This window comes from Passer domesticus, chromosome 6, assembly GCF_036417665.1.
Source record: "Passer domesticus isolate bPasDom1 chromosome 6, bPasDom1.hap1, whole genome shotgun sequence".
Taxonomy (NCBI): domain Eukaryota; kingdom Metazoa; phylum Chordata; class Aves; order Passeriformes; family Passeridae; genus Passer; species Passer domesticus.
The window spans coordinates 19,336,414-19,480,592 of NC_087479.1; the positions used below are offsets into that span (position 1 = coordinate 19,336,414).

At 35.7% G+C, this 144,179-nt stretch overlaps 1 long non-coding RNA gene across 8 annotated transcripts; it reads right to left on the reverse strand.

The window, feature by feature from the left end:
* Positions 1 to 19,023: 19,023 nt before the first annotated feature.
* Positions 19,024 to 77,981, reverse strand: LOC135302773 (uncharacterized). 8 transcript variants are annotated; one of them, XR_010364326.1, is made up of 10 exons: positions 77,737 to 77,981; positions 74,044 to 74,153; positions 71,983 to 72,117; positions 52,800 to 52,921; positions 50,630 to 50,663; positions 35,473 to 35,577; positions 35,099 to 35,339; positions 22,313 to 22,430; positions 20,977 to 21,057; positions 19,024 to 20,017 (listed from the first exon to the last, which is right to left on the reverse strand). It is a non-coding gene; the product is annotated as an uncharacterized LOC135302773 (long non-coding RNA). The 8 variants fall into 8 exon arrangements; XR_010364324.1 differs by having other exon boundaries at positions 50,486 to 50,663; XR_010364323.1 differs by having other exon boundaries at positions 50,630 to 50,689.
* Positions 77,982 to 144,179: the final 66,198 nt, after the last annotated feature.

Sequence of the window (144,179 nt, forward strand, 5' to 3'; positions counted from 1 at the left end):
AACCCCAGACTTTAGGGAGGAGGTGAAAGATAAAGAAAAAGATAGTTTTGGGGAGGTGTACGACAAGTAATGGTCAGTCTTGGCTAATCTTTTTCCTAAAATTCAATAGACCCCTAGTGGATTCAAGTAGCTTTAGCTTCCTGATGTCACTGACTGTGGCTTGTTAAAAATTAATTAATTAATTAATTATAATTTACTTTTTTTTCTCAAAAGAAATTAAGGAAGAATTGGATTCCACTAGACTTAGTTCAGCTGTTAAGCACTTAACAGCAATATATTCTGTTGTCATGTTGGCCTTAAGTACAATTTCTTTCATGCTTTATGCCTAATCAATTATACTGAAATTCCTTAACTAAATTTTTTCTAAGTAACAAAGAGTGATCTCATAGGTCTAAGAATAGTTCTCTCCTATAGTAAGAAGGCAGAGTGAATTGTAGATTAGTTTGAAATCAAGAAAACTATGGAAGTTTCTTTGATGACCTGACTAGACTTTTTGACCAATTCTCTTTAAAAAAATTGATTTTACATCTCAACAAATGAAGTCGAGGTGACATTTGATCAGTGTCTAAGTAAGGGATGGAGGAGGTGAAGGCAAATATAGAAAGAAGAGAATTGATCAACTAGACGAACACACAAGATATTTTTAAGAGTATGAAAACATAAACTGCCTTTCCATCAGTGATTGCATAATTTCTGAACATTATCCTGTCAGACTAGACACTGTTTCCATCTCATGCACACATACACACAAAGAGTTGTCTCTTGACAGGTATAAGATTTACTTGTACTTGGGCCTGACTGGTTTCTCTGTCACTTCTTTTGAGTGACCATTTCACTTTTTATTTAATTCATTAGGAAATTACATTTAAATGTTGTTTTAGCAAATTAAGACATTTGAGCAGATGATTTCCAGAAGCTTAACAAGTTTTAATGCTCTCTTTTACTTTGTCATGTGATAGTAAATGGCCAGTAAACAGTCCCTTGAATTTCTCAAAACCTCATTTCCAAAGCCTTTATTTGTGACTTGCAACAAACAGATCTGAGTATCTACTTTGTTTGACAGATTTTTATAAATCAAGGCTGTCTATCCCTCTGAGTTATTGGGAAATTTTAATTTCAAAAATTGGTCTAATAGGCCACATTAAAAATATGAAGGGTAGTCTACACATTTTATTTCTAGAAGATATTTCCAATAATAACAGAGATCATAACACAGCAAAAGGTCCATTGTAGAGGAGATTCCAAAGAAGAAGGGAGACCTTTTATTTCCTGAAGGTGTCTTTTATCTTATCTCACCTTTGCTAAAAGTTGATTAATGAAACTCCATTGAACAAGAACTCTACGGACTTTAGTAGCATTTTATAAGGAAATATAATTATAATTTGTTATTAATTGCACCTACACTAGGAAACTGCACAAGCTTCCACCAAAATTTATCTTTTATGTAATTATATCACATGTACCTATAATGTAATTTGAAAATGTGAAGACTGAAAGTGGAGAAAAGGGGAAAGGAAGAAGAAATATGGGCTAAGAGCTCTCCTCTATTAGTAGTGCAGATGAAGAGACTGGATGAGAGCAATAAGAACTTCTCTGAGAGATGATCCTGATGTGCACTGAATACTTGCAAATCTAGTTATTTGCAAATCCATGTCTTGGCAAGAGCTAATGTTCTGTTATCCCAGTAAAAGTAAGTAACAGTTGTAGATACACAGCTGATCCTCCCAACATACATGGGGAAAGGAAGAAAGGAAATTTTGAAAGGTAAATGTAATTTTCTTCCATAATATTTTTTCTATGCAAAAGATGTAAGAAAGGGGAAATGTGCCATTCCTTAATTTGTAATGGGCAAAAGATTTTGTGAAAAAAAATTTAACTATTGTAGCTGTGACACTTAAGATATTCTAACTTACAGAATTTGACCTCTGATGACACCAGAGCTAAGTAACCATGAACTGTAATTAATGCTTTTTGCCACCCCTCTGCACTGACTGCTGTGGTGTTCTAAGTGGGGAGGTATAACTGTTATTTCTAACTTTTGTTTTGCCAATGCAATCTCCTGACCACATAGAAAACAACTCATTCTAGCATTTGTCAGCAAAGCCCCTTCAAAATATTGCTGAAACCTTCATAAAGTACATTTAAGGTGTCTTAACATTTCTGAACTTCTTCCTAAAGCTGTGAAATATTCTCTTATTCTAGTCTCATTTTGAACCAGGAAAGGCACTGCTTCTGTGAATGCTTTGAACATGTGGGTATTCAATTACCCAAAGCTGGATATATCTAGTATATTTGTGACAAACTATTCTGTAGTGTGCTTTTAAATACTGAAAACCACTCCTGTCGAGGCAGACAATTCAGCTGTAAGCCAGCTTCCATCCATAAAAATAACCAAATAAAATTATCACATACTGTACATATTCATTTATTGAAATTATCTATAAAAAACATTTGCAATAGATGCAGTATTACTAATTATTCTCTATCACAATGGACTACTCTTTAAATCTTTCACAATATTATTAGCAGCTTAATCAACATGCATTGATAACAAGCTCAAAAGATCTTAGTTTGTAAAATAATTTTGGAAAATGAAAATAAGGGTACATGAAATATTCTAAAATAGAACAAATCTATGTGGATGCAATAATTTTAATTTTTTGCTCTCATTAAAATACAAATTACAAATACCTCCCATGCTACTGCAGCATTTCAATAGTAATATTATTAAATAAAAAATGCCTTAAAGATGTGACAGAAATTATGTATGAAATAAGCATAAACCAGTAGTATATAGTATTTGGTTTTACTGGGATACATGTCAGGAAAGTAGTGGATTTTGTATGAACTTAATTGAGATGAGCATGACTCATCCAGTTTTTGGATAACATTTTCAAAACTGTTCAGTATATGTGTTTGTTTTCCTAGTCCTCTTGATAAAATTCTGTTCATGGCACACAACGGTAAAGAATAACTCACTAGGCATAATTCATTCACTAGGTCTGATAAACGATTGATTCCACTGACAATAGCTTTAGGATTGTAGTTTCTGTCTGGGCCAATGCACAGGGCACCATCAGAACAGTTGTAACTTGACTTGAGTGCCCAGGTGGAGATAAGGCTGTAACAGAATCATTTTTTCATCATCCTTGGACATGGAAGTTGGATCTTGTCCAACAGTATAATACTTTCAACCATTGCCAGCTCTGAGTAACATAGTAAGCCTGGAGCAAATCACAGGAGAGAAAAATTATTCTCTGGCCTTTAATTTTGGCACTCTTTTCTCCCAGTTTGCATTTTTCTTGAAACCTGAATTCTCTCCCACCCGACAAATGTTATTACATGGACAAAATACACGTAGCCACTCTAACATAATGAAGAGTTCATTCTAGTCATTTCATAGAAGGAGGTATGCTTGTTAAATCAAATATTCACGCATCCAAATGTTTGCGGGGTGTAATAGAGAGGAATCAATATGGTTTTGTTACAGATGGCAGGATTTGTTCTGCTCTCAAAAGCTGGGCAACACAGCTTGCAGTTCAGGCATAGACAGAAATTAATTAAAATGTACATTTTCCAATAGTCTGCAAACTCAGGGATGTGCTACTTAGGCTACATATGACAGTTGTAGGCAGCAGATATTTTTGGTGAACAATGGCAGGACATGACTGTTTTACTACCAAAAGAGCTATTTTCTGCCATAAGTACCTGGCTTTCTGAGCAGAACACACATGCAGTGTTAAAGAACATAACAGTGAGTTTCCAAAGATTGTTGATCCATAAAATTTAAATTTTTTAAATTAAAAATTAAACTCACTCTTTAATTAAGAGGTTGTATGTTATAAATATATTTTTTACCTTGCATAAAACAAAACAAAATTGTTCACAACTCAACAGTGTATATAAATGTCTCCCCTTATCTCATTTTAGATTTTAATTTAGACATAGTTAAAATGGCTACAGTTTTATCTTTTTTCTATTTTTTAAACAAAATACAAGCCACAAGATTTTTGTGGAAAGCAGGGGTTTTTTTTTGAGAAATTTTAAATTATATAAATTCTTAAGGAAGAAAATCTCAAGGTCGAGCATGAAAATAATAAAGAATATTTACTTATGTTGCTGCTGCATAGTCCTCATTAATTTTCAATGTCTTTTAAACTATAAATATTTTTAAATAGAGTGCTTAATGGAAGGCTAAATTTTTGTTGACTATCAAAATGCTTTCAGGTAGAAAGGGGCAATTTTGTGTGGTTTGTTTCACTTTATTAATGAGAAGTCCTTATTAATTCATAGAGTCTGTCTCCATTACTTAAATGGTTTTTTTTCCTTATTCTTTTAGGTAGGAGCATTAGGCTTGAAGGTACTTGTCTACATTTATAAACTTACAGAACTAAAATTTACATCTGTATGTTAGAGATGTAGAACCAAAGTTGGGAAACTAATTGGCTTCCCAAGTTCACGCAGACTTTGGACAGAATTGCTCAAGTCCAAGATTAATGCTCTATTCACCAAAGGTGTCCTGAGCTTTGTCAAAGCATTTAACAGAGAAAAGCTGTCTGACTATGAGCTATAGAGTAAGTGAAAAGAAAAAGAAAAGCATGTCCAGACTGGAAAGTGTGAGGCTGACAAATTCTGTATTAACAAAATTTGAAATATTTAAGTCAATATTTTTGTATTAGCCTTCAACTACAACATGGATTTGAAATCAATACAATGAAGAATGTATGTTGTGGTTCCCATTGGACCAAACTACATTTATATGTCTCATGGAATTTTAACTGCTAAAATCTGTAAAGACCTAGGATGTGTGGAATAATTTGAAAGCCTGCAGTAATACAAAAGTATTGAGGAACAGATAACAAAAATAAAGGGCTGGGATGTATTGATCAAAGTGATATTAAAATGGTTTAATTTTTAAAATATATATTTTAATGAATAAATTTGGAAATGTCAATTAATATTTTACTTTTAAAGTTCCATTTTATAAAAAAACATATTTTAAAAATATTATTTTTCTTCTGTAAAGAAGGAAAATGTGAGTTTAGAGATGAACAGGCAAACCCCACAATCATGGAAGAAAAATGCTCAAAGATAATACAACCAAAGCAAATAGCCACTGGTTTTGTACAGTTCACCTGCCAGAGCATTGACAAGGCTAACAGTTTTAAATCTTCAAAGCATTTCTTCCTTAAATATGCTTATTATGCTCTAGCCAAGGACCAAGCAGCTAATCAGGGTAGCAGGTAGTTGTTATTTCCATGACTTTTCTTGAAATTGTAGAAAGCAATTTCATTTTTGGAGAAAAAAATAAACATATAATCTGGATCTGAACATGATTAAATCACAGTTCTACACCTGGAGTTAGTCATGACCTAGCCACTGGGGTGAAGAAATGACAAAAAGATTGCAAAGATCCCCAAGATACAAATGATCCAAGAGCCACAAAAGTGAATAGGTTGAAAATAGACTTTTTTTTGCTACCCTTCCACTGCCTACACTTGTCCTTTTGTTCACAATCATTGTGCAGTACTAAATAAAGAGCGTTGCCTGGACTGGTTTCCTTCTCTAAATGACAAATTTGTAAACCTTTTCCAGAAGCCTACATATTTCCTTTTTGCATCCCTTACAGTCCACAGCTGAATTATGTAGAAAAGAAAATTATTGAAAAATATAGCTTGGAAATATTCATTAATATGAAATATATCTAGAAAAGAAAATTCCTTTATTTATTTTCTTTTTTTTTAATTTTTCTTACAGATACCTCATCTTCTTTTTTCTCTCATATATATATTTTTTACTACAGTCTAAATAACACAAGGATAAACTGGATTCTAGTGTGGTTCTTTCATCATCAACAGAATAATAATTTGCATTCTAATTGCAAGTGTTTTATTATTCATGACCAATCAGAAAGAACACTGACTATTTTCAAAACCTCAATTAAATTTCAAGGCTCACAGTGTGAAAAGGGTGGGTGTGGGAGTGTGGAACAGTCATGATTTGTCTCTAAAAACCATGAACAAATCTGATTGCTCAGACAGAAAGAATCCCCACAGGACCATTTTATAAAGCATTTTTCCAGATTCTTTTGTGCTGTCAGTCTCTGGATTAGAGAAATAACCTTACTGCACTCTACCACAAAATTTCTCAGATCAAAGCTGAATTAAAAGTTAACTTTTAATGGAACTTCAAGGAATGTAAGTGCAATCTGTATAGTAGGCATGATTTCTTATCAGATATTCCTCGTGATGCAACTTACATATAGATTTAAATATATGCATGTATAAACATTTCTTCATCTTTGAAGGGAGAAGTGTCTTTTCTTTCTGGGATTTCCACTGACTGATACCTTTAGCAGGGGCAAAAACTGATCAACCTGAAAGATCCCTGCTGAACTCAGTCAACAGGTTAAATGTGACCTTGGCAGCTGTTTCTGTTTTCAAGGTCATTACAAACCTTACAAGCTGTTTGCCTTTCCATCCCTCATAGGATTAAACAGCAATATGGTAAAAAACAACTAACTTAAATATAAGTCTCAAGAGAAAGTTAAAAAACAATAAATACATAGGAAAAGGACATATAAGGTTCAAAAAAAGGTCCATTCAGGGTCACATCCAAGGACTATGCCTCTTTTCTGCTGCTGTTTTCTACACCTCTAGCTGAAGGCAGGCTGTTACACTGCACATTTAGAATCTCTAACCAACCACCTCCTGACTTTCTTTTTTAAAGAACGTGCTTCTTATAGGATTAAATGAATAAGATAGTAAGAAGTTATTATTCTATTAATGTTCTGAACTAAAGGGACTCAGCTTGCAGCCTATGAATTAAGACTGTGTGAGAGAAAGGATTAACTCCTTTCTTCCTTCAAAGGTTTAGAAACCCCAGTCTGAGCATGACGAATAGCCAGGGAACAAGAAAAGTTATAAAGAAATGTTTTCTTCACTGGTCACTCAGGGCACACTAGAAAACAAGATAAGAAAATTAGAAACTGTGGCTCAAGTATATATTTGTCCTTACCTAGGTTCAAGCAAATTGGGAATCATTTTGTTGTCTAACAGTGATTGGCAAGCCATCTTTGGGAATAAGTGAAGAAAATGTGCCCTTTTTTCACTCCCCACAGCCGTTTAATTTCTTGTACTCAAGGAAAAGAGAGTCAGGGCTACCACACAGCAGGGAATCCCTAAAAGTAATTTATGATAGGTTTCTGCCTACTTTAACAAAGTATTCAGTTCAAGTTGAGCCAAGCTGCTGAGGGAACCTTAAGCATAAGCCCAACCCTAAGCAGAGCAGTAAAAGCAGCCTTTTGCTGAGGTGCCCAGCACGTGGGTGGTGGTGAAGCAGAAAGGTGTCGAAGGAGCAATGCTGGGGCTGTTCCATGTTATCACTGGCACACCTTTTGTAGCTATAGGGTCCCTGGAGCTCTCAGCTTTGTGCTTTTCTCAACCTGTAAAGTATTGGTTTAACAGTGAAGAATAAAGGAGACCAAGCCTCTGTGAATAAAATGAATCGGACCCAGAAATATTCAAAATATACCCAAAAAACATGATTAAAACTAAACATTAGATGTTGGTGTCAATATACTACTATATTTTATTTAATACTAAAAGAAGCAAAGAGAATGAAATGGAAAAGAAGAAAGAAAAAATAGAAAAAGTTTTTCATGGTGGGGATGGGGGCACAGAGGCAGAGTGACAGGGATTATGTGTAAACACATCGCCCTTCCATGGTTTCAACAACAATGGTTTTTTCCCCTCTCTCTTGTATCTTGTGGTGAGGGTACCCCCAGCTCCTGCTGCCCCTGCTGTGCCAAAAGGTGTAGAATCCCATAGATTAGTATTCATTTGGGCCATGTGGGAACACCCAGGTGCCTCCCTTGCAGGGGTCCGGTTTGACACTGTCTCTTGCAACACTGTGGACCTGTTGCAGCACTCTGGTGCAGGGTCTGGGGACCCCTTTGTGGGAGGCCTCTAATGGGCTATTGTTCTATTGCACTAAATAGTTTATTCAGTTGTTGTTTTGCACTGGGTGACTGGAGATTTGCACTGAGTAGTCTTTATATTGCACTGAATAGTTTATGTTACATCACATGGTTTGTTCTTCCCCGTCTTATCACATGGCCTTTCCCTCACCCAGCCCTCTCCCCACTGTCCCCTGGTGGTCTCTTCCCCGGTCATTCCCTCCCCTCGCCACTCCTCACTGGTATCCTATTGGCTGTGGTCCTCTTCCTCTGCCCCCTATTTCTCCCTGGTATAAAAGTCTCCCACCATCTGGAAATCCTCCCTTTCCCATCTGGTGAGTCGCCTGAGTCTGAGGTGTCTCCTCAGAGGACACTCATCCCCATGTAGAGAAGAGTGCTTCTGGTCTTTTGCTTTTGTCCATGTAAGATTGTGTGGGCTGGAGTCCATAGCTAGCCAGACTGGACCCAAACAGCCTGTCCAGGCACAGATTCTTACAGACTGTGACTCCGCTGTCCTTTGCAAGGATGCGGCTTTTCCCAGAGTGGTGGGGCCCCACAGCTGGGCTCCTCTGCACAGCAGAGGATGGGAATCACTGCCTCAAGCCGGAGGCTTCGTCACTACACACCCAAAACCTTCCAACACCCCAGCCTTTGGTGTGAGGGTCTGTGCCAGTCTGGCAGCTGATAGCCCTGTGATCTGTGGTCCTCACTTGAAGATGCTGAGCTTGATCCCTCTGTGAATATATTCTTGTCCCCCCAGCCCATACCTGAGTCTCCATCAGCCCATCTTATCTCCATCAGCGTGCAGTCCAGGGCCTCAGTTAGAAGGACTATTCAGGGTGCAGTGGTCTTCTCTGCAGCTTTTAGAATATAGTTTTGCTTTAATAGGCAAAAGTCCTTTGTGAAGATAATTAAAAAATAAATTATAATATTCAGTCTCTGAAAAACAGGATGGAAGTGTGGATTTTACAACAGCTTTGAACTGCCAGAATGCACCTAAGAAGTTGTAGGAAGACTAAGAATGTGGACCAGAAAGTTTGGAACAGCTACAGAAAATCATCCCAAATTTCCTATGCTGTACCAGCTGATATTGCCAAAGGAATAGCATCCTCTGCTTTGGTGCTGTGCAGTGTAGATGTGTGACTATTCAAAAGTACATTTGAAAACTGCAACATCAGCAGGCTTTGTTTTTATGTGGTTAAGGATTCTCAAATAAGTCTAATTTAGTAAATACCCCACAGGAATAGGAAACACTTTAAACATACTATATACACTCACAGACTCATTATATACACTAATCATTATTTCTCTCTTATTCCAATTTGTTTTGCCTTTTTTTGCTTAATTGTTCTTTTTTTCTACTCTGTCAACCAATGAAACAATTGTTTATGAGACAATTAAAAATAACTTATTACATTTCTTTTAATACAAGAGGTATGTAATGATATTATATATTGGTGGTATTTTCACTTACACAATAGGATAAAGCCCATAAGGATTATGAATCTTCCTATTTTAAAGCTATTTTTACCTGCCATTAGGAAAGAAATTCTCTCTATAGAAAATACTATATAGCACATTTAGGTGTGTAAAAAGGGTTTCATGCCTCTGCCTGAAACATTGAGATGATATTTATTCATTTATTCATCAATTCATAATGCTTCAAGAGCACAATCAGGGGAACTATTGTACTAGGCCCTGGACAAATGAAATCCCAGAACTCCCTGATTTAGAATATTTATAATGAATGATGCAACTGTAGAATTAAACATTCTCTTTCCATTCAGTATCTAAACAGACAATTAAACTTTTCCCAGCATGGTAATTCTGAAAACTTGCCTCAGGTCAGTGAAGTAACTGTAAAGAAAAAGATAAAGTGCAATAATAAGGTCAGGTTGTACATTGTTGGAATGTTTTTATAATACCATCTAAAATTTCCACAGTAACTATGAAAGAAATATGGTCCCTACATGGTCACCAAGTACTCGACAGTATGCTCTGCTCAGCATTTCATACAGTGAGATTTCAAAACATCAGTTCTGGCACCTGATACATGTGAAGAAGAATGCCCATCAAGTGGTCATGCAATGCTATTGGTCACACATAATCAAGCGATATCTCTTTTGTTGGAAAAGAAGGTTTTTCTATGTACTTGAATAGAGAAATTTCTTTGAATTCTCTTTGCATCCTATTATTCTCAGAACTGATTTGATTATCTGTCTTCTCACTTCTTGAGTGCACACTATTAGTTGGTATGGTGGCACAAGACAATTCTGCTTCTTCCCTGAAGGAGAGCCTAAGATTTCAAAGCACAAGGAATGATATTTAACTGCCTGGAGGCATTGAGAGAGAAGGAAGAACTATTGTATGTAAATGAAATTTTCTAAATTTCCTAAACCTCCAGAAAACTTTGGACTAAATCTAGTAGTTCCATTGCTGCAATAAATTCCATTTGGGGCCAAGAAAAAAAAACAAACAAACAAAGCCACAAAAAAACCCGAAACCAAACTAAAACAAAACAGGAATAAAATTTAAAAACCCAAACCAAATCTTCCCATATATTTAAGCAAAAATTTGACTTATTTTTGCATAGCCATAACACAACATTGCTAAATTTGCCCACATCTTTCGTCTCCATGTTTCCTCTGTCTCTTTCTTTAGACAATGCTGTATTCCCTAAAAACTTCATTTCATATCTTTTCAAGACATTAATTTAAAATTATTTTTCTATATTTTGACAGATCGCTCTAAAGCACACAAAAAGGTCGAATAGGTTAGCAACACAATAATGAGTGAAGGGCTAGATGGGGAGAAGAGATTGGAAAAAAAAGTATTTTTTTTCCTGGTCAGCAGAAAAATAATTTTGTTTCTTATGATTTTTCTTTGAAAGACATACTCTACAATATTTGTGAACAGAGAAAAGCAGGAAAAAAAGTAGATAAAGGATTAATGTATGGTAGGTTCACGTATTAAAAATGTATATGAATAAAATGCAAGCAAAGAAACAGAACATTATTGGGGTTGTTTTGTGTGTGTGTTCTGGTTTCTGTTTGTTTTGGGTTTTTTTAGTTTTTTGTTGCTTTTGTTTTTTGGTGGTTTTTTTGTGGTTTTTTTGTGGGTTGTTTTTTTTTTAATTTTTTTTTTATTTTATTTTTTCCTGGCTGAAAACTGTTGCCTGGATCCATTCCCAAAGAACTAAACATATAATTACATAGCATGTAATTACTCAGCTTTCCAATTACATACAGCAGAGTCAGAAACTCCCTGCATTTTCATGGAAGGGCTAATAAAATGGGTCTCAACACCTGGTCCTTGCTTGAGGAAAATAAATTGATTGAATGAAACCCAAGGGTAGGAATAAAAGCATTAGTGCTTTGTATTCTCATTTTTTGCCAACTATTTTTCTATCTTAATAAAACTGAGGATGCTGCAGTAGAATTAAGCTGAAAGTCTCAGAAATACTGAGTGCCTTTTCCTGCTAAGAATAGGTATAATACTTAAGGAAACAAAGAATTAGAATTATTTTTCTGATTCTCTGAAGATACCAATACAGCCTAGCATATTCCATTATGGAAGTGCATTACAGGGTACATCCTAAACAGAAAAATAGATTACTTATTTCCCAAAGATTATTTAATTCTAACCAAGCTTTTTATTCCCTGTTAGGATTGGCACTATTCTTCAGCAAAAAAAGTTTGTAAGAGTCTATCGGAAATTCTGGAGCAAAGACAGGTCTTTTGGATTCTTTTATCAAGGGATTAATGGAATTCTTAAGTATTCTCGGTATGTTCATGTTTTCACCTAAGTTCTTTCTCAGCTCTTGTCAACCAGGTTTCATTAATTTTTATGAGGTTAAGAGAAGTAAAATAACAATTTGTTGCTTTTAAAACACTGACATTTTTCTATGGAGCGGCGAGTCACAATTCTATTCATGTAGAATACCAAACATAGCTATTTAGTTCATTGTCAGCTTCCATCAGGAGAAAATACATCACCTAAAGGCAAAAAATCCTTTTTCCTTTTGTTTATCAGTAATATAAGTCAGTTAAGTGTTGAAAAAGTAAAAATTCACCATATGTCCCACAAATTCAAAGCCATTTGTAGGAGATGGGACAAAAATTTGGTTCCAGATTTTCTGAAGATTTTAACCATGTTAATGCTGAATCCTTCAGAGTGTGAAGTTAAAGTCCAGAATCTATATTGAAATTTGCAATGGTTAGGAAGGTCCTTAAGGTCACTTTTTTTTTTTAACTCAGTGTGAAACTCAGAACACGAAGAAAGGAACATCTAAGCCTAAAAAAAAAATTTTAAAAAAACCCCACAAGTAGCTTCTTCACCCTATATGGTGCATTGGGGCACTTCTTCCCCTTTGTTAAATCTTACTTTTAATGTATTGTCATATGTCTAGATTAAAGAGAGTTTACAAGTAACAATATTCCAGTTTGATTTCTCTTTCTCCCTTCTGTGATCATAGTTATATCAGAACTGCTGTAGTAATTTAGATTGACATATTTTTCTCTGCTACAAAATTTGATGTTCAGGTCACAATATTCAGGTCACCATTCACAGTACTTAAAATCTTATATTTTGTATCTATCCCTTTTAAAGTTAAATAAGCCTTTTCTAATATTGAACAGATTGATAGAACTATTTAGAAACTCCTTATACTTCTGATTCACTCCTCCCACAGTATATTGTTCTTGTGCTTTGTATACTTGTATTTTACCTTTTTAAGAAAAGTGTTTATTGCACCACTACTCACTTTAAACTGTAAAAAGGTTTCCTCAGCCTTTGGAAGGAAAACATACAAAAGAGAAAAAAGAATGTTGTTTTTAAAAAAAAAATCTTCCTAACCACGTTTACATAGCAACACAAAATTCAATATTTTATATAACAGACCTGTCAAATTGAGAAACTATTATTTTTGCTCAAAAAAACCCCCAAACACCTAAAGAACTACATTAAAGACACTGTATCATTTAACATGTTTTAAAATGTCGATGTCTCAATCCATGATAAATCTTGAAAAGATCTCACCTTCCTTGCAGTGATTGCTTTTATGCAAAGATGGAGAAAGCCTCCACAGACAAAAAATACCACACTCAATGTTATCATGCCCTGAACTACAGAAAACAAACTGAAGGGAAGTACCCACAATTTTACAGGGACTCAGGTTTCTGTGGAATGGAGCACTAGAAGTTGCGTATAACTTTTAATATTAAGAGCCTTAATTTCTTCAATCCAAATAAACTTCATGAGGCTTCAAGTGGGGATGTACATATTTGTCTCCGTGATTTCAACGGCACTCTCTAAATCCAGAAGTGGATGTCTCTGCCTTTTCTTTTTCTGTGTATTTCTTGCTTTGAGGTAAATTGAAAATAGCAGCTCAGGTCCTTATAGATCAAACTGAGAAAAAAATATAACATATGTATTTTCAAGAACATTCTTATCCTTGATTATTTAATGGAGAATCATCCTCCCCTCCCCTCTTTTGCAAACAATGGTGTGATAATCACCTAATAGCTGTCTTCAGTGACAGAGGTGTTATTACAGAAATAACCTAATAAAACCCAATAATGTGCTATTTTTTATTATCAGCATAAGATATCTTTTTAGATGACTATGGAACAGCTAGAGGTATTAGTCTTTAAGTTTCAAAACTCTGTTGGTGAAGGAAACTAAAACAAAGGAAAACATATTATTTTATTTTACTCTTGTGTAATAAAGAAACATTTAGAAGAGTGAAAAACTTTTCCTTCTCTATTTTATTTGAAAACATAAGCTGGTATGTGATCAGCTATTGCATTTTAAGGAGGAGGCAGAGACGAGAGAGGAAAATAATTTATATTTGGAAGATATTTAAATATCTTTGTCACGATCTGTCCTGAGCTGCTATTTCAAAATATATCTGAATTGACTTATAATTTCATTTTCTCACCATCTAACATTCCTCTACCTCTGATCTCAGTATGAAACTGATTATAATTCTAGCAGAACTCCATCATCCCCTGATACTGGCTAGCATTTAGAAATTCCTAGTCAGTGAGGGTATCTAGCCTCGTATTACCCAGATGCTTCAACCATAGATTTGATTCTAGTCACTGTTTTCAAAAAGATCCCAGTATGACTTTAGCCTTTTAGCACTGGCTGTTTAAATCATATCATAGTCCACATTGGTAAGGAGTTATGTTTAAGAACTCTGTTCAGAGGCTGCTCTCCTGCAAGCATGGGTCAAAGTTTCTACTTGGCATCAAACATTCCCAGCTAGTCTTGTTTAAGAAAGAGAGAAATAGAATATTCGCAGTTCCTTTCCTCCTTGTAAAATAATTCTGGAGTTGTTACACATTTAGTGGGAACATCTGGATCCATGGATAAAAGAACACAGCTGTCTTATATGATTTATGATTCCATTTTCCTGTCTTTACCCGGGGCCAATTTCAGTCTTTTTTTACTCTCACCCCCCATCCTTTAACTCATATAACTGTCATTCTTAAAGTATTTTAAGATGGTTCTCACTTTCTGACTGTCCCAATAAATCCACCTTGAATTTCTTATGCTTGTTACTGCAGTGTTGGTTCAACTGACAGATATATTAATCTTTGAACAGACACATTCTAAGCAGAGTTTTTTAACAAAAACATCAAAAGAATGAGGGTTGAAATGGAATAAAAATTTTACTTTTTAATATTAAGATTTTGCACTGTAATATGCTTCATTCTTCTTGCTCCTGTTAATTTAGCTGAGTAATGTCAAAAAGAAAAACCTTATTTTATCCTATTGACAATTATTCTCTTAATGAGTCATATTTACAGTTGGACTTGATGCTCTCAAAGGTCTTTTCCAATCCAAATAATACTAGTAAATGATTTTATGACAATACTTAGGTAAGTAATATGAAAAGTTACTTCTGTTACCATTTTCATTTTTTTCTTTATAAAACCTAAACTAATTGCATTCTCCTTGAAAATTATTTACCATGGCTTCTTTAGCATATTACTAGCAGAATGTGAAAAAAGTGTTTCAGAATGCAATTTTCTGACTTTTTTTTTGTCTCAGGTACATTAAAATTTGTGCTAATTTAATACTATGACTTCTGCTTATGTATTTTTTATAAAATAAACACAACCTGGAGCACAGTTTCCTTATCTGAGGACATTAAAAGGCACTTCAAAATCATCAGAATGCTGTTTATATTAGACGTTACATCAGTGTAACTATATAGTGCCTGTGTATAGTACTGAGACAAAAAAAAAAAATATGTCTGATCTTAAGATCAGACATTGATAATAGGATAAAGATGGCTTAAATAGCTTCAAGTCTTTGAGCCATGGGCTTAAATCTAGACTGCTGAAAGGTATTGTAAGTTACAACAGTCTCCTCCTCTGAGTTATTTAGCATCAAGAAACCTGTACAGAATCATGCCTGTGAGGACAGTGATGCATTTCAATTCACCAAGACTTTTCCATTATTTACAACATGCACAAGGAGAAATGTGTTATGCCCAGAATTAATTTCTGCTCACATTATTTTGTAGGAATACAATAACCCATTTAAGTAAATTATACTATTCTGATGTGCAGCTAGGGAAAAACTGAATCCAGAAGTGCTTGTTCCAAAAGCAAGCAAGCTTGGTTATCTTTCAAAGACATGTAGTTATGAAAGTATCTATAGAAATTTATTGAGTTTTACTATGAGTATTTATTTCTAAATCACTATGCCAGTACATCAGAATTCCACAGTCTATGCTTCAGAGGAAAAATAAATATTGAATCAAACAAAAATTACAAACAATTCTAAAAATACTCCAGCAAATGTTCTTTTACTGATAGAAAATCTTGTACTGGTTCAGATTTCATTAATTTAATACAGACCTAAAAATTATAACTATTTGTATAAGTACTTCTATAAGAAAATTGTTTTTTCATACTAGATTTGAATACTGTTTCTAATAAGTCAACTGTTAAATTTCTATGATTTCACTCAAACCATGAGTTGGTTTCTCATGGGAATTTTCTGCTTTGTAATAACTGGAAAAAAAATCAGTTTTCTTATTTTTATGGTAGATGAGAGGAAACTACTTCTTCCTATTTTCATGTTCAAGGAATAGGACTTCATTTTGCTTGTATTGTTATCTCCATATGGAAAAATACTTCCTTGAACTTTCTACCTAAAACCTCTTGATTTCTTAAGACTCTTTAAATTCCAAAGGTAATTTAATGATCTTAAAAGACAGCAAAGAGCAAATTGTATTTTTTCTCAAACTAAGTGCCTGGATTTTTTTTATTCACAAGGACCTAAATGTATACCTTGTAATGAAAACCTGCAAAAAGCTTCAGAGTTCAAACAGGAAAGTTCATTCTCAACAGCTCTATACAAAAGAAATACTTGGCCAATATAAGCTGTTTAACAGATATTAAAAAACTACTACCAGATTTTAGTTATTGGTAGCTACTCTTCACCAGAACTGAAGCCTGTGGAGATGCTTAAGGTGTTATACCACCCCAGCTTTTAGTGTATATCTGTTTTCTTTACTTCCTGCATTGTCAAGCTTTTAATGAGAGGCTTAAATCAGCATGAGAATTCAAAACCTGTATTGACAAACAAAGATCTTTGAAACAAAAAGGTAATTTTGCTTAACAAAGATCCTGCACTTTAACACAGGGGAAAAAGATTGTCAGAGGCAACTTGTCAATTTACCAGCACTGACTGTAAGCATACCAAGAATACTTTATTGGTAAATTAATTAATTGGTAAACCAGATCACAAGTGTTTGGGTTCCTGTACTGATTAAGATTATCTATATCCTGCTATTTTTTATAATATCAGTCTGTTTCATTTTTATTCTGAAATTATTGACTGAATAGCCCAACTCTTATAATCAGTGTTGATTTTGATACCTTTACAATTGCTTAAAGGGGAGGAGTCAAAATGAAGATGGAAAAATAAAGGAGTGTAATGGTGTTTCTGTTATAGTTAAGCTTTATGCAGGCAATACTGTTCATAATAAGCAACAGCCTGTTTAGAAACTTAGCAGACAGTCAAATATGGCCTGTTAAGTGTGAATTAAAATATTTTTATTTTTTTCATGTGTGGAAGCTTCATTTAAATTTATGCTCATTTTATCAGGAAGAAATTAATGCATGTTTTTCTTCCCCACCAAAGAAAATAAGTGGTATACTACTGAGAAAGAGATACCTTAAAGAGAGGAGTATCTATGGGATGTAATATGGGAAAGGGCTTCCCCTGCTTGCAAAGGGGCAGAGAAGTAATGTGCAAACTGTTTCAGGTAAATCTAAAATGTACTTCTTTCTGTATGCTACCAAACCCTTCATAATTCACTACTCAGAAAGCTTCACCAAAAGGTAAATCAACATTTTATGAGTTATTATATACTTATTAAATAATTAATTTAATTAAATAATTAATTTAATTATTTTTAATTCTATCTCCTTCACAAGTTTTCTATTTAGCTATGATGGGAATGGGAAGTAATAAAACACCAGCAGAAACATTACAAATACTGCGGAGGCTCTGTCAGAGGGTACCAATAATGCCAGTAACGAATACAGGTCAGCAGGATACTTGCTGCATTCCAAAAGGTTCATACACAAGACTTGCACTGTTATGACTATATCAAAAGATTTATGTAGTGCAATTTCTTAAGTGTGGTTTTGATTACTGGCTCACTGATGTGAAATTGTGTTCGCTTGTAGTTTATTTCTTCTTCTCCGAGAAGTAGAACTGATATAAATAAGTGCATAATTGCATGTATCTCAGTATAAAGGGAAAAAAATAACCAAGCCAAGAGTGTTTTACCGGTTAAAAAAACTATGTTCAGACCAGACTTCAGCTTCCAACAGTAACAGTTTTCACACATAAAGAAAACAGTATTTATTAAGAATGCAGTATTTTATTTCTACTCTGACCAGAACTCAGTACACAGTAGGCAGTGTACTAGAGTATTTTAATTTTTTTTCTTTTGCTGCTCAGACTTCTGTTTCTATAGCTTAGCTGTGTGTAAAAGAGAGCATTGATAATTCTCTCAAGCTGGCAAAACAGGACACAATTTTTATTCTCCTTACTGCTGTTAGTCCAGTGGGTTGGTGGCTTCTGGGAAGAGCAGAGTTCTCAAAAACATTGTAGAAGATCTGTGGAGAGGACCGTCCCCTCTTGCTGCTCCCAGGGAAGAACAGCACTCGTCTTAGATGGAGAAACAAAAGAGTGAAGCATTTTCAGAGAACTCCTATGAGTATTGTTTTATAAACACATGTTCTGGAGATTGGCTAGTAATGAGGAAATTATTTCCTTCAAAGTCTATCACTTATTTGAATAATAGACCTTTGCACATATATTAATATGGATTTGAATTGTTGTTGATAAGATTAAGAACCCAAGACACATTTTGCTGGTCTTTATAGCAGGGTTTGACTAACCTTCCTACTGCTATTGTTCTGCCTTACATCCTTTAGGTGATTCCTACTAGCAGTCAGCATACAGAATGAGTCCGTCAGGAAAAAATAAATGAGCTGATGAATTCCTTTACATGTTATATGTGTGCTAAAGTTTGGACATATAGCAAAGGGTAAATGACTGTCTTGTAGTCACAAATATATTTTTGTTTCTGTGAATACCTTAATGTGTTTCTTCTTAAACAGATACATGCATTGTATCTGTTGAGAAGGAAAGATATGAGAGTGTGTTATGAAGTGTTTATAGGCATACCTAATAATAGCATTGAGATGATATATATTAATTCTTCATTGATTCATTTCAAAAACTGTCATCTTTTACTAGAGGCACTTTACTTTCACTGTTCTTTTATGCAAGGCAAACTTTGAGATACCTATTCAACTGATTACTTTTGCTGACACTGAGACAGACAGAAAGAGAAAAGCTAAAAACACTGGGATTTTTTTCCCCTTCTTAAAACATCTGTTTTGACACATCTTTCTTTCTTTCTTTCTTTCTTTCTTTCTTTCTTTCTTTCTTTCTTTCTTTCTTTCTTTCTTTCTTTCTTTCTTTCTTTCTTTCTTTCTTTCTTTCTTTCTTTCTTTCTTTCTTTCTTTCAAGTTTTGGGATTGTTTTGGTTTAGATCCCCTGCAGAATGAAAACAAATGCCATACACTGAGAGTTTTCATGCACTGAATGATTATTCTCCAGACAATTACAGCTATGGTGTAAGCGTGCCATGTGTAAATAAATCACAAAAGGAATGAGATATTACTTCAAATACCTTCACCTATGACATAACTAAATAAAAAGTGAAAAAACACACATTGTAAAAATTAAGAAACTGGATGAGGAGACCCACATTTGACATGAAAAGGAGACTGATACAAACAACTCCCAAACTCCAGGTGCAAGGAATCAAACCAATGTTGTCTTGCATTCCAGTCACATCTTTTATTGCACATAAAGAATAAAAGACATGTCTCCCTAACACTTTGCAACAAGTGCCTGCTCATTACTTATTCCTCTGGTATTCAATGGAGGGTGATAACGATCATGATGACCTAACTTGGTTTTACATGTGGGATTATCTACTCTTTTCAACAACACCTAGACATTGGATTCAGAATATGCAGTAGCATTGGCAGTATTTTGTTCTGCACTAAGGGATTTTTGAGGTAACACAAGACAGTGCTCTGGCTGTTTCTTTCCATGGCAGAAGAACATTCAGTGGGGTACAAATGGGGGCTGGAGTTCAGGGTTTTATTTCAGTCTCTGAGGCTGGCAGAGGCAACAAGACTCTATGGTCACTGAGGTTTCTGTCAGCTGCCTCTGTTGTCTGAGAGAAAGCCAGGCTTGGTACAATTTGTGCAAAGAACATAGACCAGTTGCAGAGACAAGTGTCATTTGAATTGCCATGGGCTGTCACAGGCACTTCCAAAGTCATTATCCACTTGACCTTGGCTACCACTTAAGAAGTGGCTTTTGATAAGTCTTCAGTGATGTCATTCAACAATAATTTTAAGGTGGCAGCTTCTGACCGTTAACCATTCAGAAGGCACTGCTGTGTAATATTAACAGAATCATCTGCTTCAGTTAGCTGCCCACGATCTGTGAAAGAAAAAAGTATTTGAAAAGTCAATTCAAAGTAATGACTCCTTTGATTTTTTTCTATTCTGGTAACAAAATTTCTTTAAAAGTTGGAGCAAAGAAGCATTGGGAGTTGGGCTTGATAATCATTATGGGTCCCTTCCAACTGACATATTCTATGATTCTATGAAGTATCTATGTGTTATAGGGTTAACACAAAATGCTCATTTGCAAAGGGAGGACAAAAATATTTCTTTTGTTCTCCTTATTTTGATGAAGTTTAGCTACAGCCTGGTCATATAACTTGTGGTCACAGAAACACTGAAGTGCAGAAATTCAGATCAAAGAGCTTGGCGCAAATATTAATTAATTTTGGTGAGTTGGGTATGTCCCTGATGAGTTTTTTGTAAAAAAAATACCAAATGCCTTCCGTGCCCTCATTGCTTTTTTATTTTTAATAATTTTTCCCCTCCAAGGCTCAAATAGTACACAATATTACAAAATAGCTATAAATTACTTTAAAGTGGCAAAATGTAGGTGTGGTCACATAATCCTGAAACACTTTATCAATTTAGAACCTGTACGGACCATTGAAAGATCCACTTTTTCCTGCTGCAACTGTTAAAACAAAAGAATGACAAGTTGAAAGAATACGCAAATAAAGAAACAAAGTTTTGGGTGGACAAGATAAATGAATACTGTTTATATTTCACCTCACTGCTTTGGTAAGAGTAAAGGAGTTTTAAGAGAGGTGTAATTATAACTTACATATTCTTCCAAGATTTTTGAGGTATGTTTTTTTCAAAGTCTAATATAGATGTTTTAAAAACTTGAGTTCTAATCCAAACCAGTGGCTTGGAAGCTGGTGTTTGAAATGCTTGAAGCCATCAGCTGCATCAGTCCCCAATCAACACAGGTTCTCATCTAACTCTCTATATTTTCTATTGTGAAAGGGATAATTTATTTTCCATATACAATACCTTTTTTTTGGCATACACAATCAAATGAAGACATTAACCTCAACATAAAGGACTCAGTAAACTTGTCTGGATCCTGCTGGACTGTAAATGGAAAACAATAGAATCACATTTTAATATTTATTTATGAAAGCATTCTATGACCCATGATAAACTCAAAGCTCCAGCTGGTGCTAAAGAAGCTCAGTAGAAATAAAGGAAGAAAAAATTCCAGAGTCACAATCCAAAGCACTTTACAGAATAATTGCATAAGTAATGCCTTGTCTGACAATATTCCTAAAAGAATTGTATCATACAATAAATTGTATGACCAAAATGAAAAAAAACCTATTGAGGAAATTAAGTTTTTGACCATTGAAACCTTAAAGCCTATCTGCTTCAAATTAGACACAATAAAATCTATTTTACTTATTAAATCCTTTCATAAAATGTTTAATAGGTATAAAGACTTCAGGGTGCAACCAACACTAATTAATAATTATAACTGGCACAGTTAAATAAGCAGACATTTTCCATGTAAAATTGTAAGCACACTGTTTTAGCACTGTAACAAATGCAGTTCAGAAACCCTTGCAGGTTTGTAAAGAGGTTTTGGTTTGTTTCTTTTCTCTTTTCCAGAGTACAAGCACAGTGGTAGTATTCCGTTAATTCAACCAAAAAATAGTTTGCATTCTAGACTCACAGAGACAATCATCTGCCTTTGCCTATGAGGGACTCATTTCCAGGTATACTTTTTTTCTCTCTGGTAATACAGAACATATGGAAAACATAAAGGTTGTTCAGAAGTTCAGTAATTTCCCCTAAACCCCATATTTCTGTACTCACATTAGCAGAGGTATATTTTAGAGGAGAGGGTAAAGAAGAGATGGAAACATAACAGCAGTTCCACAGAACATCTGCAAAAATTTTTGCAACAGAACTTTCAAAATATACAAATTAAACATTATGGAGAAGATTTCTGAAACTTAATCATTATTCAGAACTTCAATCTGGTAAAGTCAAAGGACTCCATAAATGTTGAAAATTATGAAGGAAAACTGGAAATTTTACTGGGGATTGTAGTTTAGCTGATGGCAGTCAGTCAGCTCAGTTGAAGTATCATCTGCTTTTACTTTTAAGATCTATCATAACAGATCGATAGGTGAGGTCTCTATAGTATCTTTTAAAGCAAAATTCAAGAGCAAAAATTGTTAAGTGTTTTTTGTAATATGAAAGCAAGAAAAGTTATTGTATCATACATGAACCACACCTTGGATTTATAGTTAAATTGTGCATTTGTTACCAAAGCCAAACCCTTTTAAAAACAAAGCACACTATCAGGAAGGTATTGTTTGCTTACCCTGTGCAGTATGAGAAACTGCATGGTCTGAAGGTAAAGAATAAAGGATTTAAAATTTCTACCTCCCAGTGAATTTCGGGGCTTCATAACACCTTTATCCAATTGTGAATAAAACATTCTGAAAAAAGAGAGTAAAAACAGAAGATAAAAGTCAACCCAAAATCATAGATAAAACATCAAATATTCTTAATTTATACATGTTTTAAGCATCATTCTCTTATATATAACTCAAAGTTACCTCATGCTTTTCCATGCTTCTTTGAAGTTAATTTAATTCATATAATTAAAATAATTTTGGTAATAAAAAAATCTTATCAGTTGAGAATTTTTGAAGTAATAATTACATACTTCTGAGATTTATATTTTTCAATATCCAATAACCAAAGGCTATGTAAATTGGCTGCAGTGGCTTTCAATGAAGTAGAATCTTGACTGCAAGAAATGTAAAATATCAACCAAAACTAAGAAAGTTTTCTCAGTAGAATCTGTCATTATTATTAAACTCTTTCTCCTTTCAAGTCACTATGCAGGTTCTAGGAACTAATGAGGGTACTAGACAGTGCACAGTCTATCATCAGTAGCCAGATTTTATTTAATAGCTTCTTTCCAGTTGGCTAAGTGGGGGACAGATGGCAGGTAATATGTAATTTCGTGCAGTATCATAAGAGCTAGTCACTTAACATGGGATTTTAAAAATCTCTTCTCTTTGATAAATATAAGAATTGCATATTAACCAAAGGAACTGCTGCCATTGTATAGAAATTAACAGTATATTTTCTTTTTCTCCAGGGCACTGCTTTACTCTTCACTAATCCGAATAGAATTTGTGTAGCAAAAGGCCACAAATATAATCTCTTAGGTGTGACCTTGAAGAAGTACCTCCGTTAAATCAATTTGGTATTTATTCAGCCCTGACATTCTTGTAACATCATTTGTTATGTGAGCCTTTCCGACTTCTCAGCCAACTTAATCCATTTCATTCTAATGCTTTTCTCCTGTCCTTATTTCCATACATCTTCATTACCAGCACACAAGCTGCTGCTGAAGGGTTAAGATATTTATTAAATGTAAACTCAAACAAATGTTAACATGGAGCAGCTACTGAAAGTACACAGATAAAAGGCCATTTGTTGGCTTAATTAAAATTAATGAGAAATAATGGACTGTCTTGAAGAGGAATAATATAAACCCATAAGACTAATCTCATAAGCTCAATTTAAAAAATAATATGAGACTCCTAGTCTCATTGATAAAATAAAATATTTAGGAAGAGAGGAAGGTTTAGAAGAGATCAGAATAAGTTCTCTTACATGATAAAATTCATAACTTTTTGATTCAAAGTCCTATTGTAATGTTTTAAAACAATTCATTATTAAGAGTTTGCTTCTGACCTTGATAACAGCTAGGCTTTTGTAATGTGATCTTAATAGGCTATTAATACCAGGACAAGATTAAGGGATTTGCTTTATCCTTCAGTAGTGCATGTAGCTGATTCGAAGATGAATGGAAAGTATCTATTTGTATTGATCACCCCAGAACATGTTCTGTGGGATTCATGCCCATCTTTCCATATACTATTTGGGAAAAACTAGCTGCCTAAGAAAGACTGACAATATTTAGCTGGCCAAATCCTTTGTCAACTCGTTCTCATAAATATCTGGTTTTCATTTTGTGACTGTTCTGGAATGTAATGTCCCTTTCCCACTCTCTTTTCTACCTCAGTTTTCAAATAGCTATATTAAAAGAAATGAGGAAGAAAGCCCAAAGCAAACCATGTGTTAGCTAGAATATTTCAGCCCTAGTCTATTTTGCCTTTGTTAAAGTATTGAGTCTTATGTACTGAGTGCAACATAGATGCTTTGAGAGATTGTTAGCAAGAAAAGTAGAGTTGCACTTCTTGCAAAACACACTCAGTTCTTAGGATTTTTACATCAGTGTAATTCAGAATATAAATCCTAAGTAACTAGATTGCATTTACTTCAGTATATGGCTGTGCAAACACATAATTTCAGAATTAAAATAGTCCTAGTTCATTTTACCTTACTTTGCCTTGGAAGTAGATTATGATAAATCAGATTTAGGTCCCTTTAATGTGTAGGGAGGGTATTCACATAATTGTTTATGGGGTTTAACAAATACAATTTAAATCTACATTTTTAGACCATGCAGTTAATTTCCCTCTGAGTCCTTATGTAGACAGACCCTTCTGCTTCTTCCAAGGCTGTTCTTTTAAAGTTGTGTCTGTTGTACGCCTTTAGGATTGGGCAGAGTTCACTGTGTTTCTGACAGGCTATTTTGCAAACTATCTCTTCCTGTTTTCTCTTTTGTATCATGCAACAGATAACTGATATAAGAACAATATCTCTCTTCCTGCTGGATTATTTGTTCCTTTAGGAAGCCTAATTTTCACTAGGACATTTGAAGGGAACTGTTAGAACCCTTAGGGTATTACAGGCTGTCAGAAGGTGTTCTTTTAAATTAAGATGTTGAAACTGTTTAAGACTGTCCAAAAGAAAGACCATTGATGATATTGTGCCTTTGTAATTGATGCTGCATTTGCTGACAACAGTCATGCTAATTTGGGTACACTGTGCTTGTGTCATAAACACAGCTCAGCTCAAGGATGTACTGGCCAAAACACAGCCTCTTTAACACAGAACATAGGCAAGTGTCTCCCATACCATCACGTTCACCCACGATATCGTAGGCATTAAAGTCAGCTTAGTTGTTTGTTAGCACTGTATCTAGTAGCAGACTGTTATTCTGATTGACAGAGACCTCCTAATATCCTGTCTACAGATATTGATGAATAGATAATGTGCTTTTATGTTGTTCTTTGAATACTATGCATCTCTTTAACCCAGGATCTTTCATAGGGAATCATCCTTGATTAACCTACATTTCTCTGCACTAAGCCAGAATCATAAACTTCCCCTGAGATAATGATTGCAGTAGCCATTCTAAGCATCTCTTCAATTTTTAATTATTTTTTATTTTTCTATTAACTAAAAAATTATATTTTTGATTGGATACTTCAAAAAAATTTTGTCTACCTTTTCTCTACTTATACACAGCATCTGGCTAGCTCCAGGATCGCAGATTTTTTTAGATTTTGAGAGGCATAAACCACTTAATAAAAGAAGCTAAATCTAATTTTATCTTGCATTTAGTAGGTCTGTGATGGCTTGGTGCTCAATCCAGACAAAAGGATAAAAGAAATTAGAAACTTCTTATATTGCTAACTGCAAAGTTATTGGTTACACTCTACCCTAATTTTTTTCTAAATTCAAGTCAGGCATGGAACTATTTCTAAACATTTGTATTGAGGTGCAAGGTGTAATATATAAAGTCAGTCTAACAATGAAGAAAGGAAAATAATTAGTTAGATACCTTTTTCCTAGATAGATTTTTGCTTACTGAAAAGTGAGTGTAAATGTCTGGAAAATCAATACAGTGATTTATATAAAGAGGACTTATGAAAATAATTCTCATTAAATACATTTCAAAAGTAGCTATCTAATTAAAAACCTTCTATCTAAAAAAAACTAGTGGTAGGTTTACATTACTATCTCATATTGAGAATAGACACCTGTAATGTCTTCTTATTCTTATTTTAAATAAACACTACAAAACCTTAGTGGTCTAAAGTACATTCTACGTAAATGTACTGCAAGCCTTATTTAAACCTTTTATATCCATACAATTAATATTTATATGAATAAATATTATTTCTATTATATTAATTATGTTAATCATATTAATGTTATTCATAATCAATATTTGCTGAAGAAAAATTCTGATGCTTTTTCTTGGGACAAAAGTAAAGCAAATAAATAGGTAATATACAAAAGTCAATGTATGTTTATAGATTGGACTTCAATGGTGCATTGATAAAGAAGATTAACTTATCCTCCATAACACAGTGTAAAAAACTGCAGAGCGCGCTTTGGGAGAATGTAAAGTTTTATAAAAGACACAAAATCAAGACAACACAAGAAAGCCAAATATTTGATGAGCTGTCACAAAAAGACTGAGCCTAATATGGAAACATTAATGTACCCAAAATATAAACAAGACTCAGATTATAAAAGTAACTAACTGAAAAATCCCTCCTACATACCAAAGGTGGTGATACCTAAGACAGGTACTGAATGAAAATCTGAACCTTTCAGCTGCAGAAGTTGAACTCCTTTTCAACAGTGCAGAAAGAAATATATGTCCAGTACTGAATATCCTAGGATGCCATTACAGTCTAATATCTCTTGCATTGCCTAACAGTAATGTTGTGAATTTATGAGTATTTATTCTTACTCTGACTTGGTTTTGAACTGTTCTGGTGTCCACTAATAAGAAAACCTTTCTTTCTTCTCTGAAACACAACACACATTATTCTTGTCTACACCTTCTTAATGTTCTTGTTCTTAAATAGGTATTGCTAATCTCTGCACATATCTTAAAATTGTTTATAAAGCAAACCTTTTAATTTTACTATTCACGGTGTGTTCCAAACTCTACATTTTCAGAAAAGTTTTGGGTTTCGTTTAGATTTTTTCAGAGATCAGTAAAGCTTCTTAATTTGTTGTATATACTAAGTATGACACCTCATTGTTTCTGCAGGAAAAGTAGTTTTCCCAAAAATGATAGTGCTTTTCTATTGGACCTTTCATAAGAAGAACATTTCAATGCCTCAGAGCTGTAAGCTGTACATTTTTGTGTGTGTGGCTGGCATTCTTGCTAAAGTGGCAGCTTCTCGCTTGGTAATGCTTTGTTGGAATATGCAAGACAGAAGAGCTGCATGAAATAGCATGATGGAGAGGATAATAAAGTTGTGTAGAATTTCAGCACCTTTGAGAGCCACAAACCTACAGCAATCTTGCACCTGGAGAAGTTGTCTCAGGAGATCCATTTAATGAAAATGCACTGTAATTGTGAGAACAGGAATTGCTCAGCAAAGCTTTATTGCATCTTTTGGGCTGTCTTAGATTTTAGCTGGAAGATTGCACATGGGAGTCTCTATGCATCTTTCAGAAAGCAAACAGCAAAGTGAAACCAAGGAAAACAGAAGAATGATCTCCAGTAACATAATTTGCAAGTCCAGATATAATCCATCCAAACTGATGAGGTTTAGATTTGAAACATTGCTGCAAAGAGCAAGGGTATCTGTTCATACACAAAATGGGCAAGTATTACACAATAGGCAAATATGACTAATGCTGGGTTTCACTCCTTCTATTACAGTCCCATTCCTCCTGCTGCCATTAATCTGTTTCTATTTTTTCATGCTTCTTTTCCTTCCTTGGGCCTTATACAACCTTGTCAATTTTTTTTATTATTCTTTCTTTTTAAAATTATTTCTTTTTTAGCATTTAAATTGGTTTAGAAAGTTCCATAGAATAAGAAAGGAGTGGAGAAAAGCAAGACTGGAATGGAAAGCAGAGCTGAATTTTGAACAGAAGTTGCCCAAGACTTTACATGGCATCTTCTTATTTGCCATATGTTCCACATGCTAAGTTTAGCTGAAGTAAACACAATAATACTACAGCTAGCTGACTTTAAGAAAAAGCAACAGTTTGTGGAAAATGCAGTGTGGTACAACAGAAATGTCAGGGAAGATCAGCATATACATGTATTCTAAAATAACATGCTATTCAAGTAGTGGAGAGGCAAAGGATATTGTCCCAGAAAATGGACACTGTTTCCAGCTGAATATAGATAAAAGTATGAAGGAGATTAATATCTGACTTAAAGCATCTGGGTTATTCTGTGTAGAAAAAAGTACTCTTCAACAGTGCAATTAAATTAGTAATATCTATACTGGATGTACAAGTTGTAACTTGGAGATAAGAGTACTTTTGAAATTTCTTTACTGTACTGTTAACATTTCTAGCTAACAAATCTGTGAATGAATATGACCACTCTTTAAAAATTAGCTGAAACTTGTGGAAAAGCTCAAGAATTTGTGGAAGTCTCAAGAAATACACCTTTGCTATAAATTAGAAAAATGAAGTAACATCTTCATCTAAATGTTAACTTCCTGCTCACCTGATTTGGATGTACCACAAAGTATTGTTACAGAATTTGAGGTGTATTTTAAGAAAAGCAGAATCAAATTTGTATTAGTGGTTTCTAACAACTTTTCATGAAGACATAGCAAGGAAAATGTTGGTTTCTTCAACACTGGGAAAAGGTAATGGACAAAGAATAAGGTAATTACAGATTAAATTGGAATAATGATATTGAGATTTTAGGGGTTTTTTTTTGGGGGGGTTATTTGGTTTGATTTGGCTTTTTGTGTTTTTTTTTTTGGTTATTGGTTATTTGGTTTGTTTTGGCTTTTTGTGGGTTTTTTTTGTTTTGTTTTTTTGGTTTTTTTGGTTGGTTTTTAACTTGTTTGTTTGGGGTTTTTTTAGCTGTTTAATGTACATATTCACTCACAGACATCTTTCTGTTTTGAAGCATAAAAACCTATCTCCCCAAGAATTAAATTGCTTGAAGAAGGGCAAAAATATAAATTCTAGATAGGTGTTTTCATAGCTCATGCAGACAAGGTCATCTAGTACTCTATCCAAGCTCTTAATCAAAATATGGAAAGTCTCATGTTTCCATCCAGAATACAAAGCAGACAGGCAGGTTCAGATCCACTGCTATTTCAAGAATGAGCAGGTACCACAAAAAACTACTGCAGTTATTGGAATAAAGCGTAGATGAGATTATCTTCTACTGAATGCCCTGTTTTTTTATTACAAAATTATATTTTATATAATCTCTGCTCTCCCCTTTTCACTCTCTTTTAAAAACCTTAAACTACTTTCATATATACATAAATCTGGTTTTCTCTGTTGCCACTACCCAGTTTATCCACTAATTGGGTAAATGGCATGACACAATTTTGAGTAAGGGGAATAATTTCTCCTCTACTTTATTTTTTTTTAATTTTACCAAGCAGATAAAAAAATCTGCTGCTTAAGATTTTTATTTTTTTCTTTACTCCTTACTAAATTATTTGTGACCTTCAGAACTGTTCAGTAATGACTACAGGAAGTCAATAGTTCATGTAACGAAATTAGTTCAAAATTCATATAAACCTTATAAATAATTTCTAATTAACAACACACCAGCTGCTAAAATTAATTTTAAAAATTCCTTTGACTTTTTAAGGTTGTGTATTATCATTTTTTGCTAAAGACAGACCTGGTGTAATGAATGCAAAAGAAAATTAAAAAAAGTTGTTTTTATTTCAGCTACATCATGAAAAAAGGTCAAATTTAAAGTTAAATTACTCTCACAAAAATTTAAGTTCATATGTATTATAACATATTGTATTATATTATTTCTTGACATGAGTGGTAAAGATTGAACAGGAAATGTTCACAAAAACTCAGAAAAGAAAGTTCTTTCCAAAACCAAACGAAAACATTTTCACATTTTTCCCTGAATTTTCTTCCTTTTCCTTCTTCCTCTATTCTCTCTCCACTTTGTGTTTTGTGTGAAAACTTTCTGTTTCAGCTCAGAACATCACTGCAACACTGTTCTTACAAATAATTTGCCTAAGTGTTCATACTGGGACTTTTGCAAGGGGCTGTAAGACTGAATTTGGAGAAGCATGTGGAGGAGGAGAAGGGAAGAGAGATGCAGCACTGCTGCTGCCCATGTAGCAATGAGATGTGCATTCCATGAATGCCACTACATGGACTCTGCCCTGTGAGGATGAGTCTACAGCAAAATTCCCACTGATAATATGATAAAAACTACTGTGAGAGGACAAGATATGTTATTATGTCTCTGAAGACTGATAGTGTGGGATTCTGAGTTTTGTTTTTGAAGTATGCAGGTGAAGCTAATGCCAAGAATGTCCAGCCCACCTTACAGCTGCTTCATCCTTGTGTTTCCTTTCACACATATGATGAGAAGGCTGACATTTTACAATGGACAAGAAGAAGAGGGGAGTGTGTGACACCTTAATGTCACAAATAATCGACTTGAGAACCTGTCAAGCTTTAAAAACATAAAAAGTCTCAGTACTACTGATTCAGCATGTCTGATGCACTGTGATGACACTCATTTTCACCCTCAAGAGCAGAGGTTCATAGTCAAACAAGAGATTTCCTATTATCTTCCCATTGAGTAGTCAGTGCATTGAAAAGCCTATCACAGATTTATAAGAGTTGTTTGCCACAAAATCTGGATATTAGCAGGAGGTAAGGCTTAATTTTGTCAGCCTAATGTTTTACCTCAATCTCTACAGATTACAAGGTGCATGAAGAATGAAAGTAACAAAATCTTCTACTGAAAACATTGGTGAAATAGGTCTTAATCTGATTTTTTTTCATGTATTTCAGTTAAGGCAAAGGAAGTTTACACAGAAAAATGATATTTTCTTAGGAAGGATGAGAACAGATTTATGCCCTATCTGAGTTGATATAGCAATGTCTTTGAAAATATTGAAAAATCTGCATTAAGAATGTATTGAGTTTTCTAGATGCTTGTCCCTGTGTTCCAGTCACACCTTGCTCATCCAAATTAGCTGCATGAGAAGAAGTACTTACACTTCTATGCCTTATACAAAGATTATTTAGTTTCCTTCTTTCACAGATTTTGTGTATATATGTGTGTGGTTTAGAGATGGAACATCTGTGTATAACACTGCTCTCAGGGTGATAAATACCAAGAGACAATAATGTTTTCAGCAGACAGAGGAATATATAGAAAGTAATACAGTTGAAGCTAAAGATTCAGAATACTTTTTTAATGTTTTGACAATAAAGGAGGGAAAGAAAAGTATTCAAAAGCCAGCATCTGAAAACTGTTATGAGATTTTTTGTAGTTAAGTGAAATGCAATTAAAAGATCAATATGACATCTGTTGACAAGTGAATAGAATTTAGTTTTAAAATTAGTTAAAAATAGATATGAAGATCACTGCTGAGTAAAAAGTCTTGTCAGGTAACTAAAAAAGAAGCTGTGTTTACGTGATATTAACTTAGATGAAAAATGTTCACAAACGTGTGAAAAGCAATTCATTGTCTGACACTGAGAATACAGATGTGTGCCTGGAGATTACTATCAAAGACATGGGCATTACACTATAAACAAAATGTGCAAAGGAAGGTTTCTCTAGGATTTATTAGGTGTTAACCAAAGCACACTGATGGGCTGTGAGGAGAGGCAAGTGTATCTGCAGCAGATGTGTTAGATACAGTAGGATCCTGTTCACTGCTCCACTAAGAGTCTCTTGTGTTAGTTTCTGTGGCGGGGGAAAGCTTTCACTAAGTACCCACCTCAAATGTGTGGAGTTTGGAGTGCATTTACTAGAAGCAGACAAAGCAAACATACTGCTTTGGACTCTGGGCCCCAGAATCAGTCCTTAGAGAGTGAAAACAACATGGTGATGAACTAATTTGCTAGCATAAACTGGTACCAAAAGCCATTTTTATTCATAGTCCCGGAAGGAATATGACCTAGGGAAGAACATAATTCTCGACTCTCAAACTCCTACAGCTGTTACTAAGCTGACACTGCTGATTTGTAGCTCTCGAAGGCTCAGTCCTGAAGTCACAAAGCAACAATATATTTCCAGCTGGTGTTTTACTGAGGCCTTAGTCCTACTGGAGAGCAGAGATTTCTGATGCTTCATTAATGCCCTTACAGCAAAGCAAGAAAGACTGCACCTCTTATAACCATTAAAAACCATGCACTCCTTGATGCTGGCCAACATTCAGGCTTGATATAATTCCTTACTCAGGTTTGCAATACCAAGCAGTGAATTGGTGCATGCTGGAGACCTGGAACACCTGAAAGAGCCTGAGAGATATTGCTGCAAGTGATAGAAAATAATCAATAAAATCTCAAGCGACAAAAAAAAAATATAGAAAAATGCATCAAAGTATTCATGTATTTCAAAAAAGACAGACTGTACAGAAAGAACCAGTATACTAAATTTACATCTGCAAGCATGTTTAAACAGGATTGATGTGCTAACCTAATGTCCAGCTGCTGTCAGAAGGGTCTCTCAACTGCAGAGCCCACCCCAGCTCCTGGCCATCAATTCCCATGAGCTCAAACACTCCTCTGGCATCTCACTAAGCAGACACTACTCCATAATTTGGCAGAGTATCATGAAAACATGAAAAGTCAATATTTTCTGAGTTGAATTGGCCTGGCAGAGATCAGATACATGACAAAATGGCTACTCGTCTAAAGTTAAGAAAGGACAGTGGGCAAAGCAGAGTGAAAACAGATGAGATTGCCTCTTTCAGTGGGAATCAAACAATTCTATCATCCTGGCCATATCAGCTTGATAGGTTTTCATATGCAAGCCCCATTCCTCTACTGAATTTCCAGAAATACATGCTAACCACAAAGTACCCCTGTTTTGAAACCTGGGATCTAATTATTGATGGATTTCCTTTTAGTTTGGTTTACAGGATTTCTGTTGATTTACAAAGATTATTTGATATAGACAGATACCTTTCTTCTTTGTGTCACTAAATACATTGGCATTAATTCTCCAGTCAGATCATTCAGAAATGAATGGTATCATGCACAAAATTGATGATTACCCAATATTTTCAAATCTGTTACTATGTTCTCTTATACTCTAGTTTCTCATACCACTACAGAAAAAAAAAGGAAAAAAAAAAAAAAGAAAAAAAAAAGAAAAAAGAGAAAAAAAAAAATTTAAAAAATTTAAAACACAACCAAAACAGATTTTCAAATATTTTCTGTTCCCTGCAATAATTTAAATGAGAAATTAGACACAATAGAGATACATGGACTTACAGGTCATCGAGGTTTCCACAGATCAGTGCCAATCTGTGATGGAGTTAACCTTTGTATACTTTACATGGTATTGTAAGGTTGGCTGGTTTTCAATCAGTTTGGCTCTTCTGAGCCATATGTGCCTATGTTAAATAGAATGTATGGATTTTTCTTTATACTTATTAATTGCTGTCTTAGATTCAAACCTGGCGACAAATTCCGAGACAGTAACAACACTTGCAAAAATCCTCAATACCACAGGAAAGGAATAATGAGATTTTGAGAATTATTACAGATTATTTTACTGCAAGGCCTCCATCTGAAGGTATATGTATGTCATATACAGTGGGAAGAGTTTCAAAAACTACCATTGCTCTTGGTTCCTCAGGTGGTGTTCTCTCACTTCAGGTAGCCTTGTGCTGAGGCTCAGAGATCCACATGCTGTTTGCACAGCCATTGACTGCAATGTACCTGGTGAATGAATCGTGGGGGAAAAAAACAGCTGCTTGCAATAATGCATGTCCCCAAGCTTTCTAGTCCTTTCAATAGATTATTTCTGTTGTTAAGCCTCTGTCCTCCGAGCCTTTTCATCTTAGATCATCACTGATAGACAGCAATGCATTTTATAGTGCTCTTGGAAATAACTTCCATAAGTACTTCCTCAAAGTGTTGGTGATTGTCATAAATGAAAAAGTCTTGGTGGAATTTACTAGTTTGGAAAGTACTAGCACAGCTAGTTGGATCAAATATATTTCAGGTTCTTTTACTTCAGACTTCAATAGGAAAAAAAAAAAGCTCTATTTTTTTAATCCAGATGTCAAAGAATTGCTTACAAAGTGCATAACCTTGACACTGTTTATTTAGAAAGTTTTTAATTAAAGTTGGTATTCAGAACTTCCTGCCAGCAGCTGTTGAGCAGTGATTTCACTAGTGGCACTGACAGTTTGAGGGCCTAAATCTGAGAGACAGGAAATCAGTCTGCTGCTGTATGCAGACTTGTAGTAGAGGGTTTGTTAAAAACATATACACAGATCCTAACTAATTTTTCAAAAATACTTCAGTGTTCCAAATTAAGAAGTAAGTTACTTACAGGCTTTCAGGATTAGAACTAAAGCCCTGATGCAATCCCAGATGAATTTAATTCTTTCCACAGCTTTAGAGGTGCTTTATATATGGGTGAAAATCAGGTGAAGGAGGTGACAGTAAAAAGATTGTGCTACAAATATTTCATCATATAAATTCACTTAAGAATTTGCCCTCTTTTTTGTGTTTCAATTTTCAGTAGGTATTTGTGCAGTCACGTTCAACTGGCATGAAATCTATAATATTAAAAAGAAATATCTTTCAAGTTACATCCAACTTGAAAATCCTAAGATGAACTATCTTTCGTATTTACTGTAGAGCAACAATATGATGTAGCATACATAGAAAAAAAGAACATCTAATACTAAAATTGTGGTTTTGTGCTTTTAAACACAAATCTTTAACAATCTGCCATTATCTTCTGCCTGTCCCTTCCTGTGATTTCCTCATCCATCAAAATGCCACAGACTCTTTCACAAAAAGCTAAAATCTGTTACTTTTTATGTGAATCTGACACCATATCCTTGTGGTCAGTGTAAGACAGTCAGCAAGTCGGCACTTTACATGAGCATACATATCCTTTGCCAAATAAAGGGGGGACTAACAGCAGACTAACAGTCTGCTAATTTGTGAGATGAGGTTAGCACTTTAGAAATCAACCCCCTTCCTCCGCCTAATGCAAATAAATCAGTTATAGTCATTTCAGTAAAGATGAAAGAACAGTATTTTGACTGTCCCCTTCTGTCCCTCATGAAGGCTGAACAAACCACAGTACCTGTATATTTATTCTGCCTGAGGAATGTAAGCCAAGCAGCAAATTGAAGGACACATCTCTGCTTACATTCCACACATACACATGCCAGGATATGACTTGCTTTCAGTGTAGTTCTGTGAAGCCACACATTTCAGAACAGTCACCTGAGTTTTACAAAGATACGATTCATACCTGCCCTTGGGGGGCATATGAAGCCAGTTCTCTTGCTGAAAAGGCTGCAGCAACATCTCATCTATTTGAAGTTCTTGACATCCTTTTAAGGTCAGGAGAAGGAGATGGGTTTGGCAGCTCCACGTGGCTCCCACACTGTAGGGTCTTGTTTATGCTAAAACATTCTTGTGCCTAATTTCTGCACTTTAGATGTGGTCAAGTGCACAGTCAGAAAACCGTGGTGACTCCTATCAGATGATTTCTAGGGATCAAAGAAACAGGATCACTTTGAGACAGAGAACTTTTGAGAAACAGAAACTGAGGCAAGAAAGCAACAATAATTTTCTTAATTTTTTTTCCCCATAAGGTGCTTCACATACTGTTTTTTAACTCACATCAACCCCTGACCCCTGCAATATTTTTCTTCTTCAATTACGAACAAAAGTAAATCAGTCCTTCAATATTTAGATTCCAGATGAATATTCAGTAGTGGGTGAAACCTGAAAATATGAAATCAGCAGATTAGGTCCAAGACTTTCAAAACATATCACCACCCAGTGAACTCATCCTTAAAACTATGCTTCAATTCAGTACACCTTTTCATCCTTAACAAGTATCTGGCTATAAATGTTGCCTGATCCCAATACATAAATGAACTTTAGTCTCCTAGTGCTTGCGAAAGCCTACAGAGACTCAGTCATCAGAGGTTGCTCCCTGACCTAGAGCTGCCCACAGCTTTAGCTCCCATTACTTTTTCATGAAAGATCTCACTTAACATTATGTGTATAGAATGAAATGTTTCCATTAAAAGTCTCTGAAAACATATGTTTAACAGGACCTGCTGTTCCTATTTTACTACATTGTATCAGTCAGTAGAAGAGCAAAGATCTTGAAGGATGTTTCCTGTGTATTTTTGAAGCAGTTTGGAAGGGGTAAGAGCCTGAATGAGAGATGCGGGACTCCAGGCGGCTCTTCCAAATGCAGTTTATTACGTGCAAGACGTTAGAGCAGTCCAGGGTCGTGGGTGACAGAGCCTGTGCCTACAGCTGTCAGCTGCATCTGCAGGCAGGCCTGGAGACCCTTAGTTTACGTTACAAATGCATTATATACTTTTCTCTCCTGAGCATCTTAATACAGTAGAACCAATCTATACCTTAACTTTTATCTATAGCCTATCATAACTACTACAATTACCATATTCGTGTTACTATTCTCCAATCACTAAAGGTTAGTACATTACGGTTTAAGCTAGAAGTTGTTTTTCAGTTTTCTTGCAGTGGAAAATTCTGAGACCTTTTTTCTACTTGCAACATTTGCTGACTTGTTTGCCTCTGCTATCTTTCTGCTTGGTAAAAACATCTTCTTGTTTGAGGTGGGTTTATCCTTTGTTCCAAGTCATAAAAACCCCCTTCTAACTAACATACCCTTTGCCTCCTTGGTTAGCCAGTAAGACTGGCTCAGCAATTATTTTCTTCTATATCAAAACTTGCTTCCATCTCTATTCCTTCCTCAGCTTCTATATTCAAAAATCATTCTGCTAAGCATACATATCTGTGAGACTTTCTTGTCAAATTTTCATCCTTCCCAACAGGAAGGTATTGTTTTATTTTGTTGCCACCATTGATTGAAGGCTCTCTGTCTCTCCATCTCCAGTTATATCCTGCTCATGTTCTGAGTTTTCAAAGAATAAAGCCTTGTAATGGGAAAATAAGATCCAGAGATTATTGCTGTTATGCTCATGGAGAAAAAGATGTTCAGCCTTCTCTTTCTGATCAAGGGAAAATGCTCTACTTAAAGAATACATTGATTAAGGAAATGCCTAGTCTTTGTAGGACTGATTATGGTTTTACCTCTGTGTTGGAGCAACAGGGTGAGGTTTCATGAGGCTTACAGTGGGGAGCTAATGTTTTAGTAAGTTTTATAATACCTGCAGGGCAAAGAGGGAGTAAAGGTTTTGGGTTTTTTTTTCCTTCAGCATTTGAAATAGTTTCCAGCCAAATTAGACGGCAAAGTAGAGGTGGGGTGGTGAGAGCCATGCAATGTTGAGGAATTAGTTTAGTGAGATAGGCTTACATAACTGAACTATGAGGGGTCTTGAAGTGGTGGATGAAAAGGTCAATGTGCCTAGGAGAAGGGGGACAAAGGTTCTAGTGGAAAATGGTGGGAATCTTTTCTGAATGATTCCAAATCTACCAGTCTTTGGGATCTTGCCCAAAGAGTATTCTGGAACACCACCAACTGCTAGTTTCTTAACAGCCTCTGCTCAAATCTGGCCTCTGCTACTGGACAAACCACTCAGCCTTCAGCAGACCAAGGTAAGTGACAGCTAGGTATTGTGATCTGGGGAACACTCCCAGAGAGTTCAAAAACAACCTTCAAACTTACTAAAGATTAATAGAAAGAAATAAAAATATTTAAGAACTACACCAGCCTCCATGCTGAACTTGACAAATAACAGATTAAATTTCATTAAAAGTGGGGAAACTTATGCAGGAGGCAATAAAGCAGAAAAGAATCTCTTTCAGAATTAAAACAATTAGAAAAGCATTCTAGTTTTATATGAATGTGTATATGTATATATATATATATACAGTACTACTAATGTAAGGCAATACAAATAAAGTATAAAAATAGTAATCTGAGACAACTTTTATGGATTTTTTTTCCACTTTGACAGACACAGTCACAAATATTTATAAATGTACATAGATATTTATAAATTTTAAATATAAACAAGAATATTATACTTTCCTCAAAGGGCATTTTTTACTTCTCAAGGAAATCTTTTCTAAGGAGCTAGAAAACTGATACTTAAGAAACAATGGAGAAAGAATAAACACATGCAGGACGATGGTGAGGTGGAGCAATGTCTTGGAGATATATTTAACTAATCTTTCCGTTTTTTGATGTTTTTCTTTATTGTGGGTTTAGGTTTTTGTTTTTTTTCAAAGATATCTACTAGGCAAAGACAATTCCATTGTCTCAATTCACATCAAACAAATAACTAAAAATAAGATTTCTGAATAGAGAAAATGAGGTAATATTTGGAAGCAATCCTGTTGTTGACTTTTGCTGGAAGAGGCAGTATTCAGGGTGAGTGGTAGATAGTGCTTTGGAACTAGATCAAGTCAGCAAACTTTCCATTAGAGCTGTTGAACACCCTTGTTCTGCTTTATCTCTAATCTCAGCAGGCAAGTAGCTCCTCCACAATCACTAAAGGGCTTACTCTGTGTTCAGATCATCTCTATGAGGTAGCTGTCCTTTCCAGATTTGGATTCTATTTCACTGCTCTCACATGGTTCTGACTATTCCATTACTATGCTCAAAGGTGAAACACAACAACTTTGATGAGTAATTTCTACATCTTAAATTTCAACATATGCTGTTTCAGCAACACAATTTTTAAATATCTGGAATCAATATTCCACAAGGAATCCTTAGACTTTTTAAAATGTATTTTTACCAGAACATTAATATAAGAAACCCTAAATAAAAAAAAAAAATTAAAAAAAGATCCAGTGATAGTTAATCAAAGTGTCATTAAAATTGATAATGCCACTAGCTTAAGCTCATAAATGCAAGGGAACAAATTCTCAGAGAAATTTGCCAGTCTTTCAGTTTATGATAAACTTCCTACCTATTCTTTCTCTGTCTCAGACTTTCATTCCCATTGCCCTTTCAAGTAGGAGCCAGAGCCAAGCCTAGATTCCAGCATCTGGAGCTGATGTCACATCTGTTTAATAATCAGACCAAGGTTTTTCAGGTCTAGGAAGTGTCTGAAGCATTAAAATGCATTTATAGTTTTAAAGTGATGATCTTGCATAATGAGAATTACTGTGGGAAGATGGTCCTATCAAACTAATACAACACTGTAAAAATTTGCCAGATGAACCCACTTTGGACTAATGGGTTTTTTTTCATATACATACACCCATCCCCTCTGTACATTTAAGTGTATTTCTGTATGTTCCAAGTAAATACCATTCTTTTCAAGGCACCACTTTTTTTTTTTTTTTTACTGTGAAGACACCTAAAGCTTCAAGCATCCCTTTTAAGTGTGTATTGCCAGAGCTCCAGCACCTCATTGCTGTTTCTTAGAGCACCTCATTCAGGTACCTGTGCTGCCCACTGCTGTATTGAGGTACATATTCCAGGAACCAGGAGTGCTCCAAGAGCTTTTTTTATCTAGGGGAGTGCCAATGACCTTAATTCTAACCCATCTGAGATGTGTGATAGTCTAGCATTTTCTAGACTAATTAGCAATGTTTTGGAGACCGGTCAATAACTTCCTTTGCAGATGATTAAGAAGTTCTCAGGTAATGTCAGGGAGGGGAGTTCATTTGGCTGAGAAGTTGATTTTGGTCCATTATTTTACATTTGAAGCACCTCATCATAAATTTCTCCACTAGGCTGACATTTTAGATTGCACCAATTATTCTTGATAGCTGAAGTTATCTGCATTAAATCATTAAAGCAGTCACGAGTAGCAATATATGCTTTTACCACATAGAACAAAAAAATAACAGTATTTTTCTAGTAGTAAATAAATCATCAGGAGACTGGAGACACTATTTGGACTTCATAGACTCAAATTTGCTTCAAAGCTCTTCATTAAAAAAAAGAACAAAAAAAAAGGTTAAGAAACACTTCAGCAGAATTATTCAGATTAATTATCTCCATTCCCTCACCTTCAATTTTAAACTTCTATGAATATTGGGAAAAAAAAAAAAAGAAGTGAGTTTTCAAAATCAGTGTTGCGATAAGCGATTCTAAGAGTGACAGCTGTATTGTTTTTTGCCTGTAGGTCAAAAAAGATAGAAAATCTATTGTCTTTGAAGTACAGACTTTTTTCAGTGCTGGATATCATTACTATTATGCTTTCATGACTTAGTTTTTCTCAAGTTTTGAGGCTGTATACATTATAATTTTAACAAATTTATTAAAAAATACACTTAAGTTTCCCAATAGATAATTATAAAAAGTTACTCTGACCTTTTATTCATGACTCATGTTACCAAGCTGTCCATTGTGACATAGTTTAAAATCAAGTTTATTTTCCAGTTTGATTTGGTATTTAAAAACAACAAGACTTATGAGACCTGACCTCTATTACTATCTTTGCTCTATGCTAGTTTGTAACTTTACATTCATACCCTTTCTTCTCACATGTTCAATGAGAAGGTGCAGAAATAAAGGAGAATATTCACACAGTGCAAAGATAAGATATAAATTTATCTCTCCTGGACTACTTCTTTATTCTGACTCCATTTTGCAAGCTGTAAAATGTGAAGTTAGTATTAATCTAATTGCAGGACTTGAATGATTACTACCTTAGATGTAGGAAACTTCAACAAAAGCTCTACAGTAGAAAAGTAAATCACCTTTTTTCCTCAGTTCAGAGTGAGTCAAGCAGCATGACTTGAGATAATAATTTTATGAAACATGTTAAAGGTTAAAATAAAATTATTTTACCACTGGCCTCTCAATGGGCTTTACAGTCTGGCTAAAATTACTAGAGATCTAAAAATCAGCTCATTTTGCATTGAACTGAAATAGCTGAGGATTTACACAAAGTGAAAAGAACTTAACAAACAAGTATTTTGGGAAGTTTTATGTTCTTTCAAATGGGAAAAATATTTGAAATGGAATGAAGCATTTTGCTCAACAAAAGTGTACTGTTTATTTTTAATTTCATGTTAGTTAATGCTTTTTTCTAGCCTTCTTTTTAATTTCAGTCACATTGAAATGAAAAGTACACCTGTGTAAAAAAAAGGTTGAAATGCTTCATTTAAAAACTGTCAAAACAACATTTCTACATCTCCTTTTTTATGTTAACAGAAAATATACATAAATGTCACTCAAATAATTATTTTTCAATACTATCTTTAATAAAGGTGCTAAACAGTAATGAAGATTATTTTGCTTAACCCTTCAGGATAAATAAAAGTGTAAATCTAAACAGAAGAAACAATTGTTCAGATTATCCTACTCTTACCCTCACTTTGGGGTAAAAAACAATCTCTGACTAATTTCACCAAGAGATGACTATTAACCAGAATATTGGGTGACTTCAGTAACAAAGAGAGGAATGCAAAGAATTAAAGTAACTATTTTCTCTTGTCAAAGTGTATGATCATTTTAGCTGGAAACAGGTGCTTTTTTGCATATATATCAGACCCTGCAAATTGTGGACTTATCATAGAAAGAGTCATCAATGAATATTTCCTTGTCCTTTTGGTTCCGAATGCACTATACAGAATATTTGAAACTTAATTTCTTAAACTTTACTGAAAACACACCAGCTATTGCCTAATGGCAATAATACTTTGCTAACAGCCACAATCTGGATCTGTCATTAGCATATTGTCATTTCATTTATTTTCTATAAAAGTAGGTAAATACTCATCATCTGATCCATTTCGTATTGCACTTGCAAGACAAAATACATTATAAAGAACAATCATACTCTGATGGCATTAGATTACATAGTTTATTGGGTCTATTCCATCTATAATTTTCATGATGGCTTCTTGAGTGACTTATGCTGCACTAATCTGCTACTCCATAGTTGAAATGGATTTAGAGCAAATCTTTCTATACAGGTGGAATTTCCCAGTAATGAATCCTGCCATTCAATTATATAATCAGAGTAATTTCTTCATGTTAAAAAAAGACCCCTTCTTGAGTGGCACATAAATTACCACCGGATTACATTAGTGCTACTGCCAGGGCTTTGAGATTTCTCCAGTTGACAGACAGCACAGTACTGTTAAAGATGAAGAGAAAACATGTCAACTCAGAGATTTTTCAACTTTATTTTTCCATCTCTTCACATTGGTTTCTTTATACTTGCTTTTACACTATTGTGGGCTTTGGGTATTTTTGAAATTAGTATACCCAGGGTGCGCCCAGAGCCACCAAAGGAGACTTTCAGTGCTTCTGTTTAGAAATGTTCATCTTTGCTGAGGAATGAGCAGTTGAGTCAAATAAGAGGAAGGAATAAATTTAAAAGAAATAAATGTTAACATTAATAAAATACTTGGTTTACAAATGGTAATACACTTCTGCTGAGTATGTGAGTTTGATTTACCCTTCTACATCAAAGCTAGCACAGCATTAAAGAATTTACAGAATCAGAGTTCTCTCCTGAGTGCAATAGGGTATCATATTTTGCATACACAGGCAGTGGCAAGAATACTAAAAACTACTAATTTGTTAACCTTAGACTTAGTCCCATGGTAAGACCTCAAATGAAACAAACGAAAGATCTGTATGGCTTGCAGAGTCACTGCTGATGGATTTCTAGGTACTTTGTGTCTGCTATGCCAATCTTTCAGTGAAAAAAATAATCCAGCTTGACAAATAAATAGTAAATAAATAAATTCATAGAAAGCCTAGTTCTTTATTTCTTTAAGTAGAAGTTAAGGGAGAGAACACAAAGTAACACAAGCAAAAATATCTAGTTGAAAGAGAGGAAAAGGGGCAAGCATTTCACTGTTTTCTATTGCAGTTGTGAAGCATGCCTGCTTTCAGAAGTTACATTTTACCACAGATTTACCACAGCAGACTAAAAGTATGCAGGGCATCCTTATAAAGAAACTTTGTTGTTGCTCCTGCAGAAAGCGTCTTGAGCTGTACTAGCACTCTTGGTGACAGAGCTGGTGTTACAGCTCACCTTTCACAGGCAGCTGAGCACACTTCAGCCTGACCTGGCCACATCCAGGTGCACCTGTAGTGCGCACGTTCTCTCACCAGCAGAGTAACACCACCTCTTACACAGGCTCACTGGGAGCACTGGCTTACTCCTCTATTACTTGCTCCTAAGTTTCAACCCAAAGAAGAAAAATAGAGTAAGGAAGTCTTTTCCAGCAACACTTCCATCAGAGCTTCCAATTTTAAATAGTTTTTTTAAAGCACAGGGAGCTAAGTCTTAGGTACATCTCTCCATTACACAAATAGTGTCACAGAGTTCACCTCACTGATCTTCCTTTCAGCTACTTAAAACCATTATCAATATTCTTAATCACTGGATAAATTATTGGTGGATTAAAAAAAAAAAAAAACAAACAAAAAAAAAACCAAACCAAAAACAGAAACAACCATCAAAACCTGCAGCCTAAAAAAATAAACAAAACAAACCACACATCTGAAACACTGCTCTTTTGTTCTTGGTCCCATACCAACCAGTATCTGTTAAGAGCCCTTAGAAACTTTCCAGTGAAACAAAGGACTATTCTTTGAGCTCAAATGTTTCCTTTAAGAACATTTTGCACTAGACAGACTTTTTCAGAATCTGTCCTCTTCCCTAGGGTCAGCTCATCAGACAACTTCTTTGAGACACCTTTGACCCTAGTTCTGAGACATATTCAGTGGGTAAATGCCTGGGGACTGCGACATAATGCTTCACAGATCTAAGATCCAAACTTTTACCCTTCAGTACACAACCCCACAAGAACGGCAGTGCCATTGTAGAAAAGCAATCAGCTTTGATTCATACCTTTTCTTTAGGTACCAGATACTGCACAGAAAAAACTTCTCAGCAGACATTTAAGAAACACTTCATTCACACAGAAAACTGCTTCCTGGACTTAGGAGACTGTACATGACCATGAAGGAGAACAACAGTAAATATAAACCATGGAGGGTTACTACTCATTAAAAAGTTAAAAGAAATAAAAAAAAAAAAAATTAAAAAAAAAAAATAAAAAAAAAAGCTAGTGCACCAAACAAAATAGAGAGATTATCACTGTTCCAGTAAGTACTGGTCGAATACCAGGTCACCAGGGATTTTCAAATTTCTAAGAGCAACAGAAACCAAGTGTACACACACAAAAAAATTGAGAAAGTGATCAGACTCAAAGGGTATAAATTTTTGTAGCTGTAACCTTTTCTTTAAGCCATTTTCAAAATCTTCTAACTTTCACAAACATAAGATGAAGGAAAGCTTTAGAATTGAATTTTTTTGTTAATGTAGTTAATCAAATTAATTTTTAAAAATAATTCATATTTTATTGAAAGCCACTTAGTAAAAGCCCCTATGCATGTCATACATATGTCAGCTTGACATATAAAAATGTGAAATTTAGTTAAATAATCTGTTAGTAGTTGTCGCCCATGTATTCCTGAGCATATAAAATATATGACAATTTTTATATTTCTTCAGTATCCTAGCCATGAATAAAATTATCTTTTGTAGAATCATAGAATGGTTTGAGGCAAAAAGCTGTTGAGTATCTGAGCTTTCTCCCTCTCCTGACTAATCATGACTCCTCTATCCAGGACCCACCTTTTTCTTATTCTTTCTCTTCTCACTGATTTACATAAAAATAATTATTCACATAAAGATAAATCATATTATGTTACTCTTTATGTCCTTGGCCAGATTTACTTCTGCCACTGTTTTAGCTATCCTAACCTGCTCCCTGGCTGCTCAGACAATTTCTGTGTGTTCCTTCCAGGATACCTTTCACACTGTCTTTATGCTACCTGTTTGTGTTTAACTTTGCTCAAGAGCTTTTTTGCTCTTTGTAGGGATGCATTGCTGTTGAGTCTGGAGAGAATCCTTTACTATCACCTCACTCTTATGGGCCATTCTTCTCTCCAGGGCTCCATCCCATGGCAGTCTATCAAAGAGATCATTGAAGTCTGCTCTCCTGAAGTTCAGGATAATGAGCTTTTATCCTCTTTGTTGCCTTACAGATCTCAAACTTCACTGCTTAATTGTCACAGCAGCCCAGGCTACCTTTTGTCTTCACATCCCCACTAGCCCCTCCTTGTTGTTGAGAACAAGGTCCAGCATAGCCTTTCCTCGTTGGATCCTCAGTAACTTTGAGAATAAAGTTGTTATCAATGCATTCTAAGAATCTCCTGGATTGCCTGCCCTGTGGTCCCTTCAAAAGATGTTGGTGTGGTTGGAGTTCCCCATGAGGGCCAGGTCTTGAAAACATAAGGTTGTGCCTCTCTGAAGGGGGCTTCATTGTCTTGGTCTTCTGGGCAGATCCACACAATAAAATCACCTGCCTCTGTCCTCCCTTTAATCCTGACCAGAATATGAATACCTTTGTTTGTAAAGCTCCATATTGGTATGAGAATCCAGTGGTATTCAAACATTTTCATGGGTAAAAAAAAAATTGTAGAAAAGCAATGAACACGGTATAATGAAAGAGCCATTGTTAGTAGGATCTCTTGTTTATCAGCTCTGGCTCACATTGAGTATGTGAAACTATTCTAAATTCCTGTGCATATCCAAAGTCTTTCTTCCCCTTCCTCCCCACTCCCAGTCAGGACCAGTCATTTTGAACACACATTTCTCAAAAAATTCTGTAAGATTTTATTATTTTGTGGTTTGGATAAGAATTTTCATTAGAATACAAGAAGTCTGACTTTCACACAGACTTTTGAAACATGTCCTGGCATTGGTTGAAATACACAATGTACAATGAGATAAAGCAGAACTTTAGTTTCTCTTTTTATTAATTGATTTAATTACTCCAAATAAATGCCCAAATATCAAAATTATGGGAACATTTGTAAAATGACAAAACCATGCTTTTGTCCCACTTCCCACCTGCAATAAAACATGTATATACAATGTAAAATAACTGCTTAGCTCTATGACCATCTACTAGCCATGTCTTATTCACCTTACCTACATTTCTCATCACATTAATAATTGAAGTTCATATCACATGGGATCTTTCTTGGCCTTTGAACTGCCTGACTGGAAGAAGGAACATAGAATTGTCAGTTTGGTGTGGAAGTCTCCTCATTTAACTATGAAGATAAAAATTGCCAGGAGGCTTATTTTTTTATTGTTGGGGCTTGGTGGTTTGTTTGTTTGTTTTTTAATTTTGTTTGGGGGTTTGAGGGGAGGGGTATGGTTGTTGTTGCTTTGGTTTGTTTGTTTTGGTTTGGTTTTTGGGGGGGTTGTGTGGGAGGTTTCTGGGTTTTTACTCCCTTTTTATTTTTAATATTGTGTGTCAGGGAATGGAGCATGTAACAGCACTACAGGACAGTTTTCTCATCAGGAAAATGTTTCTGGTTAGTTTTGAAGCAGAATTAATTCATGATTCTGCATAACATTTGATGCAAAGTAGTCTTGCACTATGTAAATTCCCAAACTCTTGGCACAGTTTTTGATACCTAGATAAGATAAAGGTAAAGACTGAAAAAACCTGCATAAAAATGAGGGTGAAATGCTTATACCAGAATAGAACTAATGATAAAATAACCAGGAGGAATTAATTTTTGATCTTTCTCCCTCTCAAAATTGGCATAGAATGTGATCTTTATGGACTCTGAGCTTCCCACAGCATAAAATAACAGTAATTCAGTAGGGAAAGGAAATATGTAAATTTTGAGAAAGAAAGAATAAAAATCAGCTATAAAAATATAGCATAACCAGTTGAGGAAATAACAAGCTAAGTAAGCAGGAAACAACACTATATTTTTTTCCTTTTTTAACACTCTCAAGACCATTGGTTTATGAAACCAAATTCAAGGTATAACCCTGCCCTATTTCTAATGGAAGCATAATTCTACTTCTGGATCAGGGTTTTGTTCTACCATTGGCTTGGTTCACAGTTTTTACTTCACTAAGTTTTATCTGGGACAGAAGAAATTGGTATATTTAGGGTTGGAATCATTGGTGAGGATAGCTGGTGATTTAATGCTTAAGCAAGGTCCTGCAAAGCTGCCTGTACTTAGGTTTTATATTCACAGTAACTACTTGGTAAAGTACAAACATAGGATAGGAAGGAAATATTATGTAAGAGGAAATGTGAAGCTGGATTGAAAATGAGATTCAAATATGAGTCCGGAAAGAGCAGTAAAAAATGATTGAGTTTTAGATAATGCTTCTGCTCTGAAGAGTTTCCTTGTCTGGAAGAAAATACAGGGATAGTTTCAGTGAATTTGGCAGCATTAGGATTCTTTTCAGAATAATTTTTGAGATAACTGTATGGAGTTTTGAAGACTAGACCAAAATGAGCTGGTTAAGAACAAAATCATTGAAATGTGTATGCCATTGGTTTAGGCTTTGGTTAAGGTCCAGGTAGGACCCCTGGGCTGGCATATGTGGTCTAACTCTGGGGTTTGCAGATGATATTTAACCCATCACCATCTGATTCAAGTAGTGGTTGTTTGATTTATCAAGAACTCTCAAATTAAATTCAGAGAAGATTTAAAATAAAGCACTCAATTTAGCATAAATTCTTTTTGCATCTAACTTGATTCATACTCCATTTTTGGGGGAGGAAATAAGTATGATACTCACATACTGGTTTTCACTTATTTAGTCTTTTTGTTGTGATTCTACCTTCTTTTCAAACAATAACATTCTTAAAATGACTTTTTACTACATGCTGTGAATTTCTGATAAAATGCTTTTACAGAAAAACTATTTTGTTTTTAGTTTGCCACTGAAAATTTTCAAGAAAATGACAGAGGCAAAAAGAAAGTTCCAGAACCCTGAACCATAACTCAGTATTAAACTTCATCTACTGCATTTCCTTAATATCTGTTTTCTGAGTACTGTTACAACAGCTTTGTTGCCATGGTCTTGTTTTTCTCTCAGCTGAGTTCATGCACAGCCATTGTAAACAAATTAACATAAATTATTAGTTTTCTCATTTCTACACAATGACAGAGTGGTGTCTTACTCCCTGTCATATGAATGAAACACATTCTCTCCAGCATTTAACACTTGACAAAGGTTATCTTCCTTGAACTTTACTGAATGCATATCTTTTAGTCATTCTGGATACACTGGAGAAGCCCTTACTCATTTTCAACAACGCTTACTCGTGCCTCTAGTGCCAAAGAACTAATCTGGCTTCAAAAGAGTGCCAGCTGTATGTGTGCATCTATATTGAGTCAAGCTGATACAGTAGATTGAGGAATGTTTCATGTTGTGTTTTCAGATTTTTACAGCTTTGCAGCCAGGAGTGTATATATTTTACATAAATATTGCAAAAAGAAACCAATATACTTGATGTTTGAAAGAGGCAGTAAATTAAACAATGAACAGATGGAAGACATTTTTTTCCTTCTTCAACAGAATTAGGTGACATTCAAAATATTCTAGAGACTGAATCTAATCCCTTTCTCTGATAGCTGGCATTACTCTTAACCTTTCATTTTGCTCATTTAATAAAAAATATAATTATAAAAATTTTTGTTATCATTGTTCTTTTTCTGACTTTATTTCTGTGGAAATTTCTGAGTGAAAGGAGGCTCTGTTAACCTGTGTCTCTCGCACATACACACCCACCCCTTTCACTTCATTTCAAAGCTTGTTTTTTCTTCTACTGAAATCATGGCTATTCACATTTTTTCATCAAACTGTACCATAAAATCAGTGATCCATGCCAGCTGAAGAGGTTTCTTTCTCTCTACTGACTATTAAGTCACTAGCCACAAATATCTTCATTAAAATAAATATGAATTCCATCTTCAGTAACACAGCTGAAATAAAAGAGTAACCTAAGTGTGCTTCAAATCCTTTCCTGCTTTTTGCCCTGAAGAGTCAACTTCAGGAAATACATGAACACACTGCCCTATGAGCTCCTTCCAGTGATGTTCATCTCTTCCAACTGGGAACCAGGATGTCCCAGCTCTGCATGTAATAGAGAGGTAGTGGAAATGACGATACTGAATTTGAATCAATAAATTTGATTATTTATTTTCTCTCTTTGACTTCTGGTTTTTACTTGTTCTTTGGAAACCAAATATGCAATAGTAAACAAACAAATCTCCCTGTGTCTATGCACAAACCCAGCCATCTTAATTTCATTGACCTATAGACAGGAAACCTCATATGAATTTGGCAGCACTCAACACAGAAGCAAGTGGTGGGGGCAACACATGCCTGACTCCCAAACTGAGTTAGATCTGTCCATAGAACAGATCACCTCTCCTTTACCTTTCAGTGTATTGCATGCTAAAGGATACATAATCAGATTACTGATATTGCAAACCAAAGTGATAATAAAATGCTACTTTCTGCAAGAATGTCTTCCTGTTTTGCCAAGGTAATTTCTCTCCATATTCACAATGACCTTTATCTTAAGGGCAAAGAAGAGTATCCACTTCTCTGTGAAAAGCTAGTTTCTTTAATTGCGTCCCATTAATTCCACTGCTTGCTAACACACATGCTCTATCATGTTATACTTTAGGAAAACTACGTCATTCCCCTGCAAATCACCCAGGACAAATCTTCAATCCTTTCTGACAGAAAGGCATAAAAGATTTTACCCAAAGTATTAAGAAATGTGAATGGTTCACAGCTGCAGATAAGCTTGTTTTTTTCTTTTTCCTTCCAGTTAATATACAAGTACACTAAGTACTAAGTACATTCTTCTCTCTGTATTTCTTACAACCTCACAACAGAACACAACTAAAAATAGTCTTAAGGTCTCATCATCAGCTTCCAAACTAATAAGCAGGCAATGATATCTGAAATTCTTGCACTATATGATGCAGAGAGAGAGAAGCACATGATTAGAGGCATCTCTCCCTTGGAAACAGTTGTCTATACCTAGTTCCCTAATTAATGTCTTTAACTGCACTGGAGTAAAGTTTCTGTTGAAAGGATTTGTTAACAGTGGCACTAATTTAATTTCTGCATGACCCTCTGTGACTTAAATTTTAGCTACACAAATGGTCCTTTAATGTTTATACTGTTGGTCTGCTTGAGAGAAAAGGAAAGAGCCTCAGGCTAAAAGACATACCACAATAACAAGTCAATTCAATTCACTTGAAACAATAAATGAAATGAAAAATTTTCACCTCTTTTTTTCTCACAATACCTCATTTAGATATCTAGTTTTTGAAATCTGTTTTTTTGAAAAGGTGGGGTTTAGTTTGTGGCTTTTTAATGAAAAGAGCTATATTGTAAACATACAAACGCAGATATTCATAGAAGTAGATACCTACATTATGTAATATAGTCAAATTACCAGCCTTCAGTGGATCTTTGCTAATCCATATACTGGTAGCAGGATAAATTTTGTTTGATGCATAAACAATGCTAATACAGCTATAGATTGCAGTCTATTTTAATAAATACTACACGAGTTATCCTTACTTGTAATTTAATATGTATACTCAGACTTCTTTAGAATGTTATTTCTGTATATTATGAATTAGACCCAAATAAGTGCTTTTAAAATAGTACTTTTCCTAAGAAAAATGTTATTTAAGAATTAAAGTGAATATAGTAATGAGAACACTGCTTTAGAGTGATACAAATATACTAAAGATGATAAATGTGAAATTTTGTGAATAGTTATATTATGCCTTCTCTGTTTCACATAAAAAAGAATGTCATTCTCTCCTCATTCAGTAACAAAATTTCCCATTACCTCAATGGCACAGCATCATATCTGTCAAAAACCACAATCCTCTTACATTATATGACTGTTCAGTGTATATTTCATGGGTTGCAACTCATCCTCAGAGTTTTTCTGAGAAACAGCTGTGTTAACAAGTCTCATCCACTGGCTAAGCAGCAGGAAGTCCCTGCAAACTGTCATCAACCAGGAGTACACTCACATTGTGGCAGCAGAAACAGCATCTGAAAGAGAAGCTGAGGCATGGCTCACTTTAGCACAACTAGGAAGGAGGAAAGAAAGAAAGAAAACAATAATAGTAATGATAAAAAGAAGTAAAATACTTCCTTAGAAGTATATCACTGCTGTTATTCCATAGCCTCACTGACACAACAGAACTATGAACAGCCAGAGCATATATAGAAAAGAAATAAAGTACAACACAAAAATTGTGATGTATTTTATTTTTTTCTTTTTCTCCTAGAGGACTTTACTGACTCTGAAAGGAAAAGAAATGCTGTACTGAAGTTTAAATATATTTCAGCCTTCGTAAATGTACAGTCACCTGCAGAACCTCACTTCAGGAATTACTTGAGATTGATGCAGGCATGAACAGTCAGCAGCCTGGAAAAACAGCTTACAAGTAAGAAAAATGTAGTACACCAAGCAAAACACAGCACAACATTGTGTGCTATGTGGAAGTGAAAAAACTTGGCTCTTGTATTTATCACCCCATTCCATTACCTGCAGCAGTTTGTGCGAGAGCTTGTATGAGCAAGCATCAGAGGTGAATATTAAACACACAAGCAAGCATTATAAATATAAAATGAAAATCTGCCATGGTTTCCTTGGCTCTGGAGGCTCCAGGCACTCCAAGGAGCCCCCTGCCTCTAACCAGACCCACCACCCCCTCCCCTGCAGAAGGAGGCTCTGTGGCATCCTCTCCATGCCCGAGGACTGGGACACTTTGCTGCTGTCCGGGAGGCACTTCATTCACACCCTCACACCTTTCCTGGAGCCAGACACTTCTTCACCTCTTCGCAGAATAGGGGACCCACAGTGCAAGTCCCGTAAATGCCCACCCTCCCCTGCAAGATGCCTCCTCCCCCCAAGCACAGCGACCTGGTACAAAGTACTAAATCATTAAAAAAAAAAAAAAAAAAAAAAAGTAGCTCATATAAAGGGGTTTACAGTAAGGAAGAATTGCAGAGGAAAGCTTCAGGCTGAATGATTTTTTGTTCAAGTAATCATATCCTAAAATCTGAATAATCTCCTCCCTCTGTAGTCATAGAGTCACAGGGTTTTTTTACTAAAACATGAGGAAATAGTGGCAGGAGATTCTCAAAAGATTGCTTTTCATAAGGGTGAAAAATCCCTGAGGAAAAGTATTGGAAAAAAAATTAAAACATTTTTACCTTTTTTAGACAAACAATTTCAGGGAGAAATCCTTATGGAGACAGTCAAACTAATTAAAAATTTTTTCTTGTTTGACTCCTGATCAAGATAATAGATCTTGGATGATGATGATGATTATTACTGTTCTTGTTGAAAATAGAGGCTTAAAGTGAAAAATATGTCTCTTTTTCTAAAGTGGATAAACTCCTCTGTAAAAATATTTTCTAGTTTGAGAGGAACAGTTAAGTAAAATAAGGAAAAGTTTTACTATGCTAATTTGTGGGGAAAGAAATGATGCACAAAGAAATCTAACTCCTTTCATATAGCTAAAACAGAAGTTTATGTTAAGGAACAAATTAATAGAAATCAACTTTGGAATTAATGAAATTACAATGGAAAGTTGTCTTCTCTTTACAATAAATGATATGGCCAGATAAGATAGCAAAAACTAACTCCCTATAGCATGCATCCAGTCAAATTCTACAGCCCATATAGCTTTCCCTAACCACAAGAACAGAGTAAAAATTTCAGAATATTAAGATGTCAAGTTTTGTAATGTTTCTGTACTTTTATTTATTTTATTTATTTTATTAACCTAAATAGTTACTAAAATTTCCTACCAGTGTTTCCAGAGAACACTCAACTCTAAAAATAGATGCATGCTTAACCAACCTCATGGTTTGCTCCCAAATGGAGGAAAAATTTTCTTTCCATTTTCCAGTATTTTTAGGGGCTTTGCTTCATAAAGATTCAGCAAAAATTTGCAGTAATGGCCCAAACTACAGACAACTCTCTGTGTTTCAGCCTCTTGTGAACTTGTCAGAAGCCCTTGAAAAGGCAGATTAAAAGATTAGTAATGTCCATTATGACTATTTGAACAAGGAATGTTACAGCAATTTGTTCTCCAGCTCACAGGGTTTTACAACTAGATGTACATCCATCAGTAGAAACTATAGATAAGGGTTTTGACTCACCAATAACTTACTCAAAAGACTTACTTTCTTTAGACTTCAGCCTGTACCTTCAAATTAAAGAATGTTCCTTAACATCACTCAGTCTTTATCAGCAAGAAATGCAACAAGAGATATTGTTCTGTTTTAGGCATTTTTGATCACTGTTCCTGAAAAATACAAGAAAAGTGAGAAAATGAAAAATAAAACCCAAAACACTGTACTGAACATTTTTTGAACAGCAAAATTCATCCTCACTCTCAGTACTTTTGAAGGACTAGGCTTAACTTTATTTATTCCAGATTATTAAAGAACCTTTTATTTTTTATTTTTGTATTTCACAATCCAACATTCGTACTGCAATATAAAATAATTTCCATAACTAACTACAAACAATATATTACGAAACTTTGTAAATGAATTTTATTTATAAATAAAAAAGTGTGGTCAAATTATCCATCTGCATTATTATTTTTTAAAATAAATTTTTTTCCATAATGTTTTAGTAACATTAAACAATATTAATCACATAATGCAAAAAAAATGGTGATACTGTTTCACGAGAGAAATATCTCTGACTTTAGAATTGATTTTACTGCCCTGAGTTTTCACTATAATCAAGGTATTTACTAACATGATTTAATTCATCCTTCTCCTAAAAGGGCAAAGCTGATATACTGGTGACAAGATCATTACTTTACTGTTTCTTCAGCTGTGATAAATTTTGATGGAGAAATTACAAAAATCTGAGAGTTTAATTTTCCTCAGCCAATAGTTTCAATTGTAAATTATTTGGTATTGGTATACCTGAATTTTTCTAGTCATTCAGGGTGAAAGAGTTTATGTCCCAGATGAAGAAGAATGATTGTTTGACTACTGATATTCATAATTACCAAAAGAATTAGTAATCTTTTTGTTTTGCAGCTGGTTATTCAGTCTTCTGTTATTTTTCACTTTTACGTCTTTATGTCTTTAAATCTTTACATGAATTGCTGATAAAATGGATAGCTAGATGTAATTTAAAGTGCTTAAAGTGCATAAACATGGACTTCATTATTACCTTTCATATGTTTGAAATTATATACAAGCACAAGCAACTTACTAAGAGAAAGCACTATAAATTACATTTTTACATTCAAATGTAATCCCAGAAATGCCATATTTAAAATCTTTAGGAAAAAATTAAAACCTTAATAATTACCAAGTCCACTACGTCAGATTAACAACCTTCATAAACACTGTGGTCCAGCAGCCAAAGGTTCATGGTCTTTTTAAAGAAAATGTCAAGCTCATGGAAAATTGCCTTACTAATCATCTTAAAACAGAAGAATAAAACATAATAACAAGGGCTGCCTGTCCCCTCTTCTATATATTTAAATTTTAGAGCTTTTAAGCTATTTAAAAACAATAACAAAACATTTGGGCAATGTATACCTAGCTACCCATATGTTTGACTGAAAACACATATAATGTATGTATGAAACTACACAGGTCTTAAAATTCTAGAAGTAGCCATCTGGTAATAGAAAATGTACTTTTTATAAACCAATATCATTGAACTGTGGCAAGACATGGATGCAGACAAATTCTAACATTGCAGGTCTGATTCAGAGTTCTGCTATGCTGAGCTGATAGTCTGAAGGAAATAGGAGAGATGGAATCAGATAAGTTCCAGCTTTGCATGGGCTTTCTTTCTCCTCGGGGATAGAGGCAATCCTTTTGCTCATACTCTGTGGCAGAAACCTAAAGGACTGAAGCAATCTCACTGTGAGGAAGCAAGAAACTCAGATGAATTTAGTAAATTGAATTGGTTTATAGCAGGATAGTAGAACCTCTTGTGGAGAGTCTTTCCAAGGACAAAGCAAGCAATTCACATTTGGTTCAATAACATTCGCTTACATAGCAGGAAAGAATAATTACCCCATTGCAGGAATGAAAGGTGAAATTTAATAGCTTAAGTTATTTTGTGGGTCAGATAAGATAATCATGGTAGTTCTTTTTGACCTTAAAATCCATGGATCTGTGCATTAAGCTGTAGAGACTTGCCTAAATTTTTATATACAGGCAAAAAGTTGAATACTGTTTGGAAAGATTAGAAACTTTCTTTCCTCCCTCTTAAAGACATGTCAGGAGGCAAATATTGATTTTACCTATACTTTTAAAAATCCCCAACATTTTTTTCATCCCATCAGACTAATTATGATTTTAACAGCTTTTGCTATCTTTGACTGGATTGTTTCACACTGGATTTAAAAGTTCCAAGCAATGAATACAAGTACTTATCTTCATTGACTGTTGCAGCACATAGTGCATGGCAAAAAATAATGAATATGAAACACTATTTCATAGGTTCACATCAAGTTAGTATGATAACAAAGAAATGCTGAATTACACGGACTGATGGGTGAAAGGAATTATTTTCATTTCTGTGACAAAATATTAACGCTAATCAATAAATGGTGAAGAGCTGATTGCTGTATTGTTTCAAGCCTCTGAAAATACTTAATATCTCCCAGTTTCTGTGAACAGCAAAGGAAAAATCAGAGACAATGACCAGATTGTGTTTATTTTCATGAATTATTTTTCCAACTCAAACTGTCTGCAGTATTCCAAAGGAGTGTAATTTGCTAGAAATATTTCCACAAAGTATCAAATGCAAATATAGTGGCACCCAGTGGTCAGGACATACCTTATTTTTATGCTTAAAACAGCAAATTATTTTTTGAGAAGTGCCACACTTCTTTCAGCTGGAATGTAGTTTGTCCTGTTTCAATGAAAGGACCAATTTCTACTTCAATAGCGTTCCTTGCCATAGCCTTTGTTTTCTTATGTTAAATAAGTTTCACATTCATTTTGGCATAATCTGTTTCTGTGAGCAAAGTGGGTCTGAGTATTCAGTGTAAGTTGTTGATTGCCTATAAGTTAATTAATTCCTGAGAGGACACATCTGAAGAAGAGACTGTATGCAAAGATAAATCCAAAATTTCTTCTATTCAAATTTCACATTTTCTTTTTCTTCACTAAAATAATTCCAATGATTTTTGGAAATTTAGAAAGAAAAAGTGAATGATTCAACAGTTTACAATGATGATGTGGCTTCACTTCAGTTTAGTTCAGTTTCCTGCTTAACTGCTGTGCAATGCTTTCTCTACCTTTCCAATGCATATTAGTCCATACGTGTAAAACCTCACCAAAGCCTTGTGATTCTTCTGCCTCAAACTGCTAACACACCTTAAGCTGCTTATCAGCTCTGGGTGAAGATAAACTACTAGTTCTCCAGTGTCACCCAAATCAACATTACATAACCAAATACGTGCTTTCACCATTCACTGCAAAAGAATTATGGAGCAACTGAATGTAGAGGCCCTGTAACCATCCACCAACAACTACTGCTGAAAACAGCTCACCTGTAGGTGAAATATAAAAATCAAACCCAAAGAAATTATGAGAAGGATGGGATCAAACCAATAAAAAGAAAAGAAAATAGCAGTTTTTGTTTTTTTTCCTTTAAAAAAGTAATTGTCATATGCTATACATGGTAACAACTACTTCCAATACTGACATAACATCTACTTTCTCACAACGTTATCATTATAAATATTATTATGTACAAAAGTCAGCAATGAAAATATTTGTGGGAAATATCTGGCTCCACAAAAAGTGTTGTCATTGGATGTTTTGCACTTTTACTTTATAAACACAAGTAGTATTTTTTTTTCCAATTGGCCATAGTTGCACATGACATTACTTTAAGTATAAATGCTATAGCAGCTACAGGTGTTGTCTTCTCCACTACAATGAAATTGTGCTGGTTTTTTTGTTATAACTTGCCTTTAGGTCAATTCTCTTCCTATTTGATCAGAATAACAACTAATTATCCAAAACTAATAGTATTTAAAAGTCCAAAATTAATAGTATTTAAAAGATTTCTGAACCATACTGAATCAGAAAAAAAGAAAACCAACAAAAAATAAATTTAAAAAAAAAAACAACATTCACAGAAAACCCCCTAAAAATAGATTTTTTTTTTCCATTCCTGATCTAAAAGTATTTACTGAAGCTTTGCACATATCCTCAAATCTCATGTATGGTTTAGAATATTTACATTATTTACTGTAGATTGTACAAATACAAAAAAACAATCATTCAAGGGGATTGTTTGAATTAAAATAATGATGAACTTAATTTATTTGAATTAGAGTTATACTACCAATATTAAGTAGCTAATTACTTTTTATTTTGCTCTACACTGATTAGTTTGCTAACAAATAAGCTTAGCAGTTCCCGTTAGTCAGAATAAGTCATATATCTCAAATAAAAAGAAACATAATAACCTAATTCATCTGAGAGTACAGTGAAAAGGAGATGAAAACTGTAGGTATTTTGTATTAATGTATTAACAGATAAAATTAAGAAAGTAGGATAAAAATAAGGTAGGATAAAAAGAATTATTTTACTTTCTGTTCAGATTTGACTTACAAAGCCATAAAAAAAGATATTAACACAGATTCAATTTTAGCTTCATCAGAAAACCTCAGCAAAACTGCTACCAGCTCATGAAAGACAATTCAGTATTTGTAGAATAGAAAGAAATTTTCTACTTAAAGATTTTCTGCTAAAATCTTCTGTCTCATGAGGGCAAAATCTGGCTTCTTATTCTGTTAATTATGATAAAAAGCATAATTTTGCAACAAGTATAAATAACTGCAAATGTATGTTAAGTCCTTATTTAGCTTTACTTTAGAAGACACACTATTTTTCCAGCAGAGCTGTCTGCCTTTGAGACTGTGAGTCAGCTCTGAATTACCTTCTTTCCTACCTTTCCTTTCCTTTCCTTTCCTTGAGTGTCAGTGCAGCAATGACTTTTTTAGTATCTTACTTTGTGCATTTACCTCTTTAAATTGCATTATTTTATTGTCCACTCACATAATTTAAAGCATCTAGGAGACCCTAGACTGTATTTGTTTTTGAACTTTGGATTACCTTAGTAAACTAACTGTAAAGAAATTGTGTTTCTTTAGTAAAGATCCAAAGTTATGACCAATATCCAGGTATTCTTATCTTTTTTACTAAAGTGATCCTGGGTGCCTTCTGACTACATTATTTTCTGTGTTTGAGTAGGAAGTTATTCTGGAGACCATTTTACTGAAATTAACACCAAAACAAAACACAACAGGCATTTGAAAATCCTGTACAACTCAAGCAGATGAGCTTCTGAAGAAAGAAATGACACAATTAAAGCTGAAAAATATATTTAGTCTGTTTTCAATGAGCTGAACTACTTATAACTCTTGAAAAAGAAGGCATTGGTATCTGAATGTGCATAAGAAGTCTGTTGTGTCCATCCCACAGCACAGTCTACTAGAACATGAGCTCACTGGTTAATTCCAGAATAAGGTAAATAAATATTTTTAACATAAAATAGAGATCAAATTTAATACGCTTGAGAAAATAATATGGAGTTTTTTTAGCACTTGCCAATGTCATGAATCTTGCTATTGAAATAACATTATTATTGATTATAATATAAAATTTCTATTTCAGAGGTCTTTGTCTTCTTGGTTTTCAGAGTTTGTGGAAAAAAAATTAAGGGTTGGAGTAGAATTTTGTAAGACAGCCTTTCCTGGAACATATCTTAATAGAGTTCGGATTCTTGAACAAATAACAGTCAGTCTTCACAGTCTTTCTTGCTTAGCTGGGTAGTAAGTGAATTTTTTTTATTAATGAATAAAAAAAGAAATTGAATATGAACAGGATGGGTTGCATCAAATATGTACTGCAATGTTCTGTGAATCTGAGTTCAAGCAAAGTTCAGTGGCTTACTGCTTCACTGGAGAAAAACATGGGCATGGAATCAAGCTTGCATTAGCAGAAACCTATCAGAGGTATCTTTTGGCTTCTAAATGAATGTGATTTAATATATGTATCATACTAAAAACATGGGCAGTGGATATGAGTTCTACATCTTGCTGAGTGCACTCAACTCCTCCACAGTAATTTAAGACATGTGAAGATAATTCCAAGAAAGGTTTTCAGGCCAGAATGTACTCAGGAATGAAGACAAAAACTCTTTTGTTCGTAGTATAAACAGTAGCTTCAAGTTGGTATAATTAAAATCCACACTACGTGCTAACCTCAGCTGACTATGTCTATATATTAATTACATTTCACAAAATGTTTTGAGTAAACTCAGTATTTTTCAGGGTAGTATATTTAAATGGTATTTTGAGGTGTTTTTTTAAAGTACTCTTAACAAGGGAAAAATACCTTTTTTTAAATAAATTTTACCTCACTTTGGAGAATTAACCTTCAACATCTCAAGGTTCTAACAGTACAAAGAGCTATTCTGAGCCTCAGGATGATCTGAGAACCACCTATAAATCTGTGACTGAGATGTTGCAGATAAGCTGCCATATATTTGATACTTACAGTCAAAATTACTCTCTCCCCTTGTGTCCCATAAAATAAAATAAAAAGTACATATATTCAGCAGATTTTAAAGTACCACAAAGCTTCTCTACTTTATACTTCCATAACATTTAAAATAGGCTCTTCTTCATTCCATCACAAGTTACAACTGATGAATCCAAATTCCCTGGTGTAGCTTTAGGGAGGGAAAATCAAAAGCCTGTCTTAATGGCATAGAATTGCCCTTCACCAAAAAACAGCCACCATCTATGCTAATTAATGAACATTTATCTTGTTCAGGGCTGCCAGAGGGATTTTTTTAGAGGACAAAAGGAATAAAACAAAACAATCAGAAACCCCAAAACCCAATTTATTCTGGTCTCTTTATCCTCTCATCTGGCTGCCAATTCCTATTCTCAGCAGTCCCTGATTCACTTTCTTTTCATTGTTTTGTGAATATATTGATGGTGGCTCCAAGTGAAGCCTTTGAGATGAAGGTGAGCCACAGCTTCTGTCTCTCTTCAATGTATCAAAAGGGCTGCAAGTGAGATGAAGTCAAGCAGATAAGTATTAGGAAGAAACAAAATGGAATCTGTGGTGAAAACTGTCCGTAAGTAACAAGGAATGGTAGTTGACTGAGAGAAGAAGGAGATCAGGAGCTCAAGGAGAGTGAAAGAAAAAGATATTTTGGTCTGATACAGTAAAACAAGTGGGCGGATTCTGTTTAACTTTTACACGAGTCCTGGCAAAACTTCCAATGACAGATATATTCCAGATAATACAAGAAAGGCTCAAATTCCCCCATAATGTAGATGTAGTTATATAACCATGAAAAATGATTGAATTAATTTTTCCTAAAGCATTCATCTGTAAGTGGTATGCATGCTTATGCCATACGAACATATGCATGTATTTAACACTTAAGGCTTGTTGCTAGTAATATTTTCTATAAAGGTGACACCTTGCAATGCTTTATATGGGTAAAGTTCTAGGGTCCCATTCCTGTAAGGTCAGACTGGATTCTGTCCAAGCAACTACAATCAGTTAGATTTGGAAAAGAAATTTGAAAAGAAAAAGGTGAGAGAAAAACATAAGGTTGACTTTTTTTTAACTGCAAATTTATTTCAAGTTTTGGTTTCAAAATCTTGATTTTGTTTTGGAGTCAGTCTAATTCTCAGAACGATGACAAAAAAGGATTGCAAAAAACTTTGTGGCTTATCTTTTATTCTTTTTTTAGCTTTGAAAAATAAAATTAAGAGCAAAATGTGCTATGAGCAGAGGAATAAATTAAATCTTATTTTCTAGGCATCTGTGTCTCTCAACATAGATTCAAGAGTCGACTTGATATTTTTTCTTGCCTTTAACTATTCTACAGTATTTTCTCTGATTCTTTCAATCACATCTCCATTAACCCTGCCTGCAAATCCCAAAGTTACCTTTTGTATCATCAGATCATCATCTGGGAAAGAGGTAGGGCATACTGTTGTTGCTTTTGGTGACCCAAAATTCCAATCAGAACTTAAGAACTTAGACTACAATCTTCTCAAATAATAGAGTTATCTTCTGTATCCATCTTAACATTTTTGTATGAAAAAGAACAGAATATCCATGACACTGAAAGCCGTCATGTACTTTCTGTTGAGGACTGAGTAAAAGTTTCAAAGCTTATTAAGGTGGGAGCGATAGATGGAAAAACGTGCTCTGGAACTACAAAAATAATCACCTACAAATTATCTCTTCCCCACAAACGGAATATTGTGCTAAATAATAGGAACTCTATAGTTTTAATGAAAAACTTTTTTCTCCAAAATCCTTGTATTCCTGACAGAAGAAACTACATGGACTTCAAAACTACATTTGGAGCTAAACTCTTTCAAAGTTGATAGATGTTTGAACATGAGTTTTTTGTGAAAACTTTGCATATAAGAAAAAATTTTATAAAATATAAATAGTCATTGATGCATTTAGGCGGGGAAAAGGAAAATAACATTTGCAAAAGAATTTGCAGGGGTCTCATTTTTATTCACATGCTCTATTCCTCCGTGGAGACAATCACTGAGAGTATATGAAATAAAAGTAATTGTGAGGGCCTTCAATTTCAACTGGCTTATTCTCCTTTTTCTCTTGCAGGCTGGACAAGAGAATATATTGCTTGAAAAGAGAATATTTATGCTTGAGAACTTAATTCTACTGTTTGGGGACAAGTTATTCACTTTGTGGTGAAACCATCTGGCCATCCATCATTGTGTCAGCCTTCAGCTTTACTCAGCTGGTGACTATTTCCTTGCCTTGTTCAGGAGAGTGAGTTGACCTGTTCTAATAAGGTTTCAAGGGAATCCATCAGCTGTTTTCTCTCTCATAGTATCAATGAGCTCTGTAAGATTTTTTTTTTTTACTGAAGACCGGAGTCTTCACCTACTAAATAGGCATACATTCATGGGATTTTCTGCATATTAGTGTGACTTTTCCTTATTTTCCTGTGTTTAGGTTTTGTTGGTTTTTGTTTGTTGGTTTTGGTTTTTTTTATTATCCATCCATACTCTTTATTGTGACAGTGGCAACAAAGACATTCTCATAATGGAGGATTCCTCTTTTGAAGAGGAAGATTTTTTTTATTATTTTCATCTACTGAATCAAATAAACTACCTCTTTTTACTAATTTACTATTTTAACTTGTTTTAAATTAAAACAAAAAGGTTTACAGATTTGATAATTTTTTTTTGTAGAATTGTCTCATTACTTGATGCTGGGGAAATACTATAAAATTTCTTTCAATAAATTATACCTTTTAAAAATTATTTTTCAAAATTATTTCTGCTATCACACTTCTATATCTTTCTATCTACTCTCAGTTCATGGTACAAATGAAAAAAAATAAGACCATATAGATATAGCTCCAAAAAAGACAATATTTTCAGAATGAAAGTTCCCTTTAGTTTTAACTAGTATATTATATTTTATCTCAGAATTTGGCTTCAATCTTTCATATTTAAACCAACTCAAAAGCAGTATGTGAAGTTCCATGCAAGGTTTCCTCTATGAAAATAAAAAAATAAGCTCACAGTTTGTTTTTTTCTTGGGGGAGAGAATTTATATTGTTATGGCATAAATTGATCACATTAACTTCACTGTTGATGCTGAAATGGAAATTTCTGCCTAACTTAATCCCAAGCAAGGAAAGGAGATATAGGATGGGAATCTAATTTTAGATAAAATTTAATGTCTGAATTTCGCTATCATTTTACATAAACTACTAATAATTTTTCATAATTCCACTACCATTTTTCATGCCTCACACTACATGACTAGGTTTGAATACTCCACACTTGGAAGAAATGTAATTTCACCATTTTGTAATTCTAATCTCTTTTCCAACTACACTGTGCATCAGCTACTAATGAAAACAGATATTGAAACTTAGTATACATACCATGTTTGCCAGTCCTTTTCCATACACTTCCACATAGTTTTACTGGAAGTAAATTTTACATATGAAGAAGACAATGAATTTATTTTGCAGGAGTTAAAAATCTTGGAAGATTTAAAGCAGTTAAAGATCTGGGAAGAAGAAAAAATATTCTGCCACCGAAAGTGGAGGAAAGTATAGTGACCTCATTATGTAATCATGCTGCATATGCATTTTATCTAGTTCTTCAGTGCACATCAAACTGATTTTTAGTAAGAAAACATGAGCTTTGATTAATATGACAATTTTTTTCAAATTTATAATTATACTATTCAAAGATTGAGGAAAAGACAGTTATCCTTGCTTCTTGTTTTAACTATCATACCTTGTTTTGTCTCTCTCTATCTTGGCAGTATTTTACTAGCAGACCAAACACAGATAATTTGTTCTTCTCTTTTCCTCAATTCTCAACCTCTGTATTATCTGTCATTCAGGACTAGGTTGCTTTCCTTTGTGTGTTTCTTTTAGGATTCCTGCATCACTATGGAGTAAAGATTTTCATCCTGTATTTTTGGACTTTAGATCTTGATGTTCCTTTATAGATGAGAGAATATTGTAAAAAGACATCAAGCCACCTCATTATTATGGAGTCCCTCCAGAGATCTTCTCCAGCAGTGGTCTGTCAGCAAGTCTGCTGCCAATCATAAGTGCCATCTCACGGTAATCACCTTAGTAGCGCACTTTGGCAAGCAAATTTCATGGATCAATATCTGGATCTTTTAAAATGTTTGTTTTGTACAACAGTTAACTCAATGGAAATTCCAAGCCCATATAGAGAACATTATGATACAGATATATGAGTGATAATAGTCACTTTAAAATCAGTGAGGAAACATCCAGTCGATATTAAAGTTGCCAAATCGCTGACCCAATTTAAAACCTTTAAATGGCAGTGGTTTATGTTAGTAAATATCAGACTTAAGGTCTAACATTCACAAATTTTTATTCTGAGCTGGTATGATTCTTTTTTTTTTTAATTGTTGCAGGACATAATGGCAAACATCAAATATTTTTAAAGTCTGACTCAAAATCGTCTCTATTGTCAATAGCATCTTCATTTTTGTAAAGGAAAAAAAAATTCTTTTGTGTCTTTCTCTAATAAGTGCTTTGGGCTAAAATGCATGAGATTTTTATTTAGTATTTGTCTAAGCAATTTGGCTGTTCTTATACCTGCACTTTGGAGCTTCTGCACTGTGACAGAAAATTTAAGTTCACATTTAACTTCTAAAAGAAAATTAAGAACCTTTGCAGTCTGATTACATTCTGGGATCTTGTGTAAATTTAATTTCCATGAATGAGATACTTGAAAAATACTGAAAACATCACTGTTGTGATCCATGATACTGCAAAGAATTCTGATAAACTCAAAACTCTTAACAATCTTGGGGTTCATCAGATTCTGTGAATAATATTTCATTGCATAGACATTGGCTTTGTGTACAAATGTGTTCATCTTTCTAGCCCACCTGGAACACAACTGTCAGCAAGCCATGCTAAACAAGTGAAACCATTGACTTTACTTAATGTGCGGGAATGAGATTGCTTGTTATTAGCTGTGAGTTTATGACTAGCTCTGTGTCTGCCTGTACAAATCACTTAACTTCTTGATATCTCTACATGCCATTGGAAAAAAAAAATATATTGGAATCTAGCAAATTTAACAGAAAGTAAATGGACATTATGGCAAAGATGTCAGCTATTAGGCCATGAAGCTGTTCACTCTTTCTTCCTCCAAAAATTTTGTGCATTCCCTGAAAAAAAGATTAGTAATATCAGGAGATGTTTTCAGCTTTCAGTTATGGAATATTTAATCCCAAATTGAGGATCATCTTAATAAAGGGAAATTATCCTCTGAAGCAAAGGGAAGATTTGAGCCTGCCCCCCTCATGTTTTGAATGGATTTCAGGCAGGAAAATGGCTCATTCATCCAGTTGGCATGTGAATATTTCTTTTGCTTGTCCCTGTCTGTCTTGACAAGACTAAAAATATAATGTCTCAAAAATGCCAATACAGTTTTTTGTGTAAATGCTGAAATGAGCTAGTTTTACATTTCCCTACCATAAATATTTGGATTCAGACAAAAGTAATTACAAATTCAATGAAAATGATAACTATTCTGTCAGAGGTGCATTGCTCAATTCCACTTGTGACTTCCACACTTTTACCAGCTTTTATAAAAGTTTCTTTAGGAACCTTGATGAAGTCCCTAGTTATAGAGAAACTGATTTTATTATTGTTTTTAGCCTCATCATTAGTTAATGAAGTTTTCATTTGATTCCTAAACATCTAGACATAAAGTTTTCCCTTTGTTAAATGCCTCAAAATCAGTCCATAATCTGTGGACTAAGTCTTGTGGAGATGTATTTATCACTAAAATGTTTATTCTCTCCTTTTTATTTAAATAATTTTTGTTAGTGCATCTGGATAAGTTTTTTGAAAAACATCTGTGTTTACAGTTTTATTGTTTTTCACTTTACTCAAACTAGTATGTATCTATATGAATAGGTATGTCTTTATGCATTATGTATAAGCCTTATGGAACAATATATAATGCATAAGAACAAACACATTGAGTCTTATTCACTCCTTACTGTAGAAAACTTGTCTTTAAACCATATCATTAAAGTTTTGGTGATGTTTCTTTCATAATGGAATCAGACACCACTTTGTAAGAAATTTTTTATAATGGCATTTCAGATAAGCTTTGGGGCAATTCTGCAGCTGTTCTTATGATTATGTATAAAACTTAATTCTGTTTCTGTAAGAGACTGTAATGGAAACCAGAGGATTAATCACTTGCTGTTACAAGAACAATTTCCTGTAATTCTAAGAATCTAACACATCTTCATTGTCATATATTGTAAATTAAGATTGAGTGAAGATGGTGCGCTCTATTCCTCAGAACGTGTCCACCTAGATAAAAACAGAAAGAAAGATGATGGTGCTAACCTTTATTTTAATCAAGAAAGAAGATTGTGATGGGGAGGTAGTCAATATTCTTCTAACTCACTTTAGCCTCTTTGAATAAGAAATATCTCAAATGCTCTAGTGGGATGAACAATGGCATATGAAATAGTTGCATTACTATTTTATTTTGCCATTATCTTCATTCTCAATACCATTCATTAGCTGAATATGTGAAAGAAATGATAATAAAATGTGTGACCACTCTACAATTCAGTGATGGAGCCCATAAATATTACAATTTAATATTCAAAAAGTTAATGACAATGAAATCCACTGTATGAGAGGTTTGAGACTGTAAACTAGGGATGGACGTATAGCTTGCCCAGCCACTAAAGCAGAGAAAACAGATAGAAATAATCAGAGTAACCTAGAAATATGCATTGAGCATGTGGTGATTTTTCATTTTTATGTCTCTATTGCTATCACTAAGTGGTTTTAGTTCTGTATTTATAAATAGTTGCTTTACAAAAATATCTGTGTGTGTGTGTGTGTGTGTGTGTGTGTGTGTATACAGATACATATATACACAAATGCTAAATCAGAATTCATAATTCAGAGATGTGTTGTGTTCAGTCCAGATCGTGCTGTGAACCTGGTATCATAAATCATGTTGAATCACTATGAATTTTCAATTAAATGAAAAAGGGATTCATCCACATAAAGATATGAGCCTTTCTGGAATCCCAGCACAAACAGGCCTGTGACTCTGATGATAGGACATCTAAAATGCACCTCTATCTCTTTGCTGTATTTGGTGATTTTGAATCAATCTTATGTGCTTATATGTATGTTCAAGCGCAATAGCTGGAAACAAATGACATGTGGCACTTTAGAGGACACTGGGAGGTTAAGTAAATCATCAGACTAAGTTTTACATAACTTGAAACGGAATTATTTCAATCACCTTCATTTATCAAACCTAATGGTGAAAAAAGTAAATAAGTCTTCACAGAAGGTTGCAATTCAAATCAGTCTCAGGCCAGAATGACTCAATCTGAAAATGAAACTCCATACTGGCTGGAAGTGGTGAAACACATGGAGAGAAAGATCTAATGATACTTTTAGAAGTCAGAGAGAAAAATATAAGAAATTTACTTTTTCTTGAAGCTTGTTCATTTTTTTTTTGAACGTTTTTGATCTTGTTTATTTATTAAACTGTTGCATATTGTTTCTTTTGTTTTTCATAAAACACAGTTTTGTAAGTTTTTAGTTCTGTGAACATTATTATAATATAAGAATTATTTAAGACAAATAAGGCAAAGATTAAAATCAAATCAAATCAAATCACTTGCCTTTCAACAGTTTGCACTGAACTAAAAAGGTTGAGGATCAGCCTCTGAGGCTGACTACCATAAAAGGGATTGTGAGACTTTTCCTTTCTCCACAGTATGCAAAATAGAATGCCCAGCTTTTAAGATTAATTTCCCTTATTTTACCATCATGATAAAGCTTCAGAATCCAGTGTGCAGAGATAACAATAGATGGGGATGTCCTCAGTTTTTCTCTGTATATGGGATCATCTTGTCATATGTTGTTTCTTTCTTAGCTGTCATGCTTCCGGATTTCATGCAAGCACCTGAGCTACTTAGGGAACTTTAATTTCCAAGAGCTGGGCAGCCTGCCTACCTTTTCACACACTTAATAAAGTCAGACAGAAAGAATTACAGACTTAAAAGGGGAAAGGGAAAAAAATGCTTATGGAAAAAGTAACATAAGGTTGTTATTCTAAAGAGGGTTCACATTTGTTTTCAATATGAAACTTGAATATAGCATGGAAAATTGAAATAGATTTTTTCAGGGCTGGACTAACACAAAAAATAATAGAAAATGTGATTCAGGATTTTAGGGAATACCTGGCATACAGCAATATAAATATGAATAATTTCTAAGCAATTAGTTCTCTCTACTTGATTGAATTTTCTTGGGGTAAAATAATTGTATTTGCCTTGTTTATCCATTTACCTCTTTTTTTAAATTAATTATAGGTGGAGTTTTTTCATCCCCATATAAGAGGTAATGTCACCTCTATTTTATAAACTGCCAGGTTTTAAATGTTAGCCAGAGAGCTGGAGTAATCAGTAATGTCAGGAGATAAATGGAATATATGACTTCTTTAGCTTAGGAAAAATAGAACTCTGTGAAATGGGTCTTACAAAGAATTTGGAATTTTATTTATTTCCACTTAGATTTGCATGAGTAAAGTACAATAGCACACAGATTTAGCTATATGACAGATGCAAAGTAGAAGCCAACAATCCCTCTCAGAAATTATATGACAACTTTCACTAGTTCAGTACTTAAGATGCAATTACTTTTGCTTTCTCCTGTACTTCTTGCCCTCTCTGGTGTACTGCACACTAAAATGGTTAATCCCTTGTTCGTTAGCTTGATGCTGCATCCCTGCAATTTGCAAACTCCCCCTGTCCTCAAAATTTGGCATTTGGTCCTCAAGACTTCCTTGGAAATGCTTCAATTATTTTCAATACCTGTGATGAATAATATAAGAAATGTCTAAGTCTCAAATGACATAACTGAGAAATTAGACATAAAGATTAGGATTATTTTAGCAATCATTATGACTACACATCAACCCAGACGTCTTATGGCTGACGAAGCCAACTCCAAATATCAGAAAACAAGTAGAAACAGACTGTTTAGCTGCATGTCAAAAACTAAAAATTAGCTTTTAACATCTTGTTTTCTTTTATTCTCAAAAAGACTGATTCTACTTAAATTAAGCTTCACACAATTTTCTAGTGACGTAAATTTGGGCTTTTTTAGATGTTCTTGATATTGAGTATGAAGAAGATACATTCAGTTCTAGTGAAAAGACAAGACTTCAGCACAGAAGGAATTGCTCCTGTTGCTACTGGAAACTCAGTTCTTGCTCAAAAGACTTTCATATCTGGATCTGTGGTAGAGAAAACAAGTCTTTATGATATACACAGACACATATATATACATATATGCATACATATATATATCTAAACTTCTCATGAAATATCAAAGATGAAGCATCAAAACACTGTCACTGAACTGATGCACAGAATATAACCATTTCAGGACTCTTACCAATTTTCAAAACTGTTTGGAAAGGTGAGAACTGTTTGGAAAGGCTGCTCCTCTACATTCTCAGTAATTTGGTTACTTGTGGAACTTAAAACCAATAGAATAAAGGTCTACAGGCAGAGAAAATGAACAGTATTTCTGATTAAATATTCTTTCAGCAAGATCATTAAATCTTGTCCACTTTTTTCAACCTTTATTTTTTTTTATCTGCCAGAAACAATTCACAACCAAACATTCTGGAATTGGCTGCCTGGGGAGATAGTGGAGTCACCATCCCTGGATGTGTTTCAGAAAAGACTGGATATGGCACTCAGTGCCATGGTTTAGTTGAGGTGTTAGGGCATGGGTTGGACTTGATGATCTTTAAGGTCTCTTCTAAGCAAGTCATTCCGTGTGTGAAACAAATCTTTTTTCTTCAAATGTTAACTTTTTTTTTCCTTAAGTAACTTCAATGTAATGACACCATGAAGCTAGAGATAAAAATCCATAGTAAGTCTCTATTAATAGGTAAAATTTAAAATATTCAATACCATCAATAATAATGAAGGAAAGACCAGATCATTTTATAGTTGAGCCTGTCAGAGCAAGATTTCTCCCTATAACAAAGTAGAACTGGAAATATGCTTGTAAAAGCATTAACAAAATCATGACAGCTTAAGCAAAATCATGACAGATTACTAAGCCGCTTTTACTAAATATTTTAAATTTATCCACTTTTTCTGTTTCTGAATTAGCTAATAGAGTACCACAAATATATTTCCTACTTAAACATTCTGATGTTCTATTATGAGTGTAACAGTTTGTCTGCAAGCAATTTATATAATCGCTTTTGAATAGATGCTTTTTTGTTTAAATATTTTCATTTGTATATCTACTGTCTGGATTTCTCTGTCCCTTTCTCATCACAAAAAGTATATATGTATTTGTTATCTTTAGTCCTCTATGTATGGTTTTTGCCTGGTTGATAGTCACCATTTCTCCCACTCTTTCATCAGGCACAGGTGGTTTTAATATATTAGCCATATATTATGTTGGAGAACTAACCCAAACTTGCAGATTTAATAACATTTCCACATCTCTCTACATATATAAAAGAATCAGAGAGAGTGTATTCTTGTTGAAAGATTGTTGAAAAAATACTTGCTTAGAGACAGATAGAAATTACTAGCAGAAATATGTCTCTTATCAAGTACATATGATCAGGATGGCATCACTTCAGGGATCTTTGCAGCACAGTCTATTATGCTGCATAGGAATAATCATCCAAGTAGGCATTGTCCTGTGATAGGAACATGGAGAACTTCTTTAGATCTTGTAATGAACAGCAATATTGAGTTTATTGTTACCTACCTGCTCTATCTTAGCAGCTTATATAAAACTTGTTTGACTTTTCATAGGGGTGAATTCCTTGTTAATCAAGTTGGCAGGATTTATCTTTAAATCAGTGGTGGTCAATGAGAAATAAAACTAGATCCTGTGACATTAAAGTAGATTGTAACCTTTTCTTTATATGTAGTAGACACAGTTAACCATATTTTGCCCTGAACATAATTTTGTTCACATTCACAAGAGCTTAAAATTATGATATATTATTTTCTTTAAGTAGGCAATTCTTAAAACTAAACAAAAATAACATTTATGTCATTTCTTTCAGACTGAATTTAAACTTCAATCAGGTATTTCCGTCAATATTTCTCTTTCAAGAGGAAAGTTGGTTGGAAGCTTTGGGACAATGACAGGTCCTTGAGAGTAAGCCAGTGAGTTATGGTGACAAGAAACATTCTTAAGTGCTTTAATAGCAGATCATCCAAGAGGAAAAAAGATTAGGGCAGTAATCTCCAGTGGGTACTTCAATTCACATCTGGCCTACTCAATGCTAGTAAAGGTAGGTTATCATTTTTTAGAAGGCTGGCCAAACCCTGTCCAAACAACTGAAGTACTATTAGTGGGACATGATGGTATGAGTCAGAAATTATCTGCTCTTTAAAGAGGTTAAACCTTTACTTCTTTTTGTGTTTTTTAAAAATCTTTTCTTTTTAAACAATTTTAAAGGCAGATGACATAATTATTGCGCCACTATTGCAATGAGAGAAGGCAGCTGAAAAATGTTGCAAAAAGATTGCAAAGCTGCAGTTTGAAGCATAATCTCAAACATTTAGACACTTAAATAAATAAAATATCCAGCTGTATGTCAGCAGTTTAAAGCCTTGGCAGAAGAAAAATGAAATGGTCAGCTGAGGAGATGTGTTACATCTCCTATTAGTTACATAAATCTTTGTATTGCATCCCTCCCTACATCTGGCTAAATATGAATGCTCCTCCTTTATTTCAGTTCTGCACTGCTATTTAGCATGGATTTTGGTCCCTGTGTGCAAGACCTAAAGGACCATTGCACCAAGAGTGAGATTAAGCAAACGAGCAAAGATTTCCCTAATTGCTTAGTATGATTGTTGCAAACTGTTTTCTAAACACATTGAAGAAGGATGCAGTAGTAGCATGTTGTTCCGATGGCATATTGACTATGCAAATTAGGCTTTTCCAAAAATTATAGTTCTTTCTTAACATCAGTGCCACCTTACAGAGGTGACATTAATATGGTATATTTAGATTACAACACTGACAGCTCAATAAATTTCCCTCCAAGCTATGCACAAAACAGAACTCATCCATGACTGCAGTGCAGATATAATGCCTACAATCATGGTCTCGGAAGAACAAGTGCTACTGACTGATCTGCCAAAGAACTGATTGGTAGCCTGTCACATTTGGTCTAGACTAGTCACAACAGAGTTAAATATAATTGGTTGGTTACACATATAAATTATAAAATAAATTGTCAAAATAAATCAAAGGCTACTAAAGTTATCTGTTTCACAGTGGTTTTGTTCCATAGCTGCAACATAGATCTCCACAAACAATTAAAGGAAACTCCAGGAAGCCTGTGCACTGATCCCTTAAGCAAAGCAGTTTCAGGAAACAGAATCTAGCACAAAAATTTTCCTATGAGTCTCTGCCCCTTCAAAGGATGCCACCACTGAATGCATGCCAAGTTGTTAGTGAAACTGTTGTGTAGGAGACTCAGTGTACACTGGAAACTTGCGAATTATTGTCAGCCAATCTGGTTCTGGTTGGGCTTTTGTCCAGAAAGGATATCTGGTTTGATTCCCTCTATCAGAACACAATAGACTAGAAAATAGTTTATGGAAAGTCAGCGTAATTGGGTGTTTCAACTTAAAATTCACAGCTGTGCACGTCTTATGCATGAATAGAAAATCCTATGTGTGTAAAAACTTTGGACCAGAGTTTTCAGGAGTATGTTACCTTATCATTTCTTCAGTGGATGACAATGTAGAATGTCTTTGGAAGACAGAGATGATCTAGGTGGTGCTTTCCAAATCTTCCATTTTCAGTTAAAAACTTAAAATCAAAACACTTCGGTAAATCCTGTTCTCTTACCTAAATAACAAAAAAAAAAAAAAAAAAATGAGCTGGCATTGCTTTTTTAGCTGAAAACTTGGGAGTTTTGGATATTTGGTTCCAAAGATTCTCTTTGAACTGGATGAATATATCCTGTAGAAAATGTTAGCATTTCTCAGAACAGTTAAGAAAGCTGATTACAAACTCAGTTTCATATACTGAAATAGTTCTGGCAGTTAATTTCAAACACACCAGAAGGACTGTAGCTCTCTAATGAAACTGTATTTATTCTTGTGGATTCTGCAAACTGGACTGAGTTGCTAAGAAGGCTGTTGAGATGCAGAGTAATCTTCAAGCACAGACTCTTAAATATGTTAAAAAATAAAATTGTTACATATTAAAGCTATATATGTTAGGAATTTAGAGCATATGCACTGTTAGGAAGAAAAGAAAAAAAAAATTACTGTGGGTTTTTTCCATATTTTTTACTTTTGGAACAAATATACTTCCAATATACTGCAATCATCATCTTCACCTCTGACCTTCAAGATGTAATTCCTCATACAGCAGCTCTAAACCCATCCCTCTGACAGCTGAGGTGCTGAGCTGTAACTAACAGCATTTAGAGCTGTAAGTAACAGCATTTAGAGCTGTTCTCAGTCTCCCTACATGCTGCTGGCCTATAGACTAGCAAAGCATTTTTACATACATTTCCCTCTTCCTGCTAGTCCTATTTACTCTGCTAGGTTCTAGCTGTATCTGCATTTATGTAAATGCCACTCCTAAGATACCAGTACACACAGCAAGACTTTCCCTGGAAAAGGCTTAAAGTCCTGGAGAAATTCCATCTTTAGACAGGCCTGAATCCAGTGTCCCTGTGACTGGCAGCACCCTACAAGGGTCAAAAGTATGCTGATCTGTCCTAGAAATCAAAGCCTTAAAGTATATTTATAAGAAAATGCAAATAATTTTGACAGATAAATCTGTGGAAATGTAATACTACCATTCCAGACAGCCACGGCATGGGGATTCTGTCCAAGCCATCATTTCATATATGTGCATTACAAGTTTTTGCTCCGTATCCTATATAGTAGCTATGAAATGCAGCTCCTGCTTTGAACTTAGACAAAAGCAACCTGGAGAACATTAATAATGTGTAACACATGTTAACTCCTACATCCAATATATTTTTTCTGGACTGGAGTGTGGGACTATTATCTTTCTCCCCTCCACGTCTTTTTTTCTGAACTCCCTTGTTGCAGCATTCATAGGAAATCAGTTAATGAGTGGGTATCTTTATTAAAAAAATTACTGAATGGGGCAATATTCAAGTTAAATAACAACTATATTTCTGTAGATACACTCTATTCTGAAACAAACAAACGTGTTAAATAATGAACTCCAAAAGGACAATTAGTCTAAAAAATATATTTTCTATATTACTTCCTTGTGAAATCTTATTTTTAATGAATAAATGACCAAAGTAAACACATTTTTGTCTGTATGTCTATAAACATATGTATTTTTATATATCTGTCTGTCAAAGTTCTCATACATGTTTCTTGCTGTATAATAGATGCTATAAAATCCCACCTCTCCCTGAAGAGAGAATTGAATGCATGGCAAGTGCGTAGAGAGTGGCAGTGTTTTATGGAACCTGGCAAATGTAGGTGTAATAACAATAGATGTGCCAACAGCCATAAGTCAACATCCAAAGTTTTTTGGCCAGACATTAAATCTTTTATAAGCTGGAGATAGTTATTACTCTTTAAAAAGGCACCTCAGGGACTGTGAACAGATGTATTGTATTTATACGTTTATTTACTTTGAGTTATAGATATGAATGACATTATTTGTAAATTAATCAATAGTAAAAAAAGATATATTAAATATTGAAAAGTAGACAGAAAAGACAGAGAAAATATCTTCACATGAAATTATCTTCCTATGAAATAAAATACTTACAGCTGTTTTTATTCACATCATATCTCCACTCCCTCTTCCACAATAGTCTGTAGAGCTGGTGACATCATTGTCTTATTACAGGCACTGATTCTGGGCTGAAGTTTGTCATCCTGTCAACAGCAAGTGTGACCATTTGTGTGGCAAGGACATGTTAGGACACCTGGGACACATTTGTATATACAGCCTTTTCCTGCCTGCTGCCTGCAGGCTGCCTAAACTTAATCCCACCCACATTCCTCTCTGAAGACCACAGTGGGAGAAGGACAAGAGAAAGAAGAGGAAGGATAATGGGGGTGGGGATAAGAGGGAAAATTGTTGATAAGAGATTACAATGACTGGAATGTATAAATTGAATGTGGGGGACAGGAGAAACTGAGTTAAGACGATGTATGGGACAATACTGATTTTATCTATGATTGCCTATGTTATTTTATATTTTAATAAAAGTATTATAAAATATTATATATTCTTTATGTTGCTGTATTTTTGTAAATACATACATATATGTGTATACATTTACATAGAGGAGAAAAGAGATTAAATTGTTTCCAGAATACGCCATGTATAAATGTACTTGCAACTCTATGAATTGTGTTCAAGTGCTTGGGGAAAGTAAGGATAGTAACCAACATTCTTTGTTTTTAATAATTTGTACGTATGCACCATACATTTCTCTCCTTGTTCATATGGAAAAGATGTAACATAATATTTGACTTTCAGATTTCAAGAACTGTCAGAAGGTTAGACTAATCTCTTTTTAAAAACATCTCCAGCAGTGCTGTCCCTTCAAAACCACACTGCAATATCAGCTTCAGGATTCATGATACAAATACAACCTTACTAATTCTTTCAGATTCATAGTCTTCTTAAAAGTTGCTCAGTTCAAACTGACCCTTTATCTGTGAATTCTAGCACAACTAATGCTGTGTGTTAGAGTGGGATATCACAAATCAGTCTCCGTCAATCTACCCTGGTAGTAAAGAGGGCAGAAAATGAAACAAAGACCTTGGATAAGAGTGGGACAAGATTTGGAATAAATAATGCATTGATTTTTAGAAATGGAGAACATTAGTGCAAAATGTGCAGTAATTTTTTTTTTTATTTATGCGTAAGCCATTCATGTAAAATCTACACCCTGTGGAGTAACTGTAGGTGCCTAATTGACTGCCTGTAAGCAAACCATTACAACTCTATTACTCCATCAGCTGCAGGGAGGACACAGTGGGGAAAAAAAACAACTTCTAAGTAAAGTTTTCACACCCCTGCCTTGTGGTGAACTCCTCAGCTGGTTTTCACATTCTAAATCCAGAGCATGTTTCTTCTCACAAACTCCCTATCTATGTAGTGCTGGTATACACAGCAGGCTCTGCTATGGCAATTGTGCCAGATAATTAGAAACAAATTTAGCCCTGGTGTAAGCATGAACACAGTTTCCAACTAAACCACTGCCTTTATTAAGAAAAATGTCGCAGTAAGAAAGAAGTTCTATGACACTTGTATAAGTGTGAATGTGTCATCATATAGCATCAACAGATCTCCAACTCCTCTTGTTTATCTTTTTCTCTCTCTAGACGTAACCTAATAGTGATGACTGAAACAGAAGGTGGAAAAATCTGAAAAGAAATAGGGTGGGAGTGATTAACTATAGTATTTAAAGGTATATTTTTCTTGGCAATCAATATTTCTGGACAAAAAATCATATGCATACTAATTTTTTTTTAGAAATATGGGAACAAAATCAAAGCTAAAATCCTCTTAGAAAAGTCACTATATTCCTTTACATCAAAATTTGGACTGCTTCCTTCAGTTTTCCTCAGCTTAGCTACAGTTTCCTATCTTCAAGCTACAGAAATGCATATACGTAGTATAAGAGAAAACAAAATATGGTTCGCTCCCATCTTCTAATCTTATGGATCTCTAAAAATATCTCTAAATAAGACTCAATATAAAGGTTGCTGATAGTCTGTGCAGGAAGTGCAGTGCCCTGTACAGAATGTCCCCCTGTGACCCAAGCAGTATTCCAGAGACCCAAAAGATCACAGTGGAGATGCTCAGGAAATGCAGTGACAGCTGACTTTTCTGAAAACTTTTTGAAACTTCCTTCTACTGTTTGGATAAGATATATGAAGAAAAGGCCAGTTGGAACTCAAAAATGCAAAAATAAAAGTGAGTATGAATATGTATTTATTCACATGCATATAAATTTCTCTCTATATATAATTTTTTACCAGTTAAAAACTGTCTTTAAAACTCCAGGAAAATTTGGGACTGGCTTCACTTCAAGATTGAGGTAGTTTAAACAAGTTCTTTTTTCATCAAAAGGAGTCCATCTACACCACTGTCTCTGTAGATTAATAGATTATTGTCTACAAGCTACAAATTTGATCAGACGTCAATAGAGGCATGAAAAAGAACCTCACCAAAAATGGAGTCAGAGTTGATCCTTGTGTTTATTATGTGTCTAAAACAAGGAAAAAGGAGAAGAGATCTGATGGTGATCAGACTTATTTTCTTCATGTATCTGCATAGTTAGTATTAAACACCATTATGATGGAGGCAGAAAGTCACAACTACTGCTTGTGGGAACTCATTTAACAGGGATAGCTCAATTGCTAGCAATCACATATTCTTGCCCTTTTTGTCTCAACATCTGCTGTATTCTGTCTGCTGGACACCATGCCTATGAACTGAGAGGATTGAGGTCTTTGAGATCTGCACTCTTGAGAGTTCTGCATGACAAACCACTCGAGGCACTCTAATTGCACGTAATGAAATTGCATGTCTTCAGCTTAGTCTTAAGAAGTGTGTAAAGAAAAAAAATAAGAAAAGGGAAAAGGAAAAAAATGGCTGAGATTTTATATGTTGAATGAGGAGGTTCAGTTTTTTGGGAAGCAATTAGACTGAGGCAGTGGAGAGACTAAGTTGTTTCTTTTGCTGGTAAGAAGGTTTGCAAGTACATCTACATCTTTTTTACTACCTCAGTATCCATCTATTTAGCCTTTAAGAATCTACCCTTTGTACTTACGGCCTTTAAAAAAGTTTTAAGATTCATAAGAACTTCTTTAAGACCATTCTTAATCCATGGGGAAAGACAGACATATTTCTATACTTTTTCCATACACTCTTTTTTTCTCTTAAGGGCTTTCTTCTTGTCAATATATTTTTGTGAGATAGCTCAAAAAATAAAATTATACCATTTACCCATTTAGACAATGACAAACATTAAGAGAATGGTGTACAACATCTGAAAGAAAAACAAACAACAGAAAACCAAGCCACAAACAAAGCAAAGAAGCAAACAAGGAAATCACAAGTAAGTTGTACAGAAACATCTCAAAATTGAATAGGCAGAGCTTTTGGAACTCAGGGATTAAAAAATTATGGGTTTTTTTCCCTTAAATTTTCTGTACATCTTGGTATTTGGGGTAAAATCTAATCTTATTTAAAACTTTGATCATTTTCCAGAAGACAGAGAAAAAATAATTTTCTCAAATCAGACCTTTTATTGTTTCTCTTCTATACCACATTGTTACACAATGCTAGTTACATGCTTGAAAAGTAAAATTACCAAAACTCATACAGAGACAATGTCCAAACAATCCAAGGTAAAATCCAAAACAGCACATAAGCACTTACCATACACTCAAACTGTTATTTAAACATAGGTTGTTCTAAAAAACTCTATGTACTCACATGTCTAAGGCATCTAAGTTTTCTAACTTGGTGTGTCTCTGCACACATCAAATATGTCACCTTCTCAGCTGAATGAAGTGCACATCCTCCCCACCTAGTCCATCTGGGATGCAAAGCAGTGTGTCGTGCTCAATTTGCCAAGTGGCCCGGCTCCGTAGGTGTGCTCCGAGCTCGCTTCACGCACGGTGACAGCAGCAGTGGCAGCACATTGCAGAGCTCCCACAGCCACTTCCATTCAAAAATAGGTCAGGAGAAGGCGGAAAATACTTGCATAGCAAGACTGTTATGCAAAACCTCTTTAGTAATATCACCTCCTCCTCCTCCCTCTTCTCGCTGGCTATCTTCTGAAAGGGAAGCGGGAGAGAGCTGTCTGCTGACACCTCATATGACTTGCATCTAGAACCACAGGCAAAGCATTTGCAAATCCTAGTTCCACAGAACCTAATTTGGACTATGGATAAATGCCTAAATTCAGAAGAAACAAAATTTTAAATGCTTCCCTCCCTGACATTTTCAAATGTGTAGATTAGATATCCACCATCAAATGTATTGGCTGATATGAATTATGTTTGAGGATTGTAATGGAAAGTTTAGATGTCCAATGTTGCACTATGAATTTCACTCCTCAGGCTTACATCTAATTTTGAGGCACTGAGTCACTGAGCAGTCCTCCAGTTCTTTCTTAAGATGTGAACCCTTAACCACATTTTTGAAAGTGGTGTATAAAGTGTATTGCTCTATGGATCAGGGTGTGCATGGTGCCTTTCTATTCTGAATATCTAAAAAAAGGAAGTTAGATCTTAGTGTTGTAAAATGGTCACCAAATAATTTGAAAAATGTAGAAACTGCTTTTTCAGAGCCTTTTCAAAGAACCCCTGGTCAGAAATTAAAGGATATCAGCAGTCCTAGAAAGAGCTCTATTTAGCAGTGCAAATGTAGAAATAAAGGATCAGACCTCTTCTAAACTTAGTGAGAGCTCTCTTCCTCTATCAGCTTCTTCAGGAACAGAAAAGTCAAAGCAGAAATAGTCTGTTTTGTTCATTTCATTCACAGAGATGACCATGAGCTTGACATCTCTGATAAAGATTTCTGTTTTGCAAAGCTACCAGAAAATGAAGTACAGTATGAAGTGATAAGACAAACCAACAGTCATTTAATTTGTACAGATAGTTCAGGAAGTAACAGTTACATATAACAAGAAAAAATAAAATCTGTAATTAATACAATTTTCTTTACATCTAACTCGATGTCTGCTTTCTTTCACTTCCTTATAACCCTACAGGCTTGCACTCATATTGCAATTTTTATTGTAGTCTAACTTGGACTACTGTCACAGTCATGTAGATGTCCAAATCTGTGCTCTTTGAAAACTGTTTTTGAAATGCAGGCAGTTGCAGTATTGTGACATTTTTTGAATGGGTTGGATTAATTTAATTTCATCCATGAAATTTAGATTCTCCCAACTTTCTGTCTCAGATTTCCCTGTGAATTATCTATCAATAAGTATCAAGCCAGAATTACTGGGCTATGAAGACATGAGTTCTAATCTATACCACTCATCATATGCAACTCCCTTTCAAAATAGTATGTGCTATTTTCCCATTTTAAGCCCTCTTCGTAAATAAGATATTCGCATTTTATGAATCAAAGTTCTTGATAAAGGGTGATTCACAGCACCTATGGGTCAGTCTTGGTGTCCTGTGTTAAGGGTGCTGGAACAGTGAGGTGGGACAATTACTCATATAGTCATGAGTGAGTTAGAAGTTAAATCCAACACAAAATTCCTTTTATGATCCTCAGACTAAATTTTCCTGCTCTTAAGGCTGCCCTGCATTTCCAAGATCTATTCTTGTAATATTCAAGGGACAGACTTAACAACTTCATTTTTAATGAACAGCCAATGTGGTCAGTAGGTATTAACTTGTACAAAAATATTTGCCAATGTCCATGCTAAAGATACAAAAAGCTTACTGATTTGTGAGTTGGGTTTGTTGGATTCTTTTTACTGCTATATCCCCAAAGACATTGAGCAGGGCTCCCTGGAGTCTTTTTTAAAGTATTTGGTGTGGGTAAACGCCTATCATGTAAGTGCTGATAAACGAGGCCAGGTATATTTTAATAACCTTCAACGTGGAAGGTATTTGTGTACCACTCTTACACACAGTCAGTCACTGTGTATTTTGGCAAAGCAAGATCCGTTTCTGAGGAAAGAGAACTATTTCCATCCTTAATAAGTCATTCCAAGTTTCCTGTGATGTTATAAATAATCGGGCAAGCAGCCGGTTTTATTCTCCCTAATTTGATATGGCAGACTTGGAGAGCAGAAAAGTTCAGCCTCAACATAAGCTCTAGAGTTGGACTTTGACCAAAATTCCCCCCTTCCCTCCCATAATGAGATAAAGTTTATCATAAAACATGCTTAGCAAGGCAGCTAAGACAAGGCTCAGGCTTCACATCTATTTCCTAGGAGCCCCTAGTCAGTCCTGCGTGCTGCATGCATGAGGTCACAGCCTGCTGGGCTTGCTTGGGGGAGCTGGCAGCTAGGCTGACAGTCTTAGCTAATACACTTGTCATTTGGGAAAATAAAAAAGTGCTTGCAAAACACAGCTTAAATTAGATTGTGAGTAACTGGAAAAGGAAATATAAAGTCACACTGTTTTATATGTGTGTCGGGAAGGCAGTGAGGTGATGCATTGAGTACCTGGGTTATTGGCAAAGGTCAAGCACCCTCATGACAGATATCTTTTAAAAATTTTGAGGAGATACAACAATCGTCAGAGAACTTTCAAGAGCTGCACAATACAGAGACATGAGAACATAGCAGAGTTTATTTTTATGTGTAAAAGGAGGTCAGTTGAAAGGACGTCTTCCTTCATAATTATAAAAATGACAAGAGGAATTTATGATTATGTTAGAACCTAAGTTTTTTTTCAAATCTGCCTCTGCCAATGATGTTTGGCAATAATTTGGGAAAGTCATTCAAGCTGTTTCTAATTGTCATTCAATTGCAAAAGAAGTTAAATAAATAACTCTATCTACATCTCAGAAATTCAGAAAGATTAATTAGATAATGTTATTGAAATTGCTTATAGGCACTCAGTAATAATAATGCACGCCAAAGCACTTCATTGATGTTCATTACTTTTAAATATGATGGAAAAGGATTTTTTTAATTTGTTTTTTTTTTTAAAGCTTCAGGTCATATTTACAGATCAACTTAATTTCCAAAATGCAATCCAGATGTATTGTCATGGATTTTAAAATAAAATTATAGCTTTAAGGTAAAACATGCTAATAGGAAAATTAGCTTGTTCTGATGAGTCATAACATAAAGTAATTTCCCTTTCAAAACAAAGCTAAAACCTTACTTTGGTCCCTTAACCCAGATGGTATTCCTCCAGAATAGGTAACTTGGATTCAGTTTGGATATTTTATGCTTCCTAAGACACTCTGCATTCTTAAAAAAAAAATACTATGTAGGAATTAAGGACATTTTTCTAAAGAGATCTACTCCCAGCTGTAAATCCTCTATTAGAAAATTAAGAAACTGTTAGTTGAGTCACACTTCCCTATCGTTTATATGACTTCTTAAGAAAGAGTACCCAAATATATAATCTGCTCTCTCTTTCCTCTCTCTGTCTTTCTATTCTGCAAAATCAAAAGAAGTCTCTCAAAGACTGAAAAGGTCTTCCTAGATAGTGATGTAATTTTCTCAAATAGAATCAACACTGGAAAGACACAGAGAGTCTGAACAATTTGTTTGGATAGTGAGGCAACCCTGTTGCCCTGCTGCCAACTGGAGCAGAACACTTTGTGCTTCTGCAGCAGGTCTGAGCAACACAACCTGGCTGCTTTCTGGAATGTGTAGACCTGAATCTGATTTCAACAAAGGTTGCTTCACACCACTCAGGTGGTGGAAATGAGTCTTAAACTGAGTATAAATCATATTTATACCTACTACAAGGCTTCTTTATATGGCTAAGTCAGTGGAAAGTTGCTTTGGTGTAAATGCACTTTAGTCCCTCTTACTTTTAATTTGGCATAAAAAAGGAAAGAAAAGAGAAAGAAAACCCTTTCAATGTCCCAAGTTAAGGCTGGATAACAGCCATACTGTAACATAAGCTAAGATTCAAAGGTGTCTCAGGAAACAGGTCTCCAGCTACCATTCACTTTTCAAGGGGGCTGAGTGACTCACTTCCTGAGACCTGTTTGAAACCCTATCCAGAACGATTATTCTGTCTGCATACAGCTAGATTGTTTTCTAATGACTGACTAGTCTGACAGACCCACTACCACAAAGATTCTGCTTTGGGTCAAGCAATAGAGCTCTTTGTTATCAGCATTGGAAGACTTTACCTAGCAGTACATGTGTTCAAGTTATAGCTGACAAAGATATTGGTTTTGCTTATGGCGTCACTGTAGTGCCACCTCAGAGGAGCTGATCAGAATAAGGTTTGGCCTATGCGCAAATACTTAAATGGCAGGTTCCCAAACAAAACACCAGGTGTTAGTCATCCTGCAGGTCTCATTACTCCCTTTGAGTCAACAGTGAACCACTGCCCCAAAATTTCAAAACCAGCCTGCACCAGAATTACTTTGTGACCAACTGTTGACTATAAGGTCAAGTATTTTTGGTCCAGATTTGCCATTGTTATTTTCCTGAAATGCCAGCATTGCTCACAAAAGTCAGATCCCATTCTATTAAAGTCCATGACCATGTTTCCATTCTGAGTAAATAGACTGAGGAGTCAGAAGACAGCTCAAAAAGAAAATCACAACAAAGACATAGTGTTGCTAGTTGTTAATTAAGAATCAAGTACAACATCAGCTAAAGTAACTTCAGGAAGCTGTTTTATTTCCCTCTACAGTCAGTGGACAGAGACAGGTACTTGAAGAACACGATCCCTCTCCTCCCTGATATTATAGAAACAGAAGAGATTACTCATCCCTGGAAGTGAAATTTTTCTGTCCTTTGAAAAAAAGAGATGTCTTTAACAATGAATTTATGTTAACTCCAGTCTCTGGCCTTAGAGCTTTTAAGTGGAATACCATCAAATATTTGCATAATCCTAACACTGAGAAAATAATTTAGCAGCTGATATTATGGTCCATACCTTTAAGACTATTATTAATTCATCCCCCAGTCAACACATTGTGAAATTCATATGTAAAGAGATGCAGGCACGTACACACACATGTATACATGTTGTATATTCAAATAAAACTGAAACTGTCACCTCTTTCCAGAGAGCCAAACATGCTCTCTGGAAAGCAGAAAGCCAAAAGCACAAGGTGTTTAACGATGATGGATTTTATTGATTTTATTAGAAAACAAGCCCTCAAAGAACTGTTCTTTCTTCTATGGATGCAAAAATTCCAGGACACTGAGCATTTAAGTATTTTCCAATTTATGACGTGAGAAGCAAGGTTACTAAATGTTCTGGATTTCCTACCCTTCAGTAAGTGATAGTAGAAAATGTCTCTAGACTCAGCCGTCTTAGCCCCTGCCAGACTTTTGAAATAAAAAATGTCAAATTCTTGTTATGGACAGGTTGATGTGGAAGATCTAAACTGCAATTCACCCACTTGATTTTAATCCTTGTTTTGAAACCAGCCTGTAATATTACTAAATTACAGACATTTTCCACACTTCCTATATACTGCTAACTATCTATATTTTTATTAAGCTATCATGGCATTGATTTGGATTTAGTACAGTCTTTGCAGCTACAAATCTCTAATATGTAAGACACCTAATATAGATATCCATGAAAAAAAACTTTGGACTGTAAGATGCAAATCTTCTTATTTACCTGTAACCACTAAGCTTTAAGCTTCAGTTATAAGCTGCCTGAAATGGGTCTCTATACTGGACAAGAGAGACAGGCTGCTGAAGAAGGTGATTAGTTAGTCAGGAACTTAAGAAAGAGAAGAAAGAATGTGGAGGTGTCTAAATTTATTCAGTGACTATAAATGGAGTCTTGGTAAATAGCTTACACCTTTAGATGGCTAAATTTAGGAATGATTACTCTCACTCCTACTGACTGTTCATAACTCCTCAGTAAATATCAGTCAAGTCAAGAGTAAAGATTTTGTACTTTAAAATGGAACACAAGACAAGACCCTACAGCAGAAGTTGATTTTGCATATATAGAATCATAGAATAATAGAACTACTACTGAATTGTTGAATAGTTGAATTATTACAGAATTCTATAATTATTATAGAATTATAGAATTATAGAATTATAGTTTAGTTGGAATGTTGCTCAGAGCTTTGTCCAAAGTCACCTTAAATTATTCTGGGGATGGAGTATTTGCCACCTTTCTGGGCTCTCTCTCTCCCCTCCCATATTGCATACTTTGCAAATTGCATATATTGCAAGATTCAGAAGTGTGCACCAAGAGTGTGCACCATTCCAGTCATACTTAAAAGTATAATAGAAGGTTACTTTGTCCTCTATTTTCTTCTGTGTGAATGCTTTTCAAATTAAACAAATATTTTAGTGCAAGCTGTTGTTTTCTGGATGTTCCAAATCTAAAGTATTTTAGTATGTCCAAATGTCTTTTTTGTAATGACTCCAGAAAATATATTGAACAAAATTAAGATTCAAATACACAATCTTGACTTAAATGTCAAACCAGTGCTTCAGACAGCAATGAGTGATTGGAATTTTATTGGTTTTGTTGGCAGTATATTTTTATACAGAAAGAAATGTCCCAATACAAAACTCTATTATTTTGAGGTTAACTGATAATCTGGCACTTTATTTTGTTAAAACGTAAATTACTGGCTTCTCCAAGCTAGAATCTTGATTCTATTATTGTGGCCGTAAACTACCACAGCATTGATAATACAAAGGGAATCTAACTAGTTATTCCTACCCTTCACTGCCTTGCCAGTAATACGTGGTAGCAAATTTGGCAACTAGAAACAGCACTCTATCTGAAAGAGGGACTAGGATGTATCTCAGTGGTTTTTAATCTGCCAGATGAGTAATCTGAACTCTTGAACTCCCCTGTTTTTTAGTCAGAGATACAAATAAAATCCATAAATGAACCCATGGATAAATTGCACCACTGCTCTGATAAAGCCCAGCTCTGTGGGATTCTCTGCTGTTCTTGTAATATTTATTCTTTAAAGCCATCACACCATTAAAACAAATAAACAAACAAACAAAACCAGCTAAATGCCAGCAAGCAAATAAACAGAAATGTCTATCCATAGGAGTACACTTAATTACAATACTAGAGCAGGAATCATACCCAGTTTTTTAAAGTTACATGCCTTGGCCTGTGATTTGAGACTAAGTTCCATGTCTGTTAAGAACACAAACCAGAAGACACGTTTAAAAGTCCCCAGACACAATGTAGACAGCACAGCACTGCTAACCAACAGCCAGGCACGTGGCTCCAGCCGGCAGGTCTAATGAACAAGATTAGTGCCTGTTTTATGAATTAAAAATTGAAGTAAAAAAATAGTGTTTCATTTTCTCAGCAACCTCAGTCTAATTATTAACAGCAGGTTCAGTTGGCAAATTCCAGTATTTTTCCTCCTTTCATTTGTAAATGAAAGACTTTAGCCTCTTATTTATTTTCCTTTTCCTCTAATGCTCCTGTAGTTCTATGCCAGCTGTTTCTACTGCTTTCTTTTTTCTCCTCGTTTATAAGTTTTCATTTTCCAGTAAAAGAAATATATAATGTATGAATTTTTGTAAAAGCTCACACTTTCACATTTGTTTATCCCCATTGTTAGCAATCCAAAGCAGCCACATGTTCACAGCATGTTCTGTCTGGCAGGAACACCCGTTGCTTAATTTCCTACTACCACCCTCACAATCCTGGCAGGCTCCGGTCAGTTCTACATTTGTTTTCCCTAATTGCCTGATGGCATTTTCAGAAATCCTTTTCATTGACAAATGAGTGATCACAGGAGACTTCTGCAGACACAAGAAAGACTGATAGTCAGTAGGCTGAAGGAGGTCAAAGAATGTTGTGTAAGACTGTAATGAGCTAAAAGATATCTTATTGTTATTAACTATTATTTAAACATAATATTAATCTAATATATTCTCTCCATCAGTTCTCAAAGCCAGTGTTGCTCTTCAAAGTGTGATTTGCAGCTCAAAGGACATTGAACTGTCAGTAGCATCAGTGATCACTGACTTAATAAGTCCACACATGCATTAGTTGGAAGTTATGATTGCTAAGAGATGTAAAATAGAACACCTTTCAGAATTCAATAGTTCCAATAATGCAATAAAGCATTACATACTAGAAACTTATTGCAGAAAACATCTCCAGGGAAAAATAATTTCAGAGAACCACAGACCCATTTATCTTGAAAAAGGCCTTTAACCTCCTCTCATCCAGCCGTTCACCCAGATGCTCCAAGTCCCTAAACTATTTCCCAAGTGCCACATCTACATGTCTGTTCAATATCTCCAGGAATGGTGACTCCACTTCCCTGAGAAGCCTATTCCAGTGCATGATCCCCCCTCTTTTGAAGCAACTTTTCCTAATATCAGATTTAAACCTTGCCTTGTGACACTTGAGATAATTTCTCTTGTCCTATCACTTGTTACTTGAGAGGCCAATTCTCACCCCCAGGGATGGTACACCTCCACCTCCCTGGGCAGCCTTCTTCAATATCTATTCACCCCTTCAGTGAATACTTCTTTCCCTGTGAAGGACTTCTTCCTAATGGCAAAAACAGAACCTTCCCTGGTACAGCTGGAGGCCATTTCCTCCTGCCCTGTCACTGGCTGCCTGAGAGAAGGGGCCAACCCTCATCTGGCTACACCCTCCTGTCAGGCAGTTGTAGAGAGCAAACAAATCCCCTCTGGGCCTCCTTTTCTCCAGACTAAACATTCCCAGCTCCCTCAGCTGCTCCTCATAAGACTTGTACTCCAGACCCTTCCTCATCTCCGTTGCCCTTCTCTGGACACACCTCAGCACCTCAATGTCCTTTTGGCGAGGGGCCCAAGACTGAACAAAACATATGAGTGGTGGCCTCACCAGTGCTGAGAACAACAGGCAATCTGCTTTTATTTTACATTATCCCTCCCATATTTCAATGGGTGGCAGAATGGATTCAGAGGCAATTATCAGTCCTTTTTCTAGAAATAATCTCTGTGTTGTCACCATACAGTTTAATGACTCAATACCTTCAAGTGGGACAGTCTGAGATGTTCATAGAACTGGTTGGGAGTCTGAAAAACCTCTAGTGCTGTAGATTCAGTTTTATTTTGGGACACGGGTTCTTTCATTTTAATGCAAGATTTCATTTGTCTGATGCAGAATTGTTTCATAAGAGAAGATTTGCACAGTGGAGAGTTGTTTTTTTTTTAATAGGGACACAATAGAAAAGAGAATTGAACTCATCCCTTCCAGTGTGGGTTTGTTAACTGATTTTATCCTGTCTTGAACAAAGCCATCTCTACTTGTATAAAGGTACTACTTTAAGAATGCCAAAAGCAAATTAATTGTTATTCCAAGATTTACCATAATGTTTTTCCTATTGTTCACTAGCCAGTAGACACCTAAACTTTGCACAAATTTTTCCTTTTCTTCCTTGTAGGCCTTGCCCTTTGTACTTACATGAACAAAATAGAATCAAATCTGAACTGATTCTTCAGAATAGCAAGAACGATTCTTTCTGTCAACTTTGGTATATTTTGTTATTTCTTTTTTATCTTGGAATAGGTAAAATAGTATATTTTGCAAACTGTAGAGCAGACAGTTCATTTCAAAATAAATGTGTTGCTTATAAAAGATTTCTCAATTCAACACATTTTTCCAAAATTATTTTTGTTTCATTACAAAATGAATAAAGCTCACACTCAATTATTGTACATGGGTACAGGCAAACAGTGATTTAGAAGCATGGTGAGTTTAAACATATGGAAATTGATTCTATCTACTACTACAAGTTGCTATTTTTTGTTGCTATATCTAAAATCTTAATTTCTTGACTTCAATCTTTATCATGACATTATTATGGCAGTATTTTTCTCTCTGGTCTAACCTACACAGTGTGATTCTTAGCCTTCCCCAGCTTACACCATTCCCTCCCACATCCTAATTTTATGTCACCTTCTGCAAACTTTGTGACAGCTACCCAAAATACCTACACAATATTGTAGAGTAAAAAATAGAGAGACATTAGAATGCATTATATGTTGGGGGTTGGACTTTAAATGAATTCAAATTTTTCCCTTCACAAATATTGACACAGTCATGCACAAACAGAGTGTGGGCTTAAGCCTTAACAGTGAGCAAGTGCAGCCTAACACTGATGACTAGTTTTTACAGACAGATATGCTTTTCAAGGTCTAACTTGAGCTCCAGCCCTTCACTACAATCCCTACGTTGCTAATAAAATCATGTGTGGTGTCTGTGTTGCTTTATGGTGTGCTCACCTGCCCTTATGATGTGTCCATCAAATGTGACACAAACAAAAAAAAGTCTATTAATTTTACATGTCAAACAGAGGAACATGGAGGACTTCTCTGAGTATGATGGTTCATACTTAGTAATTTTTCAGCCATTGGTTATTTGAAATTATATTAGAAAATGATATAAACTTTTGGTTTCAGCCAGAGCTCAAGATACAAATCTTCTTAAATACAAGCTATTGAGTCCCTTGCTCAGACTCACATGCCATAAAAAAATCAATTATTAAAGTGAATAAGAAAAATGAAAAGGAAAAAAAAAAAGTCAAAACCATGATGAAAGGAGATTTTTGGATGAAAACAGATTACATATTGAGCCATTACTTTGTACTCTTTAGGTCCAATTCCCAATACTCTTTTCTGTGAATTTAAATTTATTTGAGATTTTAATATTTTATAGATATGGTTTGCGACTAGGTGGGATTAGGGGTGTTGTTTAAAACCATTTGGTTTTTTTTTTTAATGGAAACTTCATATTTTCTTAATTCTGCTAAGATGTCAAGAGACTCTGAGGTCTGGACACCTATAAATTAGAATTTGTTGAGATTATTATGATGACTAAAAATATTGTGTTAAGCCTCAGGTCATGGCTGTAATATAACGTTTGAGTAGAAAGGAAATCCATCTTTTATACTGCCATTATGTGCAATGTAACAGGTATGAACAAACCTTTTCATGTACAGGAAGAAAAATAATATTTTGCCCTTAAACAAATTTTCCAGTCTGGTTACCTCAAAGCATATCATTATCATGAAATAAATAATTAAGAAAAGATCTTCAAGTCTTGATCCGGATCTTGATCTAGAGTCAAATTTTTGTTTAATCCTCCAAAATGAATTGTGAGTAGTATTTAAAAAGTAAGGTTTTATGATGTTTATTTAATATTTTATTTGCGTCTTACTTTCTCTGCTGTTTTATAGTAAACAAATGTCCCCTTTTTCCACCTGGAAGAAAGTCAAGAGGAAACACTGGAAATTAAAGACTATAAAGAATATAATTGTGAATAACAACAAGAAAGTGCTTTTTGGAAGGAGTGTTTTGTTAATGAATAAAAAAATGAGTTTTCTCATTAAATTTACCTAACATATGTAATTGTTATGATTGGTAACACATGGCATTCACAAATCAATTCAGTCCTGAAAATGTGTTTTTACAGTGGGTGGTTATTTTTTGTGCATGTGTAAAGGATTTTCTTCTTAACTGTATTCAAACTCTGTTGATAACACAGCTGGGCTTTCCCTATTGTTCTCAGGAACCATAACCCCAGCTCATACAATATTGTATTGCTCCAGTGACTTTACCAGAGCCGTGCCAAATTACTCCAGCTGGGTGTTGGGACCCTCTTAGTGAAAGGAAATCGTTGTCATTACAAATATGTAGGCTCAGCACTGGGGAAGATTTCATAACTACTTTGTTTTTCAGATTAAGAGCTACAGACATTGTCACAAAGACATTCTTACCTAGAAAAGGCATTCTGCAATTCGTCTGATAATTTAACATGTAACAATTGTTCTAGAATGACTAGTGGTGCATAGTTTATTATTAAGAAATAAGAAGGCTCTATTGATTAACTCAGTACTTTCACCAGACAGATGCCAAAATCTTTGTCCATGTTCAACATTCTTGAATCACTGCAATTCATATCTGAATTTACTCAAGACAAATGGAATTCTCGATTGTTGGAGTAGGAATACAAATTTAGCACTGGAGGAAAAAGCTGCACATTTGGAAATTGAAATGGTAATCATTTAGTCCCAATTATCTAGGTGAAATTATATTCATGTTTGCTTGCCATGCACACTTTGAAGTACAGAATGAACAGGCACACAAATTTTTTTCAATCTCTTTGTCAGGGACCAGTGCTTTTACTGCTGGAATCTTATATAAAGAAGAAAAAAAAACCCCACATTATTATAACATAAAATAAAATAAGTAAATAAAAGTCACACATTTATTTGTAAAAACCCTCATGATTATATATAGGATACATCTGAATACTCCTAGCAGTCTTGGCTGTCTGTTTTTAGGCAGAAGAATGAGTCGTGGGGTTGCAAAAAAGTTGCTGCAAGCTCAGCTGGAGTGAGATACTTCTGTGAAATTTGCCTCAGACAAAATTTTATTCCATAAAATGTATGAATATGCTTCCTGTACTTTAACTGGAAGTTAGGCTTTCTTCTGCTTATTGCAGAATTGGAGTATAAATATTTGGTTCTAGGTGTTTTGATGAAAAAATCAAATAGAAAACATGCTTAAAAGTACTATGTGTGCTGGCATGGAAACCAGAGTGATTAATCACAAAAAAAGTGAGGATGAGACAGCACAAGTGTCAGCTTCTCCTATAATATACCATCAGAATATAAGACAAAAATTATACCAAAAAATTATTAAAAAATACTGAATATGCAATAAAAATGCCTCCAGAAAGGTTAGTATATATAAAGAAATGGAGATATAGTATCTTTGAGCAATTCTACCTCTTGGGATCATCATAATAGTCATATTGACTCATTTAATCTGGGTTGATATTTTGGGGAAATTAACCAAGCAATCCTTTAAAAAATATTTTTCTCTAACTAATAATTTGGGCTGTATGAGAGACAAATCATAAGGGGATGTCCATGGAGTACTGCTACTCACTCTCTGAGAGATAAAAGTCTTTGTGAGTATTTAGTAAGGATTCCTCTCGGCTTTCTATTGATGTCAGATAATCCTTTGGTTATCTAAAAGCAATCCCAGCAATTTGGGGTTTAAGGAATTTGACAGGACTGTTGAAGGACAAATTCCCCTCTTCCCAAGCAGCTGATAGACAATATAAAAGCCAAAGAGCGTCTGAGTTAAAGAGCACATGGACTCCTTCTGTCTACATCCCAGAAATAAGGATGTGCCTGGGCTCTGCAGAGAAGCTGTGTGCTGTGTAACACAGGACTGTGCTGGGAGGACTCTCACAGTGCACCAGCCTTTCCACCACGAGTGTCATCTCCCACAATCTCCTAGTAAATGCCAGGGCTGGTATAATGCATGGCTCAATGGATTAGTTGTCTAAATTCATTTCTACAGCTTCATGAGCTGTCTGTCTAGGCTGAAGAACTCATCTCCTCCTTTCTTTCAGCCTCCTCAACCTCATTCCTATTCCTTCCCTTTTGGCAAGTCCAATTTGATTGTGATACCCTCATGTATTGCAAGTTTAATCAGATTCAAAATCCAAGTCTTTCAAGTAAGGAAGTGCAATAAATGGTGGAATCAGGGGGAATGATGGCATTATTATGGCAGTAGTGGATGAGAATTCTATACTAAAAGATTTACTCAGCTCTGCCTGAATTCAACAAGAACATTTAATTGAATTTTGTGATTTTTTTTGCCTGAATTTTTCCTATTACCAGATTTTTTTGGGTTTGGAGTTCTGTTTTGTTGTTTGGGGTTTTTTGTTTGGTTGGTTTTTCTTGGGTTCTTTTTTTTTTTTTTCAGTCTAAGTAGCCAATGACTACACATTTAATCTAGAGGTTTTTTACAGATATATGGCCTGTAATCTTTTCTTTTTCCTAGTAAAGATTAATATGAATGTCTATTCATTAAGTTTTTCTAGGAATCATGTGAAATTGCATCTGAATCTTCAGATATTTATATGACATTCAGAGTTTTCAGTCACATGTCTCCTATGATGAAGCAGCAGACGCTACAGGAAACAGGAGAGAAAAAAACCCAAACAACCAAAAACAAAAAATGGAGATGTCTTAAAGAGAATTGCCATAATTTCCTTCATTATTTTTAGTGTCTTGATGTGCAATCAGCACTAAATTACTTTATTTCTTAGATTCTCTATCTGTAAAACTGAGAAGAAGTCTCCTTAAATAACTTTGTCTGTGTGTAAAGATTTATTGGTTTCTTAAAAAAAAAGCTCTTTGAAGCATTTACACTCCATAGATACTGTGCATTACTTTTTTGAGATTTTTTTTCATTTTCTTATGGTTTAGGTTGGGTTTTGCTGGTTTTAGTTTTGCAAAGAACATGCTTGCCTTTGCAGCTATGTGCCAGGATTATCTGTGTCATGTAGAAACTGCGTGTGCTTTCCTTTTGATATACTGTATCAGCACAGCAAATTGTTTCATTAAGTGCCACTTGTTCAGTAAGTGCAACAAAATTAAAGCTGAAGAAGATGAATCATATATGAGGGCAGGGATCAAGGAGCTGTTTATTTTACAAATGTCTCTAATAGGCATATTTCTTCTTTAAATCAAGGAAATATTTGACTCATATCAATGGAAGCATCAGTATCATAAAAGGGCATCTGTACTTTTCAAGGCTTTGTGTATATAATTAATTCTCAAAGAAATTTCATCACTTCTTCATGCATTACTTCTGCATTAAAATATTTCTTAAGTAGCAGTGCTTTGTAACTCTAATTGTCAAGGGTATGATTCAAAATTGTGAATTATTTTAAAGGCAAAAAGATAGAAAGAAGGGTCAAGGAACTGGTTATCTGCAGTTCGAGAAAACTTGTTAGGACTGTTTTAAATTATCCACCAAGGCTTATAATTTAAGCAAAAGTCTGCAAGTTAAAATTGAAAAGGTATTAAATAAACCACTAAGTGCTATCTCTTTTATATATTTGAATTCACAGAATATTTACTATGATCATCATTCTGTGAATTCATAGGTACACTATCCAGGAAATCTGTAAGAGTGCAGTCATAATGACTCTAAATGGCCACATTTGTGTATTTGTAGATCGTGCCTATCTTGGTTGATGTAGTAAAGTGAGTCAAGGTAATGACTTCTGAGTCATAATCATCTGCTTTGGTAGTCATTCTGGCCACTTCAGCATACCTCATAGTGTATAGATATGTTAGAAATTAAATTTGAACGAGATACATATTATGGCTCAAGAAGGTGGAAGAAAGATATTTTTCTTTCAATTTTACACCTTGTTTAGGCTTGCAACATCAGTGGACACTTGTCTTTCAAGTTATCACTTTATTTGGCTTATTTTACCCTAAGTTCTTTCTACATTAGTGCAGGTAGGAATTAATTTATGAATATATCTAATGGTCAAAATTCCTTGAAAGTTTTAGGGAATGTTTATTATTTTGCTCTTTATTTTGTAAAAGAGTACAATAGGCACTTCTTTAATACTGTTCACTGTGTTTGGAATCACAGAAAGCTCCCATAAATTTTACCCTCATAGCAAGGCGCTTCCTCTGGATGCATTTTGTCTAGGTGTTTGGAGTGTTGACTCTACTGTAGAGCAAGTGTTTTTCATACAAACTTCACTGAGCTGACTGGTCACTGAATTGTCCATTGTAGTAGATATCCTTGGAGTTCATCGGGAAATGATTTTGATCAGGGAACCTGTACCTGTCATCCAAGCTCTTCTTCAAAGCAGGAACAACAGGGAAGTAGATTTGCCTTTAGAGGTAGATCATGGTCCACCTTCCAAAGGAAACCATGGTACGGGGATGCACACTCTGGTCTCACAAATGCATAGATGAGTTGTGGGTGTACAGGCATTAAGAGGGCAGGGACGTTGTTCAACTCAGTGTCTTGTGGCATTAATTAATGTTTTATACTATTACTGAGCCACAGTTTCACATTACTCACAAGAATATTATATACATTAAAATGCACTGACTGCTTCTCAATTGAAGTGTGTGCTTGGCATTATCAAACACAAAGGAAAGCTTCTCACTAACTTTAGAGAATTTATTGCACAAAACTTAAAAAGTATTCCTAATTTACAACAATACCAATAAACGAGAAAAAAAAAAGTTAAGAGAATACTGGATGAGTATCTAGGAGGATGTTTAGTGAAAAGAAGACTGGATGAGAATATCTAGGAGGATGTTTAGTGCAGCCAGTTCTAAGACATAACATTTCTTTCATTCCACTGCCTCTGTACTACTAGTTTAATATCTGTGTGTGGCTCCAATGAACAAAAACTGTTGCAATCATACACAATGATAACTGTGATCAATAAAAGAAAAATGCCAGAAAAACTGAGCTGAGTATAAGCTCAGTAATAATGAGCTGAGTAATAATAAGCTCAGTAATAATGAATATTCATAATTCTGCTGATAATGGTTTGGTAATAACAATGCCCACCTGTAAACTTTAAACCAGGAAAAAGGTCTTTGGAGTATATTTCTACCGAAGACCTGCTGGCTTAAAGCAGGGTAAAAATTATCTAAGGCAATAAAGTTTCTTTTAAGGAAATATAATTTCTTTCGTAATTCTTTATCCTCACCTTCTATCCCAGGATGAAATCATATTTGAGCACTGTTTTAGAAAAGCATAGTTTCAGAATATTACCAACAGAAAACTGTTGTTTTGGGGAAGGCAGAAAATGATGTCTGCAAAAGATCTTGATTCCAACCAGATGACAGTAATAAAATAAAAGTGAAATGGAAAGAATCTTGAAGCAGAGGCAAGAAAGTGTTACCAAGTTCAAAGTATTTTTAAAAGTATTTCACTTCAGCTACATTTCAGAGGGCAATCAGACCATAACCTGAAAGTCTGTGAGATCTATAAAAGTGATTAATCACAGCTAGTCTTCAGTTTACTGCATCTGAAAATAAAGATATTTGTTAAAGTAAAATAAAAAATAAAAAAAATAAAATTTTAGAGAGAAAGGAACAGTAATGAGGAAGATCCAGCACTTCAGGAAAACAGCCTGAACCGGAAGGCAAAAGGGAATCTGTTATACTACTCAGGCAGCTGAACAGGCGGCTGAACTCTGGCCCAGCGATCGTGAATGTCAGAAGTCTGCCACACACATTTCCTGTTTTGCATTGTTTCATGAATCCCAAACAGCTGCTGTGCCACTGAAGTCAGGAAAAGCCTCACCCAGCTCATTGTTTTGGACAAGATGACAAAAAATATTAATGACGCAAAATTAGAATTTTTCATGCCAGGGCCACCAGTCTGTCCTGTGGACTTTGACATGGCCAGGAATTTATGCTGTTTTTTACTTATTTCTTACAACTTTAACCTTTAAGATTCCAGAGAAAAATTTGTATTATATCTACTATGTTATACTATACTCTTTCTTGTAATTTATTTTAATGTAATAGAACAAACAATATTAAGGACAGGAAGAATTGATATAATCCAAATAGATATCATGGTAGAAACAGAAAAAATGAAGGGTAATTTAATTTCTTGGACAGGAAGCTTTCAAAGAAAACTAAATATTCACCTCAAAAATCTAGTATCACTAGAGAGTTTTAAATTATATTTATTTGTGGTTTTTTTCTTCAGTATGATCATGTCAGCATTTTATTACAGTTTAAGGATTAAGTTTGTAGACATTTTTTCAAAAGAACAACTTAGCTCTTAAGACTTGATCCACCTGTTGAATTAACACAAACACTGATCTTTAAAGAAATTGCATTAAATTATGCACTATTTGAAATAAATGACTGAAGAGGTTAGTGGGATCTTTTACAGATAATTATTTTTGAGCAAATCAAAAACTCTTGCATATGATACCTTGTTTTTACAGAATAGCAGGATATTTGAGGTTGGAAGGCACCTTTGGAGATCATTCAGTCTCATCATCCGTCTTAATGGCAGTTTATCAAAGCAGATTTAAAAGAACAATTATTTACCCCTTAATGCACATTATTTCAGTTGAAAATGTTCTTTCAAGAGAGCATCTATAGATGGATTCTTTAAAAACTGATGCCAGCTAAAGTTTTTAACTGTAAAGATACAATACCTATATCTTTACTAACATGTAATTTTCTCAGGTATCCCCTACGAGAAAATCACTTTTAAAATTTATTTAATTTTATGAATATATGCGACCTCCTCTGCTCTAAGAAAAAATGTATAGTTATCAATTACAACTAATGAGCATGTTTCTCTGAAGCAGTGAGAAACAGAAAATATTAAAATGCTCTGTAAAAAAGTAGCAATTTTTAATGTCTTAGTGACAGACATTGCAAAAATCTTGTCACACTGAATGAAACAATTCAGAGAAAAAGTCATCCAAAGTTTTTCTTTCCTTTATTCATCAACTTTGAGACTTCAGTCATTATGAGGTTTGCATTATTCTTGTCCATTTGGCAGACTGTCAGGAAGGAGTCAATACTATTAATAGCAAAAGCTACAACAAAAGTTCAAAAGCGAACAAATTTTTAATAGACTGAGACTCCTTTGTTTATAATTGGTTTAAAACCTTTCAGAAGGAGAACTCACACTACTGCAGTACTGGATATTAAATCTTTAAAGTCACTGTGGAAATCACCAAAGGAAAGAGAAAGAGAGAAAAAGGGGTGATGAAAATACTGAAAATAATGACCATCAGGTTATCAAAGTTATAAAAGTACCTAGTATCAGATTTTATAAACATGCACAGAAATTTAAAGGATTCCAACATTTATACACACTTACTGCTGCAAAACATTAGAATTTATCCTTTGCAGCCCTGCAGTATGAAAGGAAAATAACATACAGCAAAAGACATTCAGAAAAAAAATTTAAAAGGATCAACTTTTTCTGATTTTTTGGCAGTTAAAAGAAGTAGCAAACTATGAGTAAAATATATATGCAGCTTTTCTGGAGAATTTACTAAAATATTTCATAAGCAGTCAAATTTGCATTCTGTGTGTCTTTGTATTAATAGTATATCTTTACCCTTGTCAGAAACTTCCAGTCCAAACAGGAACCAAACAAACTAAAGACTTCATAACCACCTCTCTTTCAAGACTTTCAGCATTTCCTAATGGATCAGGCTCCAAAAAACATCTAAATTCTTTCCTGAATTAACTTTAATTTATTTTTATTTTTTTTCAAATTTGTCTTCTAAAACGAAGGACTTGGATTTGCCTTACAGATGTAAGTAAGGCCATCATCCTGAAAGAAATCACAAAGGAATTACCAAGAAACTACAACCCTGTGGGTGGATTAGATATCTTTATGCCTTATTTTATACATGAGGTCAGCCAAAATAATCATTCTGGTCCTTTTGATATTAATAGCTACTGTTCTACTTCCTCTCCTTTGCTGCTTTATTACTTTTAAATGAACTTGAAGCCTGATCTTAGAATCTCAATTTCTGAATGTTGGATAGTTATCTTCCTGGAACAGACTGAGACTGCCTTCTAAAGGTGAAAGTCTCTGCATGGCAGACTTGTTTTAGCAGTGTACCTCACTTGTACATCAGGGAAATGCTAGCTCAATAGATCTCTGAACAATATGTAGAAACAACTGCAGGTGCTACAAATGTTTGCTTTCATGAGCTTCTGATATAATGCTCTGCATTATACTTACTCTCTGGAATTGATGTTCAGTCCTTTAAAAGCCTAGTGGGTTCACAGTCTTTAATTTTATTTCTTACTTTCTCTCTCTTCATAGCATGAGAAGGCATTTCATTCAGCCTCCTGCTCCAGAATTGTACTGATTTGGAGAAAGAAACTACATCTTTTTTCCTTCCTTCAGTAACATGGGGAATTTCCCTAGATTTGAAATTCTATGTAGTTGGGGGTATCATTTAATCCTGTGCCACCAACTTTAGTAGAAATTTTGACCTCTAGAATACCTAGGACCAAAAAGAGTTCTTTTCACTATGCTGTTAGAGATTTTTAAAATGAATGGGAGGCAAGACCACAAACAATGTTACCTAACATTCACAGTGGGAAAAGGAAGAGTAGAAATTTGATGTATATACAACAGAGTTTCAGCTAAAGTCTCAGTTCTTGCAAGCTGAAAATCAGTGCTGTCACTGGGCCTGTAAATTCCTAATGACTGAAGGTGCCAAGATACATCAGACAATATTACTGTTTCTTTTTCAAGGTTTGTGCTTTAGACATATCCAGCTGGACTATGGTCATTTAGAATTCACATCTTTCTGTTAAAAAACTGTCATAGAACTCCACTGAATACCTGGCATCATTGTATTTTATTTATTTTGAATAATGGAATGGCTGACTTGGTTTTAAAAACAATTGTGGATTTTCTTAGGTTGATTCTTTCCTTTTAACTCCATTGTCTTTCTCTTCTCCGGTACCACAAGCCCTACAATTGCCAAACTGGACCTTCAACCCATGTTTAAAAACAAGAACAGGGATTTCCTCTAAGGAAGATGTCAGCAGCTAAATGTAAATCAGCCTGCCAGAGAGTACTTGAGCAGGCAGCTTTCCCACAAAGGCAGAGAGATATCATCTTAGCAATGTGACTCAAGGACAAAAGGACATGGCAAATGCAATAACTCCAAATATAATCTACCAGCAGTCTAAAATGTTTTAATAGTTGGAAGTTGCTTCTTATCCTGGGGAAGATTTTTTTTCTTTTACTAGTTGACAAAATCTGTTGATAAGGCAGCCAGCTTTGCTATCACACTTTCAGGCTAACCAAAAAACTTGCAATAAAAGAGAATGTTAAAATATTTCTTTGGGCTTATTTGATTGTGTGTGACTGTGAATAGTGCATCATGATGTGTGTCCTTTTTTTCCATCCCCTGAAGGGACAACAGGATAGTATTCCATTCACATAGATCACTGATTAATGTTCACAGTTCTCAGCATTCACTGGCTTCAGGAGTTGTTTATTGAAAATATGTAGCTGAGTCTCAAAGCCAACAACATTCCCCCAGGGTGCCCATTAAGCAGAAGGGCAGCACAGTTGTAAACAATCTACTTTGTAAAGTCAAAGAATTTGATAGAAAAGATATCTAAGTATTATTTAGTAAATATTTCATATTTTGCAATATGTAGCTTGCAGGAAGAAAGAAAAAATGGGAACACAAAAATGTAAAAAGTTATTAGAGAGAAAAAAACCTAACTGTAATCTAAAAATATCTCTCTAATAGAAATCTAATAATGTTTTTTCTCTAAATATATACATCATAAAATCCCTATCAGTGCCAGTGGATGAGAATAGGCTCCATAAGTAAGCAATGAGAAACAGAGCCCAGGAACAGCAGGCCAAAAGAGTAAAAGTGTGTATTGGGAAGGTGCTGTGTAAGAACTTCCCAAGGAGTGATAAAACTGTGCTGAACCCAGTAGAACTGGTAAAGTCAGGGCAAGAAGAAGATGATGCCTCCATGGAAAATCACAAGCACAATGGGCACCCACTGTGGCTCTGTGCCACATGGCCAGGGGCTGCTGTGCACACACAAAGTTTACAGGAGAGATTCTGTACCCACAGGCCCTAAAGGGCCTCTCTTAACACCTCCCTAGAAGGTCCTGGCCCATCTCAGCCAGCCCCACTGCTTTAGGGGAGCACCCAAAAGGCATCACCCGTTGGGGCTGACCTCCCTGCTGTTTCTTCAGCTGGGAAGGAGTAGGAGAAGATGACAACGAGCTATGAGAGTACATAAGTGTGCTGTGCTATTGTCTGTTAAAAGCAACAGCTTGATTCTATTATTGATAATAGCTTAATGCATAAAGGCGTTCCAAGAAATATTGACTGTAATCTGTGCCTGCCTTCTCTTCCAATTCCCTATTAGACAGAGGAATTTACAACTAATGCATGATACATGCTAAGAGAAATAGAGGAAGGAGGAAATACAGGAACATTGTATCACTTATAGATGCTACAGAGTCCAATAAACAAATCGTGGGTCTTTAAAATTTAGGCAAGAAAAGATATTTTGAGAAGCAAGCATGGATAGACAATTATTCTTTATTTATAAGAACAGTAAGTTCTCTGAAACTGGTATATTTCTTTCATATATTGTATAACTACAAGATACCTAAACACATCATTCTCCTTCACCCTTTGCACAACATTCTCTTAAAAATTATAGAGCAGAGAGCTTGTCTTTCCAAGTGCTTGCAAAGAATTTATCTCCACACTGTTAAATAAGGCTGGTTATGTAATTAAATACGTAATAATAACTGATTGAAACAGATGAAAATGGAAAGTTTTAAACAGAAATGTGTGAACATCTAGCCTCAGTTTTGCATCACCTTGAAGCATTAGAATTGAATTTTATAGAACAACTGTTCTTTCTATTAGTTTGATCACTCTTAGCACACATAAATATTATCAATGTATGTTAAATGTTGATTAAAGAGAACAATTTGTCTGAACAACTGTAGCTTTAGAACTATCTCTTTCTAAGAGTAATAATTACATCACAGAGATTGTTCTCTCTCTATTTGTTTTTAAATGCCTCAGCAACCAATTCTGATTTGGTGAAATAAACCAAGATAAAAATATAATTTTATTAAAAGTACACTTGATTATTTTTTATTGCTGTTGTTCCATATTATTTTTCTTCTAAGCTGAAAAATAATAAATTGCATTTGTAAAAAAATCTGACATTTTTAAAATTTTAATAATATATTAGCAAACTTACAACATCCATAGTACTAATTGTTTAAATTAATAGATCTGATAGAAATTAACATGAACCCACTGACCTTAACTTTGTCTAATTGTTTGCTAAAATGTGCATGCAGCTTATCTTTTACTCTCGGGTTTTTTCATAATGTTCAGTCTAAAGAGCTTTATTTCATCAAATTAAAAAAGAATAATTAAACCCCCCAAACAGCAAAAACCACAACAACAACAAAAAAACTTTAGCAACATAAAAAAAAGAAAATTATCTGTATAGTAATTTCCAAATTTATTATAAATTCTGAGAACTAGTTTATTTTAAATCTTGTATTGAAATCCAAGATCAGTGTAGTTTCTCCAACCTTCAAATTTCATTACAAATCCCTGATAACTCAAAATGTAATGCATATTAAAATTTAACATTTGTTTTGAAGGTTCTATTAAATGTTAATTTTGTATCTGAAATTTAGATACAGTTCTTAGAGTGTACTTATTTAACCTGAAAAGATTTTCATACCAACGTCAACTGAAACAGCCTATATTGAATTATTGTGAGGAAAATTTTAGTCTGCAGTCACCCATTACTGATTGTGATATCACTCCAGCAGTACTAGAAATTTGCTGAAACAGGAACATGAAATTTCATGTCCCAAATGTGTGCCAAATGTTGCCTGGACCTGGTGTCTGACCAGAATTTTCATCCTGAACATGACACTGTTTCTGTATTCATGAGGTAAAGATTTCAGTGCTAAGGGATAATCTCAAAGTCTCTCTACTCTACTACTCCAGAGAGCCAAGGCAGGGGGTCAGACATTGGCACATGTCCTGCTGTTTTTTTCACTTGTTCTGCATGGTTATATTTCATGCGAACTTGGACAATCCTGTGAAATTCCTGAACACCAGGAACTGTTTTCACAAAAAGTACAGGTAAGGCAAGTGTGTCCAGGAGGTTGTATCTGTGACATTTACTTTTTAGGAGTGACCTAAACCAAGACCTGGAACATTTAATCTGCCCCCACAGACATAGCCTATGTGATGCAAATTTGGCCCAGATCATCAGGGCATTTCTAGCAAATGACCAAGAGTGAGTTGAACAGAGTTTATGCCAGATTTCTGATTTTATGCCACTTTTCTAACAGCTGGAGAGGACATACAATACCTAATCCCATATGGGCTGTAAGTGAAAATGTCCTTAAAAAATGTTTGAAATGCAATCAAAAAAGCCAGTTTGTACCAGTTAATATTGTCTTACATAGAAAGAAGAAGTTACCACAGAACCCTTATTGTAAGGTGCAGTAAAGATGAGAAATACTTGCCAGTACATTTGGACATGTGAATGATAGTTGGACAAATTCTTATACTAATTTCTATAAGAATCTGTTTGCTTTTTCTGCTGCTTCTCAGTTAGGGCAATGACTATTCCTGAGCCTCTGGTGCTTGTTGACAAAACTGTCAGTGTTCCATGAAAAGGTACAGTTGCCTTAGATATTGATACCCTGAAAAGATTTTAAGACATGCAGTATAGCAGATCAGAGTGGAGAAAAAAAAAGTGCATAATTTCTGATATGTTTGTTAATGAAAATAGTTTGTGGTCTTAGTTAAATGGGAATATATTTACCAGAGGTACAAATCTCCTTTCTTAATCTCTACATTCGGTTTAGTCAATGTAATATTAGTGAAACACTTAGTCACTTGGATTAATTTATTTCTTTTGTGTTAACTTCATTCAATTCAATAGTGATTTGTCATCGCATATTTTCCCCTCTCAATTTTTCAGTATGTTAGTCATTAACTCTCTCTGAAAAAAAAAAATCCCACATAATTATACAGCTGTAGATATGACTAACACCTGTCTTGACTGTGTTTCCAGTTTAAGGTGCCTAGCATCATAATAATAAGAAATCATAGAAACATAACTGCATATGTCATGGCTTAGCCCCAGCTGGCAGACAAGCCCCACGCAGCCGCTTGCTCACTCCCTCACCAGTGGAACAGGGGAGAGAATCAGAAGGAAAAAAGCTGGAAAACTCATGGGGTGAGATAAAGATGATTTAAAAGGGAAAGCAAAAGCTGCAAAGGGTAGCAAAAGCTGCACAAACAAGCAAGCAAAGCCCTGCTTCCCAGGTATTCAGCGACCTCTAGGAGAGCAGAGACCCATCTCACATAATGGTGACTTAGGAAGAGAAATTATTTCACTCCAAAGGTGCCCCCCCCCGCCCCCCCCCACCTCTTCCTCCATCTTCCTTCCACTTTGAGTATGATGCCACATGGTCTGGAATATCATTACCACATGGTAACCTGTCCCAACTGTGTCTCCTCCCAATATCCCTTGCAATCCCAACTTCCTCACCAGCATGGCAATAGGAAGAGCAGAAAACGCCTTGGCTCTGTGCAAGCTTTGCTCAGCAATAACAGAAACATCTCTCTGTTATTAGCCCCGTGTTCAGCACAAATCCTAAACACAGCCCAATACCAGCTGCTGTAAAGAAAATAAACTAAACTCCAGCCAAAGCCAGCACAATACACCATGCCCTAAAATGTACAGAGATCTGTTCTTGAAACTTGTTATCTGAACTGGGAAAATCAAAAATATTAAATGGGTTGACAACCATTAAAACCTGAGTGTGTTTTAATAATTTATTTTGTGGTCAGACTTGGTAAAAATAAATAGATTTCACTAGGGGCAGGATGAGTATGATGAAGGATGGGCAAAACTAGCTACTAAGATAAAATAAAACAGAGGACCCCTGAAAATCAAAATACAACATAATAAATCCTGAGAGTGACTCATAACAAATCTAAAGAGTTACTAAATGGACAAACTTTTATTTTATGCCACCTCATAGATGTATTTCACATTTTGCATGTAACTTTATTTTCACCTTGCTTAGTCTGGAAATGTAAAAACTGCCATTGAAGAGAAAAGAAAAAAGTGAAAGAAAAGTAATTTTTTAAAAACTGTTTATTCAAAAGATGAGAGAAAACAGAAAGGCTGGATCTCTTGTCTCTTCTGTATTCTTACTGATATTTCCTTTAATTTGTATGTAAAGAAAATAAATAATTTATAATTTAATTGTTGTACCTCAGAAAGAAATAACACAAGGAAAATAATTCAGACTAGCATGTTTTCAAGTTCCTTCTTCCCTCTACTTCTTCACCTTTTAAGCATCTAATTACTGTCTTGTTCAATATGAGTTGCATTGTTATTGTGATTCCTCTGTGTTTTCAAAAATGTGTGAAAGCACATGAGGGTCAAAAGTATCTGTGAACATGTCTTTCCAGTTGATAACCTTTCAAAGGGAAAGCTGCATGTGGGGGAAGAATTATTTTCTGTTTTACCTCTGGATGCTTGCACTAACAATTGACAGAACTTCACTGAGTTAATTTGCTTTGTAAAAACCTCTAAACTGAGTCTGGATTATGCTTTTTTGGCTAATATTTACTTCCCCACCTCCATTTGAAACACTGCTAATGCATCTGTCTTCTGTAAGCAGACCTTTTTTCAGTTTATATTTATGGTTTTTGCAATGAGTTTAGAATTTGAACAGAAGGTGAAATGTCCTGTTACTGAGGCTTTGATAATGAGAAGAACTTTAGCTATTTTTCCAAGGAATTCTGGACAGAAAAAATAAATCAGTGTCATAATCAATATTCTTGATTGAAGACTGACTGCACCTTTGGCCTTCTGTCATACACTGCTGCTTTGCTTATCCCAAGTAAAACCCTCCTGTCACAGCAGGGCTATATTGAAGAAGCACTAAAGAGACTGCTGGGATGTGTGCACTTTACTGCAGCAGCAGACTAACTGGAGGGTGTCTCTCTCAAGCCACAATAAAAGCAATGGATAGAAGGAAGAGGTAAGTAGAGGTGAGGAGGAGATAACTGGGTCCAAGGATCTAATGAAGTCTCAGTCCCTTAAACTAGCTGAAGTAATTTGTTTCTGGAAGAAGAAATCTGCCACTGCTTTGGAGTCAGACAGAAATTCCATCAGTATCTGGAGGGGATTCCAGCCTGTTTTATCTCTGAGGTAGAAAGTTGCCTTCCCTGTAATTTTTGCCGCTCTTTGTTAATCTCTGCTTTGTCAGTGATAATACTGACCTTGGATCTAAGCTTGCACCTCTTGAGGCAGTGTGGACAAGACTCAGTCCTGAGTCTGCAATTCTTCTGTTGCAGATACAGTAGCACGTAGCTGCTCTCAGGATTTTTGATGACTTGTAGGCACAACCAAGGATTGCACTAAAGACAATGGCATAAAAGATCCTGAGGGGAGTGGAGAGAGTTACAAGGACATTTTATATTTTGGTTCATTCATAACTTAAAAAAAGCTCATGTAACAATTCATGGATTTTGAAATAACTTTGTAACCAATTCTTTCCTCATGTATTTTACATTTATTTTAGTAGTTATTAGAACAATAATTTTAAAGATTCCTCTTTTTTGTTTCATTTAATATTCATTGGTTTTGTTGAGGTTTTTTGAATCACTTTCCATGGAAGAAGTGTAACTGCTTCTTTTGCTAATCAAGTTGGATCAAAGGAGAAGAACCAGGGGAAAACAGAAACCAAAATCCTTTCTTAATTTCTTACAGTAAAATTAAAGAAACACAGGAAAGTAGACAGCCTAATAAATAGTTTATGGAAAATAACAACATCCTATTGCAAACCTACATGAAAACAAGGTTCTGATATCTTAATTTCTGGAAGAAAAACTGTGTACTTAAGTCTCTAATTCACTAAATTACATCTATGATTTCAAACTGTGTCTGTCAATAACTGTGTGTGCAAGATCTCTTAAAACTCTTGTTTCTGGCCAGGAATTCTTTGGAAGAAGTTCACTATTACTGAAAATAATATTGTTCTGATTCCCTCAGGTCAGGCAACTGCCCCTTGTGAAGAACAGCACTGAGTTCTAAAAAGCAGAAAAACAGTCAATATATTAAAAGCCACAATTATTTTTCAGATATTTCAATTAGAAAAGGTATGTCTGCACATAAGCTATTCCTGAAATGATAAGTGAACAAGCCTGTAGTTATCTCAAGATTTTGGCAATGTCTTGAAGCATGTCTGCATAACACCACAAAACTTGCCTGTCAACTCTCCACCAAGTCTTTAGCTGCCAACAGAAATACTGAAAAATTGTACTACTATGTTTTCATAATTAATAGAACTTATTTCCCTATAAAGATAAAATATCTTGAAGTTTTCCATGTGATGATTGATATTATGGTCTATGATACAGAACTTGGCATCTAAGTAAAAGGTGGTATTAAATTAAAAAAAAAAGGTAAAGCACAATAGAAAACAAAATGGATGAAAACTGGTACTCATCTTCTTCCTCAGAAGATAAAAAACAAAACTGAATAGCCAATCAGCATTTGAAAAAAAGAGAGTGGAACACTTTCTAGGTGCTACACAATCTGAAAGCTGCTATCAATAATAAATGCTAACATCTGCCAGCAAGAATAACTTGCCACTTTGTAGCCATATAAACATGAAATTTGGATAAATTAAAATGTGTAGAACAGTGCTAAGTCAAGGTAAACATCAGCTCCCCAACAACACTTCCGGGAAAAGGAGGAATAAATCTGTCTAAAACAAAGGACAAAAAGAGGTAAAAACTGCATGACAAGACAAGAGGGAATATGTAAGTAATGTACCCAGAAACAGAAACAGCTGCTGAGAAGACATAGTAAAACCCTTTATCAACTTGACAAGATTCTAAGTGGTGATTTTACATTAACTAAAGGATATACTAGCAAAAAAAAAAATTAGAAAGCCTACTAAGGACTTACACCATGACATAGATTTGTATACTTTTCTAAGTTTACTCTTCATTTTTATATGAAGTCCAAGTGTCTTGTCTTCACTTTCAAAGCTCTGTTCACAGCATGACCTCCTCTTGTTTCAGACTTTTAATCTGTAGAGTAAATTCTCTGATATTTCTCCACTCAACATCTCTTGTCTACACATGAGACAACTGAAAAAACCCACCTTGTCTCAGCCCCACCCTTTGCTGTAATATGGAGGAGTTCTGTGCAAGTGCTGTGAAAAAAAATGTTCTTTTCCTCCTTATTGCTCAGGATGCGATTAAACTCTATAAAAAATAATCTTTACAGACAGTAAACTACTTTTTCTTAAACACCTTTGATATTATCTTATTAAAAAATATGTAATCAGGAAAATTACTAATTTATTTTACTTCTTTGTGCCACAGGTAGAGAACGTACCATTCATTTTTCTTTAGACTTTTTTGTCCTTGAAGATTTTTTTCATTATTAATTGTTTTTGAAACAAGTGAACATATATTTTCAATCTTTCTACAAGTGTCATGTTTGCAAAGTTTCTCAATTTTTGTTATTTTTCTCTGTATTAGCTCAGGTCAATGCATATCTTCTTGTAATGCAGGGCCCAAAAGTGGACATGATAACAATATTGAATATTTTGGTTTTTATTTCTACTTTTCTTGTTCTGCAGAGATTTGTTTTTTTTCTTTTTTTATCCCCTCCCCAAATCTTCAGTGAAGTTTACCTGCTTCACAAGAGCATAGAGTTTTTGATTCTTCTTTAACTCATAAACTCATAATCTAGTTCATAATGTAACTAACTTAAGAACTTAATTTGCTTTCTAGTTACCTCGTCCTTACAAACTATTCTCTCGGAACTTGAAGTTTTTTCCAACCATTTTCAAGCTGTTTCTGTATATATAGATTGGATTCCAATTCCACTCTCCATTGTTCGTACATTCCCTCACAGTTTATTATCTGCAAAGACAGTAAGACTATTCATCATTTAATTCTTCATTGAAAATAGTGAATTCATTGAGACCCAGTGCTGACCTTGTAGCATCCTATACATAACCACTCTGGAATGAAATAACATTTTAGTCCTGCTTCTTTATTGTTGATTTGGCTACAGCTACATTATAGGCACCAAATGGCTTATTAACAACAATAAACTAACATTATATAGATTTTCCTGACAATAGAGACCAAAATAAGAGGTCAGAAAAACAAAGATGAAAATAGTACCCAATAGTCTGCTTAACAAGATGGAAGTATGAAAATAAAGGAGGAATCCAATAAAATTTCACAGTTCTGAATTCAAATGTAAAATTAGAAAAAAAAATCCAGATATATGAAACAAGTGTACTCTCACACCCAGAGTAACACGTATGCTGATAGGAATGTACAGAAAGAAGTAAAATCAGAAAGCTGATACGAGCAGTTTAAGTAAAATCTGTGTAAGAACTTCAAGTCCTTTAACTTTCCTCCTCAAATAAATAAATTCAGCCTTATTGTATATTTCTGAAAGCTACAAGTTTTTCAAAGATATGTAAATATGTGTCTAAATATGTGTCTAAATGTCTAAATATGTGAAAATAGATACCTACTAGAAAAGAGATATTAAAAGATATTAATTAATAACAGCTGCTGAGATATGTCAAAGATTTTTGCAATACTTCTCTTTACTGCTCTCCAGCATAACAGATTTAAATATTTTGACTGTGTGTTTAAAATAAATATATGGAATCTGTTATAACAGGTGCAACTTTGGGCAACTGGAGGAAGAAGTACAACTCTCATTTTAGTCTTTATCGTAACTCAGTTTTGTGTGGCTTAATAGCATATAGATATGTTATCTATAGTCAGCTAGAAACAAACACAGAGGAATTTTATTGGGAGCAGAAGAAACTCCCAAAAGAACAAAAGAAGAAACAAGCCTGAATTCTTCCCTTCCCAGCTGGGTCTTGCCGAGGGGCTGCCTTTGATCCTCCCATGAGCTTACAGCTCAGAACAATGAGCTCTTGTGTCTCACAAGGAAAGAAGGTGAAATTCCTCACTATAAGCACATGCCATCAGAGAAAGGTAGGATGTAGTACTAAGATACTAATAATCAAAGAGATGTTGAAACTACTTGTCCTCTTTCCAATAAATTTATGGAATTTTTTGGTTCTGGTCCAGCCTCTGTGTTTTCAGCTTTTTGAAATATATCCTACATATTGAATTAAAACCTTCAACTGAACTAACTATGAAAATTCTGGTTTAGCACTATACTGAAACATCTGTTTCTGTGGTTTAATTCTGCTTTGCCTAATAAGATCTCTTAATCATACTATTTTGCTTTTTAAAGTTTTCTTATCAACAATAGGTTTTCACTCAGGACTCTCAGAACAATTTTGTCACACACCCACAGCACCTGATCAGATTACTCTAGGCAAGATTTGCTCTTTGTAACTGTGTCTGGATTGCATTGCAAAGGGGTTCACCATACAGCTGGAATTAAATTAACTGTTGAGGTAATAGCTGCATTATGGTATTGCATGATTGGCAGCTCACTTCTACAGCACAACACTTTGAAGCGATTCAGCTTTACTAAAATTATGTTCCTCCCCATAAGAGTTTTCAGCATTATTTCAAATGCCCATTTTCTTAGTTAGATGTCTCTGGGTCCTAACACCCTGTATATTGAAGTTTGTTTCCATTTTCCGTCTTGAAAGTAGGATTTGATTATATTCTCCATATAATTTATAAAATTTCCTGTGAACTAAGTGCACTTAATTTTACCTTTCCCATAGTTGACATTGTATATTATAAAAATGAAACTGGCAAGCATTCTATTTCTTTTTCATCTGTTGTGTCTTTTGTCTGGACTTTCTTATTTTAATTATGTGCACTTTCTCTGATCACTGCTTTGAGCATTTCTCTGCACTTTTCAGCCATATTTGCTGTTTAAAGACATTTCTGTGGAGCTAGATCTGTTCATTTACAATCCACCTTGCAGACTTTAATCACGTCCTACAAATAAGCCTGTTTCTAGTTAGCAAGTCTGATTCCAGTGCTGTGTGTGGATGCCAGAGTTCTCAGCTGCATAATGGTAATATTGGTTTAGGATGTAAAAACATGTTATCATATTCCAGTTTCATTCATTAGTAGGTTATAATCCTCAGGAATCTGCTGTTCCAGTGTTTCAGGCAGTGTCCTTAGTCACAGCATCTCACTGAGCTACACATTCTTTTCCTTTCCCAATGAGATTTTTAAGGAATTATTTTCATTCTCCTTTATTTTTTATTAGTCACCTTTCCACACACGATCAGTTTTAACTTTGCACTGACAGGTTTTTATTTGGAAACATAGTAGTCATGGTTTATGTTTGTGCTGACCATTCTGATTTCAGTCATGCTTTGTATGTGACTTGGCTCTCACAGACATAAAACAAACATTCATTTTTCCCAGACCTATCCTGTTTTTTCAGATGAATAATTGTTCCTCTATGAACATTTGCAGATAGGAACCTCCTATCCAGATACTGGACATTCAGAAATCCTGCTCTCATGGATGTCTGACAAAAGCTAGAATCTACATACTCTCTACTACTGTATGTCTGTGCACAGTAAATTCAGTATTATTCAGGAATAAACAGAAAAACTGTGCTGTGTGTATTCTCTGGGTGCTTTCTGACACCTCCTGGAAGAAGAAAATATTCTTCTCCTTCCTAAGTCCTTTCAAGGGCTAGTAAAATTATTTCTCATATTCTCCTCAATTACTATGCATATAGAGCAAATTCTGTGTAAAATGGAAGTGTCGGTACTGAATAACTCTATGATGAAAACACACTCATGTCTTACAATAAAAGGTATCCTATACTAAGACAAATATTTACAATTGTATTATCCTGTAACTGTAATTAACACTTTTTTTGTTTCTCAGGCTTCTCAAAGTTCTTCCTTGTGCAAACTGGGATTTCTCAAAATTTCAGTGTATGTTGCTACTTGAAAGTAATTTTTTGTTTTATTTGAATATGTTTAAAATAGTTGTAAGCCAAATAGTTTTACTGTATAAGCCATGATTTATTAAAGTACTTTTTAATCAGCCAACTCTATTTGGATATATGTGTTCTAATAGTGGTTTTCAGTAATCTTGAATCTGAGAAGAATTAGAGAAAGAGAAACTAAAAAGTAAAAACTTGCAGTTGGCTGAGATCTAGAAAATAAATTACTTTCAATGAAGTGTCAATCAAGTACTTAAAAAAATCCCTGATTCCTTAGGCACATCATCTCATTAAGTTTATTTGTAGGATGATGTTAGCTTTGAAGTGGCCCCAGTTATTTAAGGTATTCCTGGTGCCTCTGGCTCTATTCTGCCAGCTCTGTCATTTCACAGTCTGCCTCAAAACTCTAATACAAGATAATCAATGAAACTAAAGATCTCTTAGGAACAAATGCCCAGACAATCCCTTGTTTTGGATTTGCTGTTGTAAACTGTTGTGCCCTACAACACAGCAAATCGGTCCCCCACTGTGAGTATAGAGGTTAAAATAAATTCCTTTATGATGTGAATGTTACTTCAAGCAGAACATAGAGACATATATGAAATTACAGACTTGAAGATAAGAAGCTCACTGGGAAGAAATACATGTCTCAGCTTAGCCTGATTTCAAGGTAGCAGCTTGGACATTTAGGATTAGATTTAAAGAGGAATTGTGCTCCAAACCTGGGCCCTGCTTAAATGATTAGTTAGGAGGTAGGTATAAATAAGTTTTGTTCAAAGTCAGTAGAATCAGTAGTTATATTTTTTCTTCAAATATAAGCAATGGACACTGAAGTTGCCTTTAAATAAAACATACATTTTCTCCAGACACAATAATACTGAAGGATGAATAAGAAACAAAACAAAACTAAACTAAATGAAACAAAAAAAAAAAAACAAAAAACACACACACAAAAAAAAACCATACCAAAAAATCCCAAACCATACTTTTCTTGGAACAGATGTTGTAAATTTTTGTTGTTTGTTTTATATTAAGGTATTCATGCAAATACTAACAAAATCATTAGCACTGAAAACTTCCCAGGCATTTCTTTTCATATGCACTTATTTGCTGTATATGCTGTAAAGGATCTCATTACTTGATTTTGAATAATAATTAGGGTTCAGCCTATGGTTTGCTTACGTTTAAGTACAGTTGTGCCAGAAATGTGAACTCTGAGAAATAATTTCAGAAATAAAGAGAAAGATAGATTTGTTTTCTTCCTGATTGAGTAATATTTCATTGCAATGAGAGGTTACAGTTATATAAAACTTTTAATTTCTAAGAAATCTTTTGTGCTTGAAAAACTGTGTGCATGTATGAATCATTTCACAGAACTAGAACTATCTTCACCCAACACTGAAATGAAATCTACATGGCAGGTGCTTCAACAGTATGGCATAATAATTTTGGAAAGGAAGAAGGAAGGAGAGTGTTAAATAAAGCATTACAAAGAAATAATGTGACCAGCCATTCAAACTGGAACATAAAGATGGTTGACCTGCTTTTGGTAAAAGCTTTCCTTGTGAAGAAAGTGAAAAGATATCAAATAATTTTGATGAAAGGTATTCAAGCTGTATATTTTAAGCTTTCCATCTAATCAGTCAAGCTGGTTCTTTTGGCACCTAAAACTAAAAGAGATAACATACATAGAGAGATAAAATTTATAAGCAGATAAAAACAAATGATTGTGAAGTACCCTGTCAGTTATTTGAAATGAGAAATTTGCCAACAGCATTTTAAGAAGAGATACATCTCCTCAGGTTTTCTTCGTATAGATGTCAGGGTCAAATACTATGGCATAAAATTTTGACAGCCTGACCAAAATAGATTGTTCTTATAGACTTTCTATATCTGGAGCAAAAAAAAAACCACCATAAACAAGTCTTTAAGATTATACTGCTTTTCAGCATGGTATTCAGCAGAGACGCAGAATTTTCCTTTGAGCTGTCACAGGGGTCTTCCTGCTGCCAGAGTCTGCTGAACATGTGGATGCCAATGGCAGGGCTCCTACTCTCTCTCTGGCTCCAGGACAGCAACCCCTTAGGAACTCAGCAGAATTTCTCTTTCATTAGCTGTGTTTTTGCTACTGAGTGAATAAACATACATTGATCAGTCAACAGAGAATATCTCTTTTCCAAGCATTAATTCTCATGATACACTTAAGACTGTAGCAAGTTTTTAATATAGTGATTTCACACAGAAACAACAGCTGAGATGTAAAAGTGAAATTAGGCTGGAAACAGAGTACTTGCCACTGAGAACAAAATCTAAAAATACTGTTGAGTTACAATTTCCTGTTGTAGCTAGCTGGCAAATTTCTTATTAAAACTACATAAACCTGAAATAATTTGATTTAAACATGTTCAGGACAATTCAACTCAAACTGCTCAAATGTTACCTTGTTAAACTTCATTAGAGCTTAACTATAGTACAGCTCTTACACAGGTCAATTTAAATAATCTTTATTTTAAAGAATGTTATGAGTGTGCATACCATAGCACAATCAATAAAACATATCTCTTTTTGCTTAAGACATAGAAATAATTTATAATAGTAGCTGGAAATACTTCTGCGAAGTAGGAAGTGAAGTAGCAATCTTTATATTATTTTAGTTAAATAAAAATATTTGCAGTATTTTTGTTCCTTTTCTGTAAATCCTTAGTCTTCTTTTAGTTGCAGAAAAACAACAACAACAAAAAGATGCCAGTACTGGAAATTTCTGTCTTACTATGAAAAGCTACCTGTCTGAAAATAGACCAGGAAAAGTTTATAACACTGGTCTGGCAAACTGAAGATGCCATTTGTCAATGCGAGATTCACAACAGATCAAGAGAGATTACACAATAATAAAAAATAGTTTGTACTTTGCAATTAGATTAAGTGTATTTGTATTTTAAACACAGATTCAGTTTTTGTTACTCAAGTGGGAATGAGAATTGCAGCAGCAGTTTGAACTGCAAATCTAATGGAAATCATTCACAGTTGACTACACATGCAGCCAGTTATACACAATGAACTTCCTAGTAGTGAAGGTAATAATGAGGTTTGGATCTACATAGAAAAAAGATGAGGGTTTCAGGTTATGCTGTCACCAAAGTGTCTCTGCTATTGAAAAGACAGGACAACCTCTCGTAATGTTGTAGCTGGATCTGTTAACACTAAGGTATCATGATGAGAGTATCCATAATATTTGACATAGTAGGGACTGATTTCTCAATCTGAAATCTTTGTTGACCATGAAAAGGCTAATCCAATTAGCTGCAAAATGTCTGAAAAGCTATTAGGAATGCACTTGTAACTTTGAGGAGAGAGAAGTTCTGCAAACAGCTACTTAGAGAAAAAGGTGACAGACCACAGAATATTCTCCATTGAAAGGGACCCACAAGGATCATTGAGTCCAGCTCCTAAGTGAATGGCTCATGCGTGGATCTAACCCACAACCTTGCTCTCACTTGGACCATGCTCTAACCAACTGAGCTGATCTCATTACATATCAGTAGTTTTGATTAGACTCAAGTTTCCAAGGATGATTAAAGAATTTTAGAATGCTTTTTCTCTTTCAAAGAGTTGGGAAAAATATGTCTTCAGGTTCTTGTTATTCTATTCTGTGGTTTAATGACAACCCTTTTGGTATCATAAGAGTATTTAGATAAAATGCTGTTTCCTGATTGTTTATTCAGGTAAATCAATGCAGTCCATAACTCATATTTTGACTCCACCTGAAAAAAAATGTGCTTTAAAATACAGGTCATGATACTAATCTGAGGCATAAGGATGAAGTGGAAGGGAGAAAAAAAGTAAATATTCTTCTCCCAGATTCTGAGATTGGTCTCTACTGAAGCACTTCATGTTTTCCAGTAAGACTCTTTAGAACTTAATCTCTAAGACAAGAATGACGTGAACTTGGAGAAAGTCCAGCTGACCTATATCATGCAGCATATAGGTGCCTTTCTTGAAAATGAAGAATAAATTAATGTGTGTCCACAGCAGGTTTCAGAGCAGCCTCTTTTGATTTATCTAAAGAAGTAGTGTAAATACCAGTAAAATAAGTCTCCTGGCACATGATGTGTCACTCACACACAATCTTTTTCAGTGACAGTCTCTGAAAAAGCCACCAAGAAACATTATTTTATAAATCTAATTGTGTTAAACTTTCTGCTCACAGTCAAGTGGCATAAATAGAACTATGGGATTTACATAATCCCATTAATTTGCATGATTAAGTCACATTCTTGATTCTTTCAAACTTTGTAAGCAACTCAAATTTTTATGGCATTTAGAGAAAATCAGTGATTTGTTAGAGGGGTGCAGTGGAAGGTACTTCGCTGTGTGACACCAGTGCACTCCAATTCTGCCAGTAGGTGTTTCAGGTATGTGTCACTGTAAGCCTCACACAAAACCATCAGAAAGTTATACTTAAATCTCTGCCAATGAAATGAACAGGATAAAATCATCCTTAAGAAGATACTGCACGGTAATAAGTAATATTTAGTACTATTTAATCTTGTACCTTGTTTTTCTTGGTACAAGAAAATTTTTGAAATTAGATTTTCTTTTCTTGGATTTTTAAAAAGAAAAACAGCTTGTTTTGCTTTTTGAAATCCATGCAAAAATTTAACCCAGAATTTCATGCTTTTCTGAAGATTCAAATGTATATTAAAATCACACATAACAAAGTGGTCTGCTAGAATTTGTCCAGTCTTCCTGGAAGAGAATTCTTTGCTATCTACCCAGCCAGTTCACAGTACTTTGGGTAAGACATTATCCCCTTATTATTATCCAAGCCCAAAAAACGAGAAATGTTGCATGAACAGTAGAAGCATCTTCTAGTGAATTGGGAAGAGCAAGGCCTTCCAAAAAAACTAATGGCTAGATTGCCTTTTTCCAATGGTATTATAAAATACGGGCAGATATCATTCTGTGTGGGAAAAAAAAAAATGCTTCTTCCTTTCAAAGAGCCCTCATACCCAGACACTTAACTGTGTTGTGTGATAAGAGAGACTGACAAATTTCCTGAAATCAGGACTCTTCTGCTCACATGCTGAAGGAGATTTTCCTATTTCACAGTTTCATCTCTTCTGAAGAACAATGAATCTGAGTGATGGCGTAGAATAGTAAGCATCAAGTTTACAAAGGACTTAAGAAAAAATCTTAACCAAATGAAACTTCAGGTCACTCTAGGCAGTTAATCAATCTGACTCCTAATAAAAATCCTGTTAAACATTTGTTCAACTCTCTTCACAGCCCGTCTGTCATCACAACCCACGTACATTTATGCACTTAGGGTTTCACTCATCAAGATGCTTATAGGAACAGCGATCCACTGCCACTGAAATCAATGGTAAAAACTCTCACTGATTTCCATTGGATAAGGCCCAGTCGCCTTGAAGTTTTGCACTGTAATCTCACACAATAAATGTTAAACCCTTGCATATGGGAGCACTTGCATTGAAATTAACTATATTAAGTCAACATGGGATGTTGCTCAAAACAAAGGACTACAGACATCTCTGAGATCTCTTTAAAAAGTCACAGAACAGAAAGAATATGATGTAATTTATAAGATACAATCATAAGTTAATATGGAAATATCAGAGTATAAAAAATACAGTTTTTGCACTTCGTGAAAACTTCTAATTATTGGTAGAGTTAAAAAAATTAAATAATAATAAAAAATTTAAAAATACTTTTTCCAAAACAAAAAAAAATATGCCTCTGTTTCAGTTCATGATGAAAGAGAAAAGAAAATGAACTTGTCAAATAAATTAAATGCTGTGAATCATTTGCTCGGATCTGTTTGTTAAACAAAGGCTTTTATAAAATACATTGTCCTATATGAAGAAATGCCTTTTCTGTTTCTTCCCAGCTGCATGAAGATCTTCCATTCAAAATTTTACTTTATTCTTCTGATTAATTACACATGCCATTGAAGCTCTAACTTTCAAATGTTATTCAAAAGGAACATGCTTTTGAATCAATATCAATCACATTGTTTTATTTTCTCAAGGGAAAAGACCGTGCTCAAAGAAAATTAATCTTATTTTGATACTGACATGTTTCCCTATAGAATGTACTTCTGGCATTTGGAAAATCTGTAGTATTGCTCAGTCTGTCTATAGTATATTATTAAAATACCTTCTGTTTTTTCATTTAACTGTTTTGCTTTGAGAAAGGTGGAGAGCAGAATGATGTCCTCATAATGACAGGACTGATACTGTAAGATTGCTGTTCTTTGCCCCGGCACATCATTCTTGGTTACACAAATTGCTCTCAGCATTAAAAAGTAGGATGAGATGGAGTTCTCTAAATGATAAAGAGTGGTTAAGTCCAGCCCTGTTGTTTCTCTTTCATATTGTCCTTTCCATATTGCTGCTAAAAACAAGATGTTTCAATGTGTCCCTGTTGAGTTTTCCTCCGGCACAGACCTTTATATTACTAATTCTGAAAATGTGATGTTCATTATCATATTACTTTTGTGAAGACTAAAAAAATCAATATTGTGAAAATCACATTTTTATTTTACCCTTTCAGAAATAATTCCTATCCATGGAACAGGGAAAAAGAAAGACAAATTTGTTTTACCAAGTATGTCCACATACTGGTAGTATTGATAAATTGACACCATATGCACTGCATCCTACTAAAATTATATAGCAAACTCAGTAGACTACTGCATTGCAGCTCTTAAAAATGAGGGGTTCGGAAATACTGCAAGAAGTACACTTCAAATTAAATATTGCTAGCTTTACAAAGGAATCACAGAATCAATTATCTTGGAAAAGATCTCTGAGATCCTTGAGTCCATCTTATGATGGACTTGCCCTTTTTGTGATGAGTTTCTTCTTCTGTGAAGATCTTCTTCCTAATGGCCAACCTAGACCTTCCCTGGTGCAGCTTGGTGCTGTTTCCTCTTGTCCTGTCACTGGTTGCCTGGGAGAAAAGGCCAACCCCCACCTGGCTACAACCTCCTTTCAGGTAGTTGTAGAGAGTGATAAGGTCCCCTCACTTCCTTTTCTTGAGGCTAAATCAGCAGCTCCCGCAGCTGCTCCTCATAAGACATATACTCCAAACCCTTCACTGCTGGTGAAATCTTAAGGCTTGAAAAGCTGAAACAATTTGCCCCACATAAAATGTAAAATCTTTGATCAGTAAGTTGACAGATTCCAAGCTGAAGAGCCAAGTTATTTTTCAGCCAAGTATTCCACAGGTAAGCATTCTTCTCCTAGTTTAACTTTTTTTTTCCTTTCTTATTTCCATTATTAAATGCTATTTTCTATTAAAAAAATAATTGACAAGAAAAGCAATATGTCTGAAAGCAAAGCTTATTAAATGTCATAAAAATGCTATACATCACAGTATGAGAGAATTTTTTTAACTTTTGAACTCCAGATTCTTCAAAGCATCACTCCCCAGAATCTATCAAAGCCATGTATACAATTGCTGTGGAGAGGATCTTATCCTTGATGCCATGTATTTGATATATTTTTGAAAGAAGAAAGTCAATCTTATTTTACAGAAATCTTTGAAGCTCATTCTAATGAGAAGTACCTCTTCTATTATTTTAGTGGTTTTGTTCACTGCACTCATTTTTTAATGGCTAAAACTATTCCAAGAAAGCGGTCTTAGAAGTTGGCTACTTAGCACTTCATCTGTTCCTGCTGTTTATTCCTCCCTTGAAGTCACACTCCTGTGTTAAAAGCACTGAACTTGTTCCCAGAACCATTGGTCCTTATGCAGTAAAGCCACACACCACAGATGTCAGATGCAATCAAACTGGAAATCAAACATGCAAGGGGAATGCCAGAAGTGGAATCATCATCTCTTCAGACCCAACAACACAAGTCTTAATAACTTCAGTCAAAAACTAGTATGAACAGCAAGATTTTCAATTGCTTCCATGACCTTATAGTTACATCTATACCAATATTAATACCAATATTAAAGCTGATGTTAATAGTAACAATAGCATCATAAAAATTCATGTAAACTCCCAGTATATCTTGAAGACTCCTCATTCACTGCTGATAACAGGTTTAACCAATCTTCTTTCCCTTTTTTTTAGGAGATTTTTGTGTTCAACATAGAGCCAGCAACACAACAACAGTCTGACTGACGCAGAGCCTGAGTCTTAATATTGGCTCCTCATCACCAGTGAGTTAGAAACTGTTACAGACAGCTTGTGGGAGAACAAGTGCAGCTCCACATATTTCATTCTCTGTCAAATACACCAGCACTAAAAAATAAATTTATACAAATTTATACAATAACTTAGGATTTAATTTTTTTATAGCCTACCCATTACAGAAATAAAGCAAGAACATTTTGTTTATCTTGAACATATTCTGTGCTGTCAGAGGGACTGACTTTTGTCTCTAATACACCAAAATCACAGGTATTTGACTTTACTAAGTCAAATTATTTTGCCCATATTTGTATGATCATGGGTAGACTCTGGAAACTGATCTTTGTGCTCACTAGATTCTCATGACTATTCATCACATTTTGATAACACCATTTTTTTTAGATTCATTGTTAGTATTTGAACCATAGCTATGAAATATCTTTACAAGAGTGCATCTCATATCAATCTCATGGATCTCAGGTTTTGGTGAAATAGATTTTCTCTGAACCAACCTCAATTACAAAAAGCCTCCTTCATTTGCTGTTAATTGCATGTATTAATTTGTGCTGGTTATAATTTGATTACAACTGATCTATCCATCTCACCATATTTATTTTTCAGATGTGCAAATTTTTTACATGAAATTTGCTTCATTGGGTTATTTTTCAGCTAGTGGTTTGTTTTTTTTTTCCTTTTTTCAAACTGGAGTCATTCCAGTGTCTTTTGTTCGATCAAATTGCAAATATGAACCCAAGAACTTTCTGTGCTGATATAACTTGCTTGTATTTTCCTGTGAGATATCTAAAAGTCAAGAACAACCAAATATGGGTTGAAGAAAGAGTATCTTTCAAAGGAATTTTGAATCTGAATGGGGTATTTGATTTTAACAAGTGACTCAGTTAAAAAAAAAAAAAACATTGAGAATCTTGACCAAAACATCTCTCCTTAAGAGATGTTCTGTGTTCTGGTTTTCCATACTTAAATTTTTCTTCTGTCACTTTATTTTGTTACTTCAAAAGATAAAGATTTCATTTCCTTTACATTCTACTGGCAGTTGACTTTATTGTCAACATAGGCCAATGAAAATTTTTCTAAGTCTATCCTGCTCCCCTTCTAATGCTAGCCTAAAATAGACACCATTCGGAGGATGATGAGGATGAGACAGCCTTTCAGCTCTACTGTGAGTCTCTTCACAGCATTTTCACCTGCAGATATGCTTCCTCAGCATAAACCCCTATCTGTGGGGTCTTGAGGATACAATGGAAACCTGATGTGGGTAAAGCCAGCACTTGAGTTAAATTACAGAATAAAAATCTGTATTTTCTTATGTACTTGTATAGTTACTTACTATGCTTCCTTTTGAATTAGATGTAGTGAAAAAGTTCATTATGATCTAGTCTACAATCACAGATTCAGTTCCCTGAAATGTCAAGGACAGTTCTTCTGTCTCAGAAACACCAGTTTCTTTCTGCCCTTCATGCAGCTTTTAATAAAATGTACTCATTCTGTGTCCTTATGTTCAGTGCAGTACTTTTCAAAGCTCAGTAATAAAAGTTTTTAATCAACTTGTGATTGATTTAATGGGAACATTTACTCATAGTAGTACACATGGTTCAAAAATCAGAGATAACTTACAGACATCTGCTCCATTTAGTATCTGAGATATATTCCATCTATAGTTGACAGAAAAAGTCCTGATACAGCACAGAGCTAGGGACTCACAGCCAGGTTCAAAATTATTCAGTTGACCACAGTGCTCATTTATACATGCAATTATTTCGTCCCATTTTACTTATATAATTTTAACTGCAACATTAAAATATCTCCATATCTTGACTTTACTAATTACAAAATGTCAAGAATTACAGAATTCTTAAGTTGTCTTAATGTGTGCATCTCAGCAATCCATGCTATAAATGAACCTTCTGCATTAAACTCCCTTTCCATGCTCCACACAAGTTTTTTATAAGAAATTCAAACTACTTCTGGCTTGAATCCAGAATATTGGAAAGATTTTCTGCATTCATGGAAACAAGACTGAGGCCAACAGTTTTGCTTTTTGCACAATGAAGCTCTCCAACAGAAAGATATATTTTGTGTAAAGAGAAAGCAATGTTTTCTCCTGGATACATTGAAGAGTATGTATTGAATTGTGATTATTGTATATAAAATAGGAACTAAGATACTTCATAGAAAGCATTACATTCCACATAAATGCAACACTGAGTTGTGGCTTTATAAAAACACCAAGACTGAAGACCCCACTCCTCCACCCCTCACACACTGTTAGGAATAAAATTATTCAGAAATAATTTTTGCCTGATGAATTTAGTTCTAACATTAATTTTGTCCATTACTATAAATTCAGACTCACAGGTATGTTTATTTCTAATATATTCAGAATACCTATGACTTTCAGAAAGATTTGAAAGATAAATGAACTGGAAAGAATGGAAAGAAATTCCTTGGCTCTGCACTGGAAAACAGGCACTTTTATAAAGATGGAAAATGCTTGATGGAGACACAAGGGACAGTGAAGCTAAACCACCAGCTTTATAACAAAGGGAGAAAAACCCCAAATATGTAATTTACATATTTGCATCACACCAACCATAGTTTGAGTTTAGGGAAATCTTCCACTGTTCATCTTGACAGCCCAAATCAAAAGGAACTAGCATGTTATGCTGGGATGCCAGGCAAGTGATAACATTCACATTTTTATAGGAATAATAAAAAAAATACTAAGTACAGAGCAAAAAATTGTTTGAAGAAATTAGAAGAAAGGCTCATAGGAGAATTTTCTTACTATCTTGTGAGGTAAAGAATGAAGCTTGGTTTTAAACAATTAATATAATGTAGAAGATGAGACATGTAGTAAGAATTACAGGAAAGTACTACCTTAAATATATCTTTGGCCTTGCCAGATATAAGATTTCAACAATTTAGTGAGCATGTACTCCATTTGAGTGCATAATTAGAATGATTATGTATGATAGGGTAATTGAATTTGCTAATGACAATTAGCCATTTCAAATACAATTATTTTATTAATGTACACAATTCTAAATAAAAAATTGTGTCCTTCACAGGTTTTAAAAGTCACTATCTGTATTCGGCAAATTGGAAGCAGTGATAGGATTTTAGTTTGCTACTCCACAGTGATCAGCAGTTTTATAATCCACAGTCTTTAATCAGGCAAACATACTGTTCCACAACTGTATCTAGCTGTGAGGAACAAGAGTGCAAACCATCTCTTCACCTTGTGAGCTAAATGCAGAGAAAGCTGTTTCTGCAATTTTGTCATCCCTTAATGGAATGTTAATCACACTCAAATAATGGAATAGAGGAGGTGACTGCTAGCTACTCCTGTTCTGCTTACAGTCGTGATTACTTAAAATTTTCCTAAATGTCTGTTTGATTTTGACTAGGTTAAGCTCAGGAAATTCCTTGGTACAATTCGGTTCAGCAGGCATTTTCCATTTATCAACACCACAGTATCTTGAGCAGCAGACATACCCCCCAGCCATCCTTCAAAATACTTCCTCAGTCCATTCTGGCTGGTTTTTTTTCTTTTTTTTCCCCATCTATCTGACCATGTGACACCAATCAAAGTCTGGACAATTAATTATTGCAAACAGTTCCAAGGAACACAGAATTAGCAGAACTAAGAGCATGTCAGATAACGATATTAGGTGAGATTATGGAATTTCAATATCACATTTTCTATTACAAAGAATATTAATCACTTAGTAAAATACAGAAATCCTAAAGCACTTTTCCAAAGTAGCAAAAATCATAATATGATATAGGGCAGAAGGTTTCATTGTTATCATGTGTGACTTTCTACATAATACTTTCCTGAAGATTTTAACTAGCCATTCTTAGCAACTTGTGATGAAGTAGCAGAGGGAAAATTTACTTATTTCCCATTATTCATTCATTCAGTGGCACACCTGCAAATACAGCTCAAACTCTGGACTTCTATCACTGCACTTAGTACTAGAACAAATTCTAATATTATAGGATATCTGTGAAAGAGAAGGAATTGAACAAAATATTTTAACAGTAAGTTATTTGCAGGGATTTGTAGCTGTATGCTAATTTCAGTGATGAAAAAAAAGAATTTAAAAAACCCCAAACAATTTTAAAAACCCCCAACAAACCCAATTCACACAAACAAAACCAAAATGAAGAAGCAAGTAAAAATAAAAAGAATGGGCAGCTAGGAAGAGCTGCGATAGGAACTCCACATGTGCTTATTCTGGTGGAAAGATATTTGAATGCTAGAAGAAGCCCAAAAAAGTGAAATCTCCATTTTTGGAGTTACTCAAAACCCAACAGGGTATGATTCTGAGCAGTCTGCTGTAGCTGATCCTGCTTTGAGCAGGGGATTGGACTAGATGATCTTCACAAGGCTCCTCCCATTTCAGCTACTCTGTGATTCTGCTACAAATGTCTGGGCACTGAAAACCCCGTGCAACAGATTTGGTGGGTTTCAGAGTTATCAGAAAAAATCAGCATCACTTCACTGTGAATACTGTGCAGATTAGGCATTTAATGAAATCTCCTAAAATTAATTAATATTTTCTCCCAAGCTTGCTATTCATGACATAGAGAGGCATAAAACATGACCAAAGTGCACTGAATATTCCACTTTAATAAGATGGATTTTGATTCCTATGATTAATGAAAACCTAGCATTTTACTTTATTTTTAGACCTCTTGCCATTTTTCGTCTGCCACTACATCCTGATATGCAGCATGTTCATGTTCATGATTGTTGACTAAGGCTCTGTTGCCACTATTTAGTGAAAACATCAGCTCAGCCTGCAATAGCACTAGTCGTAAATAACAATCACATACAAGCGCTTATGATATCTATACCTAGATTACTAGCTCAGTAGCCAGGTGTTTCAAAATGTATTTAATTTCTGTATATGTTATGGGCAGGGAAAAGTCATACAAGCACAGAACAGGAAGATTCTGGTTTTTGCCTTTAGATTCTCTTTTTGTATCTGCCACGACATTTTTATGTTTCTTTTAGAACAGTAGTCATCTAAAAATATTAATATTTTTCTATTTCACAAAGAAACTGGATAACTTAAGTTTGTAATATATGCAGAAGTCTTTAAGGTAATAGGAAGACATATTGATTTTGAGTCATAGTAAAAAAACACATAAGGATATTTTATTATTGCAGTAGTTATTTCTCCCTACTTGCAAATTTAGGTTGAATTCTGCCAATAGCTGTCCTTCCCTCTGTTCTAAGAAAAGAAGCCAGGCAGGACTCAGTTCAGAAAACTGATGGATATTCTGCCATCACACACTATGTCAAGGTTGACAGCCAGCTCTCAGGTTTTGATGCTATATCAGTTTGTTCTCCTGAAGGAGTAACTTCACACTCACTTCTCACCTCTCTGGAGTGTGTGTTATCTCATTGTGATAAAGCATTGAGCATCAAAAATACAAGGTCTTATACTATCTTGATAAGAATCTTATGTTTTAAATATGTAATTGAACTTTCACTGGATTCATTAGAAAGTGATTAAGAAAGGGCAATATAAGGGTTTCATGCAAACAGCTCTGTCTATATGAGTTAAAAATTACTTCAGAGTATTGCATCAGCCCAGTATTTAGATTTGTGTTTAATCCAGAAACTTTTCTTTAAACTGTTGCTTAAATGATGTAGAGAATGGGTGAGAAGATGGATATCACATCTTCCTGGTGAATATTCTGCTCACATCATTCTCTGCAGATCTTTAAGCCCAAATCAATCCTTTGAAACTCTGTCACTTTCCATAGGTACTCTGAGATGACAGAGTATGCTAAAATTTTCCCCATTTCCGTGAGGCGTAGCTGTTTATGTTGCAAAAACTTATACTTTGTAATTTCATATCATGTAGATGGTTAGCTTTATGGGCTGATTTAAGGCTTTGAGTTCCATTCAGTTCTTGCTCTCTGAAAATATATTCTTAATATATTCTTAATTTTCTTCAAGTCGTATCTATGTGACACCACATACAATCTCTTTTTAGTGACAAAACATCTTCAGATTTTTTTTTGCCAGTTACAAACTATAGTTTGGTTAATACAATCAAGAATCATGATATGATTTTGCTGATAATCTGAAGTTATGTAACACATACTACATATACCAGTCAAAACTCAGATACTTTCATTCCTAATGGGTTCTATTTTCCTTTGAAAATGCCTCAAACCTCACTAATTCAATAAAATGGGGCTAAAAACCATTGTCTATACAGCAAGTCATCAGTTGTTTTTGCCAATGGCTACCTGCAGTGTCCCAGTTCTCGTAAACAGCAAATATCTCAAGTCTTAGAAGACACCAGTCCAGGTGCAACTTTCTTTCCCAAATCACTGTTCAAATTGACAAACTACTTTAGGAGAGGATAGTAATTATCTTTAGAAACACTGCAACATGGGAGAATCTTGATTCAGTTTAATCACTAGTGCTATAATCTAAGTCATGATGCATGCTTTAATTATTCAAAGTAAAATGTTCTTCTCAGAGGACTTTCATTAGGGATTCGCTCTTTGAGAAAACCTAGTCATGTATGGATTTTCTTGCCACAGTAACTGTAATTATCAGGTAGAATACAAAAATATGAAGGGAATACCTGAACTAATTCTATTTAGCTAATTATTAAATCAAGCTGTGTTAGAATTGTATGACTGATAGAATAGCCATATAAGTTATTTACACTGAATTATATATTAATTTTATTAATTCATATATTTATATCATTACAGTTTTTGCAACTACTTTTGGCCTAATTCCTAATATTGCTCTATTATTCCTTCCATCCCAGTTACTAAATTTCACATTAATATAGACCTCCTTTTTCTGATACAGGTCCAGTAACTTACCCTCACCACATGAAGAGAGTCACACTGCAAAAATTGTTCATGTGAAGAAATTAGAATAATACAACCCTTGCAAGACTATTACTAAAAACATGATTTTTGATTCCTAATCAAAGTAATTCCTAAAACTTGGCAAGATATGTAGACTAACAACAGCACTAGATTACAGGTCATTACAGTGCTTCACATTCACATAACACTTCTAAATATTTCATTATATATCCATGACTAAATTAAACCTTAAATGCTTCCAAGAGACAAAGGAATAAATTACACTTACCTCGGAACTCTGTGTTCTAAGACAGAAAAACATTTAATCACTGAATAAAGCTGATGTTTAAAGTGGTGGGGGTGGGAATCCCAGCCATACATGCGAGCCTTGATCAAACTTTTGTTCTTTTAATGCTGCTAGAACTAAACTGAAAAGATACAAATTAACAGCCAGAGATTCTGGAAGGTTTTGCTTAACATCTGTTACGTTTATTAACTTCCTTTAACGTTATGTCATCCTACTCCTGGTAAATAACTCTTCCATCCTAAGCCACACCATCCCCAATATCAAAAATAGAAAAATAACCAGTCCTGAAGAAGATTCCTTGCTTCAAATGCAGTCAGTTTTGATCATTATAAAATCACTTTGCTGCTTTGAGGTTTCTTTGCTCTTTATTTTTAGTGACTACCTAGAGTGGTTTTCATAACGTCAAATATATTACAATCATTGTTAACAAGGACACTAAATCCTGCTCTGTTATATGAAAACAGTCTCCAGTTCTGACAAAATAAATCAAATCAGAACATAATCTACACTGTTGATCTGGCTGTACATCTGTAGTACATGTACTATGGGATGTACAGGTATGTACAGTGTATGTATAGGTGTTTCTTGCCAGTTTCATTTACTTTTGGAAGAAGTAAGTCCTCATTAAATGCTCTTTCTCATTTGTTAAAAGAAGTTATCTTTACGACTAAACTGTACTCCATTCCCAGCCCCTCCAGATCCAAAGGGATGCAAAAAATTGGAATGGAATGTTTTACTACCAAAAGGTTTTTTCACATGTTGCAAGCCTATGGATTTAGTTACAGATTTCTTATTAAGACCAGTGGAAGCCTCAGCTGTTCAGAATGTCTCAGCTTTAACAAGGTCTAATACATGATTAACGTTTAAAGATATCCTGAAAAGTTTAGTATAGTGATCAATGCATGCAGAGTGAGTTTGGTGCTCACTATTCAGTCTCTCTGCAGTCATTGAACATGATATTTCCTTCTCACAGCTGTCAGTAAAGGCAATATTTTGAAGCCATTACAAGATGCCGTCCTTTTGATTTTCTTCCCTTTGTATTTCACAAACATGACTAGACCCTATACATATCCCATATAGGCTGATTATACCCAGGGAAAACAACACATACTCTAAGTAACCATTGCAAATACACTAAATCTGAATCACAGGCAAATTAGTGTCCTTGTATGTCGTTAGGCCCCAGTGCTGGAATGACACTGGTTCTTATGTCTTATGAGACATAAGGACTAAACTTTTAACTACTGGCTGAATAGCAAAGAACTTAATATCTCCACCTGTAAGGCTAAAATAGCTGGAGGCATGAAGTGTAGCTCAGCTGGCCAGGGTTACTATCATATTCAGTAACATTTTCCATCTTTCAAACCTCCTGTGGTTCACATGTGTGATGCATTCTGGTACACAGTGTTGCAAGAAAAAGGGTTGTGAATTCACAGGGGGATCAGAAATGGTCTCTATTTCTACAAAATGTGACAGTCTCTGGGGATGAAAGGAATTTCCAAAGTATCCTTTTCAAATATATTTCTGAGTGCTGGATAAAGAAAGGATGTTTTGATATTCCTACTATCATTTTGTGCAATCAAATCCTCCTCCAAACCTTACTTTATAATAATGATGATGTAGTGGCACTTCCTTCCGGGAAGGGAAACGAAATCTTGCGATTTCAATGGGAATCAATTGGGCAATCTTTGGACCAAGTCCCAGCACTTGACAGCATCCCATGCCTTTTGATGGCTTTGAGCTTGGCAAAGATTTTTTTTTTTATTTTTTTCAGCAAGCATGCCATGGCTCTCATATCTTCCCCTGCAAGTTGTGTCTTCCTCCTCGACTTTTTGCCCTGCCTTTGCAGACTCTGTGAGCTTACTTTTGGTACCTTTAGCTCCCTTGCACTGTGGATAGTTAGAAGGTAGGAGAAAGTGGTGAAAGTAATCTCACCCCTAAAGAGTTATAGCTGTGCTAATTATCAAGCATTAAGAACAAGCCTGCCCTTAACAGGCCACATGTGGATCCAATTAAGAGGAGTATTATAAAAGAGCAGGTGAGCTGGTTGTGATGTGAGATGGAGTTTGTTGGCTGTGCAGAGGAGGAGAAGAAAGAGTCAGTGCTGTGAGGCGCTGCCCATGAGATATCACTGAGAAGGTACAAAACATTTGCAACAAGATGGCAACATTGGTGACCCCGATGTGATCAATGACCCAGGATGGTGCTGGGTTCCCCCTGAATGGCAGTGTGTGCAGCTGGACACAAGCTGTGTGACAGAAGTGGCAAATGGCATGGCCACAGCAACAGCTAGTGCCTCAGCAATAGCATGGCCCCTGAGGGGTACGGGAGGTGGTTTGCTAAGTCACTGCTACATGAGCACTGGAACAAAAGCAACATGGATCTCTGAGAACAGAGTCAGAGCTGCACAGACAACATGTAAGAAAATACTTCTAAAATTGTATAGTGGCCGTAACCTGATATGTTTGGGAGTGGGCTGCAAGGCAAGGTGCAGCTGGAGATGGAGCCCAGTGTAGCATTGAGAGCAGCAGGTTAAGCTACCTGGTCTGGACCTGACAGATTTTGACACCTGAGGTACAGGTGAGCAGCTGGGGAAACAATGAGAAATAACATATAGAGTGCCGAACAGATTGTTTGATATACGTGGAAAGAAATTTAAAAAAAAAAAGAAGACTGAAATATAGTGTCAAAAAAGGGGGCAAGGCAGCTGCAGGTTTGGCTACCACCTGGAAATCCCTTTAGAAGACTTTAAAAGAATGGAAAACAGAGCAAGACAAGAGAGGCTTGCAGTGATCAACTAATACAACAAAAATATCTAGAAGGAAGAAGAGAATTATTAAAACAGCCGTGGGACTGGGGAAAGAGTAACTCTATTATTTAGTATGGTGTATTTCTCTGCTAATGAAACGTGCATTTTGTTTGTGAATTGCAACTATTAATCTTTAATTAAGAATAAGTTTAAAAGCTTATATTCCATAAGCATAAGTACACTTGACAGATGCTGGATCAGTGTTGTTCAAAGTTCTATAGCTGTTGATTTGTTGCTGTCTTAATATATAGCCTTTAACTTATTCATGTAAGTTGCCTTATAAAGTTGTACAGTTGTTGATATTGTCAATATTCTAGAGATATAAGTATAAAGGTTACTGATTATATATGATGTAAATTTGGGTAATGATATGTAATGTAGGTTTGGGTAAATATTTCAGAAGTATAAGGGTTTCTGATAATAAGTAATGTAAGTTTGGGTAACAAATCAAGGTCAGCACAAACACATTTCAAAGTTAAATAGAAATTACACAAAAGATGATTGTACTGGGTTTACTATCTTTGGCAAAAGGTCCCTGCAAAAGATAGTTAACACAGCATTAGTTTAACTCATTCATGTGAGTTAATCTTTGATTAGGCAATTAGGCATACATCTAAAGATTTTGATGATAAGTATTCTGTAAATTTAGACAATGAATCAAGTCTATACTGTGAAAAAAGCAAAACTGAACTAGAATTTAGAAATTTATAGTTTCACTGTGATATGGAAGTCTAAGGACAAGGGCTTTTGGTGATGAGCCTTAAGTTGATGTTCTAGATTTTGAAAAGTAAAATAAAATCAGAACTTAGAAACATATGTTCTTACTGAAATATGTTGCATGAACATTCATATAACTGTTAGTACTAAGTAATATATGTGAATGTGTTGTAGTGTCAATTTACTTGAACATAACTTTCAAGAGATATTGCAACTTTGTATTTAAAAGAAAAGGGGGACTTGTGGATAGTTAGAAGGTAGGACAAAGTGGTGAAAGTAATCTCACCCTAAAGAGTTACAGCACTGCTAATTATCAAGCATTAAGACCAAGACTGCCCCTAACAGGCCACAACTGGATCCAATTAAGAGGAGTATTACAAAAGAGCAGGTTAGCTGGTCAGGATATGAGATGGAGATTGTTGGCTGTGAAGAGGTCGAGAAAAACAGAGTCAGTGCGGTGAGAAGATGCCCATGAGATATCACAGAGAAGGTACGAAACATTTGCAACAAGATGGAAAAATTGTACTGCACCACCTTTGCTCCCAGATCATTTTCTTGTAGTCACTCAATGTCCCAATTTTCTGGGTTTTGGGATTTTTTCAGACGCATTTCATTTGATCATATCTCCTTTCCAGAGCGTTTGAAGCCTTTCTTTTCAGGGTCGCAAGATTTCGTTTCCCTTCCCGAAAGGAAATGAAATTTCCTTTCGGGAAGGGAAACGAAATCTTGCGATTTCAATGGGAATCAATTGGGCAATCTTTGGACCAAGTCCCAGCACTTGACAGCATCCCATGCCTTTTGATGGCTTTGAGCTTGGCGAAGATTGTTTTTTCTTTTTCTTCAGCAAGCATGCCATGGCTCTCATATCTTCCCCTGCAAGTTGTGTCTTCCTCCTCGACTTTTTGCCCTGCCTTTGCAGACTCTGTGAGCTTAAGTTTGGCATCTTTTGGTCCTTTGCACTGCACATCTTATAATCCTGGTCTGTTTCCTAGTAGTCGCTAAATAAATTTTCAATTTTTTTTTTTTGTTCTTTCAGCAGCCATGCCGTGGCTCTCATATCTTCCCCTCCAAGTCGTGTCTTCCTCCTTGACGTTTTGCCCTGCCTTTGCAGCATCGGTGAGCTTAGTTTTGGTACCTTTAGCTCCCTTGCACTGCACCACCTTTGCTCCCAGATCATTTTCTTGTCGTCACTCAATGTCCCAATTTTCTGGGTTTTGGGATTTTTGCAGACGCATTTCATTTGATCATATCTCCTTTCCAGAGCGTTTGAAGCCTTTCTTTTCAGGGTCGCAAGATTTCGTTTCCCTTCCCGAAAGGAAATGAAATTTCCTTTCGGGAAGGGAAACGAAATCTTGCGATTTCAATGGGAATCAATTGGGCAATCTTTGGACCAAGTCCCAGCACTTGACAGCATCCCATGCCTTTTGATGGCTTTGAGCTTGGCGAAGATTGTTTTTTCTTTTTCTTCAGCAAGCATGCCATGGCTCTCATATCTTCCCCTGCAAGTTGTGTCTTCCTCCTCGACTTTTTGCCCTGCCTTTGCAGACTCTGTGAGCTTAAGTTTGGCATCTTTTGGTCCTTTGCACTGCACATCTTATAATCCTGGTCTGTTTCCTAGTAGTCGCTAAATAAATTTTCAATTTTTTTTTTTTGTTCTTTCAGCAGCCATGCCGTGGCTCTCATATCTTCCCCTCCAAGTCGTGTCTTCCTCCTTGACGTTTTGCCCTGCCTTTGCAGCATCGGTCAGCTTAGTTTTGGTACCTTTAGCTCCCTTGCACTGCACCACCTTTCCTCCCAGATCATTTTCTTGTAGTCACTCAATGTCCCAATTTTCTGGGTTTTGGGATTTTTTTCAGACGCATTTCATTTGATCATGTCTCCTTTCCAGAGCGTTTGGAAGCCTTTCTTTTCAGGGTCGCAAGATTTCGTTTCCCTTCCCGAAAGGAAATGAAATTTCCTTTCGGGAAGGGAAACGAAATCTTGCGATTTCAATGGGAATCAATTGGGCAATCTTTGGACCAAGTCCCAGCACTTGACAGCATCCCATGCCTTTTGATGGCTTTGAGCTTGGCGAAGATTGTTTTTTCTTTTTCTTCAGCAAGCATGCCATGGCTCTCATATCTTCCCCTGCAAGTTGTGTCTTCCTCCTCGACTTTTTGCCCTGCCTTTGCAGACTCTGTGAGCTTAAGTTTGGCATCTTTTGGTCCTTTGCACTGCACATCTTATAATCCTGGTCTGTTTCCTAGTAGTCGCTAAATAAATTTTCAATTTTTTTTTTTTTTGTTCTTTCAGCAGCCATGCCGTGGCTCTCATATCTTCCCCTCCAAGTCGTGTCTTCCTCCTTGACGTTTTGCCCTGCCTTTGCAGCATCGGTGAGCTTAGTTTTGGTACCTTTAGCTCCCTTGCACTGCACCACCTTTCCTCCCAGATCATTTTCTTGTAGTCACTCAATGTCCCAATTTTCTGGGTTTTGGGATTTTTTCAGACGCATTTCATTTGATCATATCTCCTTTCCAGAGCGTTTGAAGCCTTTCTTTTCAGGGTCGCAAGATTTCGTTTCCCTTCCCGAAAGGAAATGAAATTTCCTTTCGGGAAGGGAAACGAAATCTTGCGATTTCAATGGGAATCAATTGGGCAATCTTTGGACCAAGTCCCAGCACTTGACAGCATCCCATGCCTTTTGATGGCTTTGAGCTTGGCGAAGATTGTTTTTTCTTTTTCTTCAGCAAGCATGCCATGGCTCTCATATCTTCCCCTGCAAGTTGTGTCTTCCTCCTCGACTTTTTGCCCTGCCTTTGCAGACTCTGTGAGCTTAAGTTTGGCATCTTTTGGTCCTTTGCACTGCACATCTTATAATCCTGGTCTGTTTCCTAGTAGTCGCTAAATAAATTTTCAATTTTTTTTTTTTGTTCTTTCAGCAGCCATGCCGTGGCTCTCATATCTTCCCCTCCAAGTTGTGTCTTCCTCCTTGACGTTTTGCCCTGCCTTTGCAGCATCGGTGAGCTTAGTTTTGGTACCTTTAGCTCCCTTGCACTGCACCACCTTTCCTCCCAGATCATTTTCTTGTAGTCACTCAATGTCCCAATTTTCTGGGTTTTGGGATTTTTGCAGACGCATTTCATTTGATCATATCTCCTTTCCAGAGCGTTTGAAGCCTTTCTTTTCAGGGTCGCAAGATTTCGTTTCCCTTCCCGAAAGGAAATGAAATTTCCTTTCGGGAAGGGAAACGAAATCTTGCGATTTCAATGGGAATCAATTGGGCAATCTTTGGACCAAGTCCCAGCACTTGACAGCATCCCATGCCTTTTGATGGCTTTGAGCTTGGTGAAGATTGTTTTTTCTTTTTCTTCAGCAGGCATGCCATGGCTCTCATATCTTCCCCTGCAAGTTGTGTCTTCCTCCTCGACTTTTTGCCCTGCCTTTGCAGACTCTGTGAGCTTAAGTTTGGCATCTTTTGGTCCTTTGCACTGCACATTTTATAATCCTGGTCTGTTTCCTAGTAGTCGCTAAATAAATTTTCAATTTTTTTTTTTTTGTTCTTTCAGCAGCCATGCCGTGGCTCTCATATCTTCCCCTCCAAGTCGTGTCTTCCTCCTTGACGTTTTGCCCTGCCTTTGCAGCATCGGTGAGCTTAGTTTTGGTACCTTTAGCTCCCTTGCACTGCACCACCTTTCCTCCCAGATCATTTTCTTGTAGTCACTCAATGTCCCAATTTTCTGGGTTTTGGGATTTTTTCAGACACATTTCATTTGATCATATCTCCTTTCCAGAGCGTTTGGAAGCCTTTCTTTTCAGGGTCGCAAGATTTCGTTTCCCTTCCCGAAAGGAAATGAAATTTCCTTTCGGGAAGGGAATCGAAATCTTGCGATTTCAATGGGAATCAATTGGGCAATCTTTGGACCAAGTCCCAGCACTTGACAGCATCCCATGCCTTTTGATGGCTTTGAGCTTGGCGAAGATTGTTTTTTCTTTTTCTTCAGCAAGCATGCCATGGCTCTCATATCTTCCCCTGCAAGTTGTGTCTTCCTCCTCGACTTTTTGCCCTGCCTTTGCAGACTCTGTGAGCTTAAGTTTGGCATCTTTTGGTCCTTTGCACTGCACATCTTATAATCCTGGTCTGTTTCCTAGTAGTCGCTAAATAAATTTTCAATTTTTTTTTTTTTTGTTCTTTCAGCAGCCATGCCGTGGCTCTCATATCTTCCCCTCCAAGTCGTGTCTTCCTCCTTGACGTTTTGCCCTGCCTTTGCAGCATCGGTGAGCTTAGTTTTGGTACCTTTAGCTCCCTTGCACTGCACCACCTTTCCTCCCAGATCATTTTCTTGTAGTCACTCAATGTCCCAATTTTCTGGGTTTTGGGATTTTTTTCAGACACATTTCATTTGATCATGTCTCCTTTCCAGAGCGTTTGGAAGCCTTTCTTTTCAGGGTCGCAAGATTTCGTTTCCCTTCCCGAAAGGAAATGAAATTTCCTTTCGGGAAGGGAAACGAAATCTTGCGATTTCAATGGGAATCAATTGGGCAATCTTTGGACCAAGTCCCAGCACTTGACAGCATCCCATGCCTTTTGATGGCTTTGAGCTTGGCGAAGATTGTTTTTTCTTTTTCTTCAGCAAGCATGCCATGGCTCTCATATCTTCCCCTGCAAGTTGTGTCTTCCTCCTCGACTTTTTGCCCTGCCTTTGCAGACTCTGTGAGCTTAAGTTTGGCATCTTTTGGTCCTTTGCACTGCACATCTTATAATCCTGGTCTGTTTCCTAGTAGTCGCTAAATAAATTTTCAATTTTTTTTTTTTTGTTCTTTCAGCAGCCATGCCGTGGCTCTCATATCTTCCCCTCCAAGTCGTGTCTTCCTCCTTGACGTTTTGCCCTGCCTTTGCAGCATCGGTGAGCTTAGTTTTGGTACCTTTAGCTCCCTTGCACTGCACCACCTTTCCTCCCAGATCATTTTCTTGTAGTCACTCAATGTCCCAATTTTCTGGGTTTTGGGATTTTTTCAGACGCATTTCATTTGATCATATCTCCTTTCCAGAGCGTTTGAAGCCTTTCTTTTCAGGGTCGCAAGATTTCGTTTCCCTTCCCGAAAGGAAATGAAATTTCCTTTCGGGAAGGGAAACGAAATCTTGCGATTTCAATGGGAATCAATTGGGCAATCTTTGGACCAAGTCCCAGCACTTGACAGCATCCCATGCCTTTTGATGGCTTTGAGCTTGGCGAAGATTGTTTTTTCTTTTTCTTCAGCAAGCATGCCATGGCTCTCATATCTTCCCCTGCAAGTTGTGTCTTCCTCCTCGACTTTTTGCCCTGCCTTTGCAGACTCTGTGAGCTTAAGTTTGGCATCTTTTGGTCCTTTGCACTGCACATCTTATAATCCTGGTCTGTTTCCTAGTAGTCGCTAAATAAATTTTCAATTTTTTTTTTTTGTTCTTTCAGCAGCCATGCCGTGGCTCTCATATCTTCCCCTCCAAGTCGTGTCTTCCTCCTTGACGTTTTGCCCTGCCTTTGCAGCATCGGTGAGCTTAGTTTTGGTACCTTTAGCTCCCTTGCACTGCACCACCTTTGCTCCCAGATCATTTTCTTGTCGTCACTCAATGTCCCAATTTTCTGGGTTTTGGGATTTTTGCAGACGCATTTCATTTGATCATATCTCCTTTCCAGAGCGTTTGAAGCCTTTCTTTTCAGGGTCGCAAGATTTCGTTTCCCTTCCCGAAAGGAAATGAAATTTCCTTTCGGGAAGGGAAACGAAATCTTGCGATTTCAATGGGAATCAATTGGGCAATCTTTGGACCAAGTCCCAGCACTTGACAGCATCCCATGCCTTTTGATGGCTTTGAGCTTGGCGAAGATTGTTTTTTCTTTTTCTTCAGCAAGCATGCCATGGCTCTCATATCTTCCCCTGCAAGTTGTGTCTTCCTCCTCGACTTTTTGCCCTGCCTTTGCAGACTCTGTGAGCTTAAGTTTGGCATCTTTTGGTCCTTTGCACTGCACATCTTATAATCCTGGTCTGTTTCCTAGTAGTCGCTAAATAAATTTTCAATTTTTTTTTTTTGTTCTTTCAGCAGCCATGCCGTGGCTCTCATATCTTCCCCTCCAAGTCGTGTCTTCCTCCTTGACGTTTTGCCCTGCCTTTGCAGCATCGGTCAGCTTAGTTTTGGTACCTTTAGCTCCCTTGCACTGCACCACCTTTCCTCCCAGATCATTTTCTTGTAGTCACTCAATGTCCCAATTTTCTGGGTTTTGGGATTTTTTTCAGACGCATTTCATTTGATCATGTCTCCTTTCCAGAGCGTTTGGAAGCCTTTCTTTTCAGGGTCGCAAGATTTCGTTTCCCTTCCCGAAAGGAAATGAAATTTCCTTTCGGGAAGGGAAACGAAATCTTGCGATTTCAATGGGAATCAATTGGGCAATCTTTGGACCAAGTCCCAGCACTTGACAGCATCCCATGCCTTTTGATGGCTTTGAGCTTGGCGAAGATTGTTTTTTCTTTTTCTTCAGCAAGCATGCCATGGCTCTCATATCTTCCCCTGCAAGTTGTGTCTTCCTCCTCGACTTTTTGCCCTGCCTTTGCAGACTCTGTGAGCTTAAGTTTGGCATCTTTTGGTCCTTTGCACTGCACATCTTATAATCCTGGTCTGTTTCCTAGTAGTCGCTAAATAAATTTTCAATTTTTTTTTTTTTTGTTCTTTCAGCAGCCATGCCGTGGCTCTCATATCTTCCCCTCCAAGTCGTGTCTTCCTCCTTGACGTTTTGCCCTGCCTTTGCAGCATCGGTCAGCTTAGTTTTGGTACCTTTAGCTCCCTTGCACTGCACCACCTTTCCTCCCAGATCATTTTCTTGTAGTCACTCAATGTCCCAATTTTCTGGGTTTTGGGATTTTTTTCAGACGCATTTCATTTGATCATGTCTCCTTTCCAGAGCGTTTGGAAGCCTTTCTTTTCAGGGTCGCAAGATTTCGTTTCCCTTCCCGAAAGGAAATGAAATTTCCTTTCGGGAAGGGAAACGAAATCTTGCGATTTCAATGGGAATCAATTGGGCAATCTTTGGACCAAGTCCCAGCACTTGACAGCATCCCATGCCTTTTGATGGCTTTGAGCTTGGCGAAGATTGTTTTTTCTTTTTCTTCAGCAAGCATGCCATGGCTCTCATATCTTCCCCTGCAAGTTGTGTCTTCCTCCTCGACTTTTTGCCCTGCCTTTGCAGACTCTGTGAGCTTAAGTTTGGCATCTTTTGGTCCTTTGCACTGCACATCTTATAATCCTGGTCTGTTTCCTAGTAGTCGCTAAATAAATTTTCAATTTTTTTTTTTTTTGTTCTTTCAGCAGCCATGCCGTGGCTCTCATATCTTCCCCTCCAAGTCGTGTCTTCCTCCTTGACGTTTTGCCCTGCCTTTGCAGCATCGGTGAGCTTAGTTTTGGTACCTTTAGCTCCCTTGCACTGCACCACCTTTCCTCCCAGATCATTTTCTTGTAGTCACTCAATGTCCCAATTTTCTGGGTTTTGGGATTTTTTCAGACGCATTTCATTTGATCATATCTCCTTTCCAGAGCGTTTGAAGCCTTTCTTTTCAGGGTCGCAAGATTTCGTTTCCCTTCCCGAAAGGAAATGAAATTTCCTTTCGGGAAGGGAAACGAAATCTTGCGATTTCAATGGGAATCAATTGGGCAATCTTTGGACCAAGTCCCAGCACTTGACAGCATCCCATGCCTTTTGATGGCTTTGAGCTTGGCGAAGATTGTTTTTTCTTTTTCTTCAGCAAGCATGCCATGGCTCTCATATCTTCCCCTGCAAGTTGTGTCTTCCTCCTCGACTTTTTGCCCTGCCTTTGCAGACTCTGTGAGCTTAAGTTTGGCATCTTTTGGTCCTTTGCACTGCACATCTTATAATCCTGGTCTGTTTCCTAGTAGTCGCTAAATAAATTTTCAATTTTTTTTTTTTGTTCTTTCAGCAGCCATGCCGTGGCTCTCATATCTTCCCCTCCAAGTTGTGTCTTCCTCCTTGACGTTTTGCCCTGCCTTTGCAGCATCGGTGAGCTTAGTTTTGGTACCTTTAGCTCCCTTGCACTGCACCACCTTTCCTCCCAGATCATTTTCTTGTAGTCACTCAATGTCCCAATTTTCTGGGTTTTGGGATTTTTGCAGACGCATTTCATTTGATCATATCTCCTTTCCAGAGCGTTTGAAGCCTTTCTTTTCAGGGTCGCAAGATTTCGTTTCCCTTCCCGAAAGGAAATGAAATTTCCTTTCGGGAAGGGAAACGAAATCTTGCGATTTCAATGGGAATCAATTGGGCAATCTTTGGACCAAGTCCCAGCACTTGACAGCATCCCATGCCTTTTGATGGCTTTGAGCTTGGTGAAGATTGTTTTTTCTTTTTCTTCAGCAGGCATGCCATGGCTCTCATATCTTCCCCTGCAAGTTGTGTCTTCCTCCTCGACTTTTTGCCCTGCCTTTGCAGACTCTGTGAGCTTAAGTTTGGCATCTTTTGGTCCTTTGCACTGCACATCTTATAATCCTGGTCTGTTTCCTAGTAGTCGCTAAATAAATTTTCAATTTTTTTTTTTTTGTTCTTTCAGCAGCCATGCCGTGGCTCTCATATCTTCCCCTCCAAGTCGTGTCTTCCTCCTTGACGTTTTGCCCTGCCTTTGCAGCATCGGTGAGCTTAGTTTTGGTACCTTTAGCTCCCTTGCACTGCACCACCTTTGCTCCCAGATCATTTTCTTGTAGTCACTCAATGTCCCAATTTTCTGGGTTTTGGGATTTTTTCAGACACATTTCATTTGATCATATCTCCTTTCCAGAGCGTTTGGAAGCCTTTCTTTTCAGGGTCGCAAGATTTCGTTTCCCTTCCCGAAAGGAAATGAAATTTCCTTTCGGGAAGGGAATCGAAATCTTGCGATTTCAATGGGAATCAATTGGGCAATCTTTGGACCAAGTCCCAGCACTTGACAGCATCCCATGCCTTTTGATGGCTTTGAGCTTGGCGAAGATTGTTTTTTCTTTTTCTTCAGCAAGCATGCCATGGCTCTCATATCTTCCCCTGCAAGTTGTGTCTTCCTCCTCGACTTTTTGCCCTGCCTTTGCAGACTCTGTGAGCTTAAGTTTGGCATCTTTTGGTCCTTTGCACTGCACATCTTATAATCCTGGTCTGTTTCCTAGTAGTCGCTAAATAAATTTTCAATTTTTTTTTTTTTGTTCTTTCAGCAGCCATGCCGTGGCTCTCATATCTTCCCCTCCAAGTCGTGTCTTCCTCCTTGACGTTTTGCCCTGCCTTTGCAGCATCGGTGAGCTTAGTTTTGGTACCTTTAGCTCCCTTGCACTGCACCACCTTTCCTCCCAGATCATTTTCTTGTAGTCACTCAATGTCCCAATTTTCTGGGTTTTGGGATTTTTGCAGACGCATTTCATTTGATCATATCTCCTTTCCAGAGCATTTGAAGCCTTTCTTTTCAGGGTCGCAAGATTTCGTTTCCCTTCCCGAAAGGAAATGAAATTTCCTTTCGGGAAGGGAAACGAAATCTTGCGATTTCAATGGGAATCAATTGGGCAATCTTTGGACCAAGTCCCAGCACTTGACAGCATCCCATGCCTTTTGATGGCTTTGAGCTTGGCGAAGATTGTTTTTTCTTTTTCTTCAGCAAGCATGCCATGGCTCTCATATCTTCCCCTGCAAGTTGTGTCTTCCTCCTCGACTTTTTGCCCTGCCTTTGCAGACTCTGTGAGCTTAAGTTTGGCATCTTTTGGTCCTTTGCACTGCACATCTTATAATCCTGGTCTGTTTCCTAGTAGTCGCTAAATAAATTTTCAATTTTTTTTTTTTTGTTCTTTCAGCAGCCATGCCGTGGCTCTCATATCTTCCCCTCCAAGTCGTGTCTTCCTCCTTGACGTTTTGCCCTGCCTTTGCAGCATCGGTGAGCTTAGTTTTGGTACCTTTAGCTCCCTTGCACTGCACCACCTTTGCTCCCAGATCATTTTCTTGTAGTCACTCAATGTCCCAATTTTCTGGGTTTTGGGATTTTTTCAGACGCATTTCATTTGATCATGTCTCCTTTCCAGAGCGTTTGAAGCCTTTCTTTTCAGGGTCGCAAGATTTCGTTTCCCTTCCCGAAAGGAAATGAAATTTCCTTTCGGGAAGGGAAACGAAATCTTGCGATTTCAATGGGAATCAATTGGGCAATCTTTGGACCAAGTCCCAGCACTTGACAGCATCCCATGCCTTTTGATGGCTTTGAGCTTGGCGAAGATTGTTTTTTCTTTTTCTTCAGCAAGCATGCCATGGCTCTCATATCTTCCCCTGCAAGTTGTGTCTTCCTCCTCGACTTTTTGCCCTGCCTTTGCAGACTCTGTGAGCTTAAGTTTGGCATCTTTTGGTCCTTTGCACTGCACATCTTATAATCCTGGTCTGTTTCCTAGTAGTCGCTAAATAAATTTTCAATTTTTTTTTTTTTGTTCTTTCAGCAGCCATGCCGTGGCTCTCATATCTTCCCCTCCAAGTCGTGTCTTCCTCCTTGACGTTTTGCCCTGCCTTTGCAGCATCGGTGAGCTTAGTTTTGGTACCTTTAGCTCCCTTGCACTGCACCACCTTTCCTCCCAGATCATTTTCTTGTAGTCACTCAATGTCCCAATTTTCTGGGTTTTGGGATTTTTGCAGACGCATTTCATTTGATCATATCTCCTTTCCAGAGCGTTTGAAGCCTTTCTTTTCAGGGTCGCAAGATTTCGTTTCCCTTCCCGAAAGGAAATGAAATTTCCTTTCGGGAAGGGAAACGAAATCTTGCGATTTCAATGGGAATCAATTGGGCAATCTTTGGACCAAGTCCCAGCACTTGACAGCATCCCATGCCTTTTAATGGCTTTGAGCTTGGCGAAGATTGTTTTTTCTTTTTCTTCAGCAAGCATGCCATGGCTCTCATATCTTCCCCTGCAAGTTGTGTCTTCCTCCTCGACTTTTTGCCCTGCCTTTGCAGACTCTGTGAGCTTAAGTTTGGCATCTTTTGGTCCTTTGCACTGCACATCTTATAATCCTGGTCTGTTTCCTAGTAGTCGCTAAATAAATTTTCAATTTTTTTTTTTTGTTCTTTCAGCAGCCATGCCGTGGCTCTCATATCTTCCCCTCCAAGTCGTGTCTTCCTCCTTGACGTTTTGCCCTGCCTTTGCAGCATCGGTGAGCTTAGTTTTGGTACCTTTAGCTCCCTTGCACTGCACCACCTTTCCTCCCAGATCATTTTCTTGTAGTCACTCAATGTCCCAATTTTCTGGGTTTTGGGATTTTTTCAGACGCATTTCATTTGATCATATCTCCTTTCCAGAGCGTTTGAAGCCTTTCTTTTCAGGGTCGCAAGATTTCGTTTCCCTTCCCGAAAGGAAATGAAATTTCCTTTCGGGAAGGGAAACGAAATCTTGCGATTTCAATGGGAATCAATTGGGCAATCTTTGGACCAAGTCCCAGCACTTGACAGCATCCCATGCCTTTTGATGGCTTTGAGCTTGGCGAAGATTGTTTTTTCTTTTTCTTCAGCAAGCATGCCATGGCTCTCATATCTTCCCCTGCAAGTTGTGTCTTCCTCCTCGACTTTTTGCCCTGCCTTTGCAGACTCTGTGAGCTTAAGTTTGGCATCTTTTGGTCCTTTGCACTGCACATCTTATAATCCTGGTCTGTTTCCTAGTAGTCGCTAAATAAATTTTCAATTTTTTTTTTTTGTTCTTTCAGCAGCCATGCCGTGGCTCTCATATCTTCCCCTCCAAGTCGTGTCTTCCTCCTTGACGTTTTGCCCTGCCTTTGCAGCATCGGTGAGCTTAGTTTTGGTACCTTTAGCTCCCTTGCACTGCACCACCTTTGCTCCCAGATCATTTTCTTGTCGTCACTCAATGTCCCAATTTTCTGGGTTTTGGGATTTTTGCAGACGCATTTCATTTGATCATATCTCCTTTCCAGAGCGTTTGAAGCCTTTCTTTTCAGGGTCGCAAGATTTCGTTTCCCTTCCCGAAAGGAAATGAAATTTCCTTTCGGGAAGGGAAACGAAATCTTGCGATTTCAATGGGAATCAATTGGGCAATCTTTGGACCAAGTCCCAGCACTTGACAGCATCCCATGCCTTTTGATGGCTTTGAGCTTGGCGAAGATTGTTTTTTCTTTTTCTTCAGCAAGCATGCCATGGCTCTCATATCTTCCCCTGCAAGTTGTGTCTTCCTCCTCGACTTTTTGCCCTGCCTTTGCAGACTCTGTGAGCTTAAGTTTGGCATCTTTTGGTCCTTTGCACTGCACATCTTATAATCCTGGTCTGTTTCCTAGTAGTCGCTAAATAAATTTTCAATTTTTTTTTTTTGTTCTTTCAGCAGCCATGCCGTGGCTCTCATATCTTCCCCTCCAAGTCGTGTCTTCCTCCTTGACGTTTTGCCCTGCCTTTGCAGCATCGGTCAGCTTAGTTTTGGTACCTTTAGCTCCCTTGCACTGCACCACCTTTCCTCCCAGATCATTTTCTTGTAGTCACTCAATGTCCCAATTTTCTGGGTTTTGGGATTTTTGCAGACGCATTTCATTTGATCATATCTCCTTTCCAGAGCGTTTGAAGCCTTTCTTTTCAGGGTCGCAAGATTTCGTTTCCCTTCCCGAAAGGAAATGAAATTTCCTTTCGGGAAGGGAAACGAAATCTTGCGATTTCAATGGGAATCAATTGGGCAATCTTTGGACCAAGTCCCAGCACTTGACAGCATCCCATGCCTTTTGATGGCTTTGAGCTTGGCGAAGATTGTTTTTTCTTTTTCTTCAGCAAGCATGCCATGGCTCTCATATCTTCCCCTGCAAGTTGTGTCTTCCTCCTCGACTTTTTGCCCTGCCTTTGCAGACTCTGTGAGCTTAAGTTTGGCATCTTTTGGTCCTTTGCACTGCACATCTTATAATCCTGGTCTGTTTCCTAGTAGTCGCTAAATAAATTTTCAATTTTTTTTTTTTTTGTTCTTTCAGCAGCCATGCCGTGGCTCTCATATCTTCCCCTCCAAGTCGTGTCTTCCTCCTTGACGTTTTGCCCTGCCTTTGCAGCATCGGTGAGCTTAGTTTTGGTACCTTTAGCTCCCTTGCACTGCACCACCTTTCCTCCCAGATCATTTTCTTGTAGTCACTCAATGTCCCAATTTTCTGGGTTTTGGGATTTTTTCAGACGCATTTCATTTGATCATATCTCCTTTCCAGAGCGTTTGAAGCCTTTCTTTTCAGGGTCGCAAGATTTCGTTTCCCTTCCCGAAAGGAAATGAAATTTCCTTTCGGGAAGGGAAACGAAATCTTGCGATTTCAATGGGAATCAATTGGGCAATCTTTGGACCAAGTCCCAGCACTTGACAGCATCCCATGCCTTTTGATGGCTTTGAGCTTGGCGAAGATTGTTTTTTCTTTTTCTTCAGCAAGCATGCCATGGCTCTCATATCTTCCCCTGCAAGTTGTGTCTTCCTCCTCGACTTTTTGCCCTGCCTTTGCAGACTCTGTGAGCTTAAGTTTGGCATCTTTTGGTCCTTTGCACTGCACATCTTATAATCCTGGTCTGTTTCCTAGTAGTCGCTAAATAAATTTTCAATTTTTTTTTTTTTTGTTCTTTCAGCAGCCATGCCGTGGCTCTCATATCTTCCCCTCCAAGTTGTGTCTTCCTCCTTGACGTTTTGCCCTGCCTTTGCAGCATCGGTGAGCTTAGTTTTGGTACCTTTAGCTCCCTTGCACTGCACCACCTTTCCTCCCAGATCATTTTCTTGTAGTCACTCAATGTCCCAATTTTCTGGGTTTTGGGATTTTTGCAGACGCATTTCATTTGATCATATCTCCTTTCCAGAGCGTTTGAAGCCTTTCTTTTCAGGGTCGCAAGATTTCGTTTCCCTTCCCGAAAGGAAATGAAATTTCCTTTCGGGAAGGGAAACGAAATCTTGCGATTTCAATGGGAATCAATTGGGCAATCTTTGGACCAAGTCCCAGCACTTGACAGCATCCCATGCCTTTTGATGGCTTTGAGCTTGGCGAAGATTGTTTTTTCTTTTTCTTCAGCAGGCATGCCATGGCTCTCATATCTTCCCCTGCAAGTTGTGTCTTCCTCCTCGACTTTTTGCCCTGCCTTTGCAGACTCTGTGAGCTTAAGTTTGGCATCTTTTGGTCCTTTGCACTGCACATCTTATAATCCTGGTCTGTTTCCTAGTAGTCGCTAAATAAATTTTCAATTTTTTTTTTTTTGTTCTTTCAGCAGCCATGCCGTGGCTCTCATATCTTCCCCTCCAAGTCGTGTCTTCCTCCTTGACGTTTTGCCCTGCCTTTGCAGCATCGGTGAGCTTAGTTTTGGTACCTTTAGCTCCCTTGCACTGCACCACCTTTGCTCCCAGATCATTTTCTTGTAGTCACTCAATGTCCCAATTTTCTGGGTTTTGGGATTTTTTCAGACACATTTCATTTGATCATATCTCCTTTCCAGAGCGTTTGGAAGCCTTTCTTTTCAGGGTCGCAAGATTTCGTTTCCCTTCCCGAAAGGAAATGAAATTTCCTTTCGGGAAGGGAATCGAAATCTTGCGATTTCAATGGGAATCAATTGGGCAATCTTTGGACCAAGTCCCAGCACTTGACAGCATCCCATGCCTTTTGATGGCTTTGAGCTTGGCGAAGATTGTTTTTTCTTTTTCTTCAGCAAGCATGCCATGGCTCTCATATCTTCCCCTGCAAGTTGTGTCTTCCTCCTCGACTTTTTGCCCTGCCTTTGCAGACTCTGTGAGCTTAAGTTTGGCATCTTTTGGTCCTTTGCACTGCACATCTTATAATCCTGGTCTGTTTCCTAGTAGTCGCTAAATAAATTTTCAATTTTTTTTTTTTTGTTCTTTCAGCAGCCATGCCGTGGCTCTCATATCTTCCCCTCCAAGTCGTGTCTTCCTCCTTGACGTTTTGCCCTGCCTTTGCAGCATCGGTGAGCTTAGTTTTGGTACCTTTAGCTCCCTTGCACTGCACCACCTTTCCTCCCAGATCATTTTCTTGTAGTCACTCAATGTCCCAATTTTCTGGGTTTTGGGATTTTTGCAGACGCATTTCATTTGATCATATCTCCTTTCCAGAGCGTTTG